The 142161-nt window shown below is 34.0% G+C and overlaps 12 protein-coding genes and 5 long non-coding RNA genes across 24 annotated transcripts; 8 read left to right on the forward strand and 9 right to left on the reverse strand.

Annotated features, from left to right (window-relative positions):
• The first annotated feature begins 738 nt into the window (after window positions 1-738).
• LOC124446840 lies at window positions 739-4307 on the forward strand. Its single transcript, XM_046997719.1, has 5 exons — window positions 739-915; window positions 1077-1142; window positions 1787-1945; window positions 3957-4033; window positions 4100-4307. The coding sequence occupies exons 1-5, from the start codon at window positions 857-859 to the stop codon at window positions 4105-4107; spliced, it is 369 nt and encodes a 122-aa protein (XP_046853675.1). The 5' UTR covers window positions 739-856; the 3' UTR covers window positions 4108-4307.
• A 2062-nt stretch (window positions 4308-6369) lies between these two features.
• Window positions 6370-12192, forward strand: LOC124446518 (tetratricopeptide repeat protein 28-like). Its single transcript, XM_046997358.1, has 5 exons — window positions 6370-6774; window positions 7274-7376; window positions 8437-10708; window positions 11304-11743; window positions 11976-12192. Exons 1-4 carry the CDS (start codon window positions 6649-6651, stop codon window positions 11668-11670), a joined length of 2868 nt encoding a protein of 955 aa, XP_046853314.1. The 5' UTR covers window positions 6370-6648; the 3' UTR covers window positions 11671-11743; window positions 11976-12192.
• Window positions 12193-12372: 180 nt separating this feature from the next.
• LOC124445468 (protein-serine O-palmitoleoyltransferase porcupine-like) lies at window positions 12373-25585 on the forward strand. 2 transcript variants are annotated; one of them, XR_006948164.1, is made up of 12 exons: window positions 12373-13318; window positions 14103-14146; window positions 14347-14528; window positions 15514-15620; window positions 15804-15938; window positions 16764-16864; window positions 17362-17438; window positions 17642-17705; window positions 17801-17886; window positions 20056-20157; window positions 20408-20591; window positions 24933-25585. XR_006948164.1 is itself a non-coding variant. In XM_046996195.1 (11 exons), exons 1-11 carry the CDS (start codon window positions 12873-12875, stop codon window positions 20504-20506), a joined length of 1443 nt encoding a protein of 480 aa, XP_046852151.1. In that variant the 5' UTR covers window positions 12373-12872; the 3' UTR covers window positions 20507-21010. The 2 variants fall into 2 exon arrangements, 1 of the variants encoding a protein (XP_046852151.1); XM_046996195.1 differs by lacking the exon at window positions 24933-25585 and having other exon boundaries at window positions 20408-21010.
• On the reverse strand, window positions 21085-31058 carry LOC124445466 (alkylglycerol monooxygenase-like). 5 transcript variants are annotated; one of them, XM_046996193.1, is made up of 16 exons: window positions 30420-31058; window positions 29149-29229; window positions 28612-28742; window positions 28372-28535; window positions 27289-27392; window positions 26687-26785; window positions 25053-25119; window positions 24956-24988; window positions 23717-23749; window positions 23524-23612; window positions 23386-23445; window positions 22944-23015; window positions 22642-22758; window positions 21849-21931; window positions 21665-21744; window positions 21085-21572 (listed from the first exon to the last, which is right to left on the reverse strand). In XM_046996193.1, the coding sequence occupies exons 1-16, from the start codon at window positions 30483-30485 to the stop codon at window positions 21343-21345; spliced, it is 1509 nt and encodes a 502-aa protein (XP_046852149.1). In that variant the 5' UTR covers window positions 30486-31058; the 3' UTR covers window positions 21085-21342. The 5 variants fall into 5 exon arrangements, with proteins under 5 accessions (XP_046852149.1, XP_046852146.1, XP_046852148.1 ...); XM_046996190.1 differs by having other exon boundaries at window positions 23386-23612; window positions 30420-31057; XM_046996192.1 differs by having other exon boundaries at window positions 23386-23612; window positions 29929-30478.
• A 2024-nt stretch (window positions 31059-33082) lies between these two features.
• LOC124445713 (immunoglobulin superfamily member 10-like) lies at window positions 33083-40882 on the forward strand. The gene is made up of 7 exons (XM_046996459.1): window positions 33083-33248; window positions 33482-33621; window positions 34190-34462; window positions 37029-37346; window positions 37540-37872; window positions 38113-38430; window positions 40404-40882. Exons 2-7 carry the CDS (start codon window positions 33510-33512, stop codon window positions 40625-40627), a joined length of 1578 nt encoding a protein of 525 aa, XP_046852415.1. The 5' UTR covers window positions 33083-33248; window positions 33482-33509; the 3' UTR covers window positions 40628-40882.
• Window positions 39613-40318, reverse strand: LOC124445714. The gene is made up of 2 exons (XR_006948231.1): window positions 39975-40318; window positions 39613-39866 (listed from the first exon to the last, which is right to left on the reverse strand). It is a non-coding gene; the product is annotated as an uncharacterized LOC124445714 (long non-coding RNA).
• A 3000-nt stretch (window positions 40883-43882) lies between the features above and the next one.
• Window positions 43883-56883, reverse strand: LOC124446522 (fibroblast growth factor receptor 2-like). Its single transcript, XM_046997364.1, has 16 exons — window positions 56779-56883; window positions 50150-50290; window positions 49729-50016; window positions 49089-49382; window positions 48047-48382; window positions 47602-47928; window positions 47157-47420; window positions 46885-47079; window positions 46586-46693; window positions 46182-46381; window positions 45826-45948; window positions 45524-45594; window positions 45280-45320; window positions 44965-45061; window positions 44728-44829; window positions 43883-44100 (listed from the first exon to the last, which is right to left on the reverse strand). The coding sequence occupies exons 2-16, from the start codon at window positions 50253-50255 to the stop codon at window positions 44073-44075; spliced, it is 2580 nt and encodes an 859-aa protein (XP_046853320.1). The 5' UTR covers window positions 50256-50290; window positions 56779-56883; the 3' UTR covers window positions 43883-44072.
• Window positions 56815-59004, forward strand: LOC124446523 (titin-like). Its single transcript, XM_046997365.1, has 4 exons — window positions 56815-56926; window positions 57448-57735; window positions 57929-58231; window positions 58339-59004. The coding sequence occupies exons 1-4, from the start codon at window positions 56815-56817 to the stop codon at window positions 58362-58364; spliced, it is 729 nt and encodes a 242-aa protein (XP_046853321.1). The 3' UTR covers window positions 58365-59004.
• A 2098-nt stretch (window positions 59005-61102) lies between these two features.
• On the forward strand, window positions 61103-67414 carry LOC124447240 (platelet-derived growth factor receptor alpha-like). Its single transcript, XM_046998135.1, has 10 exons — window positions 61103-61169; window positions 61295-61398; window positions 61772-62035; window positions 63631-63942; window positions 64362-64694; window positions 65066-65353; window positions 65706-65969; window positions 66156-66350; window positions 66817-66924; window positions 67224-67414. The coding sequence occupies exons 2-10, from the start codon at window positions 61302-61304 to the stop codon at window positions 67340-67342; spliced, it is 1980 nt and encodes a 659-aa protein (XP_046854091.1). The 5' UTR covers window positions 61103-61169; window positions 61295-61301; the 3' UTR covers window positions 67343-67414.
• A 947-nt stretch (window positions 67415-68361) lies between these two features.
• LOC124445877 lies at window positions 68362-70516 on the forward strand. The gene is made up of 5 exons (XR_006948282.1): window positions 68362-68402; window positions 68520-68616; window positions 69085-69184; window positions 69377-69441; window positions 70091-70516. It is a non-coding gene; the product is annotated as an uncharacterized LOC124445877 (long non-coding RNA).
• On the reverse strand, window positions 69443-93011 carry LOC124445861 (fibroblast growth factor receptor 1-like). 3 transcript variants are annotated; one of them, XM_046996646.1, is made up of 16 exons: window positions 92932-93011; window positions 81944-82053; window positions 80551-80784; window positions 80080-80367; window positions 79029-79349; window positions 78464-78755; window positions 77619-77770; window positions 76745-76939; window positions 73428-73535; window positions 72703-72902; window positions 72023-72145; window positions 71860-71930; window positions 71749-71789; window positions 71096-71192; window positions 70554-70671; window positions 69443-69893 (listed from the first exon to the last, which is right to left on the reverse strand). In XM_046996646.1, exons 2-16 carry the CDS (start codon window positions 82041-82043, stop codon window positions 69792-69794), a joined length of 2442 nt encoding a protein of 813 aa, XP_046852602.1. In that variant the 5' UTR covers window positions 82044-82053; window positions 92932-93011; the 3' UTR covers window positions 69443-69791. The 3 variants fall into 3 exon arrangements, with proteins under 3 accessions (XP_046852602.1, XP_046852603.1, XP_046852604.1); XM_046996647.1 differs by lacking the exon at window positions 92932-93011 and having other exon boundaries at window positions 81944-82597; XM_046996648.1 differs by lacking the exons at window positions 69443-69893; window positions 71096-71192.
• A 3333-nt stretch (window positions 93012-96344) lies between these two features.
• On the forward strand, window positions 96345-99431 carry LOC124445868 (tyrosine-protein kinase receptor Tie-1-like). The gene is made up of 6 exons (XM_046996664.1): window positions 96345-97358; window positions 97437-97477; window positions 97595-97691; window positions 98152-98251; window positions 98444-98530; window positions 99175-99431. Exons 1-6 carry the CDS (start codon window positions 97309-97311, stop codon window positions 99250-99252), a joined length of 453 nt encoding a protein of 150 aa, XP_046852620.1. The 5' UTR covers window positions 96345-97308; the 3' UTR covers window positions 99253-99431.
• LOC124447241 (fibroblast growth factor receptor 1-A-like) lies at window positions 98526-103205 on the reverse strand. The gene is given in 9 exon segments (XM_046998137.1): window positions 98526-98981; window positions 99452-99569; window positions 100223-100263; window positions 100334-100404; window positions 100497-100619; window positions 101187-101386; window positions 102327-102419; window positions 102422-102433; window positions 102851-103205. Coding segments are annotated over 7 exon segments (882 nt in total). The 3' UTR covers window positions 98526-98981; window positions 99452-99569; window positions 100223-100235.
• Window positions 103206-114039: 10834 nt separating this feature from the next.
• Window positions 114040-121794, reverse strand: LOC124445869 (tyrosine-protein kinase receptor Tie-1-like). Its single transcript, XM_046996665.1, has 6 exons — window positions 121727-121794; window positions 121570-121640; window positions 121453-121493; window positions 120735-120831; window positions 119299-119416; window positions 114040-114916 (listed from the first exon to the last, which is right to left on the reverse strand). The coding sequence occupies exons 2-6, from the start codon at window positions 121617-121619 to the stop codon at window positions 114806-114808; spliced, it is 417 nt and encodes a 138-aa protein (XP_046852621.1). The 5' UTR covers window positions 121620-121640; window positions 121727-121794; the 3' UTR covers window positions 114040-114805.
• A 2853-nt stretch (window positions 121795-124647) lies between these two features.
• On the reverse strand, window positions 124648-126188 carry LOC124445876. Its single transcript, XR_006948281.1, has 2 exons — window positions 126020-126188; window positions 124648-124774 (listed from the first exon to the last, which is right to left on the reverse strand). It is a non-coding gene; the product is annotated as an uncharacterized LOC124445876 (long non-coding RNA).
• Window positions 126189-126967: 779 nt separating this feature from the next.
• LOC124445872 lies at window positions 126968-129558 on the reverse strand. Its single transcript, XR_006948278.1, has 3 exons — window positions 129511-129558; window positions 127260-127511; window positions 126968-127004 (listed from the first exon to the last, which is right to left on the reverse strand). It is a non-coding gene; the product is annotated as an uncharacterized LOC124445872 (long non-coding RNA).
• Window positions 129559-137675: 8117 nt separating this feature from the next.
• Window positions 137676-140155, reverse strand: LOC124445880. The gene is made up of 3 exons (XR_006948288.1): window positions 139817-140155; window positions 139252-139535; window positions 137676-137754 (listed from the first exon to the last, which is right to left on the reverse strand). It is a non-coding gene; the product is annotated as an uncharacterized LOC124445880 (long non-coding RNA).
• Between the last annotated feature and the right edge of the window lie 2006 nt (window positions 140156-142161).

The following is a 142161-nucleotide window of genomic DNA, read 5'->3' on the forward strand; positions in this document are numbered from 1 at the left end:
GGACAGATAGACTGGAAAAAGCTCGTGGCAAAGTTAAATTGTACAGATTTTTGAATTTTATATAAAAATTATTGAACGAACACGGATTTACTTTCCCATTATAATGATTATATTTCTAGCAAGTTGTTTCGTTCTCAAACAATGCGCATTCTATACAAGTAAAACAAAATTTATTTACTTTATCTGTGTATTTGAAAAGCCAAACTTTTTGCTACAAGGAAATATACTGTAGCGAAAAATGAATTGTCACAGCATCGTAGCTAGCAAAAGTGAATTGATCCAGCTCTGCAATATCAAAGAGTGTCTTGGCTTCTAGTGGTTTCCTTCGTTGCAAGGCATTGTCGATTTTTACGTCAAATATACTTGAAAAGAAAGTGTCACAGTAATGATCAGTGCTATAGGGCTTTATCGCAATTCAGATTCGATACATTCATTTGCAAAAGTGATACAATCCAAATTTGTGATGTATTTTGCGAAATGAGATCGTGGTCGCTCAAAACTACTGTCCTACTGTCGAAGATGTTTTTCAAAAGTTTCTTTGTCTAAATTTTTGCTTTGCAACTCTGATACGTCGTGCCGTCTGCGCTAAGTGCGTTCATTCGTGAAACGCGTGTCTAAAGAGGAAGTGAACTACAAGTGTTTTAAGACAAGTTTGATTGCATTTCGTTGAAAGTGATTAAAAACAAAAGGAACAGAGCCAGACTGCATGTTTAAACCAGTTTAAACGCATGAAATACCCACAATGCACAAAGAGTATGGTAGCATAAGAACTATGCTCTCAAATTAGGATTCACAGAACAAGTTTAATTGTTAAGTCAGATATATAGAGAGCAGAGATCATTACTTTGAGTGAACAATGAAGATGATTGCCACTCTTTTATTTCCTTTGTTGATTTGTTTGGCATTGGATTTCAGGTAATATTTGTGAAAAAAAATCAGTAATAGCATGTAAGTACTCTCTGCCTATTGGACACCTTTCCTTTTCGGGCTTCATGCTGGGAAAGTAATAGTCAAAAAAGAATTCACATTATTTCAATAACGGTGTATCACTTATGCTTTTTTCCATCATCAAACAGAGGGTACGCCTACCAATACCGACCATGGCATAATCATCAAAAAACAAGGATCCATGAAGTCAACAGGTGAATTTTATAGTGATAACTATTTACATGGAATATTCATCGCCTTACATCATATAATCCCAGAAAGGTATTGTCTAAAACCATGCATGCATGTACGCAAAATGTGCTTGTCTGTTCACTATAAGTACGTAATTGGCTACTATTCATAATAGCCATCAGAGGCTTTGGAAGCGTTCAAGAGTTGTGGGTGTTTCATATTCGTCATGTCATAACGCAAGAAACTTAGAATAGTAATAAAATTGTTTCACATTAGTTATTTTCAAACAATTTTTCTTCTTTGTCGAGCAAACATTACAAAAATCCTGCCAAATTCTTTTGTTGTGCTTCATTGCATACAAATGACTTGCACATTTCCGTCATTTCGTCAATGTTCAAACCATTTAAAATTTCCTGGCTCCTTGTGCCCGTTCAATAATTTGAAAATTTGGTACACCTATCATAAACGTTCATATGAGAAGCTAAATTTGTAGGTGTCCTTCCTTTAAGGTACACCCACCCTACAAAAATTTTGGGTGTTCGGACACCCAGACCCCCACGGCTTCCCCAGCCCCTGTTAGCCATAGACTTTTTTGCAGTTAGTACTTCAAACCTAACCTAAACAAAGCTGTCACTAAGCAAAAGTTATGCATTTGCGTATTCTCTAGCGACAGTCAAAGAAACAATATCAATGTTAGAGGTCACGCGAGTATTGGCAAACGCATTCTTCGCGCGGAAGGTATTGACAGTGACAGACTACACAAAGGGTACCATGGACCATGGTATAATATAGGAAAAACAAGGATCCATCATAGCAAGGTCGACAGGTGAATTTGAAATCAAAAACTCTTTAATTGTACTCTTCATAGCCTTACTCAGATAATTCCAGAAGTTATTGTCTATAACCATTCATGCATGTAAAATGTGCTTGTTTCTTCACTGAAAGCACATAATTGGCTATAATCCATATAAGCCATAGAATGTTCTGAATTTAGAACTTTAAACCTAACCTTAAGAAAGCTGTCACTAAGCAAAAGTTATGCACGTATGCAAAATGAGTTTGTCCCTTCATTGGGCATACTATCCGGGAGGGTTGCAGCCACCCCCAACAACGACTCATCCCCCTTTAATTATTTCTGTCGTAGTTATGTATCTTCTTTTGTGAAATCATCCAACTTTTAGTTTATGTCCACTCAGTTTATACATACACCACTTTATATTCTCTTTCTTCTCTCTGTATCTAAGCTAGGACTCCCTGTCTTTTTCTCTAACTCTTTACCTTTTCTATTCTGATTTCTGATTCTGTCTAACCGTGTCATTTCTAAAGACAACCTTTGCATCTTCATCCCTGCAACGTCTAGCTATATATTTCTTATCTTTTCTTACTTTCCAAAATCTCTAAGCCATATAAAATTTTTGGTCTCACAACTGTGTTTTAAAGCTTGCCTTTCATTCTCGGTGGTACTCTTTTGTTAAACAAAAGGCAATTGACATCTTGGGCCATAACTCTTAATATGTTTTTTGGCATGAAACTATACTGCTGCTCGCTAGTACCAACTTATTTCCCAAGTCTATAGCCTCCACTATTCTTGCCTTAATTTCGATTGTTATTTCATTGTGTGACTGATCAACTTTCTTTCTCTGTAGTTAATGTAACTACAAACGTCTCCCCTGCTCCTAAAGACTGGCACACATCTCCTCTTTTTCTTAGGCATCTTTGCATTTGCTAGAATCTCGTCAAACAAATGAGTTAAAAGCTCAACTGATACTTCGATCCTCTAAACACAATTCCACAGGTATATCGTCAGGACAGACTGCCTTACCACTCTTTATTCTCTTCAATGCGCTCCTAACTTAATCTTTACTAATCTCTGCAACTTCCCTAACTACGGTTGTCACCTCTTCTACTCTTAGCTCCCTCTCAACTTCTTTATTCATCAACTCTTTGAAGTACGCTTGCCATCATCCTATCACACTCAGGTATCTGTTAATACATTTCCATCTCTGTCCTTAATAACCCCAACCTGCTGCACATCTTTTGCATTTCATTTCGCTAATCAGTATGAATCATTTTCTTCTTTTGTACTACTCAAGCGATCGTACAAGCTAGCGCATACTCTTTGTTTAGCTTTTGCCCCTTCTACTTTTAACCTAATGGTGTCTCTTCATGTACTCCTTTTTACTCTTTTTAATCCTTTCGTTAACTCATGTCTTCTTTGCCACTCGTTTCCTCTGTGCACTTCATGCACTCCTGCACTTTTTTGTTCCACTACAAAACCTCTTATCTACTTTTTTCCAGAAGATACATCATGTACCTATTTTCCTGTCTCCCTGATTACATTCACTGCACTAGTCAAGGTCACCTGAAGCAGATCTTGACCACCTACAGCATGCCTTACATCACCTGTCACTTTTCCGTTTTCAGTTTCCATAAACTTTGAATACGCAAATAAGTGACAAAATAATGTATGGAAAGCATAATAGACATGTTTAGCAAACAGAAAGGTGGCAAGGCCGATCTTTTAACTAACATGTATTAATAGCTTGAAAAGTCTTACAGAATGCGTCTAAAACATTTCATAGAATCTACTTCTCTGATTCCTATTGAGGAAGTTGCAATTGGCCGTTTTACATTAGCCATTTTTCCATATATTTCAGTTATAAATATTGTAAATAGTTTGAGATAAACCATGCACAGCTTCTTGAAGAAGTCGCTTATTTACTGCAATGTTTATTATTACAATTTGAGTAAAAATGTAGTCAGTAATTCTGTATATTGCTTAACTGTCATCCTGTCACTAAACATTAATTATATATCTGCGTATTCTCTACCAACAGTCAAGGAAATCAAGTCAAATTTGAAGGTCACACGGACAATAACAATGGGATCATTAGCAAACGCAGTATTCGAGAAGGTACCAAACGCAATGTTGCAAATGAATGTTTATACATGGTTAAATGAGATTTTGAAATGTTTTTAGATCCCTGAAGTACGTTCAGTTAGCTACTCGTAAGATTTTGTCATGGGCAACAAACATTTATTGACATATTTGAATAGAAATTACAAACTTGCAATGTTTATTTAATTAGTTTCTTTTTGCACTCTATGACAAGTTCATTAAAAATGGTAAACTTTGATGTAAAGTAAAACTCTTATTGCAATGAATATATCATTTGTGAAAATGCAAAGATTCGTTTCTTGCTAGTAGCGGATCGTTTTTCTTCATGTTTCTGCTTATTTGTCCTTCCGCAAGTGGTTAAATCTTGGAACAAAATTCGACCTTCTGACCGACAAACATGCAAGTTAGATGAAAAATGAAATTGTACTAAAAATCATCTCTGTGTTTCATTCAAATTTCTTATTTTTATATTTCCCAGTTGCACCATTATGGACTTGTGCATCCTCACCTAATATTATCCGTATGGCAAATGTTTCCTTGTTATTAAATTTAAAGAATTGCAGTTTTTTACGATTCTAAGTTAACTGTATTTCCGCGTTTTTGTGATTGCAAGCGAACACGAATATAAGGACATATAGAAAATATACATATTGTAAATAAAAAGTTTTTGTTTTATCATTCTCCGTAATAGTGTTCGATGCCTGCAAGCAGAGCATAAGTATAAAGGTAGCGGGGAAAAAATTCACGAAAAAACAATTTCAGCCAGACTAGCCTGTTTCGTGATTTCTCACTCTTTAGGGGATTTCCAATAAATGAATACAAAAATGTTAAAATATATATATAAGCGGTAGTGACTAAAGTTTACATATGTGGGGACGAGGTGTATGGTTACAATTTTAGATGGGAGAGCTTCGAGCTTTGCATCCATGGTGACAAAAGGAAACAAGTTTGTGATATAGTGTTGGCTGTTGGATGATAAAAAATTGTCTTTTAGGGAAAGGTTGCATCTTTTGCTAGCGCTGTTGTACGGTTTACTGTGAGTGATGATGTTCCATGAGATGTCGTGATTGATGTTACTGTCTTAAAGGGCCTAAATGTGTTTACCGAGCTTGGTCGAGTTTCTTAGTTTTTTGTAGTGGAATAAGACAATGTAGTTCCTGCGTCTTGTCTTTTTTAGTAAGTCCAATGTACGTCTAAGTTTTGTAAGTGTCCATGGGCCTCACAGTTGCTTGGTAAATAATGGATGATTGTAGGCAGTGGCGGATTACTAATTAGAGCGCCTGTAGGCTAAAACAAAGTTGTAGGCGTCTAAGTGATAAAGCTACATTCCTCCCATTAACTTCAGTTTTCCTTTGCTTTTATGTTTCCTGCTTGTAGCCCCATAGGGTAAGAAATGAGGGACATGGTCAGGGAAACTGGGATAAACCCACTACTTCATGAGTTCTGAGCAATGCGCATTTCAACAGTAGATACTACAAAAGATATTTTTCCTCTGCATTCGATTGCTCGTAAGGTTTTCAACAGAATAAATGATCTAACTAAAGCACATTTAGCTATCTCGGAATAGCAAAAACGTGCAAATCCTAATTATATAAAGATACAACGGACCTCTCGAAAGCCCGGGCCAGTAGACCTACTTAGCCTATTGGATAATCCGCCCCTGATTGTAGGCAGTTTCCATCAAGTGGGCAGTTTTGTTTCTTTCGGCAGTTGCATGTTTTAGTCTATGTTTTTTAGTCTGTATTTTAATCTGTCGGTTTTTAGGCAACTGACAGATAATAACATTATTTACATTGGGTTAAAAAGTGGTTTTGAATTATGATCACATTGTCTTATGATGCATTACAGCTAAAGACGAAACCATACCACATAAACATGTATTTTTGTTGTATCAATGAGCCTATGGCTAGTGTGTGTTAAGCTCAAAATATTTTGGTATTCCCCGAATAAATGTATAATATTTTGATATTTCCCGAAGTAATGAATAATATTTTGTTATTCCCCGAACTAATGTAAAATATTTTGGTATTCCCCGAAATAATGTATAATATTTTGATATTTCCCGAACTAATGTATAATATTTTGGTATTCCCGAACTAATGTAAAATATTTTGGTATTCCCCGAACTAATGTAAAATATTTTGGTATTCTCCGACCTAATGTAAAATATTTTGGTATTCTCCGAACTAATGTATAATGTTTTGATATTTCCCGAACTAATGTATAATGTTTTGATATTTTCCGAAATAATGTATTATGTTTTGGTATTTCCCGAACTAATGTATAAATGTTTTGGTATTCCCCGAACTACTGTTTTACCCAGAGTCATGGGATTTAATTTTCTACTATTTCAATACAAATGATGTCATCAGAAAGTAAACTATAAGTATACGACTAGACAGATATTTGTCGTACCTGATTGTAGTTGATTAATGGCATTAAGAAATCGGTGTAGCGTCGAGGATCGAGGGAAATGATTTTAATGAAAATGTTTTGTATTCTCAACTCAAACGCCCGTCATCGTGAGTGTTTAACAAACCGCTGTTGATCAATCTGTGAGTGAGGTCAAAACAAAGCAATAAGATATGCAAAAGTGAAGCTTCTGCCAGGACACTATAGGAGAATAAGGCATGTCTGGTAAATGTGGTTTTACAAGAGCCCCTCAACCTCAAATAAAATTTGAAAATAGCCAAAAATTGTCATCTGATGATGTTGAGAAAGACAAACAGGCAGCTCAGAAAGCATCACAAAATAACGTAAGTACTTGTCGTAGACAGTGAGCTGCCCATTGCGATGGAAATACCTGTATGTTCCGATTGCTATATATATCTAATTAAATACTTCAAAACAAGCAATGCGAAAAGAACTGGTTTGAGCACTTTTCAATTTGACTACGCCAGTCTTGCATTTATTTCAGACAGCTCCCACAAACTCGCTGTGAGTGTCTATTTTTCTAATGGCCTCATACGACACAATCTTCGTGAATCACCTTCTCTAAACAGCAGGTGGCTCTATTTGCTCCTGTTGACTCCAAATATACTGGAAAGCAAGCCTGATCTTATTTTTGCTTTGCTAGTATCTCGTATTCACTCACTGGCAAAACAATTAGCGAATTTAATTTGCTAAAGAAATGAATATCATGAACTTTCATTGCTAAAAAATAGGGTACTGAATCGCGCTGTCTTTGCCATGACTTGCTGCTTTCGTACATTTCATCGACTTTAAATTATGTAATAGTTAATTGTTTTCTTACAGTGTCTTGAAACACACGAAAGTCAGGTAAAACATGATTATCAAAGCATCGATGTTGTGATAAAGCAGACAAAGACGAGATGCACAACGCTGAAAAAAATAATTGGTAATTCTGATTAACGATTCCATTGATATATTGTGATCTGTCGCCTTGAATATGAGTATATGCCAAGGTTAGCACTATTTTCCACCCAGCAAACCGCCCTTTACTTTGAAATATAATATTTTACACAATATAATATTTTACACAATCTAATATTCTACACAATATAATATTTTATGTAATATTTTACACAATCGTCGAAAAACGACATATTTTCCAGCCTGGATTATAAGTTTATAACTTAAGGTGGTTGCATGAAAATTTATACTGCAACATTTATCTGTAAATATTTTCATATGTTGATATTAAAAACTGTATTATAAAAATGTAAAATTACTCGCCATCTCAAAACGACCTAGCACCAGTGCATGCATGGTTTCCTTTTAGCTTTTGGTTCTTTCCCATTAGCCGCCATCTTTAATTTATTTCCGATTGTGTAAAGGGCGGTTTGCTGGGTGGAAAATAGTGCTAACCATATGCCAAATGTCATATGATCCCTTTGTGAATCCGTTTATCCACTATAAAGAAAGACATGGTTATTCAAACTATATGCCGTGCTTCACCAGCTACGAGTAGCTAAAAACCTTGAGATATTTTTACATTAAATTGAAGAAATCCAGATAAAAAACATCAAAATATAGAGAGTGATAGAAAGGGAATCAAAAACATATGTGTCGAACATGTAGCTATGTAGCTTTTCTCCCTCCCCAGCTCGCCTGCTGAATGAATGTATTTGATATTGAATGACTTTGGTCCAAACTGACTAAACTTTTCCTTACTCCATGTATGAACTCTAAATTGAATAACACAATGGCAATTAAGTTAATCAAAATGTGAATCTTTCGAATTGTACGCTATAGGATCAGTGTCAGACACGACATAAAGAAATGCTATATTTATACAAAACAAATAAATGCATGCATGTTGATTAGATGTTCACATTCATTTCTCCCTCTAAATCGCTAAATGCGTTTATGGTAATCACATATGGTTTTTCACACATGTAAAGCATACGCGAAGAGATTATTGTCACCTAAAAACATTTATAATCTTACAATTTTAGATGAAGTTGAACCTAAAATTTCGTGTGACGATGACGAAACACGCCAGACAGTTTCGCAGTTGAAAGAACTTTGGCGTAAAAGTCAAATTGGTTTGAGTCAGCTGCTAATTAGAAAATGCTGCTTTCATTTACTTCAAGACGACCATCTTTATGTTTACTACTATGCAAACGAGCTACTCAAAATCGCTGAAGACTTGTCCTCAAGCGAACTGATACAAATTGTCAATGTTTATTTTTCCAAGAAATTTGTGATCAACATTGATAGGCAACGCACGCATGTATTTGATTTGGACAATGAAGAAAATATACGCATGTTCATGGAAAATACGCGGGAATCTTTAACTTTGACTAAGGAGTTTTCTCTGCTGTACAAGCTTGATCATCATTTTTCTGAGAGTTGTGAGTTCCAACTGAGTCTTGATTTAAACAATCGACTGCTGAAGATAGCTTGTGAAATTATTAACGTCTATTACATCGTGAGAGTGCTTCGCAATCTAGCTCATTTGTATTTACTACTGGGCAAGTATGATAAGTCGTATGCTGTTATGAAAAAAATGAGCGACTGGAAATTTCTCCCTGACATCGACAAATCTGTTTTGTTTTGTAACCTAAGCGTCGTGGAACTTTTGAAATCGAAATATAATGATTCCTTGAAGCATGCCAAAATGTCACTGAACTTAGCTTTGAACATTCAAGAACCTTCGCACAAAGGATGTGCCTTTGGCAATATTGGTCTTGCCTATGAGTACATGGGAAGATATAAAGAAGCGATAGAGCCATACGAACTATGTCTGGATGTTGGCATGGGTGCAAAAAACAGTAGGGTGGTTAACAATGGTCTTTGCAATCTTGGGCGAGCTTATCAGGGCCTAGGAAATAGTGTAAAGGCAAAAGAATACTACCTTAAAGCTTTGAATACAGAGCGACCAACAAAAGCTTTCTGGTGCGACACAGAGGAATTTCGTTTTAGCCCTGATTATTTGCTGGCAAAGTTGAGAATAAAAGATGGCGAATGGCAAGAGTCCGAAAAATTGCTGAGGCAAGTGATTGATCGATGTGAAGGCCTTCGTAAATCTATCGACGATAGCCTCACTAAAATTACATTTAATCAAACACAACGTAAGCCTTACCAGTTGCTTCAACATGTTTTGATACAAAGTGGCAACGTCATGGAGGCCCTACTTGTAGCGGAGAAAGGACGTGCACGCGATTTTTTTGATAGAATTGAGAAGGAACGCGACTTTCGAATCGACTCGGTTGACGATCTGCTTAACATGATCGAACAAAAAAAGATTGCCGTTATGTTTATATCTAATTTGGAAGAAGTTGGAAAACTGTATTTTTGGTTGATTTCATCTCGTGGTAAACTTTTAAAGCACTATTCAATTCCGAGCACTGAATACCATGAAATATTTACCAATTTAGATTTTGCTCTTCGCAAAACGCAAGGAAGGTACAAAATAGAAATCCGCGGTGACATAAATTGTGGAAGAAAATACAACTGTTTCAGTCCTCTGGTGAGCCAATCAATTGAACTCGTTGAACAATGGCTTGTGAAAAAGGAAAAAGATGAACCACAGGGAGATTTCGATGATTCTAAGAAAATAGAAAAGAACAAAGCGGCTGTTAAACCATTCCATGGAAATGATGCAGTTGTCGAAGATGTGGAACTCTTTTCTCAACCCGTAAATTGCCTTAAAAATGAGGAGAATGCGATAATAAATGACTGCAACACTAGGTTTCGTTCACCTACTGAAACGTGCTCTTCACTGGCTGAGCAAATTGAAAAACTTTCAAATCTTCTTGTCAAGCCAATAGAAAAAGAGCTTGAGGCCATGATGAACCAGGAGAACAACGATGATAAGCCTAAACTACTTATTGTCCCCCAGTGGAAAACGTTCAACGTCCCTTTTTCCGCTTTGAAGTTGAGGTCAAAGCCGCTTTGCTACGATTTGACTATACTGGAGGCATTCTCATTTGAATCTTTCGAATATTCATGCTCAACAAAGAGAACAACATCAGAAAGTAAAAACTCGCCTTTGGGTAACGCTTTGGTCGTTGGGAATCCAACTCATGAGATCAATTTACAATTTGCCGAAGATGAAGCTTATGCTGTGGGAGAAATGCTAAACGTGAAGCCGTTGATACGAAATGAAGCAACTAAAACAGCAGTCATGCGACTTATTACAACTGCTCGTGTAATACATTTTGCATGTCATGGTAATTCAGATGGCAGCGCATTGGCGTTAGCTAATTGTGGTGGTAATTTAAGGTAATATTAAAATACATTATTTTCAAGCATTTTCTCGAGTTTTTCCAAACTCCCCCTTGTATTTCTATAACTCTGTAGAACTGATACGGAGAGGTTTTCTATTTCTTAAATTTCACCTGAAAATGTCCTTGTAGATTTCCAAAATATCGGGGGCCTTCAACTCAACATTGTATAAACTTGTAAACTTTTGATTGGCAAATTAACCTGAATAAATTCATTTGGTCGTCAAAAGTTTACAGTGCTGAGAAAGAATCCCAGAATATTTTGGAAATTTACAAGGACAACTGTTTTTGTTAAAATATAGCCAATCACGTTAATGTGACTAAAAAACAAAGAATTTCTGCACATGAGAACAAGATCTATATGTAGTTGCACGTACACATATGCAACATTATGTGATGAATAACAGCAGTGTACTGGACGTTTTTTTCTTAAGACAAACTTACGTCATAGAAAAGTGAAACAACAGAGCCGCTGTATAGCAGTTGACAACATGAAATTTTTTATTTTATATTAAGTGGAAATTTGGCCGTATTCAAATAGTGAAGGTTAATTCTAAATTTCTCAGTCCATCTGTTTCATTTCGTTAATCTAGCGACAGTGATGTTCTTATGACGAAAGATGATGTGGAGAAGTTGAAAATAAATGCAGATTTAGTTGTCTTGAGTGCTTGTAATACAGCACGTGGTTCAATCAAGAGTGAGGGTGTAGTTGGAGTAGCAAGAGCTTTTCAACTCGCTGGTGCCCGTTCTGTTGTCACAGCACTTTGGGCAATCCCAGATGAAGCGACCAAGTGCTTCATGAAACATTTCTATAGGAAGCTTATTGATGGGAAGACAGTTGCTGATGCAGTTCGAGCCACTCAAGTGTTTATGCTTGATGACAAAAAGTTTAACGACGTCGTAAATTGGGGGTCCTTCGTAGTGCTTGGTGCAAATCCATCAGTCATGAAACTGGTTTAGTAAAAAGAACATATCATATGTTCAACTCACAGCTTACGTAACATTTTTCGTGTACGAGTATACCATCATTCAGGTATGTTCATTTTTTGAGAGTACACCCTAAAGATCGTCAACAAAAAAACATTCCTCTTTCATTGACAGTATACTAAAATTGCGAAGTTGTATCATTATAGCATTGATAGTATTAATATTGATTTCGCGTAAATGCGTTTTATTTATGTAGTAATCAACTAAATATTACACAAATCGTTTTAAAAACTCTTTTACTCCAAATTTCTCAAACGAACATATCTCTTAAATTTTAGGTTACCCATATGTTGTACATTCGATCTGCTTATGTAATACATCTTTTGTTTAATCTTTATTTAAGTTTTACTATTATTAATCTTAATGCTTGTAAATAACTGTATTATTGTAACTTTATATAATAATGGTGTATTATACATTTAATTCAGTTGTAAAAACTGCAAGATGTATTCATATATTAAACAATTAAATAAATAAACAAATAAATCAATTAAATTAAATAATGCTCAGGGGCCCCTCGTCACTTGAGATGTGGGCACCCCCCTCCCAGTTACGCCACCGAACAGTGAACACATGATGCATGATCTTGACTTAGGCTGCGTTTACACTATACCGGATTCGCTGATCACGACATCTTCATTTGATTTATGGATGTAACTGTTCGGAGTAAAAGCTTATTAAGCTAATATATTTAGTCTATTTGATTGTGTTTCTCACGTTGAACAATTTCACTGCCTTTTATTACAAAGAATGTTCAACCTGCAACGATAGCAACCGGTATAGTGTAAACGGGCCTTATTAAACTTAAGTATCTTGTCTGGTGATAACTGATAAAATATTGATTATTTGGTAGCACTAGTATATTTCTATAACCATAATATGATTATTGTGTTTCACAGTTGAAACCAGTGGTTGAAACTGATCATTAGAGCTATTAATAGACAAACTTATTGATATTTACCGGAAACCAACAAGCGGTAGGTAACACATTGTATTCTTCATCGCCAGAACGGAAATAGCACGATATTCCTTTTTATCTGCTATTCTGCTTCGGTGCTTGTCCATGTTCATTTGCTTCTGTGGTCAACTTCTCATATCAGAATAATGAAAAAATAACGACGCCCTTACTGAAAATTGTCAATTGTTCAGACAGCCTCGCGCAAAAACCATAAAGTATGAGTGATTTGACGACTATTATGCTACCAGATGGTACCGAAATTGATTTATCGGATTTGGATGAAAGCGAACTGTTAGAATTGTATCGTAGTTACGAAGAACAGGACTCGCTCGTTAGCGTGGGTACAGTCGTCGGTGGCGGCTTCACTTCAACGTTAGACTCTTGTCTTGGCCCGACAACTTCGCAAACCATTCTTGTTGCTGCGAAAATATTTGCAATGTGTTTCCTTCTTCGTGTTGTAACCTTGATGAAGATACCCAATCGAATGAAACATTCTGTATCTTGCGTCACTGGAATTGCTACATTTCACATGTTTTTTGTCGATCATAAAATGTTGTATCATTTATTTGTATTTTGTTCCATTGGATATTTGTTGATGGTGCTGACGGGAAAATTCAAAGGTGCTCTTGTGAGTTTGTTTTGTGTAACGTTCTTACTTTCATGGTAAGTACTTATTGTGCAAGTAATAGCGAGAAAGCCTTACGCTTTGACCCCATCATATGTAAAGTAAAATTTCAAACAGTTGTTTGTCTTGAAGTTTTCAATAAATACAATATATTTGTGATCAAAATACGTTGACACACAGCTACCACATACAGACCAAGTCTCACGCTTTTGGCGTGAGACTCACGCTTTTCGACGCAATCTCACGCAACCACGCCATTCAGACAAAATATCACTCTTTTTTTTAAATATTACAACCAGCCCATGTTTTTGAACCACCAAAGTCTATGCTAAAGAAAGCCAAAACTGCAACATGGGATTATAACAAGCTCCATACTAAGAAGTGATGTTTTGCTTCACAAAACTTCTACTGTTGAGAAAACAAAACATGTTGATTGAACCCTTATTTCAATTACGTTGATGAAAACCAAAGTAGGTCGATGAATTTTTATTCATATTTTAGTCTAGAAGTTCGGCCATCCGGGCCTCACTATTGCCCCTTCGGGGTGATTACATTTCTCACTCCATACAAACCAAAAACCTTGGCATCTATGCTACCAATGCATGCGCACTTGCTTACATATTACAATTAAAATATTAACATTTTCAGCCTATATTCATATTTATTAAATAATGGTAGGGACCATGGTTCCTGTTGGAAGGGGAGAATAGCATGAGAATACACTTAATTAGTATGTGCTAATTTTACCCAATAAATTGTCATACCCAATAAATGGAGGTTGAATACACCTTTATATTTCTAATTTTTTATTTATTTATTAAGTGAAATATACTTTGTTCCTTTTGCACGTTGGAATCCAGTGAAAGGTAAATGAATATCTATGCACTTTTGGCAACCATAAAGTTTTAAGACATGATATTAGGATTACCACCTGGAGAAGTTTTCAGTGATTTATGTTACAAAATTGCATATAAGAGGAATAATTTTTAAATAATATGCTATACTTAACTATTTTCTTGAATTGAATGGATTCCATGTTTTTATGTATTTACTATTTTGCTCACAGGGACTTTCATGGTGCTGAGTATGAAATTAATATCTTTGTCATTTGATGTGGATGAAGCCATCATCTCGATGCAGCCTGATCCTTTTGAGTTTTCTGGTTATGTTCTTTGTCCATCTTCAATCATCTTTGGTCCATTCATGATGTACAACGATTATCTTCAAATCTTTCAATTCCACAAAATGGTTTGTATATGCTAGCTCGACAAACTTGTACATTGCAATTGGCATTACAAATTGTTGGATTAAAAGTTGATCAATGGTTTAGCTGAGGGCTTGCTGTTGTCATTTGCCAAAATTTGCATTCATTATCATTTTTGTTGCTTCAACAGGGAGCTACGTAGGTTAAAGAAAATATTTAGGCTTTTTGGCATAGTGTATCAGATCTGCTTGAGCATAGCTTCATTAGCAATGTTTTGTAGGTAATTTGATTAGCACACAACTGGCTGTAATCCAATTTAGTGTTATCCCACAGGTTTGCGTGAGAAATTTTGATTTCACTGCAGTTGTCAATGTTTGGCATGTTGTATATAATTTCAAATGCAATCAAAACTACAGAACCACAGTAACTTGATATATATTCACGTTTGTTTAGATACAATTAGTGTTTTACAATTAATCTCTCCTTGCTTTATGAAAATTATAAGGAAAAAGTACAAAAGCCTTCAGCTTTTTTAGTGGTATAAGAAAGAATCAAACCAACTAAATTTTCTATTTGCCTAACGCCAACCGTTAGTATTGCATACATATTGAACTGAATAATCGAAATTTGGTACAAGTGGTATTTATTTTGAACAATACTTTGTACATGTTGTATGACTGAAGTGATATTTAGACTCTTGAACTCCAAGTTATGCTGTTTATAATCATTTTCATAATGTAATGCAAAGTTTTTTGCTTACATTTTATTGAGTATTAGTATTACGCTGGGGGATTTTTTCTGATTATAAATCATAGCGTTGATTGTCTACGTATACTTTGTTACATCTTTTGACTTTTGGGTTCATGGTATCAGCTTAGAGTTGGGACAAGTTCTTAAACTTTCTAAAACGTTTTACGAAGAACCTGTAAATTTTATACGTGTTAACTGAACCGAAAGGATAATTGCTAAAAAGTTAACTAAAATTGATTTTGTCTCGCACAATCTTCACCGCAGTCGTATTTTATTCAGAGCTTAAAATGGTTTTTGGCGTTGGTGAAATCCATTGCATTGGCTTATCTTTTTCTCATACTTTCAACTTGTGTCTGTCCGTGGATTTTCCCCGAAAAAAGTAACAAGTACGTTTGTCGTTCTTCATAGCTACATCTGCATGAAGTCAACACATTTGGTACAGCAATAATCTCAACAAATATCAATTCATTTTTGTCAGCCCTACAAAGTAACATTTTCTCCGGGCTTTTTGTTGAGAGGCATTATTTGCTGCGTTTTTAATACATTCAATTTCATTTATTGCGTTGTAGATGGTTGCTGGCATTTCAAACGGCAATGTCGTTTCGATATAGCAATTACTTTGTCGGTTTTCTGTCAGAATCTTCGTGTCTTCTTTGTGGTATTGGTACTGTTGTAAAAGATGATGACGAGGACAAAATTCGATGGTAAGTTTAAATAGAAGTTATGTTTCATTCACACTTAAGGACTCATTACTTCGTGTTTTACAAGTTATCTATTGTTTTACAGGAAGATTTGCAAAACAATTGTTTTTGAAAATTTGGAGGCAGTCAAAATGGGCTGTTGTTTTCTTCTTTCACATAGTTCTCATATCAGATCTCTTTTAATTTGTAAGAAGTTTTTAAGAAGAGATTAACCAGCTTTCTTCGCTTGTTTAAATACGTAACGAGCTTCCGACAAAGTATTTGATGTTTCAAGTTTGTTTTTAAGTCATTTCTTTTGGGTGCGTTAGGGAAACTTTTCATCTTTTCATGACGCGCAGTTTTGTATAATGAATAACGAATAGCTGCAGCTGACAATGGATATGTATGGCTAAATGAGAATGAACCCTTTACTTTGATACTGCATTGTTTGCACGTAGCATATGTTAATCATTTAAGTTCAAGAGAGCTAAACCGGAAATTTTTTGTTCTTCGTGGAATCTTTTGGACCGATCTGATTGAAATCACTTTGTTTAGTCTTTTAAATATAACCGGTGAGGTTGGAGCTCCCCTTTCATAATCATTTTTTCCACAAATAATGCTCTGCAGCTCCCGAAAACGTCAGTTAGACCAGAATAAACATGAAAGGGTTAACATGCAGTCAAACGCCTTCCAGGTAGTTCAAAATATAGAAATTCTCCGGGAGCAGGTAACTTTTTGAATCTTGGGCAGCCCAAATAAAAATTTGACTTGTTCGCAATTAATTACTTTGTTTTAGCAAGTAGTAGTATACCAAATCAATTGTTGTTCTTGCACTTTTTGCTTTCACAGGCAAGTTCCAGTTTCCCGACCACAGCATGTAGAAATTCCAAGATCATTTGTTGAAATCGCTATTCATTGGAGTGTTCCCTATCACTATTTTCTGAAGAAGTGTATGAAATTATTACTTAATGTCATATCTATGAATTTACGTTTGATACTCTTGGTGCATCAAAATCATTCATTTTATATCAATGTGTTTTTTACTTTTCATATAACTTGCAGTACGCAGAATTCACTTTTAAAATGTTTAAGCATTTCTGTGACAAGAAATGGTCTTAAACACCACAATTTTCTGCTCTCAGATAAAATTGTTGCTACACAATCATGGCTAGTTTACGGCGAGATTCCAGCTGTGCGACAATGAGAACCATGACTTGAAACATTTTACGCTTGTCTGTGTATTGATTGTGGTGTATCTGCAAAATAGACGTATTATCTATCACAGTTGCTGGCTCGCTGATATATGTTACTTCTACAGATACAAGACGTGTAATTTTTTCAAAGGGGGTGGGTGAGACTCCTCCACCCCAAAGCCTAGCTCCCCCCCGCAATACATCCCTGTTATAAATCTACAACAAATGTTGATATTTAGATGACTCTTATGTAGATGTGTTCAAAAGAGCTCAAAGTCTCGGCCCTTTTTTCTCGATGCTTGTCACATTTGGCGCAAGTTCTATGCTACATGTAAGTTATAAACACATTATATTTACGTAGAGGTGAATGACTTTGGTAGAAAAGTTTTTCATCTTGCAAACGAATTTATTTGTGGCGTGGGCGAAATAAATGCGTACCAAATCAGATCATTAATGATGGTTGACACAGTTTTTAATAGAAAAATTAATATTTTTGAACGTTTGAAGGTTTTTGAATAAAAGTTTTCGTTCTAGGGTATCAGTTTCAAAATTGCTGCTGTACTTGTGTCTATCTCTACGTATGCGTACGTTGAACATAGTAAGATTTATGAACTGAAAATGTTGTCATTATGAATACGTATTTGCTTTCACATTAAACATACAATAACTATTTTAATTTTAAATCATCTTTAGATTTTAGAAGGAAGCTGTCACGTGTTTTAAACATGTGTATCGAGGCGCGTAAATGTAAACCTGGTTGTGAACATCGTTATAAGGAGGTATGCAGACATGTAACATACACGTTGCTTCCACGTGTACATCATTATAAAGATATATTAGTGGGTAGCAAACTCGTTATTTGGGGTGTGGGTGGGCATAATCTATTCATGTTCTGCAGTATCGAGTTCTTTTGAATTTCATTGTTTTTGCAGATTAAATCGTGCATTTATGATTTTGTGCCGTTCAATTATCGCGTTTGCTACGCCATCGAGATATATATACATATGTAGCTACGTGGATTGCTTGTTAACATCATTATAAAGATATATGTACATATGTAGCTACGTTTATTGCTTGTTTATATCATTATAAAGATATATGTACATATGTAGCTACGTTTATTGCATGTTAACATCATTATAAAGATATATGTACACATGTAGCTACGTTTATTGCATGTTAACATCATTATAAAGATATATATACACACGTAGCTGTGTTTATTGCATGTTAACATCATTACAAAGATATATCTACACATGTAGCTACGTTTATTGCATGTTAACATCATTATAAAGATATATATACACATGTAGCTACGTTTATTGCTTGTTAACATCATTATAAAGATATATATACACATGTAGCTACGTTAATTGCTTATTTACATCATTTTAAAGATATATGTACACATGTAGCTACGTTTATTGCATGTTAACATCATTATAAAAGATATATGTACACATGTAGCTACGTTTATTGCAATTTAACATCATTATAAAGATATATGTAACATGTAGCTACGTTAATTGCTTGTTTACATCATTTTAAAGATATATGTACACATGTAGCTACGTTTATTGCTTGTTTATATCATTATAAAGATATATATACATATGTAGCTACGTTTATTGCATGTTAACATCATTACAAAGATGTATATACACATGTAGCTACGTTTATTGCATGTTAACATCATTATAAAGATATATGTACACATGTAGCTACGTTAATTGCTTGTTTACATCATTATAAAGATATATATACATATGTAGCTACGTTTATTGCATGTTAACATCGTTATAAAGATATATGTACACATGTAGCTACGTTTATTGCTTGTTTACATCATTATAAAGATATATATACACATGCAGCTACGTTAATTGCTTGTTTACATCATTATAAAGATATATGTACATATGTTGCTACGTTTATTGCTTGTTTACATCATTATAAAGATATATATACACATGTAGCTACGTTAATTGCTTGTTTACATCATTATAAAGATATATGTACATATGTTGCTACGTTTATTGCTTGTTATCATCATTATAAAGATATATGTACACATGTAGCTACGTTTATTGCATGTTAACATCATTACAAAGATATATGTACACATGTAGCTACGTTTATTGCATGTTAACATCATTACAAAGATATATGTACACATGTAGCTACGTTTATTGCATGTTAACATCATTATAAAGATATATGTACACATGTAGCTACGTTAATTGCTTGTTTACATCATTATAAAGATATATATACACATGTAGCTACGTTTATTGCATGTTAACATCGTTATAAAGATATATATACACATGTAGCTACGTTTATTGCATGTTAACATCATTATAGAGATATATATACACATGTAGCTACGTTAATTGCTTGTTTACATCATTATAAAGATATATGTACATATGTTGCTACGTTTATTGCTTGTTATCATCATTATAAAGATATATATATATACACATGTAGCTACGTTTCTTGTTTGTTTACATCGTTATAAAGATATATGTGCACATGTACTATGTTTATTGCATGTTAACATTATTTGTAAAATATATGTACAGAATTAGCTACGTACGTTTTTTGCATGTTATCATAATTATAAAGAGTTTTAGGTGGAATTTGATGCACAATATAAATACGTAGCCATGGAAAAAAATTCACTTATAATTTCAATAAAATATTATGGGTACCATGTTGAATGGCAAAGTTCTTGAAAAGATTCTGAAGAAAAATCTTGTACAAGTAGAAGTTGAAAAGAAAGATCTCACTCGTGTTGCTATGTCTGCTATGAAAAAAAAATTAATAACCTGCCAGAATTTATTTTAATTTGTAAATATTAAAAATATTGTTTTATTTTAGCTCCACACACGAGTTCGCTTCGTTATATGCTGTTTTTATATGCTTTTTCTTTGTGTTTCTAGACAAATTACTGGGTGACAGTTATAAATCTTGCATTTGGTTTTCTCAACATGTTTCATCTAGCGTACCTCGGCGCAATGTTCGATGGTGAACAACCTGAAGAGGTTTGTGTAGTTAAGCTGTGATTAGTCGTATTGATAGTGTATGCAGATATATTTTAGAACGCTGTATTTTTACTCTACGTTTAAGATTTTATTTTGCATACTTGAAAGGAGTTGCTCGTAGAATTTGATTTAACTTTAAACTGTCAAAAAGTTTCATATTACTGGAACTGGAGTTCTCAGATAAATTCTTTAAGTTTAGGAAATGTTTGAAGCTAAATAGTTTGCTAACTTAGATTTTGTTTTTCGCCAGGGTTATGGGGTGAAGCACACGATTGACAAATGGTCAGAGTTGAACTATGCCAGTCACTGGGTGGTCTTTGGAACCTACGTTGCTTCTCTTGCCTTGTAAGCCGTCTCTTATTTTTATGGTGGTGTTTTCAACTACATCTGCATGGAGTTGTATGGTGATGTTTTCAACTACATCTACATCTCAGGTCAGCAAACGGCGTATTGTGCTCTACTGTTTTATTTACTACATCGCCATTCGATTTCTACTTATATGCTAGAACAGCGACGACTTGTGCAGCTATAGCCTGGGAGTTGCGATTTCGGGTGTGTGCATGATATGTGCTCCATGACATGGATAATTTTCCATCCACCCGAGGCATGTCCGACGCATATTTTTAAACAAGTCACGTGGCATTTTATCTATGAGAGAGTCGTTTCGAGTTGTAGTCTCGTTCGCAGTATAATCATTGAACACTAGCGTCGCTGCTCAAAATCTTGATGAGTACTGAATGTCGGATGACATCGAATTTGTTCATTACGTCAATCAATTTACGCCGCTTAGTAACAATAGACCTTTGTAAGATTTGAGTACAACACGTGCATTAAACTTTGAAGTGCAAAGGTACTCGCTTGTGTAAAGTGCATCAGGGTCGTCTATATGCGAAAAAAAACAACAGGAAGCAATCAACACTCGGACACTTCTAAACCAAAATGAAATTACTAATGGGCGCTTGCAGCGGTCATTACACACGAATATTATAGAAGATTATAGATACTGATAAATTTAGCAGACCAAACTCGTGCAATAATCAAGGTGCATTTTTACTGTATCGCCAATGCTACGAAAACAAATGATCGAGTCAGTGTGTTTGCATTGTGATGAAGTTAAACCTGTTGAAGATAAACCATTTTTAAAAATGAATGGTTGTCGTGTCCATCCATTTTCATGTGTGAAAGTCATTCTGCGTTTTTCTTTAGCGCATCCTGTTTTCTTTCTGGCATCAAAATGTTGCCATTCTCATCTGTTTGATACTTAGCGTTATCAATCTTTGCATTTTTCGATGTCTTTTTCTCTCTTCCTGTCCAGTCGATGTCCATTATCTCCACGAAAATCCACAATGCAAATGATAGCCCATACATCAAATATAAGATCACTGATGTTTCTTTGTTACCTGACTTTTTCATTTCTATGAATTGAAAAATACGTACGACCAACCATATACGTTATTTTTGTGCAGTAAACTTGACGATGTTGTTTAAAGAATTGTATCATTTTTACCTGGATGTTGTTTGTTGATGAATAGATCGAGAAAAAAGAAGGCAATGCAGCGAATTTCTTCTAACTCTGGACCAATACACCTATAATTCAATAGATACAAATTAAAACACGCACATACATTTGGTTGGGTGTTTTCTTCAACTTTTGATGTTATAAGGACAGATACACGTTAATGAATGCTTACTTATGATCAAAAAGGAAACCAAAAGTCGTCAGGGAAAACAGTAAATAGGACGCGACAGCAATCGTTTGGAATACTGAACATCTCTGCGAAAATGTTTTTAAAATCGTTGATTAGAGTATGAGCTGAATTGACCGTGTTCTAATTTTCACTATTTCTCCTTGACTACGTCACAAGCTCACGACATCATGTCATGGTTAAATTCTTTTACTGTGTCATATATTGCCTCATAATTTCATCTTCATGAGATGGTAGCAATGTCATGCTATCATGCCGGGAGAGTAAATGCATTGTTTTTAGGGATTAACTATCTCCACTGTGACATCATTTTTGTTATTTAAAGTCCGTCGTTTAAATATTTTTGGGCTTTCTCAAAGATAGACGAAATGGATGAATTTGGCTCAAGTTTCATCAATTAATTTTCTTGTCTAGTAAAAAACAAATTCCGAAAAAACAAGACGTCTTGAGATTGCAAAATATGAATCAAAACAAGCTGAGAAGTGAACTGTAAATTTTCGACTTTATTTCAAAGTCATCCTCAGACAGAATCAAGTCATTCTCATTCTGTCTGAGGATGACTTTGAAATAAAGTCGAAAATTTACAGTTCACTTCTCATCTTGTTTTGATTCATATTTTAAAATCTCAAGATGTCTTGCTTTTTTTGAATTTGTTTTTTACTGTATTTTTTTAAATTGTCAGCTGGGCATAATTTACTTGTCGGTAAATGCAATTTCTCATTTTATCGTGTTAGCATATCTTTTAGTGGTTTTCAAACCACCGAGGGTTCTTTTATACCTGACAAACTTCCAGATGTTTGCAATAAATCAGGAGCAACAATGTGAAATGAAGAGCAACATACAATGCGAAAAAAGTTGGCAATGTCTTGTCATACTTGACGACGGGATGTTCAACCTATAGAACATGCAGAAAGAAGTATCACACGAGGTCAACGAGTGGGAACTTCACGTTCTGATGCGATTGTATATGGAGATTTGTACATATCGTGTAAAATCATTTCATTTCATTGCCACGTCATGGGCCATCTTATATTATTGAAGTTTAAAATTGCATTGTTAGTCATACACGACAAATAATACCTCTTCATAATCTCCATCTCCTAATCGTTGTTTGCCAGGAGACCAACTAGGACCGTTAACGAACAGCCGAAACTGAAATAAAGTCGTCATGTATATTTTTGAGCAACTTTGTGGTTAATCTGAGACAGACTTAGAGCACACTTTGTGGTTGATCTGAGACAGCCAACTTTGTGGTTGATCTGAGACAAACTTTCAGCCAATTTCGTGAAAGCACGATGACATGAAATAAATTGTATAAATCTACGTGATAACATAGTTCTGGCTACTTCTTAATGATACACAACGAAGAATCGATAAACGCGTGATCACCTAGCAAATGCATTTAAAAAAAAGCTACCAAAATTTTGTTCTTGTTAAATGGCATCAAAATGGTGCACTCTGGTGTAAATTTGTCCTTCTATTTTCTTTTTTGGCACTGACATGCAATATATCACATTTTTACCTTATTTGAAACACCCTTTGTTTCGAAAAATGCATTCTTCAAGTGCAGGAAATGCGAGATCTTTATGCAACACAGAAGAAAAATGAAAGTTATGCAATAATATATATGAACATTGTATTCAAATAAAGTCGGCATTACCTGAGTCAGTAATGGATTCCAGTGACTTGTCCTTTCCACAACCAGTCCATAAACTGGTGGGTTTTCTTTTATCTCCTCGTTAAATGTGCCTATGACAAAAGTCGTCCTGTCTTACATATGTGCATGTGTATAGCTTACATGTGTTTTGAGATAGAATGTTTGTTGTAGTTCAAAACTCCATATTTTTGCTTACCAAATGCTCGATCCCATATGATAAGTATACCTCCTAAAGAGAAATTGAAGCAATTTATTTGTTGCTTTATTGTTTAACGTAGTCCCGACAATAGCGGGTTAATCAGAGCTAGTTAGTCTGAAGTGTACAGGTCCGGTCTGTCAAGAGGCTCGTGGTGTCTAGACATAAAACTTTTGAGTTTTTGCTATTTAATTGGGGGAGGGGTGCAAACTCGTGTTCTGCACTGCGGTTTACAACATTTAAGAAATAAAAGATGTTTGCTGTGTATGCACAGGCTAATGCAAACCGAGGAGACCTTTGGGAAAACTCGAGAGCAGAACAGTGCAAATATTGCAATAATGTTTAAAATAACATAACTTTTATAAAATAACAATAATGCGAAAAAAGACAAACATTTTAATTTTTCCTCCAAAATGTATTCATGATTGATTAGAAAAATTCTCTTTGACTGATTGATTGTTTAGATTGATTTGATTGGTTGAGCTCAGATGTGTTTTGCACTGGCTATTGCAAACTCAGCTGTAGACCAATCAGCGCATGCATTTCATTGTGTTTATTTCATAAATATACGTGAATACGCGTCTGCTCCCCATTTATTGAGTTTGTTGAGCTACTATTAGATAAATGTTCTAAAATTAGAATATTCGTGTTGTTGTTAAAAACCGTACAATCTACTATTTAAATGCGTGATGCTCGCACTCGTGGCGTAGTAGGTTTTCTTAGTTTGAACTTTAAATTTATTTCGTATCGTTTAATCACTTTGAGTTACGAAGACAAGCCGTTAAATGTAAAAGCAAAGGAGCGCGAGGGACGCAAACGTCGTCAAGAGACTGGACTTATTGGGGGACATAGCTAGATATCACACAAGACCTGCTTATTTGTCTTTGTCTACAGACTTCAAAATTAGTAATCTTTTATCAATAATTCAGACAAAATTTATGTTGTATTTTGCACCCATGTACATATGTACAGTGGCGAATCTAGGGTTAATCAAAATGAGTTACTGCTGAACATTTTGGAATATATTTACATCTCTAACCCCCCTCATAGACAAGTTCATCGGTGAAATTATATTCTTTAGAAATTCAAAACCAATAGTGCTTTTCAGAAAGTACTTTAAATTTAAAATTAAGCAGCTTTAATTTATTTTGCTCGCTGCTGCTCGCTGTGACTACCCCTAGATCCTCTATTGTATGTGTACACTTTCTGACTTTAGAACCGACAAATTGCTTGGCCTACCGTAGTTTTTGTCGATACAATAAGGATTTCTTCCTAAAGACCGAAGACATGTTAAGTAAAGAACAAGTAAAATCGATTTGCTGGATGTATTTCATACCATGATGAACGCGGTGATGAGATGGTGTGACAAATATGTACTCCAATGGCCCAAGATTATCTACGACCTGTTAAAAAGTTAAAACAACAGCATTAGCAAACTTAGCAAAGGGCCTTCGCTAGTTTTAAGCCACATACACTGAATAAAAAATACACTATTTTTTACATAATCATGAGTTTATTAAACCGTCATCTTCCTTTTGTGAAATCGAAGGAGATAACAGCGTGAAACATATTTTTATGCAGACTTTGCGTTGCAAGGTTTGATACAGCTCTTTGTGAACGCCTTTTCTTTTTGTTATAATTTTGTTTTGGCACTTCTCGGCGTCAATTATGTAGTCGTATGTTCAAAGGCCTTTCATACATTGATGGTTTTTCATCTTTCAGTAAACAAGATTGAATAAATAATATAGCATTTATTGAAATAGTTAGGTTTAATGTGATATGAACAATAATCAAGATGCAGTTTGTCATAACCAATGAATCGTAGACTATTTAAAGTCAATAAATTTTGATATTACGTTGAAAACCAAAGTCGATAATTGTCGATTGTCATAAATATGATTTTTAAGAAAAAAATCTTTCTTCCAAATATTGTGATATATATACTTTTTCATTTACTCGAGGCGTCACCGATGAATCTCGCGTGTTTGAATAAAACTGTATCAGATGCTGACTCTCCTCCAAATACCTTTGATCGACTTTCTAATTGAGGGTGATGTCTGTTTGGTTAAAATGGTAAACCCTAGTCGCGCGCCAAGGCAAATCATAACCGGACAAACTGTGTGACATTGTACGTGCAAAGACGTGACTAAGTTATATTCTTATAATGTATACGCCTAATTTTTGTTGTAGAAAGTAAACAATCCTTTAGCAGTTTCTTTATATCCATGTACAGGGCGTTAAAAATAACGTATTGCACAATGGAATGCTTTGTCATCAGTCAATCAAATTTTGTGCTTCTTCAAAGTAAATGACATCAATGCAGAAACCTAGATTAGTGCTGTTGTCTCTTTAAAACCCTACTCGCGCGCCTAGGCAAATCAAAACCCGACACACTGTGTGACATTGTACGTGCAAAGACGTGACTAAGCTATATTCATATAATGTATACGCCTAATTTTTGTTGTAGAAAGTAAACAATCCTTTAGCAGTTTCTTTATATCCATGTACAGGGCGTTAAAAATAACGTATTGCACAATGGAATGCTTTGTCATCAGTCAATCAAATTTTGTGCTTCTTCAAAGTAAATGACATCAATGCAGAAACCTAGATTAGTGCTGTTGTCTCTTTAAAACCCTACTCGCGCGCCTAGGCAAATCAAAACCCGACACACTGTGTGACATTGTACGTGCAAAGACGTGACTAAGCTATATTCATATAATGTATACGCCTAATTTTTGTTGTAGAAAGTAAACAATCCTTTAACAGTTTCGTTATATTCATGTACAGGGCGTTAAAAATAACGTATTGCACAATGGAATGCTTTGTCATCAGTTAATCAAATATTGTGCTTCTTCAAAGTAAATGACATCAAGGCAAAAACCCAGATAAGTGCTGTTGTTTCTTGAAGATTCAAGAATGTGATGCTCTTTCTACTTATTCAAATGCTATTCAAATGCTTAAAGTTATCACCTCAGTGTGTGTCCATATTTGGTAGAAGCAAGAAAACCACAAATGCCATTCGAAAATTGCAGGTCTTATACCAAAGACAGCCAAGGGAGCGTAGAACAACTATAGAATGAAAATTTGAGATGTATATGAGATGTTAATGAAAAATTTGTGGGAGGTTGGAACAAAATATTAAATAGTCTTATACCAGACTTTATGGGACAAAGGTGTCATATATCTTTCAATGTGTAAGACATTTACAAACTGGGTTAGATGAAGGCATTGGCGATGGATACAGGTTGCTTTGGGAAAGGATTCACGACTTGGGATCAAAAACTCGAAAAACTGAGTTACAATTCACCATTAAATTCCACGCTTATGAATGCTGTTGCTAGGCATTTTATCCCCATTGTGTATTGCTACATTAAGTATCATCCTTATTTATTTATGTATTTAATAAAGCAATGTGGGGTGTTTTCATCTACGTGCACTTTGTACATTGAATCACCTACAAAAACAACACATTAAGAGGACATCCTGTGGCTTGCCAGAAAGATCGCTTTTGAAAACATTTGCTTTGATTGCACTAACCTCCCAGACAAAAACAAAGTCAAACACCAACATACCGAAGAAAAAAATTGCTGTAGAACACTCTGTCGTAATGAAACCAGGATGTTAAAGTCTTCCGAGCTGTGATGGACTTGATGAGCTGACCATAGAATGTTTATTTCTTTTGAAAATTAATTAATGATTCATAAATAAAGGAAATGAATCATCAATGCTTTAATACTTAAACCACTGAAGAAAACTCTCTAAAGGAACTTTGTTGACTATTAGGGTGTCATGTATTTCATCTTGACTTTCAATGATGTACATTTTACATAACACTGATTGAAAACGTTATTAGGCGCGTGCTCACGTATAAGACAACAATGCTATTCCTAGCTATTTACTTTAATCAAAGTATGCGTGTCAACTGTCCATAATTGAATGACATGGAGCCTTCAAACGTTCAATATAATTAAAATCAGCAAGCACTAATATTTTTCAACGACGTAAGTGCTATTTGCACAAAAATGTGCTTCAGCGAAACACTTTAATGGGTTTTAATTAAACGAATTATTATTCAATCAAGGTTTGCGATTGAATATAATCACAAATGCCATTGACAATAAAAAAAAATCATTTGCCAGTCATTGTTGTTTCCTAAACTTTGGTTTTGGCCTATAATCATATCGTGACGTTGACATTGGTTAACCCAATTTGGGTTAATGAACCTGTTCGGAAAACTTGATCAGCAGTTGAGCTAAGATGATTAACTAGCTGTTTTTTACTGCGGTAAGGGAAGTTCTTGGTAAGGAAGTTCAAAAATTAGTTTCTTTCCAGAATAAAAGATGCAGTGCTTGATCGGTTAACTAACCATTTTAGGTTTCAACATATATTTTACTACATGCAGGAAAAAACTCGTTTTCCTTTATCTTCTGCGATTGTTTAGCAAGATATAAAACTCCTTAACATAAAATTGCATCTGTGCAAATGCTAGTCTGGTTTTGTAACAAAAAGAGACTAGCATTTGTACTTATAGAATGTGTATAGAAGTGCTTAGGAGTGCAACTGTTCTTTAATTATTATTGTCATTTTGACTATCAGAATGTAATTATACTATTTACAGCATTTGAAAAGTAAGTGAAGGTTTTGTGGCTTCTTACCATGAGCTGCTCGATGGAACCAATAATATCCAAAGTCTGTTAACAAGAATATCCAAATCGGTGTCAGAATAGGCAAGGAGTCGTCATCTTGAACATCGGGTACTTCATATAGTGCCTCGAATACGAATTTGTAAGCAGCTGCGTCTAGACTGGTGACCAAAAACCTATAACAATGCATGTATATGATATGTAAAGGGAGTTGTTATCTTTTTGATTTGGTATCGGCTTTTGACAACTTACCTGGGTAAAACCGTAATAAGAGCTGCTGACAGGCTATGAATAGCGTCGTTTATTCTGACTTTCGCTACATTACTCCACCGTCGTGCAATTATGTATTCCAGGGTCGAAGTAAGAAAAACGAATAGAGTGAGCTAAAACATTAACTGTACCGATTATGCATATTTTAAGATATAATTTTTAGTCATTGGCGAGAAAAATTGGAACATGGATAGGAAATGCATACACCCCAAAGAGTTACTTGAAAAGCTTTAGTGTACATGTGTTTGTGAGAGGGAAGGGGGAGGGATGTACATCTTAGGAAACAATGATGGACTTTTACTCTAAAATGATTTTACCTGTCTTGAGACATGACTAACACGAGAACCTTTTCAACCATAAACTAACTATACATGCCTAAAGGGCCGTGCGTTGCATATACTTATCATATGAGGAAGCTTGAAAACACTCGTAAACTCAAGCAAGTTTTTTGCCAACAGTTACTGACGTGTTCTACGGAGTTTCTTGCCTTTGATTCGTTAGAGTTTAAGTGGTACATACTTGACTGATTGAACTAAAATCTTTGCTATCCATGCCCAATGTGAGTTGCGGTCTCCAAACTGGTCGTTGCAAAATCAATTGCTGAAAAATTAACAGGTTTTATAAGGTATGGCCTGGAGTTGCTCATGGAAGGTTTGAAGAAGCTATGTCAGTGAGTGTTCATCATTTATGCATGCGCATGTTGAAAACTAAAAAGCCCGTACAGCCTACTACCATAGCCGGCATGTAAAAGTGACTTTGCGAATGTTCTTTGTTTCTCTACAGTCGCAAGTATTGTAATTTTTGAGATCATCACATCAAATTTAAATGATCGAATAGAAATAAAAACTATAGTGCAAAACTCCGCATTCTGAGCTAGACCCCCACGGCAACCGGCAGGGTGGAACACTGAAAGATAGCGTGTGATCATGAGTATACAAAGCAAATGTATAAACTGATTTCCGTGCACAACTATATATTTGACGATTTTGCCAACGTCATTTTTCGAGAAAAGTCGGAATGATGATAAAAGCAGATAATAAACATCACGAAAGTTGCCAAATTATGTTTATCTCCAACATTGACTCCATGTCAAGCGAACTGATTAACCTAAGTGTAGCTACATAAAGTTAAGAGGTCTTTGGTCTTTGATGTTGAATTATAAAAGGCCAGCGCACTTTATGTAAAAATCATTACGTTTAATTTGAGCTAACCGTAATATGTGTGTGTGTGACAATTTACGAATATGTTGCCAATAGTTTTATTGTTCGGCGTAGAAATATATGACATTTTCCTACTTACCATTTCGTAAAAATGAAGCCATGACATGCAATAGTTTGCTTACTTGCTTTTAGTATAGTTCATACCATGGTAACACAAAACTGACTACTCTCACCTAACTCCTAACTTCAAGCAGAGGACATCTAACTTGTGGTTCTGACTGTAACCTTCACCAACGTCTTATTGTTCGCACATTCATTCAAGATCAGATACCTTATAAATTAATTTTTTCAAAGCAAAGTGTCATAACTTTTGCAGTTGACACCGTTCAGATCTATTGCTTTTACACTTCTTAAGTGATGAACTGATGATGTTTTGTTCAGCATATCCGTAATTTTCACTTTCCTAATCACAGCGCTGTCATGCTCCGAAGTCAAGCGCTCAAATATACATCAAAATGCAAAGTTGTCAATGGTGCCCCAGTCGATCTTGACTCAACAAATTATATCATTCGTGCAATGAGACTGAGATTGAAAGAAACAACGCTGAGATATTGGCGGATAAATGTTAACCTCAAATATCTTCTTTGCCTTTGATGAGAGTTGGGAATACTTGTAATTTGCCTCTAGATATGTCATTGCCAAAACAGGAAAACGCCCGTGACTAAACTAACCATCATGCGAATGTATGTGAGTAAACTAAAGTAGTCATCGGTTGAATGTTTTCAATAAAGATTTTTCACAAGTAAGATATATAGCCATGTATAGCATATTTCTTTCGAGCACATTGAAGAACCGGAATTTCACAATTCACATATCAAAGTTGATATTGGACCAAGTTAAAAAATCATACAATCAAAGAACAAATTTGGTGATAAATAAAGTAGAGCTTTCTTTATTATTCGTAACCACGGAAGCGTGGATTCTTGACTCCATAAAAGTTAATTTCATTCCTTAGGAATTACCCAATAGCCACTTAAAAGTTTCAATATATAAACGTAAGAGTCAACGTCATCTTTGATCTGGAGTTGTCTAGAAAGAACTTGCCTTGCGTTAAGACGTGCAGAGTAAGATTAATAACTTCTTTAGAATGAAGTTGACCTCGTATATCTCGTTTAATAAGGCCGTTGCAACATTGGTGTGATATTTTACCATACAGGCAAACTATCAAAGTCAGAGAGATTATACATAATATAAATGGATTTATATTATGTATAATCTCTCTGATGATGGCTTTGGAATAAAAACTATCAAAGTCAGTTATATGGGCGAGTGTTTGGGGCAAACAAGTAGCTTTTTTGTATTCATGGACGAGCCAATAAAAACACTGGATTTCAGGTATAGAACACTGGCTTTAGAGAGTTCATTTTGATAAGCTGTCGACGATGTCGAATGCAAACTAGTGCGTGACGAGAGAATGTGTCAATTAAATGAAACTCATTCAAAACAACACGAGTCGCTGTCGCGACAGTCTCGATTGTCTTTAATAGAAACACCTGAACCAATTTTAAACAATCCATTTATAATTTTCAATATCAAATTAAGTTTGTTGCCATGACTCCCAATAGTTTTAGACAACTCGTTATTTTGTTATTGTCTTTTCATTTCCGAATTTAAAAGCAAAGTTCGTTTGAAATTTGCGAACTGCTTTCGGATCAATCCATCCGATAAGATTAAGATGCCAAGTTATCGAGGTAAAACAGATCAACATCTGCAATCGTAATTATCTGTTCGTTCCATTTGTAAATATTCCTTATAATCTATACACATAGTCACGTTTATGTTGCCTTGACGACAGAGTGATTTTTTATAACAGAATACTTCTGTTTTCAAGACAAAAATTCATCACAGAGGCATGACCGCCCATACAAATGAAAATCTTTTTTATGAAGGCATGGAAACGCCATGACGCGTAGGCAAGCACCTAAAGACACATAACATTTATCGCTACCACAAAAGCAACACGACAACACATTGCAAGTTTTACTTATAGTATTACCACAGAAATGATGCAGCTCATCTCACATCAATGTTCAATAACCCAATAACCAGTTTCTAGCACATTATTCAATACCTTTGTATGTAATATTTTACCGTTACTCCACAAGTATAATTTGAATGTTCACAATACTATTGTCGAAAGTGTGCAACTTATTGATAATAACATGCGCGCGTACAGTTTTTTGTTCATGTTCTATTTTTATTGCTTGAGCAGCTGTGAGTATGGAATTTTAAACACGTGTTATATGAACAATAAAATTAATTTGTGCAATTCATGTAAGTTGTGACCGACTCGTGGACGACGAAATAGCCAGAATTGGACACTTGCCTTTCATTGTTTAATTACAATGAATAGGAAAAACTTCTTTTCATCATAGGCATTACAACGCATAGGGAAATATTTTTGAAGTCTCGTCATAAGAACGGGATAGGAACATATTCTTGCAATGCTGTGATTCTGTATTTCTGTTGATGCTTTTCTTCCCGTTGCCAACGTCAACTATTGAAGGTCAAACTGAATATAAGTGGGTTGTTCTATCCAACATTCTATAAGAAATCTCGTTGAATCACAGCCAGAATGTATACGTGCAAAACATGCAAAATTGATATCAGCCCGATGCAATAACTTTGTAAAAATATACTACGAAATTCCAACAAGTTATGACGTTGCGGTTTTAAACTCAAAATCATTCCGTAAACAAGAAAGTTTTCATTCCATTGGGAACAATTAGTGCGTTTTCTGATACAGAAATAAACATATACAATCAAATACATGTCTGAGAAAAGAGCGAATTTGGCCACATAAGAGCCAAAAGTAAAAGACTACAAATTGTCTAAATTATCATTTGTGAAAATCTGTTTCTCCTTTTTGTGGTATATTTGATAAACCCTCTATATTGTGTTTATGAGAACATCAATTTAAATCACTTAATCTATCACTTCCGTGCGATGGTTAACCGCAACTGCAAGGTCATTTAGGCACTTCTTATTTTGAAACATGGTTCATAAAAACTAGTATGATCAAGAACTTTTTCACAAGCATAAATACGGAGATACATTGTCTTTAATTACTGATAATTTATAATGGTGCGTCATTAGTAAATATAAAAGCTTCCTTATAGTCCAAACAAAATTGCGGTTTCACGATCATGATCTAGCATATTCTACAATATTCTTTCTTTTCACAGAAGACTGCGCTGTGAACGCTTATATAAAGACCAAGCAACACATGTTATTTGTAATTATAAAAGTGTTGATTCTACTGTGTGGATCTGAAGATTTAAAAAATAGTCAGATTAAAGCTTTGATAGTTTTGATCCATTCTTTTGAGCTTTGAGAAAGAACATAACGAGTGCTTGTTCAACGTTCTATTATACATTCTCTGGTAGCAGTTAACAAGGGGTAAGAGTTATTTGCTTTAAAAGGGCGGGAATCAAGCTATTCATTTTTGTTTGTATTTTTATTGCTTATTAATTTCTTCCTTCCGCTGCAAAGAATATAAAATGAGAAGGCAAATGCGGTTTCTTATGTATTTTGCGATCGTCGATCCTGAAGTCACGCATCAAAGTCCTGAAGTCACGCGTTAAAATCCTGAAATCTTACAATTTATTTGAATTGGATGTAAACTTCTTTAGAATCAAAGATAAAAATCGGAGAGAGTTAATGAAGATGTATGCCGTCATCACGAAAAACATACAGCAAGTTCTGCTTTTTTGTCTTGTCCTATTTTTTTCAATATCTTTACCTGGCACAGTTGTGGCGTCAACGTGCTCAAGTAAGTATCAAAGTTATTTTTCAAGTTTTACTTTTTTCAAGCAACGAGGAATCGTCTCATGATCCGGCCTGGAAGTTGTTTTTTTTTACTTTGACTTGCGCGCGTCAACAGTTTGCTAAAAACTGAAAAGTGGATTAGGGGAACATCATCAAAGGTTGACGTCTTTAGGACATAACTTGTAATTTAAAATTATTGCAGCTCTAATTGATCAATTAGCCAGCTAACTGCCAAATTCATTTTCGAAAACGTATCCTCACCGATAGTTCTGAATTGTATAGGAGCTACCTTCTATTGAATGCTGCTTTCTAAGGCTTCACCACATAAATGCCATTTACCGTTTTTTTTGTGCTCAGGCTACATGTTGACGAAGAAATCACAGTGTTCTATTTCTTTAGCTTCTTTTCATATTTCACGAAAGCCATTTGACTGACCACGCTTAACAAAATAACGTCGTGTGTTTTGAAGCGTGAAATAATAAGCTATAAATTGACCTCCGTCGAAAAAAATGCCAGATTTAGACATTATGCCTTTGCTCATTTTCAAATTTATTCTTTATATTCGTTCATAGACGTGAAATGGTTAAATACTGACCACAGTAATTTTCTCTGGTCGATCGTTGGTGAATGGAGAATTCTGAGATGCACCACATTTGACAACGAAAACGTTAACACGACTTTGTGGATTGATCAGACCAGACCCGTGATTATCGACGGAGTAAAGATCAGGGAAATTTCGAAAAACGTTTACAATCTTACCAATCTCCAGCTGAAAGATACGGCAAGCTATTATTGCAAAGCATGCGATTCTTTCAAAAATTTACTCCGAGTCAATGTTAAAAAAGGTGAGCGATTCAATTACTGCAAAAAAATTTATTCATTCACTATTTTATTACTGACTATGGGTTCATCTCAGTATTTTCCACCTTCGTCATAACTATTGCATACTAAGAAAATGATGAACTTTCGTGAATTTTCCCAAAAATTAAACAAGTTATTGTTTTTTACTTGATTTAACTCTTTGATACCAGTCAAGGGATCGCTTGCTGGCTTTGTTTTCAATTGTGTTATCAAAGATGTGCATACTGCGACAGAAATTAATGTGTTTTAATGAATGAATTTCTCTAACTGTGAAGGTGATGAAAGTGATATATTGCGAATGACGCACGTGATTTAGGCGGAGAAATATCCTCTTTCGCCTTTTTTGTAATCTGTTGGCGTTTTGCGTGGTTTCGATATTACTCGACAATGTATCGATACAGAACGTTATTTGCAAAAATAGTAACTTTGCTCTTTATAGAATTCACAAAAAACTATTGAAACTTTACTTATAAGAAATTCTTTGTTTTAAAAGCATGAAAATATGCCGAATAATGCAAATGACGATGATTGATAAAATTTAAAAACTTCAATTTTGATCCAGTCTGTGCACTGTCATCGGCAGTTGATAAATTTTTTAGTTTGAAATAGATGCCCACTGCCGAGTTTCGTAAGTGTCGCAAGTTTGCTGTGTCAAGATCGTGTCTAAGGCCGGAATTAACCATACATTAATATTAGGTACATGTTGAGTGTATCTAACTGTTGCGGGTCGCGGGTAAAATGCTTCATTACCATAAAAAGAGTTGTATCCAAGTAAATCTTGAATGGTTAGTGATGCTTGGTATTAATGAAAAGCTAACTATTTCTTTGATAGTGATTAGTGTATAACTTATGTATATTAATATTTTATTTGAATACGTAGAACAAACACAAATAAATCAGGATTTTACGCAACGCTTATGAGGTATTTCTATTAACAACAGAGAACGTGTATCTTATAGACCGTGGCTCTAAAGGCTGAAACACACTGGGCAGTCGCTTCAGTCGCGCGTCCAAAGCGAATCGATGCGCACGCGTCAGTCGCTTGAACTCTAGAAACACACATGCAGCGACCATCGCGACATTTACCGTGGCGTCTATTGAACATGGCGGTGATTTTAGTTTGTTACAGACACAGATATCACTTAAACTTTTTATTTTGGCCTTTATTATAGCTACTAATATATGAATATTTACTCAGTACAAACTACTATGTGGAGAAAAGAGAACAAGCCAGTTAAAACACGCCAATATGATCATAGCACATTACGCGTATATCGTGGATAATCCTATTCTGTGCATTTAGGTTGTGCATTAGGGTTCCAGTTTGTAGCTCCTATTGTCCCTATTTGATAAGTCATATAAAAACTGAAAGATTCCAGTGTGAATTCACTAAAAATTGCTTTCGTTTTCCAAGGTATAATCTATAAATTTCGTATGATGCTTATGACAGGAAATATGATATGCATTTAGGAAGTTAAAATGTATCTATTGGCCAATCAGTGTAAAGCGACTGAAGCGACCAAAGTCAAAAGTTCAACATGTTGAACTTTCAAAGCGACTAGCTGACGCGACTACGCTACTAGCTTAGTAACCACGCAAAGCGGTAGTTTTAGACGCGCGACTAAAGCGACTGCCTAGTGTGTTTCAGCCTTAAGTGTAGTACATTCATAACAAATATTAGCCATTAATTCAAGATTTATTTTATTTGGATACAACTCATGTAATGGATATAAAACATATTATTGCTAAGTAAAAGAAACTTGCCAATCGTGCGCAAGGAAAAGTGGAAGCCGGTTTTACTTATATAATCTATATAGCTATGAATTATGATCCTAAACGAATTGTGTTTACAACTTGAAGTGGATGTACGCAGTTTTCAACGGTTATGTCCGCAAACCTTGCAGTCTCTAATTATAGATTTACATACTGGGTACATTGTGTGTATCATAAGTATAAAAAGACATTAAAATATGTCACCGGTGCTTTGGATAATTAAGATTTGTGTTTGTTATACCTATCATATATGTGTTGGATTTAAACTTTAAAGTATTTTATTGCTCTAATCTTGCATATAGTTGTGCTCTTACTAACCGTTAACAATTCAGGGAATTACTCGTGTACAGCTAGACATGTTGTTAACATATTGAATAGCATTGCTAAATGTAAAAATTCGCATGCATTGTAAATTGAATTACTTATAGTTATAAGGGAAACACAACTTTCCAATAGTCGGAAAGTGTAAGTTATTTCTTGAAAATTTAACATCGACTTCTTTCAAACTTTTCTATGCAAAAAAAAATGGATTTTTTAGACCCGCAACTTTACCCGCGACCCCCGACCCGCGACAGTTAGATACACTAGTACATGTCAAGGATTAAAGGTGACACGAAGGAATTTTCACTAATAATCTCATAGAGACGTTACTTTATTTCTGGAAACATCCTTCATTCCCCTTTATAAAATACTTGCTTTCGTTGGACATTTTCATTCTTGTTAAAGTTGAAAAGCTTACACAGATTAACAACGTATTTTACATCACCTTGTATACAGGCATTGCGTTTGCTAAACCATCGATTACGAGGCCTGACAACCCCATCACGTACGGAAGTAATGTCCTCCTGAAATGCTATTTACACGGAAGTCTTTATGACTATGATATGCGATGGTTCAAATTGTTACCAAATGGTCAAGAAATTGAGATGCCTTCTGTGAAATCTGTAAAGTGGTCACCGAACCCGGCGAAGAACCAACAAAGTGCTCTGTTGAATATCAAAAACTTCACAAGTATAGAAGAAAAATACTTTTGTCAACTGAAACGATACACAGTGAGGCATTCGTCAAGAACAAATGCCTATCTTAAATTGCAGTGTAAGTGTTTCAGATTTAATTAGAAACTTGCGATACTGCCCTAAGTCAAATGTGAGCACCCACGCAACTAATATTTTAGCATTTGCTCCCAAAATCAGCACTCAGCATTATGTGTTTATTTTTTACATGACATAAGTTGCTAGATGGACTGGCTCTAAAATATGTACCCTTGAAAAACGTCTGTTTTTTACAGCCCTTTTCACGCCCTCTGTCTCAATTCAAACTCGTGATGGACATCTGGAAGGAATCGAAGGAAAAGAATATTTCGTCAACTATAACGTCACTGGAACGCCACCACCTCGTGTCATTTGGTATCGATATGCAGGGGGGAGGAAAGAAAAGCTAAGCGAGTGCAGCACCCAAACAAGATCGTGTGAAGGTCCATCGAGCGAAAATATTTCTGTGACCATAAGCAACTTTACCATCAAGAATGCGAAATTCAGTCGAGATAATAATGTCACATATATCTGTGAAGCCAGAAATGCCAAGGGAACCACAATTCAGGGGTTTACTCCGTTAATAAAAAGTAAGTTTTTTGGAGGAATTACTGTTATTTATATGGCGCGCCTAGATTTGTTTCTCAACATGATCGCTCAATAGTGGGTTATTCACTGTTGTCGTTTAGTTGTCTATTAATTTTATTAGAGATCTATTGCAACGTATCTTACTTAAATGAACCTATATTGCACGGAAGACAAGTTTGCTGAAGAAAATTTCCCGTATGTTAATATAGCTAACATGATAATTAATTGTTTCTCATCACCAGCAAAGCCAAATTTGATGCGTCCAACGTCCGAAATTCAACTTTATAAAAAAGATCTCTTCCTCCAGTGTTCTCCGTTAAAAGATGTGAATCGAAAGGGCATGACCTTTTCATGGGCTTATTGTGACATTGACAAAGTTAGTAAAAAAGGCTCGACATCAGCATGTGAAAAAGAAAAGAACTGGAAAGACCTTCATTCATCTAGCGGTAATGCTCTTGCGATTCAGTCCAATCAAACAGCTGGAATCAGATTGTACCGTTGTCGATCAAAAAATGATATGGGAAGCGATGAAATTATCTGGAAAATAGTTATACCACTTGGTAAGTGACATATATTTCACAATGCATAACTTATTTCTGCGTAAGCTGCTTTGACAAGGCAAGTGTGAGAAAAACTTTTTCCTCTTTTTCATTAATCAGAAAATTAGTGGTGATAAAGTTAAAATGATGGTGGCTTGCTGTCGACATTATATTATGTTTAGATTTTTCGATTTCAGTGTGAAAAATTGTAAGCTCTGCAAAATTCATTCTATTGCTCATTAATTTATTTAACTTCGCCAAAAACATGCTGTCAGTATATATGCATAAATCGTCAATGGCAGGGAATATGCTGCAGCTTTCGCCAATCACAACAGCTCGTTAATGTCACAAGGGTTTAGATAAATAAGCTATTTCAAATGAAATATTTATTTATATGAAAAGCTTAAGACATCACACAACATGATTATTAACAAGACGCAGTTAAAAACTTTAAATTTTCAACCAGAGAGTTAATAATATACGATAGTTATAAAACGGGGGAAAATTAAAGATTAAGAAATGAAAGAACAGATGCTCAGGCAAGATAAATATTAAATGGTGTGATATAATACTGGCATTTACAATTGAAGAGAAAAGTGTGACATTTACAATATAATGTTTTAAAAGAGGGACCCAACTGGTTGAGTGAGCCTGTTCGTTAAGTGAAAAGCCGTTTTTTTAGTGCATTTGAGTCTAGAGTTCCCCCATAATTGGTTGTGTCTGGTAAGGAATTGTAGGTGCTTGAAAACAGGGAAGAAGGTCGTAGTTGTTTAATTTAGTTGCGTGAAATATCCTGTGTTGAAAACAGGGTTTTAAAAGAAATAGGAAGATCGTTGCATACTGTGAACTAGTTGGGAACCAGCAATTTCCTTTACCATTAATTCGACCAACTTAAACATCACAACATGAAACAATTTTGATTTGAAACTAAAGAAGCGGAGCAGAGCTGAATGTATAAATACTAACTCTCCCCTCCCCACAATTTGGCATTGAGGTTTTCGCCACAGAAAACCAGAACCAACCCAACTATCAAATCACCAACACTCTTAACACCATTACGATATTTGCAACCATAAGACAAGTAACCATAACAACCAGCATATTTGCAAACATCTCAACCCTCAAAGCTGACAAAGCAGCAATCATTCTAACCATCAAATCTCAAACCAACTCAATCAAAACATTCAGTAGTAAAAGGTGGAATATTTGTGAGTGCATAGCAGTCACCATACACTGGAAATTGTAAACATCTATATTTTAGATGGAAAGATATTTATCATTTCATAAGTAGAATATACACTTTCCTAAGATAGGAAAATTACTTTTCCCTAGCAAATTAGAATTTCAATTTGCAATATCCAGAATATAGTGTTGCCGATTAAGCAGATTCGCTCTCACAAATCACGAACTTACGGCCCTCCAACGCGTTCATCGTCTTCGAGTTCGAACGATGTAACCTTAGAAGGTCAAAAACAAATAGAATAGACGATAGATAAAAACACAATCACAATTGCTCTGAGGAAGACTTTCTATTTATAATCATTAATGTAAAGAGAGAGACCTACCTATAACACTTTTGTGAAATACGCACTTGACAAATATTGAGAGGGTTTTGTAGACGATAATTATTACAGTTATGAGCAATCTTTGGTTCGCCTCTCCGTCCGTCAGTCCGCATCCGCAATTCATCCCAACCCAATGTCACAAACACCGAAAACAACACGATAATTTCATCAGACAGCTCACAAGACTTGTTGCACAAGACTTGTTGACAGACGCATGAATAGGTTCCATGTTCTTGGATTGTCAACAACACCTTGTAAAAGTCTTTTTTTGAATTAAGGAAGAAAAGTCTAGTCTAGTGCATTTATGTAAATATGAATTCTAAGTTTCAAACTATCTTTGAAGTTTTTACTGCTATCGTATAGTATAATAGTTTGCAATGATCTGTATGTGACCTTTGTAATTGTAACGCTTGTTTTTTGTTCACACAGATGACGCCATTCCCATTGAGATATGCAATAAATTGTTTGTAAAAGGTGTTGACAAGACAGGTGTTGATGGTTTCGATTCTGTAAAGATATGGCAGGGTGCAACCGCCTTTCTCATTCTCCTCCTTCTTTTCACATTGTTCATCACATACCATCGCAGGAACTCGTTGATTCACATCAATAATTTTAGGATGACACGTGAAAAAATCATAGGACATGGTGTCTAAGAAACGTACATTTGTTTTCTGAGCGTCCTGCTTTTGCTGTGACCTTTCAGCAATAAGATAATATCATGTTTTGATTAAATATACAAACTCAAAGTGCTGAATGACGCTGGTTTGGGATTATAGAGAAATGTTTATCTTAATGAAGAAGGGTAAGAAAAGATCATCATAAACTAATTTGAAGTCAGCTTTTGTTGCTTTGAAAGGTATTGATTTGTAAAGTGTAACAAATAAAACAATTTTTGTTGAATGTCCTTATTTGCGGAATTCTCATGACAATGTTCAATGCCCGAATTAAGTAAACAATATTAAAGTGGGTGGGGATTAGGAAGTAAGGGAGATTTTCTAAGATCAATTTTCATAAAGACGTCACTATTCTATATATGCCCTTATACAGGGTTCCCCCAAAAAAACGGACCACGCAAATAATTATGTATGCATCAAAATGAAACTTGCATAAGACAATTTTTTCTACAAGAGTTATTTGTTCCGCCTTGTTAATTTAGCTACATAGTTTTGTCCTACCTCGTTACGACTTAGGAAAAAATATGATTGCGTTTTCAATGTGGCTATTATAACTCAGTTAGCTATTGTCACTTTGATTTTAGTTACAGAGCTTTTGCGTTTGTCATTTCTCTTTTCAAAATGTCCAACACATTAAAGCCAGGGGCGGTGGAAAAGGGGGGGTTAAGCGGGCTGCAGCCCCCCCAATAATTCAGATGGGGGCCTAAGCTTCCCCAATGAAAGAGCTACCTTCTTCAATATTTTTTCCTTAATATATATTTATGTTTGAAAAGGGAAATCATCGAAATAGATGGACTTTTAAATACTGACAGCCATTTTGAATACTTACTTCTCCTATGGACTTTCATTTACTTGAAGTACTGAGAGTTAATGCTAAGAAGAAAATTGCGCAAATTTTCTAATAGAACATGACGTAAATGCAATGGCAATATGACGCATCTTAAATAAATACCTTTTTCATTAGTCTGGGACTGAAGCAAGGAAAGAAAAAAGTGATGTTGTTTGTAAGTTCGACAACTACAACTACAAAGGTCAGAATGCTTCGCCCCTACCAAGATATTTTTTGTCTGAATGCAAAACATCTTCCACCGCCACTGATTAAAGCAGCATTATAAACAGGGCCGTAGTGACTGGGGGATGTGTGCGTGTGGTAGGTGAGTGCACCATCTCCTATGATTTTAATCAGTCAGCAAATGTTGGCAAATATTTGGTATAAAATTGAATGATCGTCACAACTGAAAGTGTTGACGAAGAAAAATTTAAATCAGTAACAACTTTATGATAGCCACTCGGATTAGGAATTAAAATACACAAATTTAAACTCTGCTTAGATGTCTGAGTATCAATAAAAGCTACTTGTATTTTTGATAGGCAAATCTAAGCAATTATTTCATAACACGACATGGTAAATTTGTAACTATAGTCAATAGACATCTGTCTGGCTTCCCCGCTATCTTCCGCTAAAGCTTTTAATAATTGGATAACTGGACTTTTGTGATTTTGCGCTAGTTATCGACTGTATCGCAATTTCTCCATATTCTGATTCTCCATGATGTAAATTTTGATCTTCGAGAAAGATCTTACAAACAAGCTTAACATTGAAGCGATTGCAAGAAAGCGGATTTGGTTGAAACGAAGACGACTCGTTTTGCATTGATGATTTGTCAATAAAAATTTAAACTTTTATAAACTCATACACGCAGTTTGCCGTTAGCATGGTCAAGATATATTACTGTAGGCCACCTATCCTACCAGGTCCTCTTGTTGGCTCTGCACTAATGTAAAATTTCCGCCCCCTTCCTCCCCCTCTCCCACACACGCACAAACAATTCTTGCGCCCTTTTGGCGTTATTTGTAATTTATATTTTAAATATTTCTTTGCAGATAGTACATTGCTCGCTTGAAGTAAAAATGCTTATTTCATAACACGTCTTTACGTAGCCATCAAATTGCTCTAAAATGTGTAAAAAGCAATTACGAAAGTACAGCTTTTAAAGTTTCACTTGGAAGGGTATTTCAGGACCCTCTGTCACTTGGCTTACCCTTCACATGCTCTTTTAGGTTAATGGCCTCCCAGCGTAAAATCCTTGTAAACGATCACATAGATTTGTATCAGTATTAGCGTAAGTAAATGATAAAATTTTTATTCAAGATACTTTTCAATGTCCATAAATTGGTTTCAAGTTAAGAAATAAACAGCACAAGATACGTTTCTTGACGCTCAATAAGTTTCAAAAATTTAGGCATACTACGATGTTGCCATTCAGAAACTTGACTTTCAACAACTTGAATTTTTGAAGAAGAAACACTCTAAAACTGCAGGTTTGTGACCATTCGTGTTTTCAAGCGTGTTTTTCTTATTAAAGGACATATCGAGTGTACAGCAATCAGCAATTGGCCTGAGAATACAGAGTAAATTCAGTAATCGAGTAGCTTTAGATTTTGGATGAATTTCCTTCTATTTGTGTGATATACTCAATAAACTCACCAAAATTTAAAGAATTCATTAAACTATAGTACACTAAATGGTGGAGTAAGTTTCAGTTTTTCAGCAGGATAAAAAATTGAACTGTATCATATCGCGCATGGAGTACTGACCGCAAAACTTTAACATGGTGGATCGTAGTCGTGACTCATGCAGGCAAACCTTGAAACAACTACAATATATCAGAACGTTCACATGCACTTAGGACGTGCGTTAATTTGAGTTGTTTCAGGTTTTGTCAAAAAAATTTTCCATAGAATGTTCTCGAACGTTATGGGAAAAGAAGATCTTTGCTGAATAACAGTGGTTTCGAAAGTAGTCGCCACCTCAACGTAACCGCCCCCTTAAAAGTATTGCCGTTTTTCGTTCACCATGTACATTTGAGAAATTCACATGAAAATGACTTTGCTTAATCGAATATATGGACCTGTTTAAGTAATATAAAACTATAATTAAATGAAGATATGATCTTCGCACTTTGCTGGACAATTTAAGCAATTGTCTCATTAACATGAACTCCACCGGCACCGCAGAGGTCATGGGTTCGAATCCCGTTGAGTCACCTGAATTTTTCAGGTTCATGAGACAATTGCTTAAATTGTCCAGCAAAGTGCGAAGATCATATCTTCATTTAATTTCAAACACCGCACTGCAAATAACAATCTTTCATAAAACTATAATGCTTGCAGTTTGGTGAATCTAGTGAAGCTTTCATATTGATTTATAACGATCACCACAAAACTAGTCAGTTTTATTTTAATAAATATTTTATATATTTCAATGTGATTTCACACAGCAATTAACAAGTGACCGTTAAAGGTCTACACATGTAAATAATTATAGTCTAAGAGGAGGGACTATGGATCACTTGTACGTAAAGAAACTTCTGCGAGCTGTCTAATTCTTCTTCAAAATCATGAGTGATTGCATCAAAGTCTACTAGACAGCAATTCTTTCTACATCTGTTCTAAAGATAAAAGACCTGCATCGAAATGAATTACGAAAGCACAACTTTCCAATAAACTGTCTGCTTGAATAAGATCTGTATATTTAGGACTCGGTTCAACCACTTGGGAATTTAAATGTCATAAAGCAACATGCTTTTATATAAATCTTCTATGACGTTGCATACGATTTCTGGATTCCAGTTTTAGGATTCCTATTAAAGTTTTATAAACTCTCTAGAATTGCGAAAAATAATTTCGAATTGCCAGTTTTATAAATGAAAGTTTCAAAGTTTAGTATAACATAAATGTGACCTTACAAGGTAATTTTTGGTCCTTCTAATACTTTGCTACAGCTTTGATCGTATATTAGCACTAGCTGCAGCATGAAAAACAATCAGCTTCCTAAAGGACTCCATAATTTTAAATGTTCTGTGGATGGGGCTTGTTACCAGGCGTGGCCAGCAAGTTCTGGTAATTTTGATCCCATGTAAATTTCAGATCATTATTCATTTTTCAAAAAATATAATGTTTTTGCAGCCAGTGGACATAACTGAGAGAATATTTGCAAAGAAAGAACAATTTTTTCGGGTTGCATGGCCAACTTGCTGCAATGCACAATGAAATAATTAAATTTCGCAATTTTTTACCTCAGTAATTCATTGTGTTTTGTATCCAGTAGTTTAACAAGAAGTGAAAATGTCGGCCTATCGTCCGGGTTACTTTTCCAACATTGCTTCATCAGGTTTGACCTACATATGGCATGTTGTAATAAATGTTTGTAACATATAAAACCATACACGGTAAAAGAAGAAACCATGCAACTTCAAAAAACTATAGATCATTAGAATACTGTTAAATTTTGACATACTTTCTTGAATACATACATGGTTAGCGAACAAGAAGACGGGATTGGCATTCTTTCACCTGAGACTAAGAAATCTAAGATGTCCATATTTGGTATTCCAGAATAGGGAGTTTCACCTAACATAGATATCAACAATAAGTGTTGCTCCTTTAAAAAATCTGATGATTTGTGAAAAAATATTTTAGTTTCATATGATCAAGAATAACATTTATAACAACTATGATGGAAATGTAAATACGCCTATTCCTTTTTATTTCCAGAACATGCATTGTGGCACACCCAAAGGTATCCAAATGGATGTAGAAGATTATGTAATAATACTTAGTTCGCTTACCTAAGGTAAAGATTTCCCATAGCACGACGCCAAATGACCAACTATAAAAAATAGCGCTTGACTGTAAGTTTTAAGAACAAATCTGTGGTCAAAGCTAACATTGCTGAAGTTCAATGCAAAAAGTTTATTTTCTAGAGCTAGACTGATTTCCTTTAAAGGCTCTATCAAGTGGTCAGACTTGTGTGAAAACCTAATGACAATATATTCTCTCCCACTGCTCTATACAATAGTCTTATACTCTTACACGTCTGATTTTTCTGTGAATACTGTGTCTTGAATCGATTCAATTGCCATCCACTTTAATGGAAGTAAACCCTGAAGAATTGAATAATATAATGATATAGTTAGCCTTTACATAACGCTGATTGTTAAATTGCCAATACCAATTACTTTTCTCTTCATCAAAGCTAGTTTATTATCGAAAAATTGTTTATGAGGCTTAAAAAATATTTTATGATAAAAGTCAACTAAATTAAAACAGCAGCACCAATCAGATCATTAATCTTCAAACGTTGTTTTTGCACATTTTGATTTTAATGAACTTACAGACGTTTTTTTCACATATTTTTGATATCTATACACATCTCTTGCCAGGCCAAAATCCGAAATTTTAGCTACATGTCTGTCTCCCAACAAAACATTCCTTGCAGCAAGATCTCTGTGTATCACCTTAAAGAAATGTCACCTACATATCAAGGTTTGTATACATGTAAAAGGGATAAAACGCCCTCCCCCACTTGTAGTTTGTAGGAAAGTAACAACTGGAAACTGTGACATCCTCACACCCCTTTGCAGTTTGCTGAAATAGCAGGGAAGGTCATAAACCAGTCGGCCTCTGTGTTTCAGTAACCCAAACTCTGGTTTCACATGGAAGCTGTAGGCGATTAAAAAACAAAACTAACCCTTCTTGAAATCAAAAATTCCATTCCCTTAGCAATTTGAAAAGCAATGATGCTCAAGTCTTGCTCTCCAAACTTGCTTGATAAATCCAAAGAAGGAGAAGTTTGGTTGCTTTCATAGTGACTTCGCCCGTGTAGCAGAAAAGAGCGGAGGTCACCAAAAGGACAATACTCCAACAGGATCCACAAATCAAAGCAATTTCCTGTGTAACATATATTTTGCAATTTTCACAAATTTTCAACAATCAATCTTTTAAATTTCTTGAAGGAGTAGCTGAATGAAGTGACACTATCACACAAGTGATAGCATCAGGATCTCTTTAACCAAAAAACAATTCAAAAAATTCCAACCTGTATGATTTGTTGACTAGTGAAACTAACGCACATGCTGTTCTAAGAATAAATACCTTTCGTACACGCTCCTAATATATTCACTATGTTTTCATGTTCACCAACGTGAATCAATATTTTCAATTCCGCCTGAAGATCGAGCAGTTTTTCTTTGTCAAATTCATCTGAATGGACATAGAGAGGTTTTTGTGGAAAATAGCTGGATTGAGCTGCATTAAGTGTACTGCTATGTTTATTGGCTTCAGGCTACTAACTCTAGACTGGCATCAGGCTACTAAAACTAGAATGGCTTTAGGCTACAAACACTATAGATTAGCTTCAACGGTATTAATGCATTAGGCTCATGCAGTTAAACCTTTAAGTTTCTTCACTGCAACAGGACTGACATGTTTACAACAAACGTAAGTGCTTTTTCGTCTGTGTGATGAACTAAAAAAGCCTGAGAAACGGAAAGTCTTCTTATTTGAACTGTCGCGTGGACAAAACTCAGCGATTCCATGAGCATGCGCCAACCATACGCTGCCGAACTCTCCTCTACCTAGCTCTGAATCTGTTGAAAGATATAATTTCATTTTCAGATCAAACTATAGCCAAACTACATTTATATACCGTAATTTTAATGCTTACCCAATTTTATTTTTTGTCTTGGAAACTCCCATTCCGAAGCATAAGGTATTTTTTGAACTTGCTCACGAATATCTTTGCTGTAGTCGAGCTGCTTTAAGTAGTCAGGCATTGGAGGATATGAAAATATGTACATCCCACCATATAGCCTCATTCTTTTGAACATAACTAGGCCTATCATGCTTAACGTAATCAGAGATATTACTCCCACTGGAATAGCCGTCTGCAGGATGAAGGGAAGTGAGCTGTCAAGGTGAGCAGACGAATCTGTCAATCCAAGATTTGCTACGTTAGAATTATGATATTTTAACTGCAGCATACTTGAACACACGAGGCATACCTAATTTTGAAAGCAATGCTAATGCAACCAAATGAAATCTTAAAAATTGTCGAAATCGTCACTTGTTCTCTATTCCCCTTGAATTTATCAAAAACAAAATAAAGTTACCTAGCAACCCATATACTTTGTAAGAAATAAGATCTCTTCCAAACTTGTTTTCAGCTTTGCAAAGGTACTTTGTTCGTTTGTAAGGAAGACTCTTGAGGGTAATCTTTGAGGTCAGGTCTCTCCCCGTCGTTCTTGCAGAGTTTTCTTTTGCAATTTTATGCCAAAATGTAAGGTTCTTTGCTTGACATACTTGCTCATTCATATCACAATAGTACCACGTGAAATTCACTTTCTTTGGGTTCACTGTTTTTACTGAGCAGTTTAGTTCGAGTCCGTGTTCAAAATAGTGGTAATCACGTGGTTTGTCTTTTTCTAATATTGGTACAGCTAAAAATTAGTAATTCACTCGTCAAATAATGTTTCAATATCAAAATCATTGTGCATGATGTGAATTAGTCCAACGTCATTTGACTACTTTTAACAAACAATTCCTTCCACTACTCACTGTGTACTCCAATTTTGAAAGATTTTATCGCTTTTCCTTCACTATTCTCTGCTAAACACGAGTATGTTATGTTGTCGTTATCCGGGTATTTCACTGCTAAGATCGTAAAAGAGTTTCTAGTTATCGTTGAGCCCAAATCGTTTTCTAAGCAGTTTTCAATATTTGTTCCAGGGCATTCCTTTATTAACTCTTGAGTCATTCCATTCTTTGATCGAAACCAGGTTATGTTTGGTATTGGAATGCCGAATACTGTGTACTTAAGATGGAAGTCTTTGCCTTCTTTCAGGATCATCATAAGTGATGCATTGAATTCAGTAAAAAATGGTATGCGAGGCTCTAAAATGAAATTTAAGAGATTTTCATGGCTCATCTTTTTTTTTCTTCAACTACAAAAATTTTTCGTCAAAACATGTTTTGATTAAAGTATTTTTGCATGACCACAAGATATGTCAATAAACAGTACGACCAAGGGAAATAACGACCCATTGAAGATACAAGCAGGGACATGTATCAATTGAGATAGTGAGAGTGATTTCCATTTGTTTCTACTTTTAATTAACAAGACATTTCACTGGAGAATGTCCGAGGCTTCACACAATCTTAAGATTGGAAGTATAATAGTATTTCATCAAAAAAATGTCTAATGAAGTTTTAGCTTCGTTTTACCAGACGTGTATTCCTTTTATTTATGTTCACGTTTATATTCCTTGTATTTATGATGTTGAGCTAGTGAGCGTCAATTAGATAGATCCTTTGAACATATTCCAACACTCCTAACATATTTCCAAATTTTGAATAGAAGGAACGTGAACACTGAAAGTTCAAATACCTCCCCCAGTTTGAGCATAAATGCAATTTGTTTTACTAGATTTGATCGGATGAGATCAAGCACTCCCTCTTGCTCTGAACTTTGCAACTATGTATAGAAGGCTCATCACACCAAATCTAAAGAAAATTTGCATGTATGGCTACACTGATCGCCCACTTCCCTATAGATCTAGATTGTTAATGCAAAGAAGTGTGAAGTTCAAACAGTGCTTACTTTGAGTCTGCACCATAATTGTCGCGTTAGCCAAATACTGAACGATCCTCCTCTCTATTTCACACACGTATGTACCGTCATCATTTCCTGTAACATTAGGAATTGTGAGGATTTCTTTGTTCCAATTGTTAATGTATGTAAGGGAGCTCTTCAAACTCTGATTCGATCCTGCTTTGTACCATCGTATACTGTACTGCCCATAAACTTTACAAACCAACGTAACTGTGCCACCATAAGGGGATACGTTTTGAGGGGGATCCTTTGTCACATTAGGAATTGCATAGGCGTCACCCTCTTTGAAAAATAAATTTTGAAAATGGCTATAGTATAACATTCTGAGCTTTAGTTAAAACTTCAAATCTTTTTTGTCATGTTTGTAATCCTAACTAAGTATATTTTATTTGTTGAGCAACGTGTTGGTTTGACTATAGCAATCCAAGAAAAACTTGAAGAAACGCGTTTTTGAAATAATGCAAAAATTTATAGAAACTTACAAACATGCTTATGAAAATCTATGCTAATAGAAATCTATGCTAAAACAGTAGTGAGGTTATGGAAAATAAGAAGTCAAATGTTTTTACAACTGAAGCAAATGCATTGAATTAGACTGCTGTTGGCTCTGCATGGAAAGAAAGCATACTTATGAAATAGTATCCACCGAGGTACTTTCTGGTCCCACAAGTCTCGCAATAGTAGCGACCACGATCTCTCTTTTTCCAACTATTTATTCGAAAAACATTTTTCGATAAAATTGTAACAATTTGATTATCTGGATGACGTTGGGTCTCTCTATTGCGGAACGTCTGCCACAGGGTAGAGTTAACTTTATTGCTGGTAGTTCTGCAGTCGAACGTCCATCGCTCTCCTTCAATTAAATTGTCAATCCCTGATTTGTCGTGCCTTCCTGGTGTAGTCCAATTTACTTGATCTGTTTTTAAAAAAGACATTTTTTCACTGATCTAGGTGAATTGTAAAAACGGTTCAACTAAATGGAAAACAGTAACAGTGACAATAATTATTAGCAAATTATGTAAGATATATATATAGCAATATCAAATTACCTTTCCCTTTTAACGACAAACACCCATTACTATCAAACGCTTTTACCAGAGTTTGGAAAACATTTTGCAACCAAAAGATTATTTGTATCGCGCGGGAAAGTTTCATTTTCTAGTTAATTCACCATCTTTGAAGATGCATACCTGCACAAAAAAACAGTCATTATATTTGGCGTTAAGTAGCTTTAAAATCGGGAATCAATATTGCTTTCATAGGAAGCATAAAAGGTCTTTAATAAAGTCTATATTGCTGCTTTTTATTTATCCTTACCTAATCCTTACCTAATTACAATTTTTAAGCGCAGTTGACTTTAACTTGGGCTCACTTTACAAGAGTATTATTTAAGCTTAATATACTATTTATAGTGTACGCTTTAAAAACAAATGTTCCACACAATACCATATGTTTTACAGCAGTAAGTGGTTTTTACTTTGCATGATCGGAGAGCCTAGACCTATTGCCCTCATTTCAGACAAGCCCTTGAGTGATTGCAATCGATATGAATGAAGAGAGCAGTACTTTTTGTTCCCTGTGGTGGTGTAACAGGCTTTTGAATCATGATTATTTTATGCTAGTTAAAATGTAAAAAGTGAATCTTGGTACTTGTGCTTAGATCAGTTGGTTGGTGTGTTTTCACTTAAGTAAAGCACATATACTGTGCTTAAATTAATGATAAGAGAGAGATGGCATTAAAAAATTTCACTTTGAAAATTAATGATTTCATCCTACGCTAGCTGCTTTGATTACATCTATATACTGGTAAACATATTCGACAATTTCATTTCTCATTCAAGCTATATATACATACAACCGTACATCCTGTGTCCCAAGTGCAGGAGTCACTATTTTACTAAGGTGATAGCCGGGAGGGCACATTGTTATACACTTTGTATATGTAAATAAACGGAAAAAATATGCAGCCTCATTAAACTGGAGAACATATTTGAAGCATGCACATGTAAAACATATTAGGTATACTATGGTGTATTACATAATGCTTGTTCTTATGTATTTCACATCGTGAATAAGATTCAAAGATTAATGTCATTCTATCTAAATGATATCTTTTTGAGAGATCATGATCTCCCAGCTGGCAGTCTAATATAAAAATGCCATTAAATATAGTGTTTGTTTTCATAAATTTTATATTTACATTCATCGAACAGATAAAAAAAGAAAAAAACAAAATGTGCTTGCAAGCCATGCAATATTGGTCCCTATGCATGAAAGATAACGATTCTATCGCGACAAATCATTGAAATATAATCTACACTTTGGTTGAACGTGAGCAAGAAAACAATATTTAGATATTTATCTGAACTAAATAAACGCTGATTACGAACGAAAATTTGGCCATATGTGCAGAGTTATGTTTTTGTCTTAGAGAAAGAACACTCAACTTTTTTCGCATCTACTTACTCTATGACCTGACCAGTTACAGATTACTAACATATCCAATGTTGGAATACTAATAAAAGATAACTTTGCAATTTATTGGGGGCAGTGCCATTACGTTGAACCAGACTGCCTCTGGTCCTTCAAGGATGGGGTGCCCCTCTTCAAAATCGGAAAACATTAGCATTTTTTAATAGTCTTTAATAGAATACAATATTCGCTGATTTTTAATTTATGTACAGAAAAATACCAAATATAGAGCTTTCTACTACCAGGAACATGAATTCACAAATGACTTTTGATGTGAAATATGCAGTGCTTCAACTTGCCCAAACATAAACCTATACTTCTTTATTTTATTTTCATGAATAAAATCGTTGAGGCTGCCCCCTTGCAAGCTGATTGCTTGGGTGCCCGTGGCTCTGCTAACCCGTAGCTTATAGTAGTTACGAGACTGCCTTTTAGGAGCTCTTTCCCACTTCCAATGGTGAATCTCTCTTGCAGCCCACTGTATTCGATGCCTATTTGCGATTTAGTATTACTACTGCATGCTGAATTAAAAAAAGAGAAGAAAATTTAATTTGGCTTGAACAAGGTTGAAATTGGCATTACAATAGCATATTGTAGAGCTAAATAGGTTTTGTCAACTGTTGATGCTTCGATAAGAAAAATAATAAAGAGTTTATATTCCCACAACTTTTATTTTCCTCTTTAAACATTCTTGGAAAGGAGGGCTGGATTGTACCACCATCGCCCTGAATTGCACGAGTTCTTCATTGAAACATAGCTGAGTATTATGTTCCATATTAAGTCGATTTATGTTACAACAATTTAACATAATTTTATTACAATAAGGTTGAGACCCTAAACATTCAATCTCCTCTATAACCTCACTTTGACTTTTTGATGAATGATCTTCGTCATTACTCATTCGATGTTGACGTGAAGGATCCTATTTGTTTCTAGCCACTTCTATTTACGTGGACTACATTCAATGTTTTAACCTTGAAAAAGCGATGTCTCTGACTTTACATTTGGAGAGGGCGCGGAGTAGGCATTCTGGCGAGTTCCTTATAAGGCGACACTACTTTGACATCATGGATAAAGTATAATGTCGTTTCAATACTCGTCCAGCTGTTGTTTAATTGAGACTGGTGTTTTATCATTCATGTTCACTAAGCTCCAAAGTTTTATTTGGTAACATAGTGTAATCAAACTAGCGAAAGGAAACATAAAAGCCAAGACTTTATGCAAAAATATTTTAGGCTGTAATATGATAATAAGGGGAGTAGCGGCAAAGCATGGCATTAGTAGTATTTTGCATGTTGCAAGACGTTGTATTGCGTCAAATACAGCGTCATACTTAGAAACTTTTGGCATACGTACTTTTCATTACGTTTTCAAAACACTTTATCCTGTTTTTGTCACTATCAGAAGTACGTCATGTCGAGGGAAAAGCTTATGACGCTCTGTGACGTATTATAAGTAATCTAAAAAAATTTTCTCTTTGTACAGCTCCATACTCCCGCAGGTCTATTGACATCTCCATAGAGATAACATTGCAAGGAATGTTAATAATGCAACGACAAGGGAATGCGGCCAATTCTCTTGCCTCTTATGTAATTTTTTGGACTAAATTAAGACGCAAATTTTCCAACGTGGATTAAATAACATTACTCAACAGCTATATTTCATACACCTTTTTTGTGTGGCTAGTAGCTCATAACGGGATGACGATTTACAAAATTTTCCAGTCATGCTAGAACGACCATCCACAGTAATAGGATTTAAAAGATAAATACAAGCAAGGATTTAAAACTTCTCTGGGTTCATTTTGGTGCATTTTTACCTTAAAAATACAAGAACAAAATCCTATTGATCCAGAATTGAATTGCAAAGAAAATCACATGAAATATCTGTGATGTGTCACTTGTCTTTATGAACGTATTATAAATACAGTTGCCAAACGGCAGACAACCGTATGAAACAGTTATAGCTATACAAACGATTGGATAGCGCTGACAGTTTCTTTACAGTCTAATTATAAAAACTTTGACTGATAAAAGCTGCGTATAAGCTTCGAAAAATTATGAGGAGCAGAGAAGCTAGGTTTTCAACACTGCCTTTGTAGCCTGTGAAATAAGTGATCTGTCCTTTTTTGCCACTAGTTTATTATATAAAATAAACTCAAACACTTGCTATTATATATGTTTGTGCAATAGGATATTTTTCGAAATTGTTCCAGATGCTGTTTAAAATTCACGTGCAGCGATGAATCATGTGATCGCATTTTCAAAATGTAAAGGAAATAACAGAAATGAGAGCCATAAAATTGCTTTTCGTTAAATGCATAGCTTTTATTTTTGTTTATCCAGCACATTTCTCATGACAACGGAAATAACAATAATTGCTCCTAATGCAGTCTTGACGAGTTTTAAGTTTTGTTACTCAATTCATTCGTTGTTTACATTCAGCGTGAAGATAATTTGGCAACTTCATGCTGAACAAAAATGACGACAAATGTTTGTGCATGTTCGTAGCTGACGTCTTCCCGTATTCTCAAATCTGATTGTTTGCTGAGCAAACTCGTCGTTCGGCTATGTTATGCAAAATTTATTCTGTAACTTGAATGGTCGATGTAATATAATTTAGGTTGAGCATTTAAAATCTTTCTCAATGTGAAGGCTGGCAAATATACTACGTAAATGAAAGTTTGAATCTTCTTATAAGAAGTCAACATATAAACTTGTATTCATCAAAAAGGACTGTTATGTTGTGACGGTTGATTTGTGTTGGAAATACGTTTATGCATGTAATATTTTTCTTCGGTGTTATGTTAACCACAAAACAAAGTAAACATTGTTGCTTGTCGCAAACACGAGATGAACCGCAAACGTAATTTCTAGCAAAAACAAGATGCTCCTTACAGTTTTGATCAGCGGTTTCGCTTTATCGCCATTAACATATAGAGAATGTATCAATACAAACTTTGACCGTACATATATATTCATATAAATGCGGTTTTAAAACTCAGAAAGTCTTAGCTACGTTGTGGGTTTATTACGTCGAATATTTTCTAGAGACAGGAAACACCTCATTTGTAGAGAAGCTCGCATAGCAAAATTTATAGATAACATTTCTCATGTATATAGGTAGCTACGTAAGAGGAAGATAACAAAATCTTACAGTTTTCTGCTTAATGGTATTCAATATCAGCAAAAATAACAAAATCTCATAGGGAGTTTTCTGTTGTATTTCTTAACAAAGTGTTTGCGTAAGACAATGAATCTGTTTAAAGAGAGAAAACCACATCTGCGTCCATATAATATAACAAAAATTCATAAGATTGAATCGAAGTCTGCTAATGACTTCCAAGGTCATCTAATGAAAGCGAATGGAAAAGCGCCGGAAAACTTTGTATGTCAAAATCAGCATGCTAACTCGTTAACGCCGTCATCAATTAATGAATTGTAGCAAATTAGAAAAACGATTAGTTTAGTTTTTATTCTCTCCTACAGCAGCCAGCATTTACAAGGTTTTCATTTAAGAATCTATTCATTTAAAAATAGCTAAGCTTCTAAATGAATTCTCCATGAGATTGCTTAGGGCACTATGTTCAAAGAATAAAAACGTAGGTATAGACTATATCCTTTATGATACCGAAATAAACATATTTCATGCTTTTTGAGCGTGATGACTTACCTTGAACTGTGTGGTATAAAAATCGTGCAATTATTTGTACATCATAATGTGAGAATGTTCACTTCAAGCTGCGCGCAGAATGAACAATTACTGCCAAAAGGATGACGACATTTAGCTTTTTTTCATCACTTCATTCAACGAAACAAAACAGAGAAATATGTTCCGAAGAATGCTCTGTTAATTGTTTTGTTCATATTTTGTAGCTAATTTTTTTCATTCTTACGTGCCTGCTTGCATCGTACGTCGAGTACTCGAGTCAAAGAAATGTCATAGCTTGCAATGCCAATTTTGAAAAACTCTCAGCTCTTTAGTTAAATAGGAAAAACTCGCAATAGTCATGTCCCTATTACCTCGTCATTCAAAATAATTGAAAGAATATATATATGATGATCACATCATAGAAGGTAATGTAGTGATGTGATCATCTACCCCGCTCTTTACTAATAAATCTTAACTTCAAAAATGTCCACAAACTGAAACGGATAACTGCGTGCCAAAAGAAATTGCTCCTTATACTAATGCGCTTTTGTTTCTTATAATTTCCTTTTGTTATTCTATATTAATAATGACTGTCAGATTAATAACAAGAAAAGTATGTGCTGACATTCGTCTTTCGTTGACCTTATGAACAACTTGTAATCTTATTAAATATTATAGTTACATAAACTGGTGAACAAAGTGTAACAACTCTATCAGCGTGCAGGTCTGTAGCTACTTACACTGAGAATAACATGTTTCTTTTGCGTCAAAGACGTTTGGGGTCAGTTATTTATCAAAGCTTTTAATCGTGCTAACAGCATGGTAGACCACAAAATTGGGAATTGGCGATCGGTTTCCAATGAAAATCCGTTTTAAATTTTGTGCTGATTGAAGACGGGAAGGTTCTATACGTTCCTGTGGAGCCGTAAATTCAATCAACACTTCGACCGCGGTGAGTATGGCCTCTCCATGATATGAAGTGCCACTTATATATAAAAATATTGACCATTTGACAGTCATAAAAACAACATATGGTGCGAAAAAGAAAATATATTTAAGCAGAGAACAGAATGCAGTTGAATTTATCATGCAAAGGCTTTCAACTATTGGAATATACGAATCATTTTACTTTTCTGCTATGAGACAGATATATTAGTGATTGTCAGGTGAGAGGAAAGAACTCGAATATATAGACCATTGCTCAAGAGAAGATCACGCCTATTTCATTTATTTTTTTTATTTTTTTATTAATCAAACTCTACCCACATGTTCAATCATATAACTCATGATAAATGTCTGTAAAAGCTGTAAGAACAATTGTTCGGCTACGCTGTTAAGCTGCAATAGCAAAATATAATTTTCTTTTTACTTTTTCAAGAACGCCATGAACTTGATTTGGACTATATATACAAAGCAAATTAGAAACGAAAAGTTGAAAAACCAGTGATTTTTGCAATATAGTGTGTGTAAAACATAAAAAAGCGAGCGAATCATCCACAACTGACAGTCACATGGGTCGTATGTTAATAAATCCCTTGATATTTATTATGTTCACCTTGTTTTCATATTCATATTCAGTTAAACATTTCCAATGGCGATGAGTGGACGATACATAAACTTCTACCTCATTTCGTTCGAAGTCGTTTTCGTAACACTGGTTACTACTCTCGACGATAATCGATGTTTATCATCTACAGGAAAAGGTAAGCAAGCTTTAGAAATTTTGCATGATTAGGTGTTAATTGGTTGGTTTACATTTCCAAATATCTGTGAAATTTGTCTTCACCGCCACAGTCAATAGAATCTATGCAAATGTCATTTCCATGTGAAAAGAGTTAAGGAAAAAGTCTACTCTGTAAAGCCTGTGTGTGTGATAGCCATAAAAATGTACGTCACAAAAATGCTGTTTATGATCACATTGTGGTATTTAAAATGGCCTATACTGTGTCACTTCCACAAGACACAAAATGGAATATACATCATTGACAATAAAATGATAGTCTCTGCTGTTGTTGAAGACAATCGATGGTTATTATAACATGATCATGACAATTGAACTTCACAATAATAGTAATTTGTCTTGAGCAAAATTTAATAGCAACATTTATGATATTCCCTTGACTATGGACTTCGTACATAAATATTTTTTGTGAACAAATGTCATCAGTTTGCAAGAGAAATCAATGATTAGTCTTCGTTTATGAATATCAAATATTATCTTAAGATAAAGTCGGTTGGATCACTCCGGGAAGAAACACTAACTCTGGAGATGACGTTTTCATTATGGGAGAACAATGGACATTTGATTGCCAAGTCAAAAGCAACAATGTAAATGTAACCCTATGGCAGAAAATATACAACAGAGAAATTCAGCGTCATCCAGATGGACAATATATCAAAGTGTTAAAGAACAATGTTTTTCAAATAAATGGATTAAAAAGACGAGACCGAGGTCGATACTATTGTAAGGCCTGTGGCACCAGCAAGTATCTCGGAAAACTTTTTATCACCCGTATGTGTGCATATTAATTTATTTATGTTGAGTTGAGGAAATCTGTGTTAGCATTTAGCAATAATGTACTTCCATGCAAAAGATACTAGAAAACGAATTACAGATTCGCAATAATGAATCAATGATCTAGCAATAATGTACTTCCATGCTTAAATATACTAAAGAATGAATTTTGGATTCGTTTCCTTCAAAGGTGGTCTAGCCTATGCTAATCCAATCGCATCTAAATTGCCGAACCAAACAGCATATCCCTATGGTGACACTGTTACCTTGGTTTGTAAAGTTTATGGACAATACAGTATACGTTGGTACAAAGCTGGGTCAAATGAGAGCTTGAAGAGCAGCTTAACATACGCAAATGATGTTAACAAAGCAGTGTTTACTATTCCCAGCGTAACAAAGAGCGATGAAGGAACATACGTGTGTGAGATAAAGAGAAGGATCGTCAATTATGTAGCCAACACTACCGTAACAGTGCGATTAGAAAAAAATGAAGGTTAGATATCTTTATCTATCTATGGCAACTTCAAATTTGATAGTAATTTAATCATGTTTATTAATGATCTATTAAACTACCACTCACATTGTATTCACCGTTTTTAGGTTATAAATTGATGTTTGGAATGTGATCAATTCAAAACACGAAAGGATACTTTAGTCTAACATCGTAGTCGCAAGGACATGTAGAAAATTGTTAAAAAAACATGATTTGCATACAAAGTCTCTTCATCGTATGCAGCAATGCCGAAAGATGGCAAAAATTCCAACCATCATCAATAAATAAATATGTAGCTACTGAAAAACATTGGAGCACTGCAAACTAAGAAAACATGTTTGATGGAGTGATAAAGAGAAACTTGTTTGGAATCGATCCAAAGAAAACACTCAGCCAACGTCAATATAGCATACATTTATTTGGTTGAGAATAGTGAAGGAAAGATAGTTCAATCTTATACAATTTGTCTATACACTTAGTGATTTAAGCAAATGAGATGGTTGCAGTAAATCTACTTCTTCTGATGGTATAGAAGGTACACCATTATCCTATGCCCTATGAACGTCAGCCATGTATTGTTTTACAAACAAAGTTGCATGTATATGCATAATGCGAAATAGTAGAGTGTTATAAAATGATGCAACACATATCTCTCAAAAAAACCTGTATACAGCTATCTACATTCTGACTTTAACGATATGTTTATCCAGTACGATGTGTTTCTTTGTTTGTAAATATATTTCCAAATATACAATTGACGAATTGCTATGTAACTTTGACACATGATTTATGGAAATTTTTATGGGCGTCTTCTCCCTCACATACTCTAAATTTCAAAGACTACAGAAAAAACCATTTAGCCGTGTAAATTTACACAACGTTCGTGTAAACAGACAAACTACACCTACCAAAGTGATATGCTACCCTTTTGAGCTGTACCTAAATTGTTTCTAACAAAGTGTTAGTTCATACAAAACGGGCTTAATGTAAAGTGCATATTATTCTTGTTTGGTTTGGATCAGAAATAAGTCAATAAATGCACTATCAATGCATGTGTCTAAAACACAACTATAATGTAATGGTCTATATGTGTATTTTGAGCGTATAAACTCCAAGGCATTTTGAAAAAGGCACTATCCATCGGTTTTATCAAAATCGAAAATATTATTTGAAGGACCATAAACTAGTAATTCAATATACCAGTCACCTATTGCTTTCTGTAGGCCGAAATCGAGTAACAAACTTTTTCATAGAGCTTAAACAATTAGAATTGTAGCAATGCATGTTTTAAGTTATTCTTATAGGGAGAGACGTTTCATTGCCTCCATTAAAAGTAACCTGTATTTTTTGCCTTGATTCAGTTGATTGTTCAATATCAAAACAAAAATGCACGGCCAATGACGCTTCTACTAATTTTGTTGATCGATATAATATCACAACAAATAATATCAATGTCTTCTTCCAATGCATCTTTCATTGAATAATATCAAAATAATTTGTACTTAGGACGGTTGATCTAACGTCATCAAATCAACTGGACGTCGCAATTGCAATTTCTTCGCTTTTTTCTTATTTGAAAAATAACTAAGATATATTATGGACAGTAATTTTCTGCATTTTTAGCCTTTACAATTTGAGTCCTTTCACTAAACAAGTTATTACTTGTTATTACTAGGCACATTTTTCCCGTAGATTTTGCAATTTCATTAGCATCAAGACAGAATCTTCGATAAAAGGTCGCTTTTGTTTCGCCTGCATCAGACTTGACAGCTTGATCTGAATCCATCACATGCCACATTTAACTAATAGATTGATTGATGTCACAGGGGGGGGGAGCAAACCCCTAGCTTATATGCTAAAATAGGCCCTGAGTGAGTCGTGTATCATGATAATGTGTAACACCTGATAAAGAATGGCACGAATGTGATAGATTTTAGATTATTAAGTAATTTTGTCTCTGATTAGCGCGCGGTTTAACTTTTGCTTACTCGTTTTTTATTGGATTTCGCAATTCATAGTTAAAGCAAAGAAAATGTTTAGCAGAGATTCCATTTAGTAGTAATGATTCAATGGCAATACATTTAAATGAAAATTTAATATAGGGCTTACTTAATTTCAATACATATGGCAGAGCCTACGCAGCATAAAGGCAGGGAAGAATCGATGATCGATGATTGTATCAGATCATCTAGTGCCATATGTTTGCAATAATAATTAAACTGACATATGTGCATTTCTTCTATACACATTTTTGCCTGCTCTTCCTTTCCTACTGGACACAGTTTCATTATTTCTGGCCAAAGAATTGTAGGCGTGTATGTCAGTTTGAGAATAAAATAACAGTTTAAACACATTGTTGCAATGACGTCAATGAGGATACATAAAATGCTTTAGAAAACATTATAAGTCAAGGTAAATATGTCTATAGTAGTGTGTATAAACTATCTTTTAGATATAACAACATGCTTATAGATTTATGTTTTCTGTTGTCTCAATATTTCGCTAAAAAAACATTAGTTGGTATTCATTACAGTATTTTTTAGCGTTAAGAATGCTTATCAATTGCCTCATCAACACAAAACTCAAATTTCTATATGTATATGTTATTTGCTTACCAGAAGGTTGATGTAGGAAATATTTCACGAAATCTTTCACGTAACGCTTTCGCGGCAGCTGCCTCTGCATGTAATATCTCTTCCCTTTACTTTCATAACAAACAGTATCTCTCACATTTATACTCTACTCACTCATGTCTTTATTGAATTATAATTAGTAGCTATGTTTTTTTGTGTCATCGCATAAATTATGAAATATTGTTTTCCTTTAATGTGATCACTTGAGTATGGTTAAACAAGAGGCTATATAAAGGAAGACCGGGTTAGCCATTTAGACTGTTTCACCAGTGTCTATTTGAGAAAACCATCATTTAATCTGGAAAGTAAGTAAGATCTTTACAGCCTTTGTTACGTAATTATAGTTGCTGGAACTTATCTCGTTTGAATAGGATGAAAGAATTGCATAGTATCATCTAGAATAATGCATTTTATTCCTTCATTAATTTAGAGACTACATGATGAAGACACTTTATAATGATGCTCTAGTGGTGTTGCTATGTTTTGAGTTAATCAAAAATTGTACTATTATGTCTATAGTGAATAGCAAAAGACGTAAGTCAGAAACATATTGTCCATCTTGCATAAGTGCTATAATATACCTATTTCATATTTTTAAAAACTTAAGTTATTTCTGATAAAATGCAGGCAATTAGCTTTTTCTAACTAAGTACAGTTGAAACAGCATGAACAAGTCGTTGTCACAATTAGTGCATCCACATACGATTGTACATGGAATTTTTCCAATGCATTTTAATTCTTTCATAAAACGCAGAGCACTTTGTGACGATTACAAGGTTAGAAATTGAAAGTTCCGTCCATCTTGTTTCACTGCCTTTTTTTTTCTACTTCATCTGCTTCGCGTGGCAATTCACAAGAAACAAAATTTATGAACTATTCAGCGTTAGGATGTATTTATACCTTTCAGCGTTTTCTTGGATGCACGAAAAAACCACATCACGCCGTCTTGTTGGCGAATGGATCACAATTGATTGTACTGTCAACGATATAAATACACTCGCCGAACTCTGGGATGAGGATGACTCTCAAAATCCTTTAAAAATTGACAACGAAACAATAAAAATGGTAGAAAAGAATATCTTCAATGTCACAAAAGTGACCTCGTCCAAGATATATATATGTAAAGCCCCCAACACGAATCCAAAACGTTATTTTGTTGAGGTGAATACAGGTAAATATATCTAACTTTAAATTATTGATGTACTTTTTTTCTGCTGAATTGTACTATCCGGCCTGAGATTCGTTTTTTGAGAACAACATTCTTCTTCTTTGTATATTTGCCAACACAATTATTTCCTTTGTTGGGAGTTAGTGAACATGATCTCCCTCATTCACATCATTTTATTGTACGCGTTTTGTTCCGTCAAGATCAGTTTTTTAAGTATATCACTTAATCCGTACTTCCACCTTTTGAAGTGCCACCCTCTGCATCTCTTTTCTTTCACTGGTTGAGATGCCAGCTTGACAACGTCTGCCTTCTTTTTCTTCAAAACAAGACCATACCAAGGTAGTTTATTTTCTTCCATAACTGTCACTAAACTTGATCATACTGCTCATTTATTTATCATTTCCCTTATTCTTATCTTAGTATGTATTGACACTTCCAAAATTTTTTGTAGCATATTCATCTCTGTTTTCAGTAATTTTCTATCATCTCTCTTAAGCCCAAACGCTCTAATTCCTATATATGTATAGCCATACTGGCCTGAGTAATGTTGCAGCCATAAACTACTTCTTTCATACTCATTGTTTTTATTTTGACTGTTGTTCTCGGCTTTACCATGCTTCTTTTTCAATCAGCATGCATTCACTTCTTTTTCACTTCCTTTTCATATCCTCTTTCATCAGGAACGATAGCAAACCCAAATACTTAAAAGTATTTTTGCCTGCCTCAATTCGTCTCCATATCCATGAATATAATGGTAACTTTTGCATCCTGTATTTTTAGCATCGATGTTCAATCCGCATTTTAAAAAATTTTCTTGCTCTCTTACAAGTCTGTCATGCATTTGTTATTTGCTGTCTGCCAAAATCTCCAGATCAAGCATGCTTTCTTGCAATAGCATAAGTCTTTTTAATTTTAAGAGTAAATGTCTGCTGAAATATTTTTCACTCTAAAAGCATTTACAAAAATAAAGACACTAAAAGAAAAGCTTTTTGTTATTTTAACAAAGTGATATTTAATTTCAATTACAGTTTCATTGTTTTCGACATAAATTTAACTGTTAATAGTGGTTATAATTGGTGATTTCTCAATGTTAGCAAATCTATTATATGTCAGTATGTGAATATTGGATATTCAAAAATTTCATTGATGAAATTATAAAATGGACAATTGGAAACATGTTTAATTTAACTTGTATTGGTTGTGTTTTTGTTGTGCACACACTATTTGGAAAACTCGTAAGCTGAGACACATGAAAAAATTGTTAGTGGACTCATAAATTGCTGCACTTAGTCAAAAATTCAAACACACGGTTGCTGTTTTTAACTACAGCAGTTAAATGCACAATAATATGCGAAATGTTTTTCATCTTATGTTATAAGATTTTTATTTAATAGGCTAATGGCTAGTTTCATAATATGTTTTATATCTTAATTTCATTCTGTTTCATGAAGTACTTTTATCCTTGACTAAATGACCAACAAAATACAAACATATGACGTCTACGAGAACCATAGCTAGCTCTCTAGTATAGTCCTTTTGGTAAAGAATATCTCAAGGACGTCCTGCTTTCTCAAACAAATCATTTTCTACTTTTGTAGAAGTAAAGTCCTACTTGAAACCCCGGATTATAAAACTGCCAAACAAAACATCCTACAATATGAATGAAAATTTGGTCTTGCTCTGCGAATTTTTTGACATGCAAAGCAACATTTATAGTAACTTTAAAATTCTGAAACACTACTACTTCCTGTTTTGGGAAAAAGATGGCAGAAAAATAAAACGTTTGGAGACAAAACAAAAGCTTGTGCTTGGTCCAATGACGTCTGAAAAGGAGGGAATCTACAAGTGTGTAATCCAACGAAAAGACATTTACTCTAAATCATCTCCAATGATTAAAATAAAACTTAAAGGTATAATCTTTTTGCATGATGTCTATTATATTGATTTATATATTTGCTTAAAGACCTCCATCTTTTTGAACATATGTGTATGATTTTTGTCAACTTTACTTTCACTTAAATAATTATTAACAAATTTTAGATACGCAAAAAAGTAAACTAATTTTTAGTCATTTAAAAATCATAAGGAAGTTTTTGTCGTTTCTCCTGTCTAATGCATCACTTTTGTTTTAACTTTCTTCTTTGTTGTTGCCTGCGAATTTGAGTTAATGCGTTGCAAGCTTGTTGTCTGGAACTTGCTTTGAACTGGTGTAACAATGTTGCATAAGCATCTAAAGTGCTATTGGCTTCTTTCTGTAGTCCTTTGTGAGGGTTTTAATGCTTGTGCAAAGGTCTTTACACACATGCTGTACTTGGCTAATTCTCTTTAGAATTGACGAAACCCACAGTGAAAATTGAAAACGACGCAAAAGAATTTTCTGTTTACGAAGGAAATCCTTTTTCAATAATCTATCACGTGACGTCAAATCCTGCTTCCGACATCTATTGGTCGCATTTGTCAGATGATGGCCAAACCTTCCACCTCATAACGCGTTGTCTCTCCTCAGAAAATCACTGTCAAGTACACGAAGGGTCAGAAAAGATAACAAGAAAATCTTTTAGAGTTGAATCTGCTGCATTTCCTGAAAACAACCTACTTTACATGTTGAATGCTAGCAATATAAAAGGATATGAAACTAAGAAGTTTTCTTTGCAAATTCTAGGTATTATTTGTAAAATGAATTTGTCATGTTGAATCATACTTTTAAATGTTTTGTAAAGATCTTAAATGCAGCCTAACGTTTTGACTGCTTTACCAAATTTACATAGTCTTTCAAGATTTTTTTTCCCCTCTATACGACATTTTGAACGTATATAGAACTTTATGATATACGACCATAGGATATCACATCTGTTATGATTATGAACGCATGCAGAACCTGCAAAGGATCTTAGACCACTACAGCTATTTTAAAGAAAGGCTTGTATTAACATAAAAACATATTCATTTAATAAATGAGCTCGCGTATTTGTGCTAAAAATGAAATCCAGGAATGTATCATAAAGCTAATTTTGACACTAATTTTTCTTGCAGTGAAGCCTCGTACAGACATAAAAAACACTCAATATACCTTGCACAATGATGAAGTATTGATCATCAACTGCACACTGAAGCCAAAATTTTACCCATGGCATGTAAACTTCACTTGGTATAAATGCAAATTTCACAACTGTGAAAATGGAAGAGATAGCTGGGCGCCAGTTTCATACAAGTATTCTTTGTTTATAAATAAAGAAGGAATGGGTAAAACAAAATATCGTTGCACTGCCAGAAATACAGCTGGAAAAGATACATCTCCCGTTATAAATGTTGATTACAAAGGCAAGGTTTTTTCATTCGATTAGACAATTTCCATTTTTATTTCAAATTGTAATCTTAAACGCACGAAAATAAGTTTCGTACACTTGGAAATATTGACGGAGTATGGTATACATTCCTCTAATACCACAAAAATGCTTGCAACATAGAGGCTACATTGTTTTTGCTTGTGTATTTATGACAGATGATAGAATGCTTCAACATGTGTTTTAAAAACATGCTTGTTGTGTGTGCTTGTCATAAGAGAATATATCCTTAATTTTCAATGTAGCTTTCCAAATCACTTGACAGATTGATACCTACATCTAGAGCATGGCTTTGATATTTTTCATTATGCATTTTTCCATTTATCTAGTGGACACTTTGAATGGAAAACACACTCCGAAAACTATAATGTTGTTTGTCATACCAACTGGCGTTATTACTGTAGTCATTTTGCTCATTACGTCGTATGTATTGTTCAAAAGGAAAAAACTTTACGGAGGTTTTTATCTTCTTTCTTATCCTCCAATGCCTGACTACATTGAAAAGATAGATATTAATAGAAATATGCACGAACAAATGCAAAAGCTTCCATATATACCCGAGTGGGAATTTCCTAGAGAAAGAATAACTTTCAGTAAGTGAATTTCATGATTCTGTATTGTAATTTATTGTTTGTTTGTGCATTTTAACGACTAATGTATAACTCAAACTACTGCTCATAATCATATGTGTAATTCTGGTGGGAGACGGGGGGATTTAGTGGGCTTTAAATTGAGCAGGTTTCCAGAACTGATTAATTTTATGAATTTCGATTATTAAGTTAATGAACTTGGCTCAGGCGAATTTGGAGTTGTTTGGCTGGCCGAAGCAATTGGCATTTCAGCATTTAAGCCAAGATGTAAGTTGAAGGAGAGGGAGCATCAGAGAAGATTCTTATTCTTCAATCGAATGACTAAAAGAAATAATTACGTGTATTGCAAAGAAGTAACAAAAGTTGCTGTCAAAAAAGTGAAAGGTGATACTGCATGCTCTTTTCTCCTGGTGTATTTTTCGTTAATGTTTGCAACAATTAAAAATGCAAAAGTTTTCAATTAATGAAGGAGCTTATTCTTTTGTCTCACTTGAGAAAAACATATAAAAAATCTTTTTGTATTCTTTTCAAATGGTTTGCTTGTGACTTTTTCGTATTTACCATTAATAATCTCCTTTCAAATATATCATCACTGCCTAGCTTGAGTATACAAAGTTCAAGCAGCTCGTTTGGACTGCCTGTGTAGCTATAATGTGGATTAGATAATCTGTTGTTCTTCTACTTAATTTGACATATAGATGGATCTTAAGAAATAGCAAAGTTATGAACACTAAAATTGCTTGAAATACATAATACAGCTCTCGTCAAATTTAATTAAAAGCTTATTCACTGTATACATCTGATTTATGAAAGGAGTTTCTGCTTTCTAAAACCTTTGCTAATACTGCAGATAATGGGGACCGAAGCAAGCAAACTGACTTGCTGTCGGAGTTGAAAATATTGATTCATGTTGGCGAAAATGAAAACATTGTGAATATTCTTGGAGCTTGTACAAAAGGTGAGTATGAATCGACAAGAGTAATCGGTTTCCCGTGCGTGGATATAAATTTTGTCTGGCTTTCATAGCATGTTCTACATTTATAACTTTTCATTTAAGCTTATCTAAGCCTGCTTACGATAGTCAAAGGGACAGTATTCAAGAGTCTGTCTTGTGCCTATATTATATCCTGTATTGGACAACTTTGATGTAATCCGACCAAAGACAGATGAACATTTACTGCGTGTTATGCTTTGCAATAATTTTGTCAATTTTTCAATTTTCATTTGAAAAATTCCTCTGTGATCCTTTTCATATAGGTGATGCTTTAGCTCTATGGGTCATCATGGAGTATTGTGAACATGGAAATCTTCGTGAATTCTTGCGAAACAGTCGAGGTAGATACAAAGTGGACAAAAATTTCTGCAAGCCGATCTAAGACAAAGCTATGGACCAAAAAATCTGATGGAATTGGCTTATCATATTTCAAAAGGAATGGCATTCTTGATTTCAAGAAAGGTAGTCTATTCAAAATAATACATATACTGAATTAAAAAATTCGATTTAATCTTAAACACTTAAATAAGTCCCTTAATTGTCTTTGGGCGTCCTTACTCAAAGTTCAGAATATGAAAATGCTGGCTAGAAAAGACAGAGTATCTGAAAAACAATAGTAGTGATTAAAATTCCCACGAGCTCGTATTTCTTCGTATTATACAATAACTATAACGTTCAACTTTTTAAATTTCTTTTATTTGTCGACAACAGAAAGGACCTTTTTTTAGGCTCGTATATGTTTGTTTACAGATAATTCACCGAGATCTTGCTGCTCGTAACATTCTACTTGGTGCAGGTTACATAGCCAAGGTTGGAGACTTTGGTTTGGCAAGAGATGTTTACAAACATCAAGCTTATACAAAGAACACACCAGTAAGTTGCTAAATTTAAAAAAAAAGCATTCCATTTCATTGGTGCTCATTTTTTTTAACCCAACGCAGCTCAGTTTAAGAGTTAGTTGCGTCCTTTTGATTAAAAAATTACGAATTTAAATTCACTTTGATGACAATTACAATTGCCTACATAGTCTCAAATAGGTGAATTTTGTTTGATCTTTGTGGAAAACATTGTGCGTAAGTTGCAGTGCCCTATTTCAAGATTCAATTCAGAACTGTGCGAAATTATTCAACCCAATTAACAGTTGTCCCTGATCTTACATAAACTTGAAGATCTATCCGATGCAATGCAATATGTGAAGTCTTTAATGTATAATGTGAAGACTAGTGTATTAATTCATACATACAACAAACGCAGGGATTAGTTCCTTTGAAATGGATGGCAATAGAGTCAATAAAAGAATCTTTATACACAAAAAAGTGACATGTAAGTTTTGTACATCGTAAGATGCGATATTGTTAGTTATTTGTTTTGCTATGCTGTAATGATCATGATTTCCTATAGATGGTCCTTTGGGATAGTACTTTGGGAGCTGTTTACGTTGGGTAAGCTATTTAAGAATGGAAAGAGAAAATGTCTTTTATAATGAACGCAAATACACAAAATTCTCCTGACCTAAATTACTCTTAGAAATTACAAGATATTTAAACATGTTTATATAGGAGGGACTCCATATCCAGGAATACCTGTTTCCGAAGTGTACAAAATTTTGCTAAGTGGTAAACGTATGGAGCCACCTATTCATTGCCCTGAAGAAATGTAAGAGCATATATAGCTTATTAGTCACCAAATCTTGTTCATTTTACTTCGTAGCAAAACATGCTGGAAGAAATAACAAAATGTGAAAGTGTAGCTTACTTGGTTTGTCTTTTTTATGTCAGAGTGGATTACTTAAGCAGGAATTCCAGGCAACGTTCAATTCTATTCATTAATGCACTTTAGGGTTATAAAAAAGTAATCATAGAACAACTATTTCTGGAAAAATTATTCAAACGCAGAGTGTAGAGAAACAAAACTTCTGCCGGTGTGAATAGATTGTATAGAATATATCAATGTAACATAACATTTTCAGCAGCATTTGCGAATTGCTCATGTTCTTGATTCAAGAAGCGAACCTCCCTTTAATACTAACCTTTACTTATGTGTGGATGAAAACTGAACATAGGATGATTGGAAAATGGTCATTATAGCGGACATGTATTTTCTTTTAATTTCATGAATCCACAGATCTTATCTGATGATGAAATGTTGGAACGAAAACCCAGAGTTGAGACCTACATTTTTGGAGGTGAAAGATAGGTTTGATGTTCTCATTTCGAGCAACAAGGTACATATCATATTATTTCTATCGCTGATTCAGTAACGAAAAGTTTTGGAATAATTTAATACACTATTGTCATAGCTGGCATGCTTTTTCATACAAGAATTACCAAGTTATAAGAACAAAAAATATTTAGTTAGACGTCATCAGTAGGTGACGCAAATGCAATCACAAGAATTTCATATTTTTCAATTTTAGAAACTAAACCTTGATGAAAAAATCTATGTCAATGAAAACATTAATAAAAACGAAAAGCAGTAAAGGTATTGTCCATGACTTAATTTTTTTTAATTAAACGTATTGATATTAGAATTATTTCACTCAAATAGAAAGAAAAAATGGTGATTTTTACTGTAAATAATGATTTAAATCATACTGTGAAGATAAAGTCACAAACAACAAAGTAGCTATGTTATTTAAGATAACTAAAAAATTAAATTTACGTTCAAGAAATAGGCATTTTATCATTGAAAAAAATTTAGATATTTCATGCACAGAATTCATTATACTAAGTAGACATTTTTTACGATGAAGGTCTATATGACAAAATTAAGGCAAATTATACAATAGTAGTGTTGTCAAACTTTAACAAATGCACTACCAAATATGAAGGTCATATCATTGGAATTGTCTCTATTTTTATTCCATTGATTTCTTCCCCAAACTCTACAGTTTTCATAGTCGTATCTTGATCTTTTTCTTCATTTTTCCAATTCTAAGAATAATAAAGTTTTGCAATCAATGCATTGCATGCTATCTGTGCTATTCACTTTATGTCTTCAAAATATGGGAATGAATAACAAAGATCAAATCTCCTTCTTTAATTTGCTCTCTGTAATAAATTGGTTCTTTTGGATTCTTCCCCTGATTTTAGAGTAAAAAGAAACACGAGTTTCTTTTATGTTATTGTAGCCACAGAGATCACTGAAGATTGACAATTGAGGTGTCCTATATTTATTTATTCAAGCCCTACATAAATAGTTTGTATTGAAATCATTACTGATTATGAATTAGAATAGTTTTAACATTATTACTATGCTACATGTTTGTATAATGTAATCATCCAAGTTAGTAAAGTCCTGGAAAAAGACAGTTGGTGTTGATGTTCCTGACGTTTCGAAAAACTTAGCAGTAGTCATTTAACGATCCTAGGCTCAAACCATTCATTTTATTATTAGTATGTCCCATAAATATCACTCGTCTTAAAGACCCTGAGTTAAAATGCCGTTCATTTATGTTATTAAGCAAGAAGATAAATGTGGGGCTAATATTTTACCTGTATTATATTCATGTAAATGGACGCTACACAATAAACCTTTGAGTATATATTCAATAAAATATTTATTATTAACTTATTATTAAACCTCAAATGTACCTCAAAAGCTTCATTCGGCGAAACTACGGAAACAATTTCTTCCAACACTCTCTTCATCTCTTCAAATGTTGGACGAAGTTGTGGATTTTCATTCCAGCTTGTCATCATCAAATCAACTCTGTAAATATGAATTAATGTAATTTGGGCGTGCTTTTCATTAAAGAAATTATGAATTTTATAACATACACATATAACAAAAATTTTCAGGCACAGAAAGAAAATATGATGCAAATATGATAATATAATAAAATATTAAATTAAAGTTTATATTTATATACAAGCAAGCACAAATTAAGATAAAGCTGGGAATTAATGAGAATACAGGATAACTGAAAACAAAGAGATAACTGAGAACAATGGAATCACTACGTAAGTAATAGAATCGCTAAGAATTCGTGGGAATAGAGGATCAATGAGAAAAAGGGATCAAGGAGAGAAGAGATTTTCATGATTCATACTTTCTAGGCAATATAGGAACACAACAATATACCAGCTGTCACATAGTAATAAAACTGTAAAGACACATAGAAAAATATTCATACATGTTCTCTGGACAATAAATTGGTGGTTCCATTCTTTTTCCACTCAGCAAATCCGGATACACGTTACTGACATGTATTCCTGGATACGGAGTCCCACCTGCAGGAAATAAAAAGGAGTGCAAGCGTTTCATGACACTTGGTATTGTATTATTAAAACTCACGCATATAGCTTTTTCATGCAATAAATGAATTCTTTTCTCCAGCACAATAGAAGCAAAGAGGAAGAGTACATTTTAAACATATCAATTAAATCAATCACATGCAATTGCATAAAAAATGTTTAACGTTGGCACAAATTTGAAAGTTTGCTTTGTCCAAATGGATTCTTGTTTTGTTTTGCATTAAAAACGGAAAAAGAAATCTATGCAGCAAATAATTTTGATCATGTTTCAACAGCATATACAATATTATCTTCAAATCTTTAAAGTTTGGTTTCACAACGAGCAAAATACAAAATACTTCACAACGGACAATTTCGTCAATTACTTCAAATCAAAGAGAAATATTTTCTTGCAATATAAATGTTTTATTTTATTCGTTCTAGATTTGTGGTTTTATTTTCTTTATTCCAAAGCTTGGAATATTGTAAGAGTGAAGAAGTAAGAAAATATAATAATTATAATAATGATTTCAATCAAATTTTATCAGCTTACCCAAAGTAAAAAGCTCCCACAGAACTACTCCAAATGACCATCTAAACCAAGTAAACGCAATGGCAAATGAGTTTCTAAGAAATAAGTAGCATTTTATCTGGCCCGACTTACATATCTGTCTTTTCCGTATAAATAGAATCTCTGATTGACTCGATTGCCATCCATTTTATAGGAAGTAATCCCTACCATGAAAGAATATGTCTATTATGATGTACGATAAGAATGGTCCCAAAAAGTAACCATTGAAGGCATAATGTTTAAAGGAAACACTAACTGGTGTGTTTTTCTTGTAAGCTTGATACTTGTAAATATCTCTTGCCAAACCAAAGTCTGCAACTTTGGCTGTGAAATCTTTACCAAGTAGTACATTGCGTGCAGCCAGGTCTCGATGAACGATCTGTTGTTAGAGCAAAATAACTCATATCAAGTTGTTCTCCAATGTTCTTTTGACTGGGAACAAAATATGTGAATGGGAAGTGAATGGAAGTTACTTGTTTCTTAAAACAACAGCTCATGTAGTCGGACTGTTGTTTAAATTGGAAGGCTTGAATGCTTTAATGTGACAATATTCTGAATTAAATCAAACTGAAAGAGAAAAATCCAATTTAATTGTTGCACTTAATTAGCATAATATGCAATGGCTAAACAAAACTCCGCGGTGATACGAATGTTAATGTTAAATTGTAAAATTAAAAACGTTAAATCCTAACATCCTGCTATCAAAATTTCCAAAAGAGGATCAATGAACACACAAAAAAGTTAAAGCCAGGAAGATACTTTCTGTTAAATGCTTTTTAAAATAGTTAATGGCACAGAAATTGCATTTTATTGTTGATTGTTTTTTTGGGTAATTGTGTCAACAAGGGATTTTTTCATGATATTGTTCATAACGCTTTTTGCTGTGTGCTGTGTAACGATATGACACATAATTTGGTGGAGAGAAGCTCTTGTTACCTTTCTTGAAACTAAGAATTCCATTCCTTTTGTGATTTGATAGGCCAACTGAATTAGATTCTTAGGTCCAAAATCTAATGATAAATCATTCATCAGGAATTCTTCATCTTTATTGTATCTGTCTCGACTGTCACGAAGAAACTGACGAAGATTTCCGTGTTCACAGAATTCCATTATAATCCATAAACTTGTTGTTTTACCTGTTAATAATTCCAACAACTTCGTGATAACTTTTAAATAATGATACAATGAATATAATATCTTTGGTGTAATTAATTGAGCATATAGAAGGCTATAATGTGAATCATATTTGCCTAAATATTTTATGAAGTAATACCTTCTATTTGTACAATTCTTTCAGTGAGCATGAGACTAGATGTGACTAGCTGGTACTATAGGTATTTCCAATTCACTCAAGAAAGCATTATTTTTATGTTTTGTGAAGTTTTAAGTTTTATGTCAGCATTCATGTCAGAATATTGTTCATGTCTTAAACTATTATTCAGGACACTAAAATTTTATGATTATACAAACCAAGATTTACTTTTAGAAACAAATAACAGTGCCTGGTGCAAGGAAAGCTCTAAACCTCTACATTCTATGGTATGAAAATTTTAAAACTTTACATCATCAAATTGACACTTTATCAGAATTTTCCATCCACTAAACTTTAAAGAAAAATAAAAGCTCCCTAAAAATGAACATTTGCCACCATAAATGCCAACCTTTTGTACAAGCTCCCAGAATATTCACAATATTTTCATTTTCGCCAACATGAATCAATATTTTTAACTCTGACTGCAAATCAATGACATTGTTTTGGTCCCCAACATCTATATTAATATCGATATATAAAATAGTATATTGTATAGGATAGTATATTTAATATAAGCAATATATGATGTACCATCCAGGATTTGGGTGTGCGCAAACTTTTTTCGAATTCTGTACTTTAGTTGATACATAAATACTAAAAAAGAATGTTTTTATTCGAAAGCGAATGAAGAAATTCTTAAAGGGTTATATCACGAATTTTAGCCCCTTTTTATTAGCTAAATTGAAAGACCTTATTTCAGTGATTTTAAATCTGCAATTATAATTGAAATTGGATTGGTGAAAGTGATTTTACGGACGTTCAAAGTCACGATTTTCAGCATTTTTTTTGCGAACTTTTTGATCGGTATGCTAATGAGTTGTGACGTAGATAGTTGAACACATATATCAACATGGCGTATTCTACTAGTAATCTTAATAAGAAACGCGGAGGAAAACGCTGTGTTGCTGGCGGACCTAATCAAATTAGTTGCGCCAATGATTCAAAAACAGAAGGAATGTCGATGCATCTGTTTTCTAATAAAGAAACAGAGCCGCAAAGACATAGAAAATGGGTAAATTTTGTGCGTAAACATAGACCGGGTTTTGAGGCTTCCTCTACCTCGTGTCTGTGTTCTGCGCATTTTGAAGATTCTTGTTTTGACCTTAATTTGAGGGTGCAAGTCAAGCTCAAAAGAAGGTTGAAGAAAGATGCTATCCCAACCATTGACGTTGCTGGGATTCCTGAACCATTACAGGACGAAATAACCGATCGAAAGCGCAGACAAGTAAGTTTACGCTTGTTTATGTTAATTTTCTTTTGTCATATGTAAATTCGATATATGTTTTGTAGATTATTCGACATACTCTCCATAAGCCATCGCCGAAGGAAACATGTTCTCTCGATGAGGAAGTACCATCTACTAGTGATGGAGCTGAGCATGTTGAAGTATGCACTGGGAAGCAAACGATTCGCCATTTGAAGAAGAACTACATGCAGTTGGTGAAGATATTTGTGAATCCCAGTCTCCATGTAAATCGTGCCATCGTCTTAAGAAAAAACTTACATCTTTACAAAAGACTTTAAGCTGGTATAAAAAGACAAAAGCATCTTTGAAGAAAAAGGCCCAGAAGTAGAATATGAGAATTGAAGCATCAGTAACAAATTATTTTACATATCAATTTCTAGAATATGTTGAACAAGTAAAGAATGTTCTTTTCATGTCTAATAAACAAGAACTTTCAACTATAATGGAAAGATATAGAGGAAAAGCACCCCGAACCTTTGTGCAGCCAGTTTCCCAACAAACGATCCAAGGCTGAGGCAGTGGTCAGACATTGCTTGGAGCCTGTCTGGAATGGAGAAGTAAGGCACCTCCTTCCCACCACCAGCCTGAGGGTTCACCTTAGGCAAGTGATAGTACCCTCTAGCCTCCCTATCTGGGCACTGATATACACACCTTTCCTGATGATTACAGTATTAATATAACATTGAATGGTATGTATACTTGTCAGATTGAAGATGACTATCTCACTCGATTGTGCAACTAATTAATTTTCATGAATAATTTTTTTTTTATTGTAGTTTAATGCTCAACATGCCCTTTGTGGATGCAGTGCACTCATGTGTGAAGACCTTATAAGATAAGTTCATGTGGCTTGCTATTTTCCATTTTTACATTTATGCTATGATTTAATTCCATATAATTTTTCTTTTTTTTTTTCCCAGACTGACATTGAAGAAAAGATTTTCTTTACCGTATAGTGCATCCATGTATCTCCTATTTGGTTTTCATCTAGGCATATTTCCTGACCATTCTAAACTCAGCAAAGAAGGCCAACAGTCTCTACAGTGCACAAGTTAAAGACCTTTCCATCATCGCCCCTCTGATGGTATGTAACCTTTGTGTTACCACTTGGATATGCTTTCCGAATAAAGTGGTAAACACAAGCAGGTAAAGGTCGAGTATTCTCCCATCCCATAGACCCACAAAACCATCGCATCAACCATCTGTATGCCACAGCTCTCAAGTACCTGAAGTAAATAAAAAGGTTGGACTAATTATTGTTGATGAAACAATGTTGATGATAACATTCTTTCTCATACAATTTACAATCTTACATATTTAATGATTGTGATGCTTGGCGGCGATAAGCACGTCCATTCCTATCTCTCAATAGTGGCCCGACGTTTTCAAGGACAGCCTCATGAACTAAAGGCCCAAATTTGGCATGCTGTGTTATGCATGATATTTTCTCAATGCTGCCATCGAATGTCATTTTCTGCAAAGCTGGTCCTATTTCCTTACAGCATCTGTACTCTAATGCGCCTTCTAACAAATCGGTATGACAGCATTGACAATTACACCTGAAACGTGGGAGCATTGTGGTTTATAAAGTAACTTTATGTATATTACAAACAGGAGAAAACAACAACTTACCATTCACCGAGTGGAATTACGCCATCACTTCGTTGTTCTAAGGTCGCAGGAGAATTCCATCGGGATCATCTGGAGTATGCACTTCATCACCATCTCCTGCGAGCGGTTCATCGTCATATGCGAAGTCGTTTAAATGCTCGACATAACCCACGGATTCCGAGCTCGAATCAGATACGCATTCAGACATCGAATTCGAATTATCTGAGCACTGATTTGAAGCCATACTTTCCGGACAACTTGTTTTTTAATATTTTATTGAAAATACTGTCATTATTTGTTTTAACACAAGAAAAACGACAACAAAATCACCTCCTATAATATAATATTATATTGACGGAAACAGACGTGTTCAACTATCTACGTCACAAGTATCAATATGGCGTCGTAAAAAATTCGCAAAAAGTACCCGACTTTGGAGGCAAAATTAAGGAACTTATATTTATCTGTTTAAGTCCAGCGACATGTCATAGTTCTTCAAATAATCCAAATTTTCAATTAAGCTAATAAAAAAGGGGGGCTAAAATTCGTGATATAACCCCTTTAACTAACTTTTTTAGATATATTAGAATCATCAAAAACCCAAAATGAAATCAAAAGCATTTAAAGAAAAACAAAACAAGTTTTTGCATGAATCAGTAAACATTAATTGAAAGGAGGGACTAATTATAAAATGTCAAATCAATGATCATTTATTTTAAAGTATGCTATCAAAGCGTAAATGAATGCAAGAATTGAGAAATAAAGAACTAGAAAATTTTTAAAGCCTGAAAGACAATATTGCAAAATACCTTTGGTTTTCTTCACAGCAACTTTAGTAACTTCTCTGCTGTACACGTAGCTGTTTCTTTTGACCATTCTGTTAATGAAAGGAAACCTTCTTCGACTTCCTTTCTCTCTCAGGATGTCTCTTGGATGAAATGCTGAAATACCAACTGCCTCTGCAAGCCAAACTACCCCAAATTCACCAGATCCCAGCTCATTTACTACATAAAACATAATTTCAGTTTTACTACTATATTGTGAATGGTTTGGACTAGGGAGTATCGTTACACTGTGGATGTAGATCGTCCAAGTTAGTAAAGTCCTGAAAAGGACAGTTAATGTTGAGCTTAACTAACGATTCGACAACCCAGCGGTAGTCATCTTCAGAGTCAAGAGTAAAATGACTACTGCTAAGGTTGTGGAAATGTCAGTCAACATCAACATCAACTGTCCTTTTCAGAACTCTATTAACCCTGGCAGTCTACATCCACAATGTTGCTATCATATTTTTCAAATTCAATTAAGCCTATTAAACAGAATACTGAAGCAAAACCATTCAAATGGTAAGGTCAATGACAACTTTGTAATAAAATAATAAAATCAACCAAGGAAAGCAAAGCAAAAGAAAGGTGAACGATTTCCAACAAGAACTAAATGTAAATGTGAAATTTATCCTTTCAATAAAAATTGAAATTTTGGGCGAGTTAACGGAAATGGTAAAAGAAGAATTTAAACTTCAGTAGAGTATGCCCCCTGCTTATTTATAGTCACTACATGTTTGGCAATATTTTACCTTCACTCATTGTAACAACAACTTACCAAAAGCGCTCTTCAATCTATATAGCACCTTAAAACTTGCAGGCAGACTACATCACTGATTGCAATTGATAACTAACTTACTGAAAGTTATTCTTTCTCTGGGAAATTCCCACTCAGGTATAAATGGAAGCTTCTGTATTTGCTCTTGTATATTTCCATTCATATCAATCTTTTCAATGTAGTCAGGCATAGGAGGATAGGAAAGGAGATAAAAACCACCGTAAATTTTCTTCCTTTTGTACAATACATAAGATGTGATGAACAAAATGACGAAAGAAAGAAGGCCAGTAGGTATAACAATTATTATCATGGTTTTCGTCGATTGTTGTCCATTGACAATGTTAACTTTATAAATGGAAACAATACTTTACAACGTGATTATGCTAGCAACAGCAGATAACAGACAGCTCTTGACACAAAACATTTATGAAGATGAAGCTTTTACAAACGGAAACAATACTTTACAATTTGCTCATGCCAAAAACATTCCAATAACACACAGCTATTGCCAGAAAACGTTTATGAACATTATGTGAAACTAAAATTTCTTTTTTTATTGTGCTGCAGAGTGAAAGATATTTTCCATGTTTTTATTGTTTCATTTTACTCCAGTCTTCATTAATGCCTTGTGATTTTGCATTGATACGACGTATATGTCTTAATTGTTTCACACATAAAAATTAAACAGTTGTGAATATAAAGTTCAGGGTTGTAGTGAGATCGATAATTTTAAGGGAGTCGTTTTCATATACTCAAGTTATAATCTATAGAAAACAATGGATTTCAAAGGAACTTACTACGGTAAGTAATGCATGTATGTATATGAGCCCCCTCAAATTATCAATCTTACTAAAGCTCTGCATGGGTATGTTCGAAGACAAAACTCTGAAAATTTTCAAAAAGAAAGTAAGATCGATGAGAATGACCTGCCTGTTGGTTTGGATTCCTTGATTATTGTTATTATGGGTGATGTATCTGTTCCACCTGTATTGTTGGCAGTACAGCGATACCTGCCCTCATTCTGTACTGTTAACGAATAGTTGGATGAAATATATTTCCAATCTTCGTTATTGTGTTCTTTACAGAAATCAAATTTGCAGATGAACCATTTGAAGGTTACTGGTCGTTGGTTATATATCTTGTTTAGCCTACAGTTTAGAACCGAAAATCCTTTCTTCAAAAGTATTACTTGCTTGTTGATTTCAATTTTAGGTGCAACTACAAAAAAAAAAACACCGAGGAAAAACAAATTTTCCCCATCATTGCTGGATCTAGGGCAAGTCTAAGTATATTAAAACTCTCATTTAACACTATAAAGTTTCTTTACAGCTAATGCCGTTTCATTTGCAAAGCTTTGATCTTTTTGGATTAGCAAAGACTTACTGTTTTTAGTAGCATTTACACACTCATTTGTATTTATATTCTTTTATTTTATATTGAAGAAATGCTGGGAGTTTACAGTAATTCGACCAGTTTCTTAAAAGGACTAACCGAGGACTTGTATTGAAATGGTCTTCATCTCATATCCTTTGATATTGGTGGCATTTATCTTGTAGGATCGATTGTAATTAGGAAATGTGACAGATTTAACTTCAAACTTGCTTCTTGTTATATATTCTGGTCCAGTGTGGTTTTTGCACAGGTTATTAGCAGAAAAACAACTTGTTATGAGTTCATGATCTTTTAAACGCCACCAAAAGATATCGGCAGCAGGATAAGACGTTACGTTGTAGGTAAACGTTAAATTCTTTCCTTCACCAAGGGAAAACACGTCGGCGTCATTTTCAATATAAATATTTGGTTTGATGAATTCTATATTTTCAAAATATAAATGATAACTACCCAATTTAGTAAATATTACAATGCAAATGGTTGTATATGATATATATGTCACACACTTTCTATTGTTTTCAACGTCGTTATCATTATATGATATTATATGAGCACTGTCTTTCACTCACAAGGCATCATCAGGCGAATCAGCTAATATCCAACCAAGTCGGCCAGGTGTTATTTTGAAACAGAGTTGTTAAATTATTTCCGGAAATTAAAAGAGAATGTTTGACCTTATACGGGATGAAATGAAGAGTTCTTACGTGCATCCCACCCAACTCTGCTGACTCATGTTTCTGTATCTTGCACGCTCAAGAAAAACAACGCCTTTTTATTTCAAATGAAAACATTCAGTAAGAGATCAGTTTTTTCCCTCAAATGCCTACTAATAAATACAAATTCAGACCACACAAGTGTAAAATAAAGACGACCAATTGTAAAATTTAGCTACGTCATTACATACCTCAAAAAGACCAACCTGATATAAGAGATGATTGATTCATCTCTTGAAGATGCTTTCTTGTGAGGAAACACAGTGTTGCAAACATGACAGAAATATGAAATTGCATACAGTTTGTATATACCAATTTGCTTTCATTTGCATGGTATATACATAATGTGACATGTAGTGTATTTGAACAGTGATTTAAATTTCCAAAAATTACAAACGCTGGGAAATTAATTTAGATAAAATAACTAATTAATTTACCTTTGAGTTTTATCGTAACTTTCTGAGAAGATTTGTAGTGAACGAGTTTTCTTTCAATTGAGCACTCGTAGCTTCCTACGCTTTCAGGTGTTATGTTAATTGGCAACTTGCAGTCTCTTTTGCATTTCTTTTCTGTCTTACCATTTCTTTTCCATGATATTCTATAATAAATTGCTATTAAATATGAAGGGCCAATAAGCTTGCAATTCAATGTAACACGTTCCTTGTAATCATATATGGTTTTGTCTGGTTCTTTCGTGATTAAAGGTACTTGATAGGATGGAATTTCTGGAATATACAAAACAGTGATTCAATTTCAGGCCTGAGTAATTTCAAAAAACAACGATCAAATAAAAAAAAATAAATTGAGAAGTCGAATGAAATTTCTTCAAAATTTTCTTGTTAAAGCAAAAACTATTAACTGGGCTAAGAGTAATTTGGGATATCATTTATCATATTGAGTCGTCTTACCTGATAGAACCATGATATTGTATTGCACTTGGCAACGGTTGCAGGTGTATTTATCTGATTTTGTCAAGTTTGTAACATTGAAAACATTTTTGCTCAAAATTTTTATTTGGCTGTTGTCAACATGTAAAATTTCTCGTTTGCTGTTCAGAATTTGAACATTTAAATCGTTGTGATTTACACTGCAATTAAACATAACCCATTCACCAGGAAGTATGATTATTCGTATCGGTCTACCTGATAAACATGAGAAAAAAACACAAATTTAGCGTAAATTATTTGTTCAAAGATGCAATTTTCGTAAAGTTTCATTGCAGATAACGGTAAATTGAAATTGAGAGAAAACATTCACAAAAATAGTACTGAGTCACTTTCAATGAAAGATATAGTATATATATATAAGGACAGTTTGAACAATTGATAAATATATTTGTAGTGATATGTGTAGAAATAGTACATTTATGGTTATTGCTTGGGTCACGGGCTTATTGATTAGTGGTGTAAAAACTTCGAAAGTCATGAGGTCTGTTTCCATATCATACATCATAATATACATGCTAAGATCTTTTTGGCTAATTATTGTCTGTTGAATTAATTGCTTCAGTGTATGTTATTGCCGTGAAGGAAACTGGGAGAATGTGTTTGCGCAGTCATTCTTATAACAAATTTCGGAATTTTCAATTAAAAGCAAAATTTTTTGAGGAGTGGGGGTGGGTGGTTGTACAATTATGCAAATTCTAAACAGCTAAGCACGCAGTTGTTTCCAAGAAATGGGAACATATCAAAGGAAATACTAAAAAACAGATGTATTGCGGATAAAACTTTTTAATAACCTTGTCGACACATTTAGATTAGCCTAGAGTAGAATTTTTCCCTATGAAAACTTTTTTTTTCTTAACAGAAATCATTCATGTTGGGCTTTAAATTTTCAGAAAACTTGCTTGAAACTTTATCTACAAAATAGCATTTTAAGGATAAGAAATTTTAAACGTGTATTCTCCCTAACAACGCTCGTGCTTTTACACGTTTAGCCTTTACATAGTCCCCCTTTCTGTCTGAAGACCTGACGATGCCACTGAATCGTTTTTTTTAATTATGTTTTGGTGTGATTTGATTTTTTTAAAGTTAACCACTTTAGCAGCTAACTTAAATGAAAATCTCAGTATTTGCAAAGTGCATGTTAGTTGGAGGAACTCAAAAGGACATCAAGCATCTTTATGATGAAAATATTCTGCTGTTATACTGCATAATAGTAAAAAGAAATCCTCAATAAGTTACAACAAAGACTAAGATTTAACTTCATCATTAATTTTCTTTAGAAATGTTATTTCATTCATTGTTTTTTGGCAAATGATCAAAAACCCTCAAAGAATTCTGGATTATTACTCACCCTTACCTTTTTTAAGACAACTTGAAATATTGGATGTACTCACACGACTGTCAACAAACACAAAATACAACATCAACACTCCAACTTTATTACACATGAGCGTCATCTTTCAGGTTCTTTAGAAATATGGTACCCACCAACATTGAAAAAAATAAAAAATGAAAAAAAATTTAACCATAAGCCACTGATTAAAAACATGTTTCACTAAAGTGTGAGAGCAAATAATTATTCACAAATAAATCGTCTCACTAAGATAAGTCTTTTAGGCGAAAATCTTTATTTATCAATTTTGGGAAAATTCATGCAAAAATAATAATTATCTCCTTGAAATTACTTTGGAAAAAGTTATATAACTTTTGAAATTCTCTAGAACAATGCATTATATAATTCTCAAAGGGGTAAAAAGTTACGCAACCCTGTTTGGCAACGCTACCAGACATGATCACCAAAAACATTTTCCTCCTGTATGCCTTTATCGATGTTCTTAACCTGTTTTATTCACAGAAAATTCCTATAAAAATATATTAGACTAATAGCAAATCTAAGAATTACAGTATGCAAGACTTTTCGAAAAACCAATGTGCACTATCCTGTTTTCTCATTGATCAATGGATTTGCTTATGTAATGATAATGTGTTTCATTTAACAGATTAAAACACCATATTTCAAAAAAATTAACGTGCTTATGCAAAATTCTTCAATCATTTTGGTAATGTGAATCATACTGTCATGAAATTAATGGAGCTGAAAAGCTTCAAAAATTGAGTTGTGTTTTGAAAGCAGAGTCACTTTCAAGAAAACTCAATCGTGTGCAAATGAATATTTGAATATTTGAATATACCCCCTCCTCCCGCCCCTCCAATTAATGTTTTACCTACATCACCGAAGACGAAGCTATTATTATAAGGTGACAGAAAACATTGCGCTATGTCTAACTTTTCGTTAACTTGTCCAAGAAAGCAATTAAAGCTACTAAACTACACTACACAGTAGTTCGACTTTTTCAACTGCTTTAGATTTATGTTTTTCTTTGAACGAGCCTCGTTGTATGTGACACAGTATGGCTATTCAAACCGTCATGACAAAATTAAACTTAATTGATGTAGTCACTAAACTTTGTATTCTGACGTCTTTCAACTGAATATGTTTTCCATTATATTTAACATTTTGGGTATTTTTAAGTGGCCACAGTGTGACGTATACTTTCATTATTTTCGAAGACTTTGAAATGGATGTTTACACTATGCACAGCTGTATAAACGTAAAGTACTTTGGAGCAATACTAAAATATGAACGACTTTAAAATTATGCACAGTTAATCAATTATATCTGGCGCTTACTGATGCGAATATTAAGTTTTAAGCCAGTTCCAAAATATTTCAACTCAACATTGAGTTCAAAATGAAAACAAAAGCTTTTATTGCGTAAAGTATTGGAGGAAAAGGAATTAGATTTTTTAAAAAGAACATTTAAAATAATGAGTTGTCAAACACACTTCAGGTGGATTATGCTCACAAACAAAAAATCATGCGTTATGTAGACAAGCTGTGATATGTTTATAAATTACATTAAATATTTCTTAGTCGAGAAAATGCTCGTACAATAAAATAACAAGACCGATGAAAGAGAAACAATCTAAATCGAAAAATCAAGGAGAAAGTCATGTTAAATTTGATATTAAAACAATTTATGAAAAAAAATTCACAGCAACAACCGTAAAAGAAAAAGTTCATGTGTCAACTCTACTTTACTATACCTAGCCCTGTCTAAATGTATTGACTCATTCAATACAGTTTTCTCATGGACAAGGACAGGTATTGAAAAATATGGTCAATATTGTTCTGTTTCCAAGTTTTATCTTGTATTCATTTGGTAAAACCCTTTTTAGGTACAACTACAAAAAATTTGCTAAAGCATAAAAATCAACTGATCTTTTATGAGTAAAAATAAAATAAAACAGTCCGATAGCTTATAGCTCCTCTTTAATCATGTGTTATACGAAGTTTAAACAACATGTCAAGTTACTTTCATGTCGAACTTAATTCTACCTGATCTACCGCAACAGCAATCCAAAAACTTACAGCTTTTTTCGACACTTCCTATATTTTTTCGTGCTGTATGCCTTCTATATGCAACCAAACAATGATAATTAATATCCCACTTTGAAATAATGCATTTTGAATTCCACTTAAAGTTTATCTTTAAAAACATATGGCATATAGATATTATTTGATGTCATCACTGCACCTTTTGGACACGACACTCTAACGTCACCGCGCGTGTGTACTTTTAAACATTGGAACTGGCATTCATTAATGTGTAAAATTATACGTAAAATAAAAGAAAAACTTTCGTTTTGCAATTTTGTTGGAGATGAAAAGCAAGCTTTGAATATGTGTGTAGTGAAATGAATATGTCGACAAACATTAAAGAAAATCTTGACGCAGTAATATTTAATAAAATGACAATACAAATTTTAAGTTTATGATCATTATTATGTGTGTTATATTTATATTGATACACATTTTTTTATTCTTTTGGTAAATTTTACGTGGAAAAGATTGAAAGAAACAGTAAACAGTTTTGTCAGATATCATTTTATAGCTTAGATTTTGTAAATGCTGCACTCTATAATTCGCTTAAAACTCTGTAAAAAAATTTTATTTGTATGCTGGGAGAGCTATTCTACAATATACTACCTAAAGTGGTAAATATTGCTGAGAGTGCAGCCCGAACTAAACCAAAATATACGGGGCTGAAAAAAGTTATTAAATTCTGGACACGAAAACAATTATTGTGCATTATCGCAAACATCATTTTGTATAGCGTGCTTTTGACAAAGTGAATTGATGAAAGATTTTAAGATTTCATCGAAAATTTACTTCATGTAAGGTAATATAAATGATGCTTTTTCATTGAATGAAAGAATTTGTGGCCCAGTACAATATGAATACTAAAATTTCCCTCGAAAGGTGGGTTGTGGTATCAACTGGCGAAGTATGGGGAATGAGACGCCGTCCAGCATTTTTATTTTGGGATGTTTTATATGCTATCAAGAAAAGCATTTCATCCATTTTCATAATTGTGGTTAGTGGTATCCACACTGGTGTGTTAATGGTTTGGGCACCATTGATTACTTCATTATTCTCTTTAACACTATGAAAGAAGCTTTTAGTTTGGAGAGGTGTGCAGGGAAAGTTATGTTTTTGAGCACAATGGTCTTCGGCCTAAAGTGTCCGTTTGACACAGGGTGTCAACTTAATGCAGGACCGCTTAATACAGGTTTGACTGTATTTTACATTTCATTGGAGCAAAGAGAAAAACGCTTCGTGAAAATTAATACCAAAATACCCCCTTCATGTAATCTCACGGCCTCACGTGACTAATCTGACATCTTCGAAATTCGCGCGTTATTTCATAATCATTAATTAGCATTTTGTCCTTAGGCGTCGATCTTAAAGGCACACTCACTTGGAAGTTCTCCTTTTTAAGCAGCTTTGAATGTGTTCAGTTTACGATTAGGAGTTTACAAAGTATTACTGCCATCATGGTAGAAGGGGAATAAATTCAAACAGCGAAATTTATTGAACAGAGTGAACGAGAAAAGCGAACGACACTAAAAGCAAATATGGCAGAAAGCACGAGTACAAAATGTCTAAAATAAAAGACACTTCATTGCCTCAAAACTTGACACAATATAGTTTAAGTCTTATTTGGTTCCTGGTAAAGTTGTAAATGTACAAATATTGACGAAGAATTTCAAGACTTGGCTGTTATGGAGAGAGAAAAGGTCTCAACTCTCAAGTACAGCGAAATATAACAACAGTGTGTTCGGGAGAGAGGTATGTGAAGTATATATACTCCACCTAATGTAAACTTAATACTGTTAATCGTTCTGAAATTAGGGATGATGAGGCTCAAATTTTTATTTTTTCATCCCATGTGGTTTCCTTATCTGTCAATGAAATGACATTGCCACATTTGTTCATTTTTCAAAATTGGTTTTCATAAGTGCTGGTGCATCACCATTAAAACTCATTTTAATCATTTTCATTGTAAATATTAAAAATTTTATTCAACCCAAATGCTATATCGTGAGATCTAAATTTAAGAGCTTTTCTCCCAGATTTAGGATTTGACACTAGTTTCAAGCTCTCTATCATGTTTGTTTTACCCAAAACCGTTATGAACTTGAGATTGTGTCTGGTAAATGAAGTAGATACAGTGTCATATTCTGGCCCTAGCTGCTGGTATTTCTGTTGTAAATACATTTCAATAAAATACTAAAATCAAATTTGAATTTTTAAGAAATTTTAAGACTTTACAGGTAAATCAGTATTCTTCTTTTGTACCCACGCTAATAGCGTATTTAAATAAAAGCTTGGAGAACTATCAGGCTGGCAGCATATCAATTTTTTTAAGTGCATGGGAAACACTCACCTCTGATAAGGAAAAAAATTTCACACAATTCCGATATAAAGAGCCTTACCCAAGCAAAACAGCTACCCGAGCTTGAAATGAACAATATTGATTTAGAAATTAGCAAATTACGCAAAAAAGACGTTTTGCAGATTTCTCACCCTGAATCAGGGGAGTTTGTATCTCCAATTTTCACTTGCCCCAAAAAAGACGGTTCTTTTCGCATGATTCTTAATCCATAATCCTTAAACAGGCATGTCAGATATCACCATTTTAAAAGGGAGTGTGTTTGGTCAGCTATTAGGCTTATGAAACCAAATTGTTTCATGGCATACATCAATCTCAAAGATGCTTACTATTCCGTACCTATTCACCCAGCATATCAAAAACTCTTCAAATTTTGGTGGAGAGGGCAACTATATAATTTTGTCTGTTTTCCTAACGGCCTAGCCATCTACCCAAGAAAATTTACAAAACTCCTCAAAACTGTTTTTTTAAATTTACGTCAAAAAGGACATATTTCGGTTGGATTTATTGATGATACTTGGCTGATACTTGGTGATACTTGGCTGACACATATGCTTCATGTGTTCGGAATATTCAAGATACCATCTTCTTATTTAGTAAAGTAGGGTTTTACGTACATCCGGATAAGTCAGTTTTAGTTCCCTCACAAGTAATTACTTTTTTGGGTTTCCGACTCAAATAAATTCTTATGCGAATATCTGTTACGACAGAACGAGCTGAGAAGATAAACGCATGTGTCATGAGCTGCTATAAGCTTCTCACCCCAAAATGAGGGATGTTTCTCGGGTTTTGGGCACTCTCACTTCGAGTCTCTCGGGCGTAATGTACGGTCAGTTGCATTATCGCTGGCTGGAAATGGATAAAAGCGATGCCCTTAAGTTAAACCGGCGTAATTTTGACAAGACAATGACCCTGTCTTCAGCGGCCATACATGATTTACGATGGTGGCAGTCATTAATATTCACGACATACAGGCAAATTACTCACAATGAACCTAGGATATGCCTAACTACTTTTGCGTCGTTGACAAGGTGGGCTGCTCCTAAATGGTGTATGTGCTGGGGGAAGCTAGACGCCCTTGGAGGCTTCCAATCATATAAATTATTGGGAAATTCTTGCAGTATTGTTTGCCCTTGAGTCGTTTTCTTCAGAACTAAAAGGTCAACATATTAAAGTATTAATTGATAATACTACTGCTGTAGCTTGCATTAATCAAATGGGCACATGCCACTCAAGGTCTATTCACAAGTTGACATGCAATGTCTGGACCTGCTGCATTTCGTATGATATTTGGTTGACAGCAGTGCACATTCCATGATTACAAAATGTCACTGCGGATCAAGAATCTCGAATATCACGCAGAGAAACAGAATGGCAGTTGAAAAGACTCTGTTTGCTTGTGCCATTCAAAAACTAAACGTAACTCCGAACATTGATTTGTTTGCGTCAAGGTTGAATAATCAAGTGAAACCCTATGTTTCATACCAACCTGACCCGTATTCTATAGCTGTCAACGGCTTTACGTTATCGTGGGCCAATTATACATTTTATGCGTTCCCGCCTTTTAGCATAATTTCGCAAGTGTTACAACAAATAGTACGAGATAAAAGCACAGGACTAGTCTTAGTCCCTCACTGGCCAACACAAAGTTGGTGTGGCCAGATTTAATGCAGATGCTAATAGCACATCCTGTTTTTTTACCTAGAGGAAGAATGACCTTAACTCTTCCAGCTCATCCGGATCAAATCCACCCTCTCAATACAAAATTGGAGCTACTACTTTGCCATTTATCGGGGAACTCCTCTCTGATAGAGGCATTTCACCAGAGGCTTCTCAAATCATCCAGCAGTCTTGGCGCACCGGTACCAATATTCTACATACTTAACTGTTGGCAACAATATTGCAACGCAAACAATATCAATCCTGTCGCGTCCTCTGTAGAAGAAGGCATTAATTTTCTTACAAAATTATACCAGGAAGGTTTATCCCACAGCGGTATTAATACTGCAAGGAGCGCCTTATCCACTATCCTAGTGCTACCAAGTGGCATCTCGTTTGGTACACATCCATTCCTTGCTAGGTTTGTTAAAGGCGTATTTGTTGCAAGACCAGCTCTTCCTTGATATGCCATGACCTGGGACGTTTCAGTGGTATTGAAACATCTTCGAAATCTCCACCCACCAAAATTCTCAATTTGAAATCATTAACACTAAAACAGTAATGCTTTTAGCTTTATTATCTGGTCAGCGATGCCAAACACTTCATGCATTGGATATTTCTCATATGGAGAGGAAAGAAGATCGAATAGTTTTTCATGTGCACCAATTGCTCAAAACATCTAAACCTGGTAAGCATGCTGCTCCTTTAGAATTTCGAGCTTATCCACCAGAGCCTGGGTTATGTGTATTCAATTACTTGTCCCATTATCTAAATGCCACTGCACCCATACGAAATGGTGCGAGACAACTCCTATTGAGCTATCAAAAACCTTATTATTTGGTCACTTCAGCGACAATTTCCCGATGGTTAAAATATGTGTTAAAGGATGCTGGTATAAATACTGAGGTTTACAGTGCACACAGTACTGGAACTGCATCAACTTCTGTGGCAAACGCATTGAACATTTCTATGGACACTATTATGAATGCGGCTACATGGCGTAATGAACAAACTTTCAAACATTTTATAAAAAACCAATTGAGGCAAAGAACTTTGGCAATGATCTACTTTCTGCCATTTGTGAGACATGAAATGTGAAATTTCAAGTAAATTATTTTGTTATTAGTTATTGCTCATGTTCACATTGCTTTAAAATCTCACATGACTTCCTAGTGACGTAGAACAGTGACGAAATAGAATTAGAAAATTAAACGAGACTTACCTGAAGTCGAAGTTTGATTGAAATTCTATGAGTTACTGTTCCGGAACTAGGAAGTCACCCACCAACTACTAACTTATTTCTTTTCAAATGATGTTAAATACTACTTGCCTCCCAATACGTACGTGGACATTCGCAAATTTTTTAAAAACTGATCTTGATATCGCGCGCTCTATCTCAAATGACTTCCTAGTTCCTGAACAGTAACTCATAGAATTTCAATCAAACTTCGACTTCAGGTAAGTCTCGTTTAATTTTCTAATTAGTTTTGCCACCATTCAAGATGGCGGCTAACCTCAATCATTACTATCATTGAGTTCTATAATAACTGGAGCGGCTAAGTTTACTGGGGCGAGGATGCTAAAAAATGGCGGCCAACGGACGTATTTCCGCTGAAATGATCGCTTTGCAGAAAAATAATATTCTCGACCTCCCCCTGGTGTCTATAGTAAATTATAAAGAATTTTTCACAAACAAACACGATATCACAGAATATGGATATCGTTAGTTCCATATTCTGTGACGATTCTTTTTTGGCATTTCTTTTATAATGCCAACACTTCAATCGTTCAATTGTTGCATGTCGTAGTTTCCACAAAAAGGAACATATCGCTTCTCACAGGTGAGGTAGTTGTTTGTTTTGTTAGTCCGTCAACGATTGAAAAGCAATTATACATGCACTTGAAAAGCCATAAAATACATATTAAAGATCGTATTTTTTAAGATTCACTTGAACGCCAAACATACTGATGTTTTCCTGTTTTGTCTATAAAATTCTGCATACTTTTCTGTCATTTGTTAATGCATGAAATCGTAAATTTACCTATCTATTTGCAAAATAGTTACCCTAAAGCAAAAAGACCCTGCACACATTTTGCTCTGTGAAAGTATCAAAAGAAATGATCAGCCCCAACAGTACCCATGATTTGGAGCAGAGCTTGTTATGTTCTTTTTGCTGACAACATGCAGGGAAGACCAAGAAGCAAAGATGACTGGAAGATGTTATTGACCAGGCAGAGTCTTAAAAAAATGATAATGCTGTAAAGATAATTGATTTATTGTCTTCCTTATCCAGAGTTATTTAATTTGATCATTGTGAAATTCTATGGATGGAGACAATGGATTCACTAATGATGCCTTGAATGCTTTGAAGTTAAAGTTCATGAACCAAAAAAAGATGGCAAGAAGGTTGTGTGTGTTTTGATGCTTAATTAAATGTCAATTCACAACATATAAAATGGAAAGGCCATAAAGTTTGTGTCTATGTAAACATTTGTACTGAGATTGATGATGACTCGATGCAGATGTGAAGCATCAAACTGTATAAGCCATTGGGTTTTATATAACTTAATGTTTAAATCATGTCATATCTTTATCAAAATATTTTAGTTGAGTGTTGTTTAAATGTTACTAATATCTAATGCACTATACTGAAGCATTAAAGATTCAGTGATGAAACCTTTAAAATTACTGTACTGTATATTTCTTATATATTTCTTATATTTCTTTAAGAAACAGTTTGAGCTTATTTACCTATTAGAGTACAGAATGGAGATTTATCATATGCATCATTGCTGCTTTTTTAAATAAATGTTTTTCACTTTTCAAAGCTTTTCTACAAAAATTTTGCTTCTTATTTCTTTTCATAAGATTGATGATATAGAGGTAATATAATCCAATAACTTTATAATTTCTAGAAAGCTTTTAAGCCTTGCCTTTTATTGCCTTGCTATGACATATCCATATGCATTTCATCATTCATGTATGAAGAAAACACCAAATGTGGATACTCAGAGAACAAAATGCACTACCAACTGCTTATGAAATTTATTATTGAAGTGAAAACTGTGTTAATCATTCAAATTGTGCACTTATATTGAAAATATAGGAAAAACAAAAAAAGTGAAAAAGAAGGGTAGAAGTATTAAAACTAAAAATAAATTATAAACACCATTGGAAGCATAAGTGTTTTGATGATTATTTGCATTTTGCCCAATTTATATATCAATATAACAAAATCAAAATGTGCTACAACTTTACAAGTATTTGATGCAGTTGCACTTAAGAACATCACAAAAAGGTTACTTAAAGTAATTTCTATACAATATTACCAAACCTATGCAGACTTGAGTCTTTTTGAAATTTAATATGAAACTCAATTACAGAAAATCCGTAAATATCCAGAGATTTAATATTTACTTTTTTAAAGAAACATATAAAAATCCTACAATTGTGGCAAAAAAAAAGCCATTGCCTTTCCACGAAACGAAGCAAAATAGCAATGATAACAAATAAGCTAAATTCTCTCCCGTGAACCATTGTGGAGATGAGCTATGATATACTTTTTTGTATAGACTAAAGAGTTTAATCGATCAAACAAGTTTGACGCTGGTAAGAAAACGACGCATATCTGCATTCATAGATGTGTAGCCGACATATAGCTCTTTCATCGATAGTTATAAATACATCCTCGTAGCAGCCGATAACTGGAAAGCTAGGTTGACTCGCTGTTACGAATTGTAGGTTTTTATCGTGATTTTCATCAAAAAATTGCTTGCCGAATCCCAAATACACACATACATTTTCTTCATTCTTTCCTCAGGAGGGAGTGGGAAATTATGAAATTTTCGGAAAAGCGGTCGATTTCGGTAAATCTCAGCGGCAGCGGACGAAATCCGCCATTTTTTTGGCATCATCACATATCTAAGGCCGCGCTTGAGATAGCCGCTCCAGTTATTATAGAACTCAATGATTACTATACAATTTCGGCGGAGTCAGATATCTAGTAGATTGGGTTCTAGGTCATTGTATGACGCGTGCATAAACCACATGGAGTTCGGCGTATTTTTTATCGAAAAACAATACAAGAGATTGTGGCAGATGTTCACAGGCGCGGTCACAGCCTTTTCATTTGTAGTGTGTCGTTTGTATCAAAGTCAACTTCTCAAAGCGTTAAGTCGAGTTCATTAACAATTTAAATTCGAAAAATTTGCGTTCTGCGAAAATTAAATGGTCTACAATGTCACAGCTGCTTTAACCCAAGTGAAATAAAGGAACAGCATTTGCTTAATTGAACGTTATTTTAAATAAGAATACTTCGTTTTTTAAAGAAATTAGATCTGTTTCGTGCGCTGAATGAGTTAAAGATGAAGGATAAGAAGATTAGATCCCTTATTAACTGTTAATTCTAATGCATCTGCACATAAATGTCGATGTTGTGACGTGTTTAGCAAACGAATATAACGAAAAAACTATTTTATGCACTAATGACTTATGTATAGCACTAGCACAGAACTTTTGATATTAACTTCTCTATTTAGGACATAAACAACTGAATTCATGAAAACAAAAGTGCTGATGTTTTTAAACATCGATTGTTTTATTACTTTCTTCTGCAAAAAATTTTTTATCAAAGTATTGGTCTTGACATAAAAAGTTTTTTCCGATTATTTTAGTAATAACAGGATTTCAAATCAGAAAATGAACAGACTGGGAATGACTATTATTAACAGATCTTCAGCTATTTATACGCAAATCTTTCAATTTGAAGAAGTCCGATAAACATTAATTAGTTTAATATTTTTCAAATGAAAATAATTCCTTTTCCCAACACAATATGAAAGGCACAACTTTTTCAAACCGGTATGAAAATAAGTATGAGAATAAATACCTGACTGCAAATGTCGGATACTAGCGAGTGTTTTTTCACTTTCTTTGTTTCATACTTTTGTATTAAGCCGCATGCCAACAAATAAAGACAGTATGTAATTTGCAATAATTTATATAGACGAGTTAATGCGATCACGTTTTATATCTCGTCACTTGTGTAAGCGTGTCATTTTTTGTTGCTATGGAAACATACAGTTCCCAAGATTACTAGAGAGAAAGTTATAATCAAAACCACGAAAAAGTCAATAATTATAATGACTTGCTACTGATGCTTAAAATTGAAAACTCAATTTTCGTACGCCTTTAAAATATGATTTCCAAACTTAAATGACATGCAAAAATTTCATCCAGTACATAGAATTTCATTATTTTGGACTGAGGGTAGCTATATCCATTTCGGAGTTTCAAAGACCGATATACTGCCCAAAGAAAAAAGCACTTTGAACATTAGCGGTTAAATATATGCCAAATAAATTTAATTTTATCTTAGATCCACGTGGACGATAATCTTAATACATTTAAATCTGCTGTGAGGACACTAATTTCGAAAAAGATTCGTAAGGATGAAAAATATAAATGTAGATATACATATACGTATATAACTACACTAACTTGACAATTTAGAATTAAAATATTTTGACGTTTGCAGCGTCGGTATAACTAGGAGTGATTTAATTGACTGGGAGTTTTTTATGGCAAGTTGCATTTTGAAGACAACATTTAATTATTGTGTTTGCAAAAAAAAGTGAAAAAGTAGTCTATTAAATGCTTTTGACGTTCTGTGTAATAATCGCAACTGTTGCTTTGTGAAAACTGAAAAAACAAACAACTTTTACTTTATTCAGCGGTTGTTTTCATTACCATATGCTGTTGCAATATTTCAAACAATGAATATCTGTTACTGTAAGGACTGAAAAATTAAACTTTCGTAAGACAGATTAACAATGGTTAATCTTAAGTCCTTAGTATAGAGTTATAGTCTCGATCTTGTGCTCATTTCAACCTCGAATCATGTTTTTTCTATAGACCAACCCAAGATTTCTTACCATTTTGGAGAGTGACTTTAGCTTAATACCACCATAGATAATGTGGCAAGGTTTGAAAAAGGTATGATTGCAATGAAAATATTTTAGATTTCGATTGAAGTTTCAATATATTGAATATTAAAGCTGACTGGCGTGAAAACCGGGCAGACAACAAAAAAGCTCATTTTTTGTCTTTCGATTTCTCTGCTGAGAAAAATATAGCGAACAAAAATAAAATAAAATTACTTATGTCTTATTTTCTCTACAATCAAGCAAAGAAACAAAAAGTTCTTTATGCAGAAATATTTGTTTCCTTTTGTGAAATGAATTGTGGGCAATCGAGTGTTAATGTTGTCAAATTTTTAATGCTGATTGCTTTTGTTGCATCGATATAAAACACGTAAATATTCGGTGAGACTTTATGACAAGTTGCAATGTCAGCAACTCTTGAAAAGGTACTCAATGACAAAAAAATGGCCTTTCATCAATAAAGTTTTCTGCCTAGTTCACATAAAGTTGTCATTGTTGTAATTCTATTGTCAATAAAGGTTTACCACAATTACAATATAATTAGTGTGCAGGCAATGACAAATCTTGTACGAGGATAGATTTCTTTAAAATACTTAAGCATTGCTTTCTTGAATAACTCTCTTCATGGCCAAATGGGATACGACCAGAATTTTTAATGTAATAAGTAATCCATGTTATGAAAATTCTGCACTTATCAGATTGACACTGATCTGCTGTTGTGGCTAGCTTTTCCAAAATGCCCAATCTCAAACCGAGTATACTTTTTGGAAAAAATACTGTGGCCATGTTGATGTTAAGCGTACATGCGTAACTACTAACACCGTGATGCACGGCAGACTTTCTAAATGAAAATTAGTAAGGCATATGGTCTGTTGCAGTTACTTGAATAAATAACAACAAATACCACTGTGTGAGAACTATAGGTTTTACTCTAGCCTAAGTGGGAATTTTCAACGGTAATGCTATGTATTTAGGTAAAAAATCGCTCATAGAATTTCGCAAATTTGACCAATTATGTACGCCACATTGGCTTTTTCGAGCAGGCAAGTGTAACTAGCTTATTACAGTATATTCCTGTAAAAGGACAGGAGTAACTGCGTTGCAAAGCAGTGAGCTTTATTTATGAATGTTCTGTAAGTTACAAAGGCTGTGAAATGAGCGTCAAGCTGCGTTGTGTTGTTCCTTAATGTACAAAGCAATTCAGGAAGACAAAAGGTTGAAATATAACTTTATCATAGGGTACCAAGTGATACAATGAAAAAGCATTTGGTTGCGATACATCAAACAACAACCCTCATAAATTGAAAACTTCTTTGTATGTTTCAACACTGGATAATGTTCAACACCAGCAATAGTTCACAATTCACTTGAGCATAGGGAAGGTGCATGGAAGCGATGAGAATCATTTCGAAACATTTTCCGCTATGATAACTTGGATGGAAATAATGACTTGCAACGTTTTTTTCTAATTCCAGTGGCAGTGATGAGAGTGAAATTTAAGATGACGCTATTAACTCAATAAAGGGGGAAAATAGAATGCTTTTAAAAAAGAACTTGATAAGCTTTTTGTGTTCTGTCCTCAATGAGGATGCATCATCACAACTAAAACAAACCATTACAAAGGCAGCATGAGGCTAATGAAAACTGCATGTCTACATGGGCATTGCTACTTTGTTCCAATGTTCCCATGTCCCTTTGTTCCTGAAGAAACCTGTCTAAGCAATGCCATTTAGTTATCTTTTAAACATGCTCCAAAGCATTTTAGTTTAAATGGAATGGTAGCATGCACCCAAACAGACGATTCTTGATCACAATGCTCATGTACACAAGTAAACTGGACAAACAGTTTTCAAAAAGGAGCACATGACTGTCGTGTAGTTAATTCCCTAATCAATTGTGATATTTGAATTAAATATTCATATTATTAGAGTAGTATTTCAATAGCTGTACATAGGTGTTTAGGGCATTCATTAAATTGTCTATGAACAAGCAACGCTACAATGATCTTGTTTGCTTATTAAATTAGAAGAAAACGACAGATGATGTTTGTGATTTACTTCTACCAAAAAAATTAAAAAATATCTTACCATAGCTTTAGCATAGAGATGCTGTAGCATATCAAAAAGAAGTTGCAGATAAAGCACCTCCTTACCATGTAATAGTCATTGTAGAAACAAGGTATAAGAGTATTGGCTCTCTTCATTTAGCATTGAGAGAAAGAATTACGAACAGTAAAAATCACTGAAAGACCTAGAGAAACTCTCTGGAGCAATGGAATTTTACGCTCCTAAACGCGAGCATTTCTGTTGGATGACGCAAGTTGTTCTTTCAATTGAGGAGAGAAGGAAATTTGCACAAGCACAAGCCTGTCACACAGGCAGCATGTATTGCAGGGATTTTTTCAGTTCAAATTGATAAGCCAATTCGACTGGTAAGAATCCTATAGATCAGTCAGTCATGTGGGAAAACAATAAATGCAATTAAAGACACTTAAATAAAGTTAAGTTTTAATTAATTGCTGAATACCGAAGAATTCTCATAAAAATAGCTCAGTGTTTTTACATGTTGTTTGGATTGTGTTCAGGTAAGGGTTTTTATTATATTTATTATATTGACTGAATTGTGTTAAATATCGGTAAAGTGGTGAAATGAAAGCACTGTTTCCAACTTTACAAAGCTAGACAAATCCTTTTCAAAGAAAAGCAAACGATCTTGTTTGTTTATGAAAAGAGAAGAAGGCCAAAGATCTTCGTAATTTACTTCTACCAAAAAAATTGAAGAAAATTCGTACTACAGCTTTAGCATGGAGATGCTTGAGCCTAATGAAATCGAAATAGCAGAGAAAGCAGTATTATATCATATAATAGTCATTGCAGAAATAAGTAAATTTAACTTAAATGAATTATTTACAATTCTCTCGGTCACACATCTTGTACATGGTACCTCGAGACTGCTCCTATGAGAAAACCCAACTGAGTCATCACCCTGACTGCTTCCCTGAGAAGAAAAAATCCCAAGCTGACTCGTCTTTTACGAATGAACTTCAAAGGAGTGCTTTAGCAGAAAAATCATTGCGACGATAATCAGTTACGATTATTATTAGTGATCGTAAAAACTAGAGAGATTTCAAGATTCCCTATTTCAAGATTCACTTCAGAACTGTGCGAAATTATTCAACCCAATTAACAGTTGTCCCTGATCTTACATAAACTTGAAGATCTATCCGATGCAATGCCATATGTGAAGTCTGTAATGTATAATGTGAAGACTAGTGTATTAATTCATACATACAACAAACGCAGGGATTAGTTCCTTTGAAATGGATGGCAATAGAGTCAATAAAAGAATCTTTATACACAGAAAAAAGTGACATGTAAGTTTTGTACATCGTAAGATGCGATATAGTTAGTTATTTGTTTTGCTATGCTGTAATGATCATGATTTCCTATAGATGGTCCTTTGGGATAGTACTTTGGGAGCTGTTTACGTTGGGTATGCTGTTTAAGATTGGAAAGAGCAAACGTCCTTTATAATGAACGCAATTACACAAAATTCTCCTGACCTAAATTACTCTTAGAAATTACAAGATATTTAAACATGTTTATATAGGAGGAACTCCATATCTAGGAATACCTGATTCCGAAGTGTACAAAATTTTGCTAAGTTGGAAACGTATGGAGCCACCTATTCATTGCTCTGAAGAAATGTAAGAACATATATAGCTTATTAGTCACCAAATCTTGTTCATTTTACTTCAGCAAAACATGCTGGGAGAAATAACAAAATGTGAAAGTGTAGCTTACTTGGCTTGTCTTTTTAAGTCAGAGTGGATTACTTAAGCAGAATTCCATGCAACGTTCAATACTATTCATAAATGCACTTTGGGTTGTCAAACAGTAATCATAGAACAACTATTTCTGGAAAATATTTAAACGCAGTGTGTAGACAAACAAAATTCTGCCGGTGTGAATAGATTGTACAGAATATATCAATGTAACATCACATTTTCAGCAGCATTTGCGAATTGCTCATGTTCTAGATTCAAGAAGCGAACCTCCTTTTAATACTAACCTTTACTTTTGTGTGGATGAAAACTGAACATGGGATGATTGGAAAATGGTCATAATAGTGGACATGTATGTTCTTTTAATTTCATGAATCCACAGGTCTTACCTGATGATGAAATGTTGGAATGAAAACCCAGAGTTGAGACCTACATTTTTGGAGGTGAAAGATAGGTTTGATGTTCTCATTTCGAGCAACAAGGTACATATCATATTATTTCTATCGCTGATTCAGTGACGAAAAGTTTTGGAATAATTTAATCCACTATTGTCATAGCTGGCATCCTTTTTCATACAAGAATTACCAAGTTATAAGAACAAAAAATATTTAGTTGGACGTCATCAGTAGGTGACGCAAATGCAATCACAAGAATTTCATATTTTTCAATTTTAGAAACTAAATCTTGATGAAAAAATCTATGTCAATGAAAACATTATTAAAAACGAAAAGAAAGAAAATTTTTCTTGCAAAGGAGTAAAGGTATTGTCCATGACTTAATTTTTTTTATTAAACGTGCTGACATTAGAAGTATTTCACTCAAACAGAAAGAAAAAATGGTGATTTTTACTGTAAATAATGATTTAAATCATACTGTGAAGATAAAGTCACAAACAACAAAGTAGCTATGTTATTTAAGATAACTAAAAAATTAAATTTACGTTCAAGAAATAGGCATTTTATCATTGAAAAAAATTTAGATATTTCATGCACAGAATTCATTATACTAAGTAGACATTTTTTACGATGAAGGTCTATATGACAAAATTAAGGCAAATTATACAATAGTAGTGTTGTCAAACTTTAACAAATGCACTACCAAATATGAAGGTCATATCATTGGAATTGTCTCTATTTTTATTCCATTGATTTCTTCCCCAAACTCTACAGTTTTCATAGTCGTATCTTGATCTTTTTCTTCATTTTTCCAATTCTAAGAATAATAAAGTTTTGCAATCAATGCATTGCATGCTATCTGTGCTATTCACTTTATGTCTTCAAAAGATGAGAATGAATAACAAAGATCAAATCTCCTTTTTTAATTTGCTCTCTGTAATAAATTGGTTCTTTTGGATTCTTCCCTGATTTTAGAGTAAAAAACACGAGTTTCTTTTATGTTATTTTAGCCACAGAGATCACTGAAGATTGACAATGAGGTGTCCTATATTTATTTATTCAAGCCCTACCTAAATAGTTTGTATTGAAATCATTACTGATTATGAATTAGAATAGTTTTTAACATTATTACTATGCTCCATGTTTGTATAATGTAATCGTCCAAGTTAGTAAAGTCCTGGAAAAAGACAGTATTATATTCATGTAAATGGACGCTACAAAATAAACCTTTGAGTATATATTCAATAAAATATTTATTATCAACTTATTATTAAGCCTCAAATGTACCTCAAAAGCTTCATTCGGCGAAACTACGGAAACAATTTCTTCCAACACTCTCTTCATCTCTTCAAATGTTGGACGAAGTTGTGGATTTTCATTCCAGCTTGTCATCATCAAATCAACTCTGTAAATATGAATAATGTAATTTGGGTGTGCTTTTCACTAAATAAATTATGAATTTTAGCAAATCCGGATACACGTTACTGACATGTATTCCTGGATACGGAGTCCCACCTGCAGGAAATAAAAGGAGTGCAAGCGTTTCGTGCACTTGGTATTGTATTATTAAAACTCACGCATATAGCTTTTTCATGCAATAAATGAATTATTTTCTCTAGCACAATAGAAGCAAAGAGGAAGAGTACATTTTAAACATATCAATCAAATCAATCACATGCAATTGCAAAAAATGTTTAACGTTGGCACAAATTTGAAACTTTGCTTTGTCCAAATGGATTCTTGTTTTGTTTTGGATTCAAAACGGAAAAAGAAATCTATACAGCAAATCATTTTGATCATGTTTCAACAGCATATACAATATTATCTTCAAATCCTTAAAGTTTGGTTTCACAACGAGCAAAATACAAAATACTTCACAACGGACAATTTCGTCAATTACTTCAAATCAAAGAGAAATGTTTTCTTGCAATATAAATGTTTTATTTTATTCGTTCTAGATTTGTGGTTTTATTTTCTGTATTCCAAAGCTTGGAATATTGTAAGAGTGAAGAAGTAAGAAAATATAATAATGATTTTAATCAAATTTTATCAGCTTACCCAAAGTAAAAAGTTACCACAGAACAACTCCAAATGACCATCTAAACCAAGTTAACGCAATGGCAAATGAGTTTCTAAGAAATAAGTAGCATTTTATCTGGCGCGACTTACATATCTGTCTTTTCCGTATAAATAGAATCTCTGATTGACTCGATTGCCATCCATTTTATAGGAAGTAATCCCTATCATGAAAGAATATGTCTATTATGATGTACGATAAGAATGATCCTAAAAAGTAACCATTGAAAGCATAAAGTTTAAAGGAAACACTAACTGGTGTGTTTTTCTTGTAAGCTTGATACTTGTAAATATCTCTTGGCAAACCAAAGTCTGCAACTTTTGCTGTGAAATCTTTACCAAGTAGTACATTGCGTGCAGCCAGGTCTCGATGAACGATCTGTTGTTAGAGCAAAATAACTCATATCAAGTTGTTCTCCAATGTTCTTTTGACTGGGAACAAAATATGTGAATGGGAAGTGAATGGAAGTTACTTGTTTCTTAAAACAACAGCTCATGTAGTCGGACTGTTGTTTAAATTGGAAGGCTTGAATGCTTTAATGTGACAATATTCTGAATTAAATCAAACTGAAAGAGAAAAATCCAATTTAATTGTTGCACTTAATTAGCATAATATGCAATGGCTAAACAAAACTCCGCGGTGATACGAATGTTAATGTTAAATTGTAAAATTAAAAACGTTAACTCCTAACAACTTGCTATCAAAATTTCCAAAAGAGGATCAATGAACACAAAAAAAGTTAAAGCCAGGAAGATACTTTCTGTTAAATGCTGTGTAAAATAGTTAATGGCACAGAAATTGCATTTTATTTGTTAAAAAATGTTGTTGATTGTTGTTTTGGGTAATTGTGTCAACAAGGGATTTTTCATGATATTGTTCATAACGCTTGTTACTGTGTGCTGTGTAACGATATGACACATAATTTGGTGGAGAAGTTCTTGTTACCTTCCTTGAAACTAAGAATGCCATTCCTTTTGTGATTTGATAGGCCAACTGAATTAGATTCTTAGGTCCAAAATCTAATGATAAATCATTCATCAGGAATTCTTCATCTTTATTGTATCTGTCTCGACTGTCACGAGGAAACTGACGAAGATTTCCGTGTTCACAGAATTCCATTATAATCCATAAACTTGTTGTTTTACCTGTTAATAAATCCAACAACTTCGTGATAACTTTTGAATAATGATACAATGAATATAATATCTTTGGTGTGATTAATTGAGCATATAGAAGGCTATAATGTGAATCATATTTGCCTAAATATTTTATGAAGTAATACCGTCTATTTGTACAAGTCTTTCAGTGAGCATGAGACTAGCTGTGACTAGCTGGTACTATAGGTATTTCAATTCACTCAAGAAAGCATTATTTTTATGTTTTGTGAAGTTTTAGGTTTTATGTCAGCATTCATGTCAGAATATTGCTCATGTCTTAAACTATTATTCAGGACACTAAAATTTTATGATTATACAAACCAAGATTTACTTTGCATACTTTTAGAAACAAATAACACTGCCTGGTATAAGGAAAGCTCTAAACCTCTACATTCTATGTTATGAAAATTTTAAAACTTTACATCATCAAATTGACACTTTATCAGAATTTTCCATCCACTAAACTTTAAGGTGGATCAATAGGGAAAAAATGTTGAAAAATGAGTTTTTTTGAAAACAGTATTATCCTATAGTAAAAGCCTTGATCTTTCATATACAATACGGTTTTTAACCCAAAAATGATTTTAAAGGCATTTTTTAATATTTTATAACACATACCAGAATATTCTAATTGGTTACCATGGAAACCAGTTTAAATTTTTTTTAAAAACACCCCTCAAATTTAGTGTAGTGGTTGAAAAGTTCAAATTATGTGTGCAGAGAACTGGTATCTAGCTTGAATAATATGCCTGGCTGCTAAGCTAATTTCGAAATTCAAGTGCATAGAAAGCAAAGAAAGACGTTTACTTGTTTATGTTCGTGCCATCATGCCTCCTAAAGGAAAATTTGTTAGAAATGCTAGGAGAAAACGTAGATTTCATGGAAATCGCTTTCTAAAAGTTGAACTTTTGCCACCATAAATGCCAACCTTTTGTACAAGCTCCCAGAATATTCACAATATTTTCATTTTCGCCAACATGAATCAATATTTTTAACTCTGACTGCAAATCAATGACATTGTTTGGTCCCCAACATCTATATTAATATCGATATATAATATAGTATATTGTATAGATAGTATATTTTATATAAGCAATGTATGATGTACCATCCAGGATTTGGGTGTGCACAAATTTTTCGAATTCACTTTAGTTGATACATAAATACTAAAAAGAATGTTTTATTCGAAACAAATGAAGAAATTCTTAACTAACTTTTTAGATGTATTAGAATCATCAAAACCCAAAATGAAATCAGAAGCATTTAAAGAAAAAACAAAACAAGTTTTGCATGAATCAGTAAACATTAGTTGAAAGGAGGGACTAATTATAAATAGTCAAATCAATGATCATTTATTTCAAAGTATTCTATCAAAGCGTAAATGAATGCGAGAATTGAGGAATAAAGAACTAGAAAATTTTTAAAGCCTGAAAGACAATATTACAGCAATACCTTTGGTTTTCTTCACAGCAACTTTAGTAACTTCTCTGCTGTACACGTAGCTGTTTCTTTTGACCATTCTGTTAATGAAAGGAAACCTTCTTCGACTTCCTTTCTCTCTCAGGATGTCTCTTGGATGAAATGCTGAAATACCAACTGCTTCTGCAAGCCAAACTACCCCAAATTCACCAGATCCAAGCTCATTTACTACATAAAACATAATTTCAGTTTTACTACTATATTGTGAATGGTTTGGACTAGGAGTATCGTTACACTGTGGATGTAGATCGTCCAAGTTAGTAAAGTCCTGAAAAGGACAGTTTGGTGTTGATCTTAACTGACGATTCGACAACCCAGCGGTAGTCATATTCAGAGTCAAGAGAAAATGACTACCGCTAAGGTTGTGAAATGTCAGTCAGCATCAACATCAACTGTCCTTTTCGAGCCTCTATTAACCCTGACAGTCTACATCACAATATTAATCATATTTTCAAATTCAATTAAGCCTATTAAACAGAATAATGAAGCAAAACCATTCAAATGGTAATCAATGACAACTTTGTAATAAAATAATAAAATCAACCAAGGAAAGCAAAGCAAAAGAAAGGTGAACGATTTCCAACAAGAACTAAATGTAAATGTGAAATTTATCCTTTCAATAAAATAGAAATTTTGGGCGAGTTAACGGAAATGGTAAAAGAAGAATTTAAACTTCAGTAGAGTATGCCTGCTTGTTTATAGTACTACATGCTTGGCAATTTTTTCACTCATTGTACAACAACTTACCAAAAGCGCTCTTCAATCTATATAGCACCTTAAAACTTGCAGGCAGACTACATCACTGATTGCAATTGATAACTAACTTACTGAAAGTTATTTCTGGGAAATTCCCACTCAGGTATAAATGGAAGCTTTTCTGTTTGTTCTTGTGTATTTCCATTCATAACAATCTTTCAATGTAGTCAGACATAGGAGGATAGTAAAGGAGATAAAACCACCATATAAATTTTCTTCCTTTTGTACAATACATGAGATGTGATGAACAAAATGACGAAAGAAAGAACGCCAGTAGGTATAACAATTATTTTCATGGTTTTCGTCGATCGTTGTCCATTGACAATGTTAACTTTATAAATGGAAACAATACTTTATAACGTGATTATGCTAGCAACAGCAGATAACAGACAGCTCTTGACACAAAACATTTATGAAGATAAGGCTTTTTACAAACGGAAACAATACTTTACAATATGCTCATGCCAATAACAGAAAGCTCTTGCCAGAAAACGTTTATGAACATTATGTGAAAATAAAATTTCTATTTTTATTGTGCTGCAGAGTGAAAGATATTTTCCATGTTTTTTTATTGTTTTATTTTTACTCCAGTCTTCATTAATGCCTTGTGATTTTGCATTGATACGACATATATGTCTTAATTGTTTCACGCATAAAAATTAAACAGTTGTGAATATGAAGTTCAGGGCTGTAGTGAGATCGATAATTTTAAGGAGTCGTTTCATATACTCAAGTTATAATCTATAGAAACAATGGATTTCAAAGGAACTTACTACGGTATGTAATGCATGTATGTATATGAGCGCCCTCAAATTATCAATCTTACTAAAGCCCTGCATGGGTATATTCAAAGACAGAAACTCTGAAAATTTTCAAAACAAAACAAGATCGATGAGAATGACCTGCCTTATGGTTTGGATTCCTTGATTACTGTTATTATTGGTGATATATCTGTTCCACCTGTATTGTTGGCCGTACAGCGATACCTGCCCTCATTCTGTACTGTTAGCGAATAGTTGGATAAAATATATTTCCAATCTTCGTTATTGTGTTCTTTACAGAAATCAAATTTGCAGATGAACCATTTGAAGGTTACTGGTCGTTGGTTATATATTTTGTTTAGCCTACAGTTTAGAACCGAAAATCCTTTCTTCAAAACTATTGCTTGCTCGTTGATTTCAATTTGAGGTGCAACTACAAATAAAAAAAAACATCGAGGAAAACAAATTTTCACCCCATCATTGTTGGATCTAGGGCAAGTTTAAGTATATTAAAACACTTATTTAACACTATAAAGTTTCTTTACAGCAAATGCCGTTTCATTTGCAAAGCTTTGATCTTTTTGGATTAGCAAAGACTTACTGTTTTCATCAGTAGCAATTACGCACTCATTTGCATTTATATTCTTTTATTTTATATTGAAGAAATGTTGGAACTGGTTAAAATAATTCAACCAGTTTCTTAAAAGAACTAACCGAGGACTTGTATTGAAATGGTCTTCATCTCATATCCTTTGATATTGGTGGCATTTATCTTGTAGAATCGATTGTATTTAGGAAATGTGACAGATTTAACTTCAAACTTGCTTCTTGTTATATATTCTGGTCCTTTGTGGTTTTTGCACAGGTTATTAGCAGAATAACAACTTGTTATGAGTTCATCATCTTTTAAATGCCACCAAAAGATATCGGCAGCAGGATAAGACGTTACGTTGTAGGTAAACGTTAAATTTTTTCCTTCACCAATGGAAAACACGTCGGCGTCATTTTCAATATAAATATTTGGTTTGATTAATTCTATATTTTCAAAATATAAATGATAACAACCCAATTTAGTAAATATTACAATGCAAAAAGTTGTATATGATATATATGTCAAACACTTTCTATTGTTTTCAACGTCGTTATCATTTCATGATATTATATGAGCATTGTCTTTCACTCACAAGGCATCATCAGGCGAATCAGCTAATATCCAACCAAGTCGGCCAGGTGTGATATTGAAACAGAGTTGTTAAATTATTTAATGAAATTATAAGAGAATGTTTGATCTTATGCGGGATGACATGAAGAGTTCTTACATGCATCCCACCCAACTCTGCTGACTCACGTTTCTGTATCTTGCACGCTCAAGAACAACGACGCCTTTTATTTTAGATGAAGGCATTCAGTAAGAGATCAGATTTTTTCTCCAAATGCCTACTGATAAATACAAATGCAGACCACACAAGTGAAAAATAAAGACGACCGATTGTAAAATTGAGCTACGTCATAAAATACATTAAAAAGACCAACCTGATATAAGAAATGATTGATTCATCTCTTGAAGATGGCTTTCTTGTGAGGAAACACAGTGTAGTGAACATGACAGAAATATGAAATTGTATACAATTTGTATATACCAATTTGCTTTCATTCGCATAGTATATACATAATGTGACATGTAGTGTATTTGAACAGTGATTTAAATTTCCAAAATTACAAACGATGGGAAATTAATTTAGGTAAAATAACTAATTAATTTACCTTGAGTTTTATCGTAACTTTCTGAAAAGATTTGTAGTGAACGAGTTTTCTTTCAATTGAGCACTCGTAGCTTCCTACGCTTTCAGGTGTTATGTTAATTGGCAACTTGCAGTCTCTCCCGCATTTCTTTTCTCTCTTACCATTTCTTTTCCATGATCTTCTGTAATAATTTTCTATTAAATATGAAGGGCCAATAAGCTTGCAATTCAATGTAACACGTTCCTTGTAATCATATATTGTTTTGTCTGGTTCTTTGTGATTAAAGGTACTTGATAGGATGGAATTTCTGGAATATACAAAACAGTGATTCAATTTCAGGCCTGAGTAATTTTACAAAACAACGATCAAGTCAAAAAAAATAAATTGAGAGGTTGAATGAAATGTCTTCAAAATTTTCTTGTTAAAGCAAAAACTATTAACTGGGTTAAGAGTAATTTGGGATATCATTTATCGTATTGAGTCGTCTTACTTGATTGAACCATGACATTGTAGCGCACTTGGCAACGGTTGCAGGTGTATATATCTGATTTTGTCAAGTTTGTAACATTGAAAACATTTTTGCTCAAAATTTTTATTTGGTTGTTGTCTATATGTAAAATTTTTTGTTTGCTGTTCAGAATTTGAGCATTTAAATCGTTGTGATTTAAATTGCAATTAAACATAACCCATTCACCAGGAAGTATGTATATTGGTATCGGTCTCCTGATAAACATGAAAAAACACAAATTTAGCGTAAATTATTTGTTCAAAGATGCAATTTTCGTAAACATCGCAGATAACGGTAAATTGAAATTGAGAGAAAACATTCATAAAAATAGTACTGAGTCACTTTCAATGAAAGATATAGTATATATATATATATATATATACAAAGTGTATAACAATGTGACGTACAGTGGTCTTATATATATATATATAAGGACAGTTTGAACAATTGATAAATATAGTTGTAGTGATATGTGTAGAAATAGTACATTTATGGTTATTGCTTGGGTCACGGGCTTATTGATTAGTGGTGTAAAAACTTCCAAAGTCATGAGGTCTGTTTCCATATCATACATCAGAATATACATGCTAAGATCTTTTTGGCCAATTATTGTCTGTTGAATTGATTGCTTCAGTGTATGTTATTGCCGTGAAGGAAACTGGGAGAATGTGTTTGCCCAGTCATTCTTTTAACAAATTTCGGAATTTTCAATTAAAAGCAAAACTTTTTGAGGAGTGGGGTGGGTAGTTGTACAATTATGCAAATTCTAAACAGCTAAGCACGTACTTGTTTCAAGAAATGGGAACGTATCAAAGGAAATACTAAAAACAGATATATTGCGGATAAAACTTTTATAACCTTTTCGACACATTTAGATTAGCCTAGAGTAGAATTTTTCCCTATGAAAACTTTTTTCTTAACAGAAATCATTGATGTTGGGCTTTTAAATTTTCAGAAAACTTGCTTGAAACTTTATCTACAAAATAGCATTTTAAGAATAAGAAATTTTAAACGTGTATTCCCCCTAACAACGCTCGTGCTTTTACACGTTTAGCCTTTACATAGTTCCCCTTTCTGTCTGAAGACCTGACGATGCCACTGAATCGGTTTTTTTTAAATTATGTTTTGGTGTGATTTGATTTTTTTAAAGTTAACCACTTTAGCAGCTAACTTAAATGAAAATCTCAGTATTTGCCAAGTGCATACTAGTTGGAGGAACTCAAAAGAACATTAAGCATTTTGTGATAAAAATATTCTGCTGTTATACTTCATAATAGTAAAAAGAAATTCTCAATAAGTTACAACAAAGACTAAGATTTGACTCCATCATTAATTTTCTTAAGAAATGTTATTTCATTCATTGTTTTTGGCAAATGATCAAAAACTAGACAGAAATATGAAATTATACAATTTGTATATACCAATTTGCTTTCATTTGCATGGTATATACATAATGTGACATGTAGTGTATTTGAACAGTGATTTAAATTTCCAAAAATTACAAACGATGGGAAATTAATTTAGATAAAATAACTAATTAATTTACCTTTGAGTTTTATCGTAAGTTTCTGAGAAGATTTGTAGTGAACGAGTTTTCTTTCAATTGAGCACTCCTAGCTTCCTACGCTTTCAGGTGTTATGTTAATTGGCAACTTGCAGTCTATTTTGCATTCCTTTTCTGTCTTACCATTTGTTTTCCATGATCTTCTGTAATAATTTCTATTAAATAAGAAGGGCAATAAGCTTGCAATTCAATGTCACGTTCCTTGTAATCATATATTGTTTTGTCTGGTTCTTTTGTGATTAAAGGTACTTGATAGGATGGAATTTCTGGAATATACAAAACAGTGATTCAATTTCAGGCCTGAGTAATTTTACAAAACAACGATCAAGTCAAAAAAAATAAATTGAGAGGTTGAATGAAATGTCTTCAAAATTTTCTTGTTAAAGCAAAAACTATTAACTGGGTTAAGAGTAATTTGGGATATCATTTATCGTATTGAGTCGTCTTACTTGATTGAACCATGACATTGTATAGCGCTTGGTTGCAGGTGTATATATCTGATTTTGTCAAGCTTGTAACATTGAAATAATTTTTGCTCAAAATTTTTATTTGGTTGTTGTCAATATGTAAAATTTCTCGTTTGCTGTTCAGAATTTGAGCATTTAAATCGTTGTGATTTACATTGCAGTTAAACATAACCCATTCACCAGGATATATGTATATTGGTATCAGTCTCCTGATAAACATGAGAAAAAAACACAAATTTAGCGTAAATTATTTGTTCAAAGATGCAATTTTCGTAAATTTTCATCGCAGATAACGGTAAATTGAAATTGAGAGAAAACATTCATAAAAATAGTACTGAGTCACTTTCAATGAAAGATATAGTATATATATATATATATACAAAGTGCATAACAATGTGACGTACGGTTGTCCTTATATATATATATATATAAGGACAGTTTGAACAATTGATAAATATAGTTGTAGTGATATGTGTGGAAATAGTACATTTATGGTTATTGCTTGGGTCATAGGCTTATTGATTAGTGGTGTAAAAACTTCGAAAGTCATGAGGTCTGTTTCCATATCATACATCAGAATATACATGCTAAGATCTTTTTGGCCAATTATTGTCTGTTGAATTGATTGCTTCAGTGTATGTTATTGCCGTGAAGGAAACTGGGAGAATGTGTTTGCCCAGTCATTCTTTTAACAAATTTCGGAATTTTCAATTAAAAGCAAAACTTTTTGAGGAGGGGTGGGTGGTTGTACAATTATGCAAATTCTAAAGAGCTAAGCACGTACTTGTTTCCAAGAAATGGGAACATATCAAAGGAAATACTAAAACAGATATATTGCGGATAAAACTTTTTATAACCTTGTCGACACATTTAGATTAGCCTAGAGTAGAATTTTTCCCTATGAAAACTTTTTCTTAACAGAAATCATTGATGTTGGGCTTTTAAATTTTCAGAAAACTTGCTTGAAACTTTATCTACAAAATAGCATTTTAAGGGTAAGAAATTTTAAACGTGTATTCCCCCTAACAACGCTCGTGCTTTTACACGTTTAGCCTTTACATAGTTCCCCTTTCTGTCTGAAGACCTGACGATGCCACTGAATCGGTTTTTTAAATTATGTTTTGGTGTGATTTGATTTTTTAAAGTTAACCACTTTAGCAGCTAACAAATGAAAATCTCAGTATTTGCCAAGTGCATACTAGTTGGAGGAACTCAAAAGGACATCAAGCATCTTGTCGATGAAAATATTCTGCTGTTATACTGCATAATAGTAAAAAGAAATTCTCAATAAGTTACAACAAAGACTAAGATTTAACTTCATCATTAATTTTCTTTAGAAATGTTATTTCATTCATTGTTTTGGCAAATGATCAAAACCCTCAAAGAATTCTGGATTATTACTCACCCTTCCTTTTTAAGACAACTTGAAATATTGGATGTACTGACTGTCAACAAACACAAAAAAACATCAACATTCCAACTTTATCACAAATGAGCGTCATCTTTCAGGTTCTTTAGAAATATGGTACCCACCAACATTGAAAAGAATAAAAAGATTTAAAATAACCATAAGCCACTGATTAAAACATGTTTCACTAATGTGTGAGAGCAAATACTTATTCACAAATAAATCGTCTCACTAAGATAAGTCTTTTAAGTGAAAAGCTTTAGTTATCAATTTTGGGAAAATTCATGCAAAAATAATAATTATCTCCTTGAAATTACTTTGGAAAAGTTATGTAACTTTTTAAATTCTCTAGAACAATGCATTATGTAATTCTCAAAGGGGTAAAAAGTTACGCAACCCTGTTGGGCAACGCTACCAGACATGATCACCAAAAATATTTTCCTCCTGTATGCCTTTATCGATGTTCTTAACCTGTTATATTCACAGAAAATTCCTATAAAAATATATTGGACTAATAGCAAATCTAATAATTACAGTATGCAAGACTTTTCGAAAAACCAATGTGCACTATCCTGTTTTCTCATTGATCAATGGATTTGCTTATGTAATAATAATGTGTTTCATTTAACAGATTAAAACACCATATTTCAAAAAAATTAACGTGTTTATGCAAAATTTTTCTATCATTTTGGTAATGTGAATCATACTGTCATGAAATTAATGGAGCTGAAAAGGTACAAAAATTGAGTTGTGTTTTGAAAGCAGAGTCACTTTCAAGAAAACTCAATCGTGTGCAAAGGAATATTTGAATATTTGAATATACCCCCTTCCCCCCCCCTCCAATTAATGTTTTACCTACATCACCGAAGACGAAGCTATTATTATAAGGTAACAGAAAACATTGCGCTATGTCTAACTTTTCGTTAACTTGTCCAAGAAAGCAATTAAAGCTACTAAACCACACTACGCAGTAGTTCGACTTTTTCAACTGCTTTAGATTTATGTTTTTCTTTGAACAAGCCTCGTTGTATGAGACACAGTATGGCTATTCAAACCGTCATGACAAAATTAAACTTAATTGATGTGGTCACTAAACTTTGTATTCTGACGTCTTTCAACTGAATATGTTTTACATTATATTTAACATTTTGGGTATTTTTAAGTGGCCACAGTGTGACGTATACTTTCATTATTTTCGAAGACTTTGAAATGGATGTTTACACTATGCACATCTGTATAAACGTAAAGTACTTTGGAGCAATACTAAAAAATGAGGGATTGTAAAATTATGCACAGTTGATCGATTATATCTGGCGCTTACTGATGCGAATGTTAAGTTTTAAGCCAGTTCCAAAATACTTTAACAAAACATTGAGTTCAAAATGAAAACAAAAGCTTTTATAGCGAAAAATATTGGAGGAAAAGGAATTGGATTTTTTAAAACGAACATTTAAAATAACTAGTTGTCAAACACACTTCAGGTGGATAATGCTCACAAAGAAAAAATCATGCGTTATGTAGACAAGCTGTGATATGTTTATAAATTACATTAAATATTTCTTAGTCGAGAAAATGCTCGTACAATAAAATAACAAGACCGATGAAAGAGAAACAATCTAAATCGAAAAATCAATGAGAAATTCATGTTAAATTTGGTATTAAAACAATTTATGAAAAAAATTCACAGCAACAACCGTAAAAGAAAAAGTTCATGTGTCAACTCTACTTTACTATACCTAGCATCCCCCTGTCTAAATGTATTGACTCATTCAATACAGTTTTCTCATGGACAAGGACAGGTATTGAAAAATATGGTCAATATCGTTCTGTTTCCAAATTTTATCTTGTATTCATTTGGTAAAACACTTTTTAGGTACAACTGCAAAAAATTTGCTAAAGCATAAAAAGACAACTGATCTTTTATGAGTAAAAAAATAAAATAAAACAGTCTGATAGCTGATAGCTCTTCTTTAATCATGTGTTATACGAAGTTTAAACAACATGTCAAGTTACTTTCATGTCGAACTTAAGTCTACCTGATCTACCGCAACAGCAATCTAAAAACTTACAGCTTTTTTCGACACTTCCTTTATTTTTGCGTGCTGTATGCCTCCTATATGCAACCAAACAATGATAATTAATATCCCACTTTGAAATAATGCCTTTTTGAATTCCACTTAAAGTTTATCTTTAAAAACATATGGCATATAGATATTATTTGATGTCATCACTGCACCTTTTGGACACGACACTTTAACGTCACCGCGCGTGTGTACTTTTCAACATTGGAACTGGCATTCATTAATGTGTAAAATTATACGTAAAATAAAAGAAAAACTTTCGTTTTACAATTTTGTTGGAGATGAAAAGCAAGCTTTGAATATGTGTGTAGTGAAATGAATATGTCGACAAACATTAAAGAAAATCTTGACGCAGTAATATTTAATAAAACGACAATACAAATTTTAAGTTTATGATCATTATTATGTGTGTTATATTTTTATTAATACACATTTTTTATTTTTTTGGTAAATTTTACGTGGAAAAGATTGTAAGAAACAGTAAACAGTTTTGTCATATATCATTTTATAGCTTAGATTTTATAAATGCTGCACTCTATAATTCGCTTAAAACTCTATAGAAAATTTTTATTTGTATGCTGGGAGAGCTATTCTACAAAATACTACCTAAAGTGGTAAATATTGTTGAGAGTGCAGCCCGAACTAAATCAAAATATACGGGGCTGAAAAGTTATGAAATTCTGGACACGAAAACAATTATGTGCATTATCGCAAACATCATTTTGTATAGCGTGCTTTTGACAAAGTGAATTGCTGAAAGTTTTAAGATTTACTTCATGTGGTAATATAAATGATTCTTTTAATTGAATGAAAGAATTTGTGGCCCAGTACAATATGAATACTAAAATTTCCCTCGAAAGGTGGGAAGTGATATCAACTGGCGAATATGGGGAATGAGACGCCGTACAGCATTCTTATATTGGGATGTTTTATATGCTATCAAAAAGCATTTCATCCATTTTCATAATTGTGGTTAGTGGTATCCACACTGGTGTGTTAGTGGTTAGGGCACCATTGATTACTTCTTCTCTATAACACTATGAAGAAGCTTTTAGTTTTGAGAGGTGTGCAGAAATTTATGTTTTTGAGCACAATGGTCTTCGGCCTAAAGTGTCCGTTTGATACAGGGTGTCAACTTAATGCAGGACCGCTTAATACAGGTTTGACTGTATTTTACATTTCATTGGAGCAAAGAGAAAACGTTTCGAAAAATTACCAAAATACCTCCTTCATGTAATCTCACGGCCTCACGTGACTAATCTGACATCTTCGAAATTTGCACAATATTAAATATGAAAAAACTTATATTCAACCAAAATGCTATGTCGTGAGATCTAAATTTAAGAGCTTTTCTGCCAGATTTAGGATTTGACACTAGTTTCAAGCTCTATCATGTTTTTTACCCAAAACTGTTATGAAATTAAGATTGTGTCTGGTAAATGAAGTAGATACAGGTCATATTCTGGCCATAGCTGCTGGTATTTCTGTAAATACATTTCAATAAAATACTAAAATCAAATAACACACAAAATTACTCTATACATAGAAACATGCATACCGTGTTTGTCTAAAAGTGTACATGGGTTGCAATGCATAATTGCAATTTCTAAATGGTCTTCAGTGTGAAGCAAATGGGGAAATTATTTACTGTCACTGAATTCTTTGATTTTATAAATGGGATTGTTTGATGTTCAGTCACTGAAGTTCAGTGGACTTATTCTTTGTGTTATGAATATATTGTGCTGTCATTTTAGTTTCAGTAAAGTAAACATTTAAATACTATTTTGGATGTACAGAATTTTTGTTATCATATTTTCAATTGTAATATATTTGACCAAATTTAAAGAGCCCTCCATAGAAACCAGAATATTGTCTTTTGAAAGCTTCTCTTATGTAATTCAGGCTTTACTTTTCATTGCAACATGTTATAATTAGCAGAATATTTACAACTTGGTATTACAACTTGGTTATTGACCATCTTTATATGTTATCATAACAGTGTGTTCTAGACATTGGCAGTAGAAGATGTTTGGTTTTGTGTGGGGGCTGAATAACAAGAAAAGTCTTGGTAGGGGTGTCAATCTTATCCCTTGAGCAAAATATTAGTCAGAGATTCAGGAAAATTAAATACTGTCCTTTAAATATTTCATTCTCTATGAGAAAGGCAGAATGAGATAATCTAATATGTATTCCCCCTGTCAAACAAGGACTTGTTTTGGGAAGAATATTGAAAAGCTCTTTGTTACAATGGAATATTTGTTGGGGGGGGGGAGGGGGCTTAGCACCCCCCTTTTAATTATTGGTGAGCAGCCCCTTAGCCCTACATTCTTCTGCCCTTGGTTCTAATCAAAAAGTACACAACAATTTAAATAAAACCTCTACATTTCTGCAAACGTTTTTCAATGAAAAAGCAAAAAAGTACTTGGATAAAGACTTGATTTCAAATATATCTTCTTATTTAACAAGTGTGGACATCACACTAGCGTTAAAATATGCTCATTCTTTTTTGTTCAATACAATTGTAATGTATCCAGGCTATATAAGTCAATATATATAAGACAATTTGTCATCGATCTAACGATATTTTTCTCAACTTCAATTTTTATGAATGTGAAGTCAAAAAAGGATTTAAGCCATTGGTTAAGCCATTGGAATCTCTTCCATTTTTCTTTCCTTGAATAATTTAATTTCTGCTTCTGACTGCGACATTTTTGTCGATATGTTCTGATTTTGCTCATAAATTTCCAAATCCTAGAATCATAAAGAAATAATTATTTTTTTAAGCATTTAAGAAGTAAATGATGTTTACTGTGTCTGCGTTGGCTCATTTAAATTTAGGAGACGTTTTGGAGAACGCGAGAGGAGATCAGTGCAAGGTTTGCATGAGCCAATGGAAACATAAAAACGACATCTTCTACTTCTTTCATAAAATAGCAAAAATACGAAACAGATAATTTAAAACAAATGTTTTAATTTTTCCTTTAACATTTATTCGAGTAATTACTTAATTAATTTGTTTGATCAAGCTCATATCGGTTTGCACAGGTCATTGCAAACTCAGCAATGCACCAATCAGCGCAAGCGTTTCATTGTGTTTCTTTCATTAATGATATTTAAAGTTGCGTCTAACATGGGGAAAACACAAGTTGTTTCCCCTAAATCATCTTGCCATCTCTCGTCCTACAAAGCAACCATTTTTGCATTCCAAAAATGATCTTCGTGGTAGTTAGGTACTAAACATGCAAACTGAAGTAATTTGCCAAATTCATGACATTACCCACACTTAAAAAGCGTCTGGACACGGGCAGCCACCCGATTGAGGCAACAGATCTAACACAGGCCCCAATCGAATAAGATCGTTACCATAAATATCTGTACTTATAGCACTAACAAAACTCGATAAGACAAACATCTTTACATTTCACCCCCGAATTTTTCGCCTTCCTCCAAGAGACATAGTTGGTGAATACTTCTACGATAGGTTGCATTTCTGGTTCGTACCGTTACTCGTCGTACTATTCTATTTTCATCTGGGTTCACCTCTGTCACTATAGCCATCGGCCAACGTTCTAGTGAATAATCTTTATCTACCATCAAGACGAGATCATTGAGTTTTAAGTTACCTACTTGCTGCAGTCACCTCCGTCTTTTATGGAGTATCGGAATGTACTCAGCAATCCAACGCTTCCAAAGTGCATTAGCTAACAGCTGTACTTGTCTCTAAAGCCGGCTGCAATGATCGCCACCCACAAACACTTTAGGTGCGGCACGCGTATTGGAACACAACAGCAACAGCTTACTAGGCTTCAAAGCATCTGACTCATCAAGGCCTGTGCCACAATAGTGAAGAAGAGGTCGATCGTGGATAATTCTTTCTACTTCAGTTACGAACGTTCTTAAAGTGCCGTTGTCAATTGTCTGCTCACTGACTAACGCCGTCACAATCTTACGGATTGATCATATCATATTGTCCCAAACTCCACCTGTGTGGCTTGCTATTGGCGGATTCAAATGCCTGGTCGTCTTCTCCTGCAACAAGCGCTTACAAATCTTCTTTTGTGACTCTTCACATCTTAATTTCTCAAACTCCTCTTTCAAGATTGTATTTGATCCAACAAATTAGTCCTATCGTCGTTATGTATGTCTTTTGGAGAAACTCTTCGTACTGTAAATCGAGTAAAGGAACAAAGGAACGACTCAGTATAGGGTATTTGAAACTTTAATGTGAACAGCTCTTATTTCTAGACGGATAATCGCACTGCCGTATCTTTTCAAGTGACTACTGCCCTGCTTCAACACCAACGGACCAAAATAATCGACTCCCGTCGCTGAAAATGTGTACTCAGAATCCACGAGACGTGCTCGAGGAAGATCTTCTATCGAGAGTAATGTGTGCGGCAATGGAAACTTAAGAAGACAATCCAACGAATCCTCAAACAGCTTTTGATTATCCTAAATTTTTTTGAACTGCAGCGAGAACAACTTGCACCCCCATGTGCCTGATGTTCTCATGGACATGTTTGATAGTGCAGTCCACAATACGATGTTTCTTTGAAACGATGATAGGGTGAACTTTGCGTTGAAGTGAAGATCCGATTTTTCTGATCTACCACCAACTCTCAAGAAGCCATTATTTCCTTTGAAGAGCAGCAACGCGATTAAGATAACTCTAGACGAACATTGGAAATTCTTCACTTCCTGTGGAAAATACTGTGGTTGGACATGTCGCAAGAGGATTACTTTAGCCTACTCCATTTCTACGACAGTAAGACGTGCAGCTCCGGCCCCATTAACTAAATCACCGGAATAGGTGAGAACTTCTTTTATCACTTTTGTTAAAAACAAGAAATCGTTGTTAGTGCATGAAGCGAATTAGCCATGCTGTACAAAACAAAAGACGATTCCACTACAAGAAGTGCTGAATGAACTAATCTTATGGTTGAGCCTTGCTTACAATGGCTTCGAATAGTTCGGCCGATCTCTTCCACTTCAATTGCTCTTGGTGTTTAGAAGTGGATTTTGACGACTCAGGTCATCTTATTTCGTTCTCATAAAGAAATCTTGGTCCATGTATCCAGTGCTTGGCCTTTACATCTTCACTGGGACTGAGACCTCCTGATGCATGATCTGCTGGGTTTACCTCGCTAGTCAGGTAACGTCATTGTGAAGGGCTTAATATCTCATGGATAGTTCCGATCTTATTAACCATGAAACTCTTAAAACGGCTGGCTTCCTTCTTGATGTATTGAAGGACGCATGTTGAATCTGTCCAAAATATGACCTTATGAATATCTATGCCGAGTTCTTCTTAGATTTTTCGATGTTGTCTGGCAACAACTACAGCAGCGGTTGACTCCAATCGAGGTATAACCTTAAACCGTAGCCGGAACTTTGGCTGCATAACCTTTAATTAAGTTTTTGCTAATTCCTGATGTGTAATTTTTGTGTAGCCCCTTATCCTTTCTAAAGCACAATTTGAGAGACGTCATTCTCCTTTTGACCATAGGTCGATTATCTAGAAAAGGCGTTCTCTCTCGAAATGTTAAATCGAGTTGATAGTGATTCTTCACAACTTTAACTGAATTGACCATCATCTGGTATGATTTTATATCTTCTTGAGACATTACTTGCTCTTCATCATATAGTGATTGGCTGGAATGAAAATTGAACATCTGATCAACCTTTTTTATTTTATATTTGTCACCGGTCCAAACACAGAAACTACTAATTTCATTACGAGTAATTCGCTTTATTGGTTCAGCAACCGACCATCCTAAAGGTGTTCTTTTCGCATATGATTCCCTACCTCTCCTTTCTTCCAGTTTCCAGTTACTTCCGTCTGTCCCGATAAGTGTCGTTACTGCAGGACCCTCCAAGTTTGGAATGTTAATGTTATTGGTCTTTCTGAAATGACCAGTCTGAGCATCTGTAGATTTGGATTCTGATTGTCTTGGAATGTTGGAATATGGTATGTTTCAGCTTGTGCTGACGACTGCTCATCTTTAGTGACAGGATGACTCGCATGGTTGGGAAGGGTATTTTGTATTGGGTTCCTAAGAAACCTTGCTGGTGAATGTTTGGATTAGTACAACTCGCCTCTTATTGATATTCATACCAATCTTTTTTGGGTTATGGATTATGTCATAACTTAGATTGCTACGTTGACTATCAGTACATGAATTACTTGATGATGAAACGTAGATGTTGTGTTGCTTCCCATATCGACATCTTATTCTTTCAAGCAATTCACTGCGACTTATTTCTTCACAAAACAACGATTCATAAAGTCTCTTAGCTCGACCATGGCTTTGCATAACCGATCGTAATATTTGAAATTATTTGCTTCACGTAATCCCTCACTTCGAAATTCGCGTACTTCTGCTTCACGCATCTCATTAAAACCTGCTTCCGAACATTTCTCGCTGTCAGTTTCGAAACGCTCGTCAACTTCAGCCTCCGCTAGCCTAGCTTCCATGTCCAACAGCTCTTTTCTTTCGGCAAGCTCTGACAACCCTTGTTTCTCTTCCAACTCAAATTTATGTTTGCAATTTCTAGCTCAACGACACGAGCCTCTCGCTCTAACAATTGCTTCTGTTTTAGTTGCTCCGATCGCAGGTGTAGTTTATTCCTTTCTAGCCCAGTCATACTCTACCGAGACTTCACGCTAAGCGCAGGAGCTGATCTAGTTACTCTCAGGCTCTTTTCATCGGCCTGCGGTTCGTTATCATCACACACGGACTTGGCACTCGTTTTTGATAAATTAAAGTGTTTGTGATCAAAAAGTTGTAAAGGTTCCGTGTGCAAACTACAACTTATTGATAAACAACCGCCCGCCTGAACACGAGCTGTCACCCCATTAAGATTACAGTTCTAATAGGCACTCTTAACTCAGCACATCTTTTGACGTTTCAAACATTTTATCGTTGTGATAGGATTTGCATATCCTTATCAAAATTTGTAACAGATTACCATCAGCATTCATCAGCATTCATTTCAGTAATACACATTATGAAGCTGATTTTAAAATGCTTTAGCTAAGATATTCATATGGTAGAACGCTACATGAAGAAACTAAATGCTATCTTTCATCAACCATTTTTTAATGTAGTTCGTTGTTGTATCACATAATTTACCTTCACTTTTTCAATGGATGAAATTGTCGGGACATTTTTTTGTACCATTTTTTTCGCTTCTTTAAATGTTGGACGAAGTTGTGGATTTTCAATCCAACATTTCTTCATCAAATCAGCACTGCAAATATATAAGGTTGATTCACATTCATATCCACTTTATTTCAGTTCTATTTATCATCGTCATCAGAATCTAACCGATTATGCTTTAAAAGAATTTTTTTATATGAAAAATAATCTTGACTTAGACACGAGAACCTATATTTAAAGTCGTCCCACCCCTCCCCCAACCCCTACTCCCTAAAAAACCACTTAACAATAAAACTGTAAAATTAGGGCATGAATATATTGAAGAGGTAGCTAATGTTCAAGATTGTTCATTGTTAAACTTAAGTAGTTAAGTTGTTATAAATTACTAAAAGCTGTCGGCTTGATTATAATTCTCTCTTGAACAGTCTTATGAGAGTAGTTACTATTAAACGTATGAAACTATTATGCATTCTGTCTAACTTAAGTCAGCCTGCACTGGCAGAAGTTTTGTAACATTTCAAATGATTGTGTGTAAATAGGTTTTGAGGATGATGAGTGTATTAATTATTAAAGTTTGTTTAGGACACTTTTTGTCAATAATTTGTTTTTCTTTTGGAAATAAAATACGAGGTAGATTTTAAAACGTGCTCGCATTTGCTTATCACCCCCCTCCCTCTATACTCTACAAATAACATGATATTCGATAGCTGGAATACTTGTCTTTCCTGATATGAAGAAATCACGTTAAATTATTTAGTAATTTATGCACACCAGCTGATTGAAGTCAGATTACATCCTCTTTAGAAAACTGAATATATATAAAATCACAATAGTATTCTATAGCAAATACTTTAATTTGATTGTCTTGCTACTCACAATTGAAAAATTGATAGCGAGTAGCGAAGTAATTGATAGCGAAAATCTGGCTGCCGACCTTGGTGTCTCGCGTTTTACTTAAGAAAGTAATTCTAGATACGACTAAGTTGCCACTTAATAGAACGCTAAGATAAGGTAAAATAAAAATAAAATTAAAATAACTAACCATATATTGAGCAAGGGTCACTCGCTTTTGGTATAAACAATAACAATAGAAATGCGTAAAATGTTAAAGAGAACTATTTACTTTTTGTTTATGAATACTATTATGACTCTACTAAAACAATTAGAGTACTCGCTCTCAATTTCTATGATGCGAAAAATGATTGGGGCTTCGCCCTCATCAACTATTACCACATAGAAATGTCGAGCTCGTAATGTAATTGTTAAATGTAATTGTAAATGTAATTGTAAATAATTGTATACTTAGCAACAAGAATTGCTTTATTGACGCATGGACCATAGTTTTTTCATTATATCTTTGAGAAATATTGTGAAAAGACTGACGAATGATGTATTAAATATTTTCTTACATGATGTCAGGACAGTTGATGGGTGGCACCATTCGATTTCCGTTAAGCAAATGGGCATATACTTCACTGACATGTAAGCCGGGATACGGTGTCCCACCTGAAAGACATTTGAAGGTTTAAATCATGTTGTACAAGCAACACTTATTTGAACCGAGAATGATTTTTGTGGGTAGTCACGCTCATGCCCTTTTCAAACATTTAAACATCTAAAATTTAGCTTTAAATCTCATTTTGTATATACATCCTAGTATCATAATCTCTTTCATCTAAAGATGTCTTGAATCAGAAGAAAAGTCGCACGATTTTCAAATAAATAGTATACAACTAAGCGGTTGTGGGTTTCTTAAAACGATCTGTTTGGCTAATTTATATATTGACAATATTGTATTGTCAATATTTTCAATACAGGAAAGTAAACATGTTCGATTTCTCGTGAGTGAACGACTTCCTCACAAAACGTTTCAAAGATAAATCGTTGAACATTGAGTTAATCTTTTAAATTTGTGAAATTTCTTCAGGACGTCGCCACTGTTTTGTTTGTGGCAAGCCTTTTTGAGGGGATGAAAACAAGTACGCCAGGCTACCCTCTTGTACGCTCAGCATACAAATTTTTGTTTTAGTTGTAATCGCCCTTAAGAGTTTCACTAGTTTCCATCATCAGTCATTATTAAATTTCTATTTGTCGTTATTTTTCTCTTACGTGTTTATAGAAGCTTACCTAGGGTAAACAGTTCAAATAAAACTACTCCAAACGACCACCTAAATCAATTATGTAGAATTGTTAGTAAACTTAAAAAAGTGAAAATATATGACATTTTATATAAGCAAATCATACATATCAGACTTCTCCGTGTAAACAGAATCCTTGATTGACTCAATTGCCATCCACTTCAAAGGAAGTAATCCCTATCATCAAGGGTTGTTATCATGAACTGAAGAATAATGCCAAAAAGATCGCACAAAAAGCTAGTGATTCAAATGCAAGCACTAACCGGTGTGTTCTTCGTGTAAACTTGATACTTGTAAAATATCTTGCCAAGCCAAAGTCTCCAACTTTGGCTATGTACTGTACCAAGTAGAATGTTACGAGCAGCTAGGTCCCGGTGAATGATCTGTTAGTTTAACAAAACAAATGTGTTTTGAAAATTCGTGCATTGAAATAAAATTCTCTCTAAACTCTTTCAGTTGAACTCTGTAGTGAAAACCTGTAGTGTTTTGTTAGTTATTTTATGTTGTCTTATTTTCACGGTCACGCAGTACGTTATGTATCATCAATAAATTTCAACAAAGCAACAAAAATCTTATTTAACACCCATAGAGACGAACAAAAACTATCTTTAAACGAGTATTCGACAACTTGACTTCGATTGAGCCTTTATCTTTAAGTTTGCTAATGCTTGCAAATGAAAATCTTAAGCTTAGAATTGTACAGTTGAAGAACCCAGAAATATAAACTGGTACGTTCGTCTTTGTTCAAAAATCTCTCGCGTGATTTTGCTCATTTCTTTTCTCTTCCTTTAAGCTATCGCTATTTGTCCGTTCTACTCCATCATTAACACAATATATACATACAAAGCTATCACACCTACAATACACCTCTTTGCCCAGGTGTAGGTTTATATTATTATACCTTCCTGGATATTAAGAATTCCATGCCTGATATGATACGCCCATTGAATCAGATTTTGTGGTCCAAAATCTAGTGATAAATCGTTCATCAGGTATTCCTTGTCTTGATTGTATGTCTGTTTCGACTGTCACGGAGAAATTGACGAAGATTTCCGTGTTCACAGAACTCCGTAATGATACACAAACTTGTTCTTTCACCTATAATCAAATAATTTAACGCAAAAATCTTTCTCAGCGGATGCACATACATGTAGGTTTCCCCAAGAAAGGCAACTCTCTAAGTTCTTTTCGCCACATCGTTATTCGTTGGGATATTTTTTAAGCCATTATGTGAAGGAACTTTCTCATGTGTGAACATGACTTTTCATTTTCCAATCATAATTCTTTACTTAAATTACGTAACTTCACTCCATTTAGGATGAACGTATATTTTCCTATTATTGTTTAGTTCAATAATCAGCCTCAAAAGTGTGAATGGTTATTAGTGCTCAACAAATAACCCGCTTTAAAATATAAACAACAAGCTCCTAATGTTTTCAATGTTTTCATTTTCGCCAACATGAATCAATATTTTCAACTCTGACTGCAAATCAATGAGTTTGTTTCGATCCCCATCATCTAAAGAAAAATCATTAAATTAAAAACTGAGACTTAGCTATCAAGGTTATTAATCTTAAATGTTGATATATGCTTACGATCAACAAAGAAAACGACCTTTTTAAAACCCAACTTGCCATATAATTATAAAGACTGATAATATTTCAAATAATAGTTTTACTAGGTTTTAACTTGCAGGCAGGGTATCGTATACACAAAGTCTTTAAATTGTATATAAAAATGCCACCTGGAAAAAAGTAAATTCCTTCCGCTTGTATTCAATAACAATTAATTTTATCTGTTTGCTCAATCTTATATTTTTCATTAAAACCATGCAATGAAACATATGAATAATAATCTTAATGGAAATGTTTATAACAGCGAAACCTTTGATTTTCTTCACAGCAACTTTAACTTCTCTGCTGTACACGTAACTGTCTTCCATTCTTCTTCTTCGACCCTTCTCTCCATTTCCTTGGACCATTTCCTTTCCCCATTCCATTTCCATTCCTTCATTATCCACATAATATCCACCATGTCCATTGTCGCTCTCCATTCCATTACTTTTAGTTATCCATGCCAGACATAGTTATGTTCAAAAATAACTTACTGAATTTTATTCTTTCTTCTCCCTTCTCCTTTCTCCTCCATTCTTCATTCAATCCCCATTTCTCACTTTAAACAAAAGCAATCAAAGTGAGGAGACGCCTATAAATATGACCAACATCATCATTTTTTCCAGCCACAATGTGAAACTTGACAAATAAAAAGTCACTTACGATGTGGTTAAATGTATCAACAGTTGTTTGCGAGCAATAAAGATTTTATTTAAATTATAGGTTGGATGTATAAAATACCTTGCTCAGTACTTATACTCTTTTGTTGAAATGGTTTTCGTTCAACTGTAAAATTTTATGAAAGTCTTGATAATTTTGCATTAATTCAACACAATTGCTTTGATATATGTATGGCAACGAAATCGTAATGAAGATCAAGTGAGACAATGTTTGCACATTTCAACGTGAAACAGAAGGTCGATAATGAAACTTACCTGGGATTCTGTATTATTGGTGATGTATTTATTTCACCGCTATTGTTGGCAGTACAGCGATACCTGCCCTCTATCTTCACTGTTAAAGAATAGTTTGATGAAATATATTCCATCTCGTTCTTATGATCATGGCAGATATGAGATTGGCACATGTACCATTTGAAGGTTACTTCTTGTAGGTCAAATTTCTTCTTCAACGTACAGTTTAGGACCGAAAATCCTTTCTTTAAAAATCTTTTTGTGTCTTTAATGTCAATTTCAGGTACAACTGAAAAAAAATGAAAAACGGAAACTGATCTTTATATGATATCATGGATGAATTAAAGATTGACCTTCTAATCTGAAGTTTTGCCTTACCGCATAATGTACAAATGCCATTTATTTGCCTTTCGTTTGTATGCAAATGTTTTACGCTAAAATTTCAGTTTTATATTCTTTGTAAATAAACAGGACTGACCTAGTTTTTTATTGAAATCTTCTTAATCTCATTTCCTTTATCTGATAAAGATCTGATAGGTTAATCATCAGGAATCTGACAACTTTACTTCGATTGTTGTAATTTTTCTTGTCCGTCATGATTTTGCAGTGTTGTTAAGGCAAAACAACGTGTTAGTAACTGATAGTTGGATCTTTATAAAACGCCACCAAAAGATATCGGCAGCAGGATAAGACGTAACGTTGTAGGTAAACGTCAAATTCTTTCCTTCACCAAGTGAGAACTCGTCTGCGTCGTTTTCAATGTAAATTTTGGGTGTGGCAAGCTCTAGAGTTGAAAAAACAGGCTTTAAATAATGCTTGAAAATGCGCTTTCGATATGCTTTAAAATGAAAAAAAGAGAAAGAACATGAAAAATGTGAAGAACAATTTTACAAAAATGTTTATTGATTAGTGTAGATGACCAAGAGAGATTAAATGACCATTTATAACAGCGTACGATAAGCGAATTACCCGCAAACCTATGCTTAATGTTTATGCCATCGACTGTTTTTTGTTTTCTTCGTCATGACATTTTACTCTTGCACATCCATGAAAATGAAATTTCTTAGGTTATTTGCTTTGTTTTTGAAGTGATATAGCGCTGTTTCTATGTTTCATATTTATCTAACGAAGTGGTGACGGTCTCAATTAAACTAATCTTACAAACTGATTTTCGCCAATTTTATTTCATCTCACGAGGATATGATCGTCGACAAATATGATCCATTTTCACGATGTTAAAATAGTCCTCTGGGCACTTTCCGGTATATTTAGATTATTTGATTTTTCTCTATAGGCACTGTGAAGAGGATTTGTTTCCCTTTGTGTCACTTACAAGACAAAATTTGCATAGTTAGAATAGAGTTGGGTCAGTTTGGTAGAACACATATTTCCCGTCGTCTTCAAAGTGCCTATGGTGCTAGAATTCTGCAGTATAATGCTTAACATTGACATGGGTTGTGTACTAAGGCGACGGAATTTACACGTTTGTAAGAAGATTTAGCTGATGGTTCATTTAGTTCTTTTTGTTTTTAGTATATCAAATGACCTTGCTTATCAATGAAAAATTGGCTGAACTTTGATGTGGTTTCATCTGTGGCTATATTTCAGGGTTCACTGTGATTTGGGCTATTTAAGAGCAGTTTGCTTTGTACTAAATCAAAAGTTGTCTTTTAAGTGTTTTATCGGAAGCCTATTCCCATACAACATATTGTTGAAATAAATCTAATAGTTTTGGAAGAAGGTGCATTCAGGTTGGACGTTTTCTCAATACTCGGATTGCTTGTTGAGCAGGTGATTATATTGTCCTTAGCATTTCATGCATCTACACTTAATCTATCTTCCTCATGCATGATTTGCTTCAAGAAATCGTCGTTTCATCCTTTCACTTTTATATAGTGAGTGTGTTTAATCAGATTTCTCAACACCTTGGTTTCTGATGAGGCTTTTTTCCAGATTTTTCTTTTCTCTTCATGATTTAGATGGTCAGGTTGACCGGTCACCGGTGTTAATTTCATCAAATTCGTCTTACGTTTTCACGAGAAGGTGAGCCAATGGGCTTATGTTCTCTCTAAGCTTGTGTTCTAGAGACAGACTGTAAGTGTTTCTAGTTGATTCTTTATCAGGCTGAATCATAACTGGTCAGCATGTAGATGGGTAATCCATTTTTGGAATTTGATTTCCGTACGTTGCTCCAAAGATACCCTCCCTGTTTGGGATTAAGTCCAAATGTTTCTTTTCTAGCCTTTAATACAAACGTTAGAGTTCTAACTCTACTAAAATGACTTATGACGCTTAAGAAAATGTTGTAAGTTTGACGCTCAAGTTTTGACTCCTTCAATGACCCAAAATCATTACAGGCTTGCTGAATCCCGGTTAGCCGGGATCAAGTAAACAACCCTTTAAAAGGCATAAACGCAAAAAATCGAAGTTTTAAAGATCTCTTGTGGGCAGGCGTGCCCAAATTGTCTGAAAGCTTGTAAAACACAGCCATGTTTTTACTCAGTGTGATAAAATTGTTTTTTGATGAGAATATTTCGTGCGCATGGCCTGTCTTTTAAAGACTTTATTATCGGTTGTTTCACATTTAAAAAAATTACCAGCGGTACCAGAACTTTAAATTAATCATAACATAAACGTCTTTGCTTATTCCAAAGCGTCTAGTTTTAGAGAATTATATACGTTTAATACACACTGAAGTTTTGAGAAATAAGAACTAAAACATTTTCATTTACTTTACCTGACTTTCAAAGTAAAGCTTCTGTATGATTTATAATTAACATACTTTCTTTCTATCAAGCATAAGTAGGTTCCTTCAGATTCTGCGGTAATATAGCGTTCTTTACAGTTTTTGTTTCACATTTTTCTTTGTTTCTTCCATTCTTCTTCCAAAAATTTATAGTATATGGAAGCATATATGAATTGAATACCAGCAATATTGCAATCTAGCGAAACCTTGTCACCAAGATCATATTCAGTTTTCTACCGTAATTGAAGGATTCGCATGGATGGCACACCTGTAGAAGAGACAAAGGGGCCTATGAATTCCTAGACAGATCAATGTATTCAAAATCACTTGCTCATATTAATTTGTTTTCAAATCATTGAAATTGGCAATATCACATTGTAGAAATGATATAAGACTCTGCAAAAACTATTTTAAAACATGATTTTGGAAACATTATAGTTTAATTTACCACGTTTCTCGGTAATGACACTCGTGCCAAGAAGGTATGAAATAAACAGTATCTAAAAACATACAAAATACCAACTTTTTTGAGGGATGACACGTATAGTTCTTTTCTCATTGCAAGCTTTGCAGATGTACTCTTTGATGTCTTGTGTTACTTTTGTCACATTAAAGATATTTTTTGCTACAATTTTAATGTTTTTGTTCTCAACATGTAAAGGCTTCTCGTTTTCATCCAAAAGTTGAACATTAATGTCATGGTAATTAACTGTGCAATTGATAAGCACCCATTCACCAACAAGCCTGCGTTGATAACGTAGATCTTTCGATACAACTGTAAAAGATATAATACTTTTACAAAAAGGGGTTTATTTGCATCTTCAGTTAATGAAATGCCAGCTAAATGCCCCAGCAAAACAACATTAATAAATTCATAGAAGGAAATCAAATTGTAATTTGTAAAAAAATGTCAGTCATATATAATCATAAAAGTTTCACAATAGAAGAACCTTAGGAACTTCATGTTATAGATTAAATTTCACTGTTGGCAATTTCGAAACATTGTTCTTCTACACTCCGAACCACGATATTACCTTTAAAACGGATTGCAGTATTCGTTAAAAATATCATGAAAGTACAGCTACACTGTATACGTACACACAAACGTTTTCTTTGATCATTCGCTCAAACGATGTCATCAAACTATACAACTATGTTGTTGAATGTGTTGTGCGTTTTTTGGATTTTCTATAACATTTTTATTCTGTATAATGAAAGCTATATATGTGCAATGTATTTGTGCTATGAAATATTTTAAAAATTGAAGAATTTATGTTCTGTCGATCGTTTCCTAATTTAAGTATCTTAAAATCATGTTTTATTTTGTTGTTGCACTACAAACCTGCTTGTGTTGTACTTGTTTGGTTAGTATGAATGAAGCCTATACTGATTAGGAAACGACTGAACATATATCCCAAACAAAGCATGCAAACATGAATGATAACAAAAGAGTCCACTGCAGTTTTTGGAGATATTCTGTATAATGAGAGCTGAATATGTGCAATGTATTTGTGCTATCAAATAATTTAAAAATTGAAGAATTTATGTTCTGTCGATCGTTTCCTAATATATGTATCTTAAAATCATGTTTTATTTTGTTGTTGCGCTACAAACCTGCTTGTGTTGTACTTGTTTGGTTAGTATGAATGAACATACATCCCAAACAAAGCATGCAAACAATGTTAAAAAAAGAGTCCACTTCAGGTTTTGGAGATATTTCATCTAAGACAACGAAAAATTTTTATACACTTTAAGCTTAACAACAAACTAGCGTGTGTAAATGTGTTTTTTTTATAACGTAACTGGATATTTTTCCTTCGAAAATATCTTGCTGTAGCATGAGCTAATTCTGTTAGATGCAATAAAGCACAATATGAGGCAAAAAACAACACTAAATCACTTCTTTCACGTTTTTCTTCTGGAAAGAAGGTAAACAAACATCGGTCGCCGAGAAAAAAGGCATTATTTCAGGGAGAAGTTTGACAAATCTTAGAGGTATGTTGGCTTCAGACAAGCATAGGACAAAACTATGGGAGTTGTCGTTCTAGGTATAATTTATTTCAATGTATTGGAGTTAATGTTTCAATCTTTTAAAAGAGTTCACTGGTACCTGCTATTTAAAATTCTCATCGTGCAATGTGAAGTCACTAGTTGTGTAAAAAGGTTATTACATAAACTAGAATATCTTGAGAACGATTAGTGACGCGAACAAACTGTTGTAAAAGGTACACTCTCAATTTGAAAGTTATGTTTAATGAATGTATCATTTCAATAGCACAAGTTTCACGTCATATGCCCTTTGACGAAAGGCAAAAGATGAAATGATAATTAATATGAGCTTGCTCCGTCGCCATCAAGTCAGAAAACAGAATTCAGAGTTGTTACATTGTTTATTAATAATATCAGTCTAATTTAATTTTCAAAATGTGAGCTGACGAAATGTCAAAAATGCCAATCATATGATTTTTACCGATGTCTGTTATTCACTGGTTGCAGAATCGACGTTCTCAATATAAACGCCAGAAGAAATTTTACAGTGGTTTTCTACATTGTTCACAGCACTCTTCGCCAAATCAGTATATTTCTACATTACTGCAACGCTAAACGTTATTTTAAGGTATAATTTACGACTTGGTTTAGTCTTAGTTCCGTCATACATAATAAATGTTGTTATGAGGCTTAATTATAGCTCTTTGTTCAGCAGTTGATTTGCCGAGCATGTTGAGAATAAAGCTAAATAAGGATAGACCTAATAAGAATATCTTATTACTTACATTTTATATCCTTGTATTTGGGTTGCACGCACAGCTCTCAATCAGCGCAACATATAACAGCAACACTGCTACATTGTTTTGGAATAAAGCCATCTTTGGGTTTTCTGAAATATCATGAAAAGGACGAGAAAGCTGTTTTACGAACGATCTACGAATGATTGTGATGTTAATGACACTTGGAGTGTTTAAGGAAATAGAGACCATGCGCTAAAGCCTACGTGAGTGTTGTTGCGCATTGTGCTCAACAGCTGTGCGTATCTTGATGTTCTATGCAAAACGTTGACCAGATGATATATTCAAATAGAGTTTAATACCTATAGTTTTACTGTCTACAGTTTGTTGAAAATTTAACTGACTTCTTCAGGGGCTTATGGTCTATTAAGCATAAGCTAAAACATTATAGGATAACACGACATATTCTTATTTAACAACTTATTCGACGGAAGCACTCTGTTGCAATATCAAATTTCCAACAAACAAACATCTAAAGACTTATTATTTTTGGTAAAGTGGAAAGACAGTTTAAACTAACCGAAGATCAGCGTAAATGACTAAACTCCAGTCATGTTTCAATAAGACCTAAGAGCATCTCTCGGACAGCACTTTTGGCTAATGTATAGATTGAGAATAGACATGTTATTAGAGAGCAACTTCTGCTTTCTTGTTCATACTTTTAGATGCTCAAAAGCATCTATTGAGCCATTTTATTATGAAATTCAATTTGAGCATCTTTAAGAAAAAGTAAAACCAGCTGTATAGATATATAAATGTAAATGACTCTATATATGTAAATAACTCTATATATATCTATAATTCTTGTTAACTTCCTTATTAATCTGAAGATATCTTGAATCAAGACGAAACGTCACTATTTTAATAAATTTCACAAAACCAAATTGTTTATGACTATGTTTAAAATTAATAGTGATTAGGAAAAACAGTTTAACAATTGCACTATTCTAATGGCAACAAACAGCAATGGTAATTAAAGTTCTTTGTCATCAGATCATGTTTATCTTCAATAATGAGTTAAATAGAGAAATATCATCGTCAAAGAAATGTCCTTATAATTAGGTAACTTAAGGAGATGCGATTGCCAATTCAATGCAGAATAAGTAATGACTTGCAATTTGTCTTCGAGGAAAACTACACAATGCATAATGATTTAGAACCCAATCTTCTAGATGTCTAACTACCTTGACAAGGTGAGGCAAGGACACCATCATGAAAGGTGGCAAAAGCAAAGTCAAAATGAAAAATAAGTTAGAACAAACTTTAAAAACCCATCATATTAAAATTTTAATAATTAATTATTCGGGAAGAAACGATCGGACACAATGAATAATCGCAAGTAGAAACACTGAAATTTAAGAAATTTTAAGACTTTACAGGTAAACCATTCTTCTAACCCACGCTAATAGCGTATTTGAATAAAAGCTTGGAGAACTATCAGGCTGGCAGCGTATCAATTTTTTAAGTGCATGGGAAACACTCACCTCTGATAAAATCTTAGAGACAGTGTCTGGACAAAAATTGAATTTGACACAATTCCGATATAAAGAGCCTTACCAAATACAGCTACCCGAGGTTGAAATTAACAATATTGATTTAGAAATTAAATACGCAAAAAGACGTTTTGCAGATTTCTCATCCTGAATCAGGGAATTTGTATCTCCAATTTTCACTTTAAAAAGACGGTTCTTTTCGCATGATTCTTAATCCAAAATCCTTAAACAGGCATGTCAGATATCACCATTTTAAAATGGAGTGTGTTTGGTCATCTATTAGGCTTATGAAACCAAATTGTTTCATGGCATCCATCGATCTCAAAGATGCTTACTATTCCGTACCTATTCACCCAGCATATAAAAAATTCCTCAAATTTTGGTGTAGAGGGCAACTATATAAATTTGTCTGTTTTCCTAACGGCCTAGCCATCTGCCCAAGAAAATTTAAAAAACTCCTCAAACCTGTTTTTTCAAATTTACGTCAAAAAAGACATATTTCGGTTCGATTTATTGATGATACTTCGCTGATACTTGGTGATACTTGGCTGACACATATGCTTCATGTGTTCGGAATATTCGAGATACCATCTTCTTATTTATTAAAGTAGGGTTTTACGTACATCCGGATAAGTCAGTTTTAGTTCCCTCACAAGTAATTACTTTTGGGTTTCCCTCAACTAAATTCTTATGCGAATATCTGTTACGACAGAACGAGCTGAGAAGATAAACGCATGTGTCATGAGCTGCTACAAGCTTCTCACCCAAAATGAGGGATGTTTCTCGGTTTTGGGCACTCGCACTTCGAGTCTCGGGCGTAATGTACGGTCAGTTGCATTATCGCTGGCTGGAAATGGATAAAAGCGATGCCCTTAAGTTAAACCTGGGTAATTTTGACAAGACAATGACCCTGTCTTCAGCGGCCATACATGATTTACGATGGTGGCAGTCATCAATATGCACGACATACGGCAAATTACACAATGAACCTAGCAAATGCCAAACTAATGTTGCGTCGTTGACAAGTGGGGCTGCTCCTAAATGTTGTATGTGGGGGGCAACTGGACGCCCTTGGAGGCTTCCAATCATATAAACTATTGGAGATTCTTGCAGTATTGTTTGCCCTTAGTCGTTTTCTTCAGAACTAAAGGTCAACATTTAAGGTATTAATAATACTACCGCTGTAGCTTGCATTAATCAAATGGGCACATGCCACTCAAGGTCTATTCACAAGTTGACATGCAATGTCTGGACATGCTGCATTTCGTATGATATTTGGTTGACAGCAGTGCACATTCCAGGATTACAAAATGTCACTGAGATCAAGAATCTCGAATATCACGCAGAGAAACAGAATGGCAGTTGAACAAGACTCTGTTTACGTGTGTTCAAAACTAAACGTAACTCCGAACATTGATTTGCTTGCGTCAAGGTTGAATAATCAAGTGAAATATGTTTCATACCAACCTGGCCCGTATGCTATAGCTGTCAACGCCTTTACGATATCGTGGGCCAATTATACATTTTATGCGTTCCCGCCTTTTAGCATTAATTCGCAAGTGTTACAAAAAATAGTACAAGATAAAAGCACAGGACTAGTCTTAGTCCTCACTGGTAACACAAAGTTGGTGGCCAGCTTTAATCAGAATGCTAATAGCGCATCCTGTTGTTTTATTTAGAGGAAGAATGACCTTAACTCTTCCAGCTCATCCGGATCAAATCCACCCTTCAATACAAAATTGGAGCTACTACTTTGCCATTTATCGGGAACTCCTCTCTGATAGAGGCATTTCACCAGAGGCTTCTCAAATCATCAAGCTCTTGGCGGATCGGTACCAATATTCTACATACCTTAACTATTGGCGACAATATTGCAACGCAAACAGTATCAATCCTGTCGTGTCCTCTGTAGAAGAAGGCATTTAATTGTAAAAATTCTAGGAAGTTTATCCCACAGCGGTATTAATACTGCAAGGGCGCCTTATCCACTATCCTAATGCTACCAAGTGGCATCTCGTTTGTACTCATCCATTCGCTGCTAGGTTTGTTAAAGGTGTATTTGTTGCAAGACCAGCTCTTCCTAGATATGCCATGACCTGGGACGTTTCAGTGGTATTCAAACATCTTCAAATCTCCACCCCGAAATTCTCAATTTGAAATCATTAACACTAAAACAGTAATGCTTTTAGCATTATCTGGTCAGCGATGCCAAACACTTCATACATTGGATATTTCTCACATGGAGAAGAAAGGATCGAATAGTTTTATGTACCAATTGCTCAAAACATCTAAGCCTGGTAAGCATGCTGCTCCTTCAGAATTTCGAGCTTATCCACCAGAGCCTGGGTTATGTGTATTCAATTACTGTCCCATTATCTAAATGCCACTGCACCCATACGAAATAGTGCGAGACATCTCCTATTAAGCTATCAAAAACCTTATTATTTGGTCACTTTAGCGACAATTTCCCGATGGTTAAAATACGTGTTAAAGGATGCTGGTATAAATACTGAGGTTTACAGTGCACACAGTACTAGAACTGCATCAACTTCTGCGGCAAACGCATTGAATATTTCTATGGACACTATTATGAATGCAGCTACATGGCGTAATGAACAAACTTTCAAACATTTTATAATAAACCAATTGAGGCGAAGAACTGGTAATGATCTACTTTCTGCCATTTGTGAGACATGAATTGTGAAATTTCAATTATATTCTTTTGTTAGTTATTGCTCATGTCCGCATTGCTTTAAAATCACATGACTTCCTAGTGACGTAGAACAGTGACGAAATAGAATTAGAAAATTAAACGGACTTACCTGAAGTCGAAGTTTGATTGAAATTCTATGAGTTACTGTTCGGACAGGAATATAACTACTAACTTATTTCTTTTCAAATGATGTTAAATACTACTTGCCTCCCAATACGTATGTGGACGTTCGCAAATTTTTAAAACTGATCTTGATATCGCGCGCTCTATCTTACATGACTTCCTAGTTCCTTAACAGTAACTCATAGAATTTCAATTAAACTTTCGACTTCAGGTAAGTCTCGTTTAAATTTCTAATTAGTTTTGCCACCATTCAAGATGGCGTATCTCACTCATTACTATACAATTTCGGCGGAGTCAGATATCTAGTAGATTGGGTTCTAGGTCATTATGCATGGCGCGTGCATAAACCACATGGAGATCAGCGTATTTTTTATTGAAAAACAATACAAGAGATTGTGGCAGATGTTGACAAGCGGTCACAGTTTTCATTTGTAGTGTGTCGTTTGTATCAAAGTCAACTTCTCAAAGCGTTAAGTCGAGTTCATTAACAATTTAAATACGAAAATTTGCGTTCTGCGAAAATTAAATGGTCTACAATGTCACAGCTGCTTTAACATTCTCTTAAAGTATGGTACATACACCATGATGGACTAAAAGTATAAGTACAAAAGAAAAAGTATTCAGTTCAATTTTATTTACAGTCACAGAGATGATATTTTTCAATGCTATTCAGTATGAAAAATTCAAAATAACATTGAAGATCCGAGAAACACATCTGTGCGACTTTCAGGTATACGATGATTACAGTCAAAATGAAGAATTTTTCTCCTACATCAAGTATAGTATCGTGTCTGGCATATTATCAAATGGGTAATAGAAATCAAGGCATGAAAAGAAAAAACCATTTGAAGAGTTTACTTCTTGGATAAAGTCAATATATAATCATTTGTGATGGTGCGTTCACAGAAAGGAATTGATCTCTTGTCTAGCTCAAAGCCGGTCTTTCACGTAGCACTAGAAAATAGTTACCAATAGTAAGTTATTGAAAGTCCTGAAGAAACCCGTCTAAGCAATGCCATTTAGTTACCTTTTAATGCTCAAAGCATTTAAGTTTAAATGGAATGGTAGCATGCACCCAAACAGTGATTCTTGATCACAATGCTCATGTACACAGTAAGCTGGACAAACAATTTCAAAGAGGTGAACATGATTGTCTGTAGTTAATTCCCTAATCAATTATATTCAATTAAATATTCATATTATTAGAGTAGTATTTCAATAGCTGTACATAGGTGTTAAGGGCATTCATTAAATTGTCTATGAACAAGCAACGCTACAATGATCTTGTTTGCTTATTATTAAATTAGAACGACAGGTGATGTTTGTGATTTACTTCTACCAAAAAATTGATGAAAATCTTACCATAGCTTTAGTATAGAGATGCTAGCATATCAAAAAGAAGTTGCAGATAAAGCACCTCCTTACCATGTAATAGTCATTGTAGAAACAAGGTATTAGAGTATTGGCTCTCTTCGTTTAGCATTGAGAGAAAAGAATTACGAAAAGTAAATTACTGAAAGACCTAGAGAAACTCTCTGGAGCAATGGAATTTTATGCTCCTAAACGCGAGCATTTCTGTTGGATGACAAGATGTTCTTTCAATTGAGGGAGAGAAGGAAATTTGCCACAAGCACAAGCCTGTCACACAGGCAGCATGTATTGAGGATTTTCAGTTCAAATTAAATGCATAATTTGTCTAGTAAGAATCCTATGGATCAGTCAGTCATGTGGGAAAACAATAAATGCAATTAAAATATTTAGATAAAGTTAAGTTTTAATTAATTGCTGAATACCGAAGAGTTCTCATGAAAATAGCTCAGGGTTTTTTACATATGTTGTTTGAATTGTGTTCAGGTAAGGGTTTTTATTATGTTGACTGAATTGTGTTAAATATCGGTAAAGTGGTGAAATGAAAGCGCTGTTTTCAACATTAAAAGCTAGACAAATCCTTTTCAAAGAAAAGCAAATGATCTTGTTTGTTATGAAAGAAGGCCAAAGATCTTCGTAATTTACATACCAAAGGACAATTAGTACTATAACAGCATGGAGATGCTTGAGCCTAATGAAGCGAAATAGCAGATAAAGCATTATTATATCATATAATAGTCATATGAAATAAGTAAATTTAACAAATGAGTTATTTAATTCTCTCAGTCACACATCTTGGTTTATGGTACCTCGAGACTGCTCATGAGGCTAAACCAGCTGAGTCATTGCCGAGAACTGCTGATCGCATTCAACGAAAGAATCAAAGGAGGCGACTCGACAAAATTCACGATGTATTGTGATTAAAACTAGAGAGATTATAAATTTTTCGCTTTCAGAAAGTTTAAAAAAGATGTTAGCGCATAACTGACGTGATTTTCGATGATAACTATCAAAGGGTTTTAATGAGGAACTTTGAAGGTGATAATCTGAATGGTACGCACTATCTGCTTTTATGCATGATAAAGTTGGAAACTCAAAGTTTTCCCAAACGTTGAAAACAAGACAGAACATGAATTTTCTAATTTACATGTCACTAAAACTTTAATTTAAGTAAGTAAAATGCAAACATGTTATAAAAAAATTCCATTGCAGGGTTAGGAGATTTTCAATCATATAAGCAATAAATTGTAACTCGAATCTTGAGTCTCCAAGATGATGTTTGTAGTATGGTTTCTATTATACACATTTTTCTGGTCACTACAGGAAAATTCATTCAGTTATTTATATCTACCAATGCGCATTTGAACAAAACACACATTCATGTAAAAATTTTGCATGTTCATAAGCATATAATTGCACTAATAGGCATTCAAATGCAAAATATATACATTCCTGAATGTGAAGATACATTCATTAGAAGTGTTGAAATAGTCATTTACGCCAATGAAATCAATAGAAATATAACAATCAGTTACTTATTGAATAAATAGGCAAATGTGTTTTGTATTTTCAATGCTTGATCGATCGGTGAATGTATTCCAGTTGTATTCAATGCATTTTCCACTGACTAGAACCCAATCTACTAGTTATCTAACTCCTCCAAAATTCTATATTGAGTGAGACCAGTGAGACAAGCCGCATCTTGAAAGGTGGCAAAACAGACGATACTTTTCATGTGTTGATATACAGTTGCAAAGTTGATAATCTAGGTTTAATTTTTAAAATGTTTGATAAAATTGGGTTTTTAAACCTTCTTATAAATTATTTTTCATTTTGAATTTTGCTTTTTGCCACCTTTCAGGATGGCGTCCTTGCCTAACATTTACTCGGTACTTAGACATCTAGCGGATTGGGTTCTAAATCATTGATATTTCACACTTTTGAATGTATTTTTTTCGCATTGAATGCCACTCTCTGCAATTGAAAGCTTATGAATATGCCAAATTTCTACATGAAGGCGTGACTTATTCAGATGCGTTTGTGCAATTAAAGGTATTTTGCAGTATCTATTGCGCATAAATGAATGAATATTTTCCATTGATGACCAGCAAAATGTATATTTATTAAAATTTTTGGCAGGGCAAAAGTTTTTGCCATTGAGTGTTATTGGCTTTGCAAATGCTACTTGATTAAGGAAAGGATAGAACGTGCAATGTAAAATTGAGATCTTCTATGGGTTTGTTGCTCATAATATAAAATTAAATTAACTATCGCACACGCATTTATTTAAATTTCATTTTTGCATAATAATGCTTATAAGCTATTAAAAATTTCATAAAACTTCCATCTCTTATATATTGCAGTGTTAGGATAGTTTCTAGATAAATCTAGTGTTGGGAATTTTTTCTACGTAAGTAAATTAAATCATTGGAATCTTTTCCACTTTACTGCCATTGAAAATCAATTTCTGCCTCCATCTTCGAAACTTTCAGTGACTTTTTCTAATTTTCTTATTTTTTCATTATCTTCCAAATCCTAAAATAAAGTGGATTGTTGTATCGTTAGCATACACATATTGTTTTGCTACCACAAACTATGCAAAAAGTATGTTTCGTTTGCAGCGCCATTATTGCGCTAGGTATCATTTTATAAGTTATTAGTTCTTCATCAGCTCGTGTTTACGTTTTATCGAACTGTTTCGGCCTTTTGTTGAGGATTATTTTTGTTGGTTTGGGGCTGGTTCCAACTGAAGAAGGAAACCAGCCCTTAATCTAGCGCCATGGGCGTCTAAGGTTAGGTGTCGATGGTCAATTTAGCAGCTAGGGGCGGTTGCATGAAGCCTGGATGAATGTTTTTCAACTTTTATAAAACCTTTTAAAAGGCAAAACTATAAGATTTGAACTGAACAATCACTGAAAAACATTGTTTCGGATATTACTGAAATTTCTTTTATTTAAAACTTAAAATTTAAACACCTTTTACAAGTTTGAAAATTTTGCTATCAATGGATAACCTGCTCAGCTTCGTGCAACTGGCTCAAGGGCTGCTTACAGGTCTTCTCTAAAATCGAAAGAGAGTTTATAAAGAACATTTTTGGAAATGTTAGCTCAAAATAAAGTGTCAGTGGGGAACTACCTCACCCTTTTGGCAAGTTTACCGCATCCATTCAGGCTATCTTTCCTGCTCCTCTGCATTACCCATCACTTCAACAACTAAAACACTGAGTTGTAGCGCAACACTTGGGTTATGATGTGACTCTAGCTCTTTCAACGATAAGGAAGAATTACGTTGGTGGATTGCGCATCACGACGCTTGGAATGGTCTAGTGATTCTGCATTCATCGTCGGATTTAATGATCAAAACAGATGCTTCGCGTCAAGGTAGAAAGCAGTTTGTCAGGGTGTGAGGACGGGGCTCATGAAATGGAAGAAAGCTGCACTAAATTGTTTAGAATTTTTGTGGTTTCCTTTGCGGCGATGAGCTTCACAAAGGGTCAATTATGTGTCCATGTGAGGCCTCGCATGGACACACTTCAGCTGCGGCATTTAGAAACTGCGTAGGGTGAACGCGCTTTTGTTCTTTGGCTCTGGCCTTATGGGAATGGGCGTCAAATCGCAATATTTATCTCAGTGGTTTTCTACCTGGTCGGTAAACATGTTGCAGATTGGTAGTCTGATTTCAACGGATCGAATGATTGGCACTATGTCACGAGATTTTTCTTGCTTTAATGCGTATTCGGTTGCCTTGTGCGTTAGGTCTTTTTGCGGACAGGTTGAACACTCAACTGCTTCTCTTTTACAGTTTGAAACCAGATCCTTTAGCTCTGGTGGATGCTTTTTGAACAGAACTGGTCGATCTAGAAAAACCTTCCCTTTCCACTTCATTTTATAAATATATTTTGCATTAATACATTCTTTAAGTGTCTGATTGTCTAACATTTTCCGATTGTCTAGGTAAGTTCGTTCTGCCAATGCACTACTTTCAATGACAAAATTAAGATATTCTGCAAGTTATTAACAAGAGAAAACATACCTGTTTGTTTGGATTCTTTGACAACTGATATTATTGGTGACGTATCTATTCCACCGCTATTGTTGGCACTACAACGATACCTGCCCTCTATCTTTACTGTTAAAGAATAGTTGGATGAAATGTATTTTCTCTCGTTCATATCTTCATCACAGATATCAAATTGGCAAATGTACCATTTGAAGGTTACTTCTTGTGGGACATATTTCTGCGTTAACGTACAGTTTAGGACCGAAAATCCTTTCTTTAAAAATCTTTTTGTGTCTTTAATGTCAATTTTAGGTTCACTGAAAAATGTAAAACTGAGAAAGTGATCCTTTTATTATGCATGAGTCAATTCTGAAAGCTGAATGAGTATGATACATTTCAAAACAACCAAATAGCTATGTTTTTGGTATTTTTTCTTGGAATGTCGAAACCGTTATTGAAGTAAAAGTTGAGCTTCTAATCTGAGTTGCTTGGTGCACAGGGCGCATAATGTACAAGTGCCATTTATTTGCCTTTCGTTTGTATGCAAATGTTATACGCTAAAATTTCAGTTTCTTTTCTTTAAATAAACAGGACTGACCTGTTTTTATTGAAATCTTCGTAATCTCATATCCTTTCTCATCGCCAGCGTTTATCTGATAGGTTAAACTGTCATCAGGAATCTGACAGACTTTACTTCGAACTTGTTTCTCGTAATTTTCTCTTGTCCGTCATGTGTTTATTATTGTATCGCAATTTGCATTTGCAATTGCATCTGTTTTTAAATATTTTGTACGTTTTGTGAATAATTCAAAATACGCACAGCTGCACATATAAAGAAGCGTCAAGCAAAATATACGTATACCAAAGATCCGTGAAAGTGTTGAAAACTGACGTCAATTAAATAATACCTCAAAGAAATTATTATTGCTAAAGAAAAACATAGCTGTAAACATTGGAAGCATTTCTTTACAATCCAGTTATAGTATTTTTGATGAAGATCTACATTACCCACAAAACCCAAAAGTGTGATTGCAGAAAAGCATCAGTCAAACAAGCTATCAAGGCAGTGATTAACGTCAAGAAATCAGTAAATACAAACAGATATGTACTCACAACAATGCAGTATATGTGTTGTAATGCTTCATTGTCAATGTCATCTACAGAGTCATATTAGCATCAAAAATAAGTTCTACATCTTCACCTGGAATTTTATCAACTATTCCTTAAACATAACGGTCAACATATAACATGCAGCGTTCAGTTATGCCTTGTCTAAAGAAATCTGTTGCTTATAAAATGCCTCGCATTATGATTTGTGACACAGAAGGGACATAAACTAATAACCACATAGATACTGCAGGAGAAGTAGGATTGGAGAAGGATGTAATTATAATGTTAGCGTCCAGCAAAACTCGCTTAACCCTGATTAGGAATCTGTAATGGAAGAGTAGCCTAGCAGCTGTTTTAGGCAAAAAAAAACGACTCGTCTGAGATCATTAGGGAAGCCAAAGTTATTCATTCAATGAATTCTTGATAACTATTGATGTTCACTTATTTGCTAAAATAGTTGCGCTATTTAAATCAACAAAGCCATTACAGTGATTGTGTCGCAATCGCAAGCCTAATTTCAATTGTATGAGTATTTTTCATAGTATCCTTAATTACCATGAATATTCTCGCAATTGAAGTTTTCTAAACTTTCTCAAATGGTATACTTTTTTCGCATAAATCAATTCTTTCAAGAAACTATTATATAAACCAAAGTTGACAAATTGTACGGGGATAACCACTACTGGATTGGATGAATGCCAATAATGATTATCGACGATTTTCTATTACTGTTTGTTTTATGTACACGTCCCACACTGCAACTTGTATAGCCAAATGATGACAGTATCTAATTTGCAATACTTTAAAAACGATTGGGTTAACGCACATACCAATATTCACCTCATTGTTTGACACATACTCTCTGTAGCGTTGTTATTATAAAATAAAACACAATCCGAGAAAGGATCATTTTCATTTGTCTGATGATGGTTTTGGAATAAAAATTGTATTAAGGACAATTTTCTTTGTAGCATCATTTCAGTTCATATTTTTAATCAGTTTTTATGCAATTCCACTTGTAAAGGGAAAAGTCGTCGTTGAATCCGAGGTTGTATCGCAATATCATAACGAGTAGCTCAAAAAATTCACCTTCCTTGTCAACAAAAACGGTTTTAGTGTTTTCTCAATCTTTTTTGTCATTAAAATCATGAAACAAAAAATAATGCTACTTGTATGAGCGTATAAATATATGAATAATTAATTAAATATGTTAATAAAAACCATTGGTTTTCTTACTTCAACTTTAGTAAAATGTCCTGCTAATTTCTTTTAAAAGCGAAACCTTCTTTGATTTTTTTCTCAGGATGTCTGGATGAAATGATGAGACCAACTGCCTCTGCAAATACATACCAAACTCCAAGACCCAGGTTTATTTACTACATAAAACATCAATGTTATCAACAAATATATCATTTAGTCAAGAAACCATACTACGTTTTTAGCTTAAAATTTCCATTACTTAGAGAAAATATAAAAACTGTAGAGAAAATATAAAGTGCAGACAAGGCTTGTAAAATTTGAGTTCTTACCAAATTATCCTGCACAGACCGGACGAATGCGATGAATAAAAAAAATTGATGAGAGAAATGTTTCCATGGGATTACTTACATTTTATTCTCTCTTGGCTCCCACTCAAAAAATGGAAGCTTTGTATTTGTCCGTGTATGCCTCCATTCATATCAATCAATGTAGTCAAATGGAGGATATAAAACCACCGTGAATATTTTCCTTTTGTAAAATACATAAGATGTGATCGCCAAAATGACGAGTGTGATGACGCCAGTAGATATGACAAATATAAACTTTATCTTCTTCAACTGTTGTATATTGGCA

This window comes from Xenia sp. Carnegie-2017, unplaced genomic scaffold, assembly GCF_021976095.1.
Source record: "Xenia sp. Carnegie-2017 unplaced genomic scaffold, XeniaSp_v1 HiC_scaffold_22, whole genome shotgun sequence".
NCBI classification, from domain to species: Eukaryota; Metazoa; Cnidaria; class Anthozoa; order Malacalcyonacea; family Xeniidae; genus Xenia; species Xenia sp. Carnegie-2017.

What these genes read in the sequence shown, in the direction of transcription:
- LOC124446840 (XM_046997719.1), top strand. Translation starts at nt 857, where the DNA reads ATGAAGATGATTGCCACTCTTTTATTTCCTTTGTTGATTTGTTTGGCA. An exon ending in AGGATCCATGAAGTCAACAG is followed by an intron (nt 1,143 to 1,786) that starts GTGAATTTTATA and finishes CGTATTCTCTAG; the next exon opens with CGACAGTCAAAGAAACAATA. An exon ending in CATCATAGCAAGGTCGACAG is followed by an intron (nt 1,946 to 3,956) that starts GTGAATTTGAAA and finishes CTCTACCAACAG; the next exon opens with TCAAGGAAATCAAGTCAAAT.
- LOC124446518 (XM_046997358.1), top strand. Translation starts at nt 6,649, where the DNA reads ATGTCTGGTAAATGTGGTTTTACAAGAGCCCCTCAACCTCAAATAAAA. An exon ending in AACGCTGAAAAAAATAATTG is followed by an intron (nt 7,377 to 8,436) that starts GTAATTCTGATT and finishes TTACAATTTTAG; the next exon opens with ATGAAGTTGAACCTAAAATT. An exon ending in AATTGTGGTGGTAATTTAAG is followed by an intron (nt 10,709 to 11,303) that starts GTAATATTAAAA and finishes TCGTTAATCTAG; the next exon opens with CGACAGTGATGTTCTTATGA.
- LOC124445468 (XM_046996195.1), top strand. Translation starts at nt 12,873, where the DNA reads ATGAGTGATTTGACGACTATTATGCTACCAGATGGTACCGAAATTGAT. An exon ending in GTAACGTTCTTACTTTCATG is followed by an intron (nt 13,319 to 14,102) that starts GTAAGTACTTAT and finishes TTATTTATTAAG; the next exon opens with TGAAATATACTTTGTTCCTT. An exon ending in GTGAACATCGTTATAAGGAG is followed by an intron (nt 17,887 to 20,055) that starts GTATGCAGACAT and finishes TTGTGTTTCTAG; the next exon opens with ACAAATTACTGGGTGACAGT.
- LOC124445466 (XM_046996190.1), bottom strand. Translation starts at nt 30,485, where the DNA reads ATGACATATCTAGAGGCAAATTACAAGTATTCCCAACTCTCATCAAAG. An exon ending in AAATATGGACACACACTGAG is followed by an intron (nt 25,120 to 26,686) that starts GTGATAACTTTA and finishes ACTTTTTAACAG; the next exon opens with GTCGTAGATAATCTTGGGCC. An exon ending in CATATGGGATCGAGCATTTG is followed by an intron (nt 23,613 to 23,716) that starts GTAAGCAAAAAT and finishes CTTTTGTCATAG; the next exon opens with GCACATTTAACGAGGAGATA.
- LOC124445713 (XM_046996459.1), top strand. Translation starts at nt 33,510, where the DNA reads ATGAAGATGTATGCCGTCATCACGAAAAACATACAGCAAGTTCTGCTT. An exon ending in TGTGGCGTCAACGTGCTCAA is followed by an intron (nt 33,622 to 34,189) that starts GTAAGTATCAAA and finishes ATTCGTTCATAG; the next exon opens with ACGTGAAATGGTTAAATACT. An exon ending in CCGAGTCAATGTTAAAAAAG is followed by an intron (nt 34,463 to 37,028) that starts GTGAGCGATTCA and finishes CCTTGTATACAG; the next exon opens with GCATTGCGTTTGCTAAACCA.
- LOC124446522 (XM_046997364.1), bottom strand. Translation starts at nt 50,255, where the DNA reads ATGAAACTTTCCCGCGCGATACAAATAATCTTTTGGTTGCAAAATGTT. An exon ending in TGCAGTGAAGAAACTTAAAG is followed by an intron (nt 46,694 to 46,884) that starts GTTTAACTGCAT and finishes ATGTCCATTCAG; the next exon opens with ATGAATTTGACAAAGAAAAA. An exon ending in ATTAGGAGCGTGTACGAAAG is followed by an intron (nt 46,382 to 46,585) that starts GTATTTATTCTT and finishes TATGTTACACAG; the next exon opens with GAAATTGCTTTGATTTGTGG.
- LOC124446523 (XM_046997365.1), top strand. Translation starts at nt 56,815, where the DNA reads ATGGCGATGAGTGGACGATACATAAACTTCTACCTCATTTCGTTCGAA. An exon ending in TTTATCATCTACAGGAAAAG is followed by an intron (nt 56,927 to 57,447) that starts GTAAGCAAGCTT and finishes TATTATCTTAAG; the next exon opens with ATAAAGTCGGTTGGATCACT. An exon ending in CGGAAAACTTTTTATCACCC is followed by an intron (nt 57,736 to 57,928) that starts GTATGTGTGCAT and finishes TTTCCTTCAAAG; the next exon opens with GTGGTCTAGCCTATGCTAAT.
- LOC124447240 (XM_046998135.1), top strand. Translation starts at nt 61,302, where the DNA reads ATGATGAAGACACTTTATAATGATGCTCTAGTGGTGTTGCTATGTTTT. An exon ending in TAGAGAAAGAATAACTTTCA is followed by an intron (nt 65,970 to 66,155) that starts GTAAGTGAATTT and finishes TCGATTATTAAG; the next exon opens with TTAATGAACTTGGCTCAGGC. An exon ending in TGCTGTCAAAAAAGTGAAAG is followed by an intron (nt 66,351 to 66,816) that starts GTGATACTGCAT and finishes CTAATACTGCAG; the next exon opens with ATAATGGGGACCGAAGCAAG.
- LOC124445861 (XM_046996646.1), bottom strand. Translation starts at nt 82,043, where the DNA reads ATGACGCTCATGTGTAATAAAGTTGGAGTGTTGATGTTGTATTTTGTG. An exon ending in TTCAAGTTGTCTTAAAAAAG is followed by an intron (nt 80,785 to 81,943) that starts GTAAGGGTGAGT and finishes CATGTTTATCAG; the next exon opens with GTAGACCGATACGAATAATC. An exon ending in GTGGGAGCTTTTTACTTTGG is followed by an intron (nt 71,193 to 71,748) that starts GTAAGCTGATAA and finishes TATTTCCTGCAG; the next exon opens with GTGGGACTCCGTATCCAGGA.
- LOC124445868 (XM_046996664.1), top strand. Translation starts at nt 97,309, where the DNA reads ATGGCAATAGAGTCAATAAAAGAATCTTTATACACAGAAAAAAGTGAC. An exon ending in ATTCATTGCTCTGAAGAAAT is followed by an intron (nt 97,692 to 98,151) that starts GTAAGAACATAT and finishes ATGAATCCACAG; the next exon opens with GTCTTACCTGATGATGAAAT. An exon ending in TTTCTTGCAAAGGAGTAAAG is followed by an intron (nt 98,531 to 99,174) that starts GTATTGTCCATG and finishes ATGTTATTTTAG; the next exon opens with CCACAGAGATCACTGAAGAT.
- LOC124445869 (XM_046996665.1), bottom strand. Translation starts at nt 121,619, where the DNA reads ATGGCAATTGAGTCAATCAAGGATTCTGTTTACACGGAGAAGTCTGAT. An exon ending in ATTTGAACTGTTTACCCTAG is followed by an intron (nt 120,832 to 121,452) that starts GTAAGCTTCTAT and finishes AATGTCTTTCAG; the next exon opens with GTGGGACACCGTATCCCGGC. An exon ending in ATCAACTGTCCTGACATCAT is followed by an intron (nt 119,417 to 120,734) that starts GTAAGAAAATAT and finishes ATATATTTGCAG; the next exon opens with TGCTGATTTGATGAAGAAAT.